The 143109-nt window shown below is 53.3% G+C and overlaps 2 protein-coding genes across 2 annotated transcripts; both read right to left on the bottom strand.

Moving 5' to 3' along the window:
• Positions 1-38345: 38345 nt before the first annotated feature.
• On the bottom strand, positions 38346-39643 carry FOXL3 (forkhead box L3). The gene is made up of 3 exons (XM_003943761.4): positions 39537-39643; positions 39019-39187; positions 38346-38771 (listed from the first exon to the last, which is right to left on the bottom strand). The coding sequence occupies exons 1-3, from the start codon at positions 39641-39643 to the stop codon at positions 38346-38348; spliced, it is 702 nt and encodes a 233-aa protein (XP_003943810.2).
• A 33390-nt stretch (positions 39644-73033) lies between these two features.
• On the bottom strand, positions 73034-137750 carry FAM20C (FAM20C golgi associated secretory pathway kinase). Its single transcript, XM_010331651.3, has 10 exons — positions 136901-137750; positions 134689-134867; positions 120356-120434; positions 85510-85602; positions 83789-83904; positions 76705-76885; positions 75996-76105; positions 75672-75753; positions 74781-74840; positions 73034-74048 (listed from the first exon to the last, which is right to left on the bottom strand). Exons 1-10 carry the CDS (start codon positions 137497-137499, stop codon positions 73799-73801), a joined length of 1749 nt encoding a protein of 582 aa, XP_010329953.2. The 5' UTR covers positions 137500-137750; the 3' UTR covers positions 73034-73798.
• Positions 137751-143109: the final 5359 nt, after the last annotated feature.

Here is a 143109-nt window from a genome sequence, read left to right as displayed (position 1 = left end):
CCAGGCCAATCGGAATACATTCAGGCAGAATAACACCCAGATGTAATTCAAGCAAAGACAAACATCTCCTGTAAAGCTCACGGCATTCAGATAAACACGGGAGAATTCCTGCGGCCGTGCGTGGGCCAATCAGATAGGGCCGCTCCTGAGTTGCTGTGTATTGGGAAATGACCTAATAGCCTTACAGCTTGTTACTGATTAATTTTGTTTGATGTGGGAGGCTGCACGGAGTTTTAATAAAGGCTACTTGGAATTGCGGGCCGACTAAAGCTTCCAGAATCATGAAGTGCATTCAGGGAATTTTTCGAACGCAGGAGGCAAGGCCTCCATACCCAGCACTCCCGGCTGGTAATTACATTTGAGCCGCTGTGGAGAGAGAATCTAGAGGCTCCTGTTGACTAATGACAGGAATTAGGGAGCTATCAGGGCCTGCCGGAGGCCCAGCTCTTTCCTCATAAATCTCCAGCCTGTCCATGTCCCGGCCTCCCACCGAGGTGGGGTTTTAGTCTGTATATTGGAAAGTGCTGGAGAGGGGAAAACTAACACAGAGAAAACTTCTGCTTTTTTTTTTTTTTTTTGCACCCTGACACGGAGTTTTGCTCTTGTTGCCCAGGCTGGAGTGCAATGGCGAGATCTCACCTCACCGCAACCTCCACCTCCCGGGTTCAAGCGATTCTCCTGCCTCAGCCTCCCAGCTATTGTAATCCCGAGTACCTGAGATTACAGACATATGCCCAGCTATTTTTTGTATTTTTAGTAGAGATGGGGTTTCACCATGTTGGCCAGGCTGCTCTCAGACTCCTGACCTCATGATCCACCTGCTTCTGCTTCTCAAAATACTGGGATTACAGGCATGAGCCATCGTGCCCAGTCACAGAGAAAACTTCTAAGTCCCCCAGGTCAAGGGAGACCCCTGGGCTCCTGACATCTGTGTCAATCTGCTCTGCCCCTTAAAGAGAAGCCGTGACGCCAGCAAGGCAGCCACCGCAGGTGCTGGGTCCTGGGTCTGCACGTGGCACTGGTGCATCCACAGCTTCACATGGAGACGAGCGCCCGTCTCTGTCTCAGCTGACCCTGGAACAACCCTTGTTTCTGTGCAGTCGCCACCCTGTGGGCCTCTGGAAACCTGGCCACAGTACCAGCTAGCTGGTGGGCAGGACAGGGAGTGAGCGGGCTGGACACAGACAGCACCCAATGCCTGGGGCATCCAGGAAAACAGCCCAAAGACAGAAACCAGCTAGAGCTGCAGTCGAGGGGAAGGAATAAGTTAGGAAGCACTGGGCTGCATGGAACAGAAAAGACAAATCAACTACCTTCACTGAGAGAGAAGGGACTGACGCCTGGAACTGGGAGGTCCCAAGGCAGGTGGAGTTCAGGCTTGGCTTGACCCAGTGGCTCAACAATTTGAGCCTCAATTTCTTTCCATCTCTGCCCTCATAGTTGGCCTTATTCCAAACTTAGCTTTTTCTCATGAGCACAAAATAACTGCTGCAGTGCCAGGTTTCACATCTGCATCCCACCCTGTCCAGAAGAGAGAATGTGTCTGTCCTTGCAGTCCGCATGAGAGCACCCTGATCAGATGCCCGAGTTATGTGTGCACATGGGCAGGGGACACGACTGAATGACGAACATAAGGGACTCACTGCTCCCTTGGAATGGGGGGTGTGGGTGGGGAATGGATGCTTGAACAGCGGAGCCGGAGCTGGAACTCAGGGCCAGATGGAGGGGAGCTTACCCACTACACAAGGCATTTAGGTTTTATTTCAAGAGGATCAGGAGCTAGGAATGCTGGAGGGAGGGAGGTCTATGTAGCTGTGGAGTGGGGGATGGGGGTGGGCTGTAAATGGAGCTGGCATGTGGGGCTGAGGCTGGGCGGCCTGTGTGGCAGAGATGGTGGGTGAAGGGAGAGGGGCTGGGTGGGCCTGGGGAAGCCCAATCTGATCTGCCCCACCCTGTGGACTCACTTCGTCTTCACAACCATTCGGCAGGCAGCGTCTCCTTCTACCATGGAAGAAGAACCGTGGGCAGATGGGTACCAGTGCCACTCCCATTTTCAAATGTGGAGACTGAGACACAGAACCACAGGTTTCAAGATCACACAGCTGGTAAAGGACTCGATCCCAAGCCTGTGGAGCCCTCTGCCACATGACACCCTTGAGGGACAGGGAGGCAGAGGGTGGCAGCTTCTAGGCAGATCAGAGCCTCGCACTCAGAGAGATGGGTGAAGACCCAGACACCTGAGGTGACCATCACGGGGCTGCCTGGTGGGACAGGGAAGGTGAGGACCGATTGGCTTGATTCGGCTTTCGACAGTTTGAGTTTGGGACGATGGTGGGGTAAGCAGGCAGTTTCGCCTGTGTTGGGAAAATGTTAAGACTTTGAAATGGGCAAAAAGCGCTGCCTGTCCCGTCTCCCACACCCTTCCGGGGCTTGCCGCCTTTCACTCAAGCTCTTTTGCAGAAAATTGACAATAATACAAATGACGCGGGTCCGTAAACATGCAGGTTAACCTTGCCTCCGTGCCTGGCGGAATGCCACGGTTCGTTACATCATCTGCAAATCCACTTCAGTGCTCCTTATTTTCTTTTCTTCCTTCCTTTTTTTTTTTTTTTTTTTTTTTTTGAGACAGAGTCTATCTCTGTCACCAGGCTGGAGTGCTGTGGCACGATCTTGGCTTCCTGCTACCTCCGCCTCCCAGGTTCAAACGATTCTCCTTCCTCAGCCTCTGAGTAGTGGGGAGTACAGGTGCCCATCATCATGCCCAAATAATTTTTGTATTTTTAGTAGAGATGGGGTTTCTCCATGTTGGCCTGGCTGGTCTAGATGACCTCAGTGGGACCCTAGATGGTCTACCCATCTCAGGCTCCCAAAGTGTTACAGGTGTGAGCCACCCTGCCTCCCCATTCCTTATTTTCTGTATAATGTGCTTTGGATTCTCCCGTGAGCCAGTTCTAACATCTCTTGGTTTCCTTGCTAATTAAGGCATTCAATAAAATCCTTGATACATTTCACATTTATAGGATAGTTATGTTTTTACCTTAAAACTCAACACTGCATTAATACGACTCTTGATCATCAGAGCTGGGGTTGGGGCTCAGGAGCAGGCAGAGCTGGGGGAGCCTGGGGTGGGAGGGCCGGGGAAAGATGGAAGGAGATGCCTCCTGGCGATGTGGCAGGGACAGGTTTGCAAGTCTGGCCTCTCGGCCTGTGTTCAAGTCCTTCTTCACAGCACCGTCCCCACACTGGCCTCCCCAGATGCACATGAGGCTGGAATGGTCACTGCTGGAGTGGCCTTGGTGTCCTGCCCAGGCCATCACTGCCGTCCCTCCAGACTGACAGTAAATCCTCTCCTACAACGTTAGTGGGAACTGTGGCTTTTGCATGGTTTCTCAAACATCTCGTGGGCATACCTTTAAAGTCAGGGGACGCCAAATGTGTGGCCCTCCTGTGATCTGGGGGTACAACGTCAAAAAGCCTTCCCAGAGTCAAAATTTCTTCCACATTCCTGTTTTTTAAATAGGATTTTCTGGAAACTTTGCATTCCTCCAGAGGACATCTGTGTTTGCTTTAGTACAAAACAATGTGTTAAATGGTTTCCCACTGTCAAAGGACAGCATGACAACACGTTTAGTTTAAAGATCTTAATGGACTCTATTTCCATTCTGGAACTGCGTCCCTCTGTAAATTAGAATTAGTGCTTCGGTGAGCTGAGCAGAGGGGGCGGTTTTATAGGTAGAAATGGCTTCCTAGGAGAAAGCAGAGGCAAAGGACACAGGCATATTGTTTGTTTCAAAGTTACTGTCCCTGCAGGGCGGGGACAGGGAGCAGAAAAGTAGAAAAACGACCAATTGATTGTCTCACATTGGGTGACTTCAGGCTAAGGATTAAAATAGAGGGAACTTCATTCCACACTGATTGAAGACGAACCGGCCTGTTTGGGAAGTTGGCCATGATCTCTCTCTCTCTCCTTTTCTTTTTAAAAAAGAATTTATTATTTTTTATAGAGGCAGGGTTCCACTGTATTGCCCAGGCTGGTTTCAGACTCCTGCACTCAAGCGATCCTCCCGCCTCGGACTCCCAAAGTTCTGGGTGACGGGTGTGAGCCGCCTCCAGCCAATTGCTCTCTCTCGATTTTTTGGACGGTCAGATGACAACTTCGTTTGCGTTTGGTGACAAAGGCATGGCTGAGCGTGGGTGACGGCATTTGATTTTTCATCTGGCCCATGCAGGGCCCAGAGCAGGCGCTTTGTCCAAATCCATGGTCTTCCATAATTTTTATTTAACTGAGACCAAGGAGGGAGAAGACACTGGGGAGGCGGGTTCGGGTTCCCATGCGCCTCAATTTCCCAGCTCCGAGGCTCGAGGGGAGCGGACGGCAGCTCGGTGTGAGAGGCTGACTCCCTGGATCCACCCCGGCAGCTGCGCGCATCCCGGGGCCCCCCTGCCCTAACCTCTGGCCTCACCAAAGCCTCTGGGATCTGAGCCATACCCCTCCTAGGTCAGGACAGGAGTGAATCCAGAGACCGCTCAGCTTCAATCTGGTGCAGAGGCCCTAAAGGGCATTTGGGGAAAGAGGGGTGCGGAGGGGCCTGAGGGTGGGCGCCCGGCGCTGAGGGGTCACTGTCGCGCTGGGTGAGAAGATGGGTGTCGGGGGCTTACAGAGCCGGCCTTCTTGCGGGAGCCCGCCCACTGCCGCCCTGGCTCCCCTCCGCCCGGAGCGCTGCGCTCTTGGGGGCGTCGGGCTGCAGACCTGGACCCCGAGCGTGGGTCTGCGGGGCGGCGGGGGCGGGGCCTGGGCCTGGGCGTGGCCGGGCGGGGTGGGCGGGGCCCGGATCACCCCGTCTGCTCCCGGCCCCGCCCGCCTCCCGGCCCATCCCTGGCGCTCTGCTGCCACCTGGTGGCGCAGCGCGGCCGTGCAGACTCGGCCTCACCTGCGGGAAGCAGGTGCACGGAGCTCCTCGGCCGCGGCTGCTGGGCGGGCAAGAGCGTGGGGCTTGAGGGAGTGGATCTGGAGACGGTGGGATGATGGGGACGCTGCCCGCTCCTCAGCGTCCGGCCTGGCCTCGGCTTCCGTGTCCAGACAGGGCTGGACTTCCTGGACTTCCTGGGTTTCATCGCCACCTGGGCTGGGAGCCTCCCGCTGCACCTCCGGAGCTAGGAGGGACTGCTCCTCAGGGGCCCACCCCTTCGTTTTCCAGCTGGGAAACACACTGGAAAGGCCGCAGCGGCGCTCCCCGGGGCAGTCCCCCCTTGCATCTGGTCTACGGATGGAGCCTGTGGGGCAAATAAGGAAACAGGCACACAAAACTCATGCAATGAATGCACCCTAACACCAGAAAACATGGCATAGTTACTTCCCACAGCGGGAAGTGCACTGGAAAACACGGCAGAGCCGAAGACCTGGGCTTGTCCCGTGGGCTCTGCTCTGGCCGGGCCGATTGGCTGTGGAGGGATGCGTGAAGCTGGTTGCCGCCCAGGGTTGGGGCAGGGGGAAGAGGGCGATCCCCGAGCCTTGTGGGTCATAAAGAGGTGGACTGCATTTTAGGGACCTGGCAGGCTTTCCTAAAGGGGGCTGGGGGAAAAGGAGTGTGGCACGATGCAATTTCAGAATTCCCACTCTACCTGAAGACCTGGCTGGAGAGGTTGGGGACATGCTGGTTTCAGGTGAGTGTCCTGGGCAAAGGGGCTTAGGGCAGGCTGTTAGGAGTTCAGAGCAGAGGCTGAAGGATTTGCTGTGGGGAGAGAACAGGGAGGCTCACCGCCCCATGCAGGTGTCAAGCCAAGTCACCCACAGGTGTGATGGGAACAGGGCCAAGTGACGTTTTTAAATGGCCCTGTTTTCCATCCCGGGGTTACTTTGTTTGCATGATCTCATTAATTCAGCACAATAGCCCTGGGTGTTTCTCTCCTTATCTCACTTAATTGCTGTAACAGCCTGTGAGTCAGGCACTATTGCCCCTATTTCAGGCACAAGGAAACTGAAGGCTCAGAGAGAGCTGCAGTGAACTGGCTTCCCCAGCAGGAAGGGGCTTCAGGATTCTTCCTGGGCCAGACTGTGTGCATGCCATTTAAAAACGAAGACACAATTCATGTAACAGAAAATTAACTATTTTAAGATGTACGAGCCAGCTGTTTTCAGCATATTTACAACATTGTGCAGCCATCACCACTACAAATCCCAGAACATTTGTGTCACCCTAAAAAGAAACCGTGTACCTGTTAGCAGTTTTTCTCAAGCGTCCTTTCCCCAGCTCCTGGCAGCCTGTGATCTGCTCTTTCTTGCTGTGGATCTCCCTGTTCTTTACATTTCATACAAATGGAATCATGCAATTGGTGGCCTGCTGTGCCTGGCTTCTTCCCTCAAGCAGGGTGTCTTTGAGGCTCATCCAGGTTGTAACCTGGGTCAGTGGTTCATTCCTTTTCATGGCTGAATAATATTCCACTGCATGGACACACCACACCTTGTTTCTTCGTTTTTCTGTTGAGGGATAGGTGGGTTGCTCCCACGTTTTGGCTATTGTGAGTGATGCTGCTGTGAACATGCGTACATTAGTATCTGTCTGAGTCCCTGTTTCAGTTCCTTTGGGTGTATACCTAGGATTGGAATTGCTAGGTCATATGGTAATTATATTTGCCTTTCTGAGAAAATGCCCATTTTCCAAAGTGGCGGCACCATTTTATGCTCCACAAGCAATGTGTCCTCATCAACTCTTACCATTTTCCATTAAAAATAATATAGCCATCCCAGTGGGTGTGGAGTGCGTCATTGTGGATTTGATTTGCATTTCCCTAATAACTAAAGACACTGATGATCTTTTCAGGTACTTAGTGGCCATTTGTATATTTTCTATGGAGAAATGCCGATCAAATCCTTTTCCCATTTCAAGTTGAATTATTTGTCTTTTTATTGTTGAGTGGAGGCTAGATTTTAAATCTCATCCCCTCTCTGGCTGAAATGACCTGGGCTCTGCATAAAGTTATAGAGTGCTCAGCCAACAGTGCTCTCAAGCAAGGGGCGAGTTGTCTGGCAGTGTCTGAGCTCCTTCTCCACCACTGCAGCCTCCGGGTGTCAGCCAGTGACAACTTATAGATGGGTAGTGGGGAGAAGCGGGAGGCTGTGGGTGACCCATCTCACACTGCTGCTCCTCTCAGCCCCTGCATTCCTTGGCAAAGGCCCCTGCCCCAATCCTGCCCCACGCTTGCCCTCCTCCAGAACCTGTGATGTGGAGCCAAGTTCCCCCAACCCTTGTAAGGCCTGTGACCTTAGCCTTCTCCCTGCTGATCCCTGAGTGTTCACGGCTGAGCCTCTCGCTCCACAAACCGCCTGGAATCAGGAAGATCATCCACTTCCAGCAGCATCTGACACTGGACGTGGATACGGGTGAGGAACACGGCTCTGCAGCTGCCCCGGCTGGGGCTGGACTAAGCTGAGCCTCTCACCTGCTCTGCGACCTTGGTCACATCTCTAGCATCCCTGTACCCTCACCCAAAATAGGGATAATCTGTAGGTTTGACCTCCCAGGCTGACTGACAGCTCATCAGGATCAGGCAGTAAAAGGGAGGGTGCTGTTATCACAAACTTCCTCAGATTCTCTCTCCGGGAAGCTGAATCAGACAGGTAGACAGATACACACTGGGTGCACCTTTCCGGCAACTGCAGAAGCACAGAGCTAAGGAAATACAGCTCGGTAAATACTGACTCGAATGCCTGGGAGGGATTGCCGGGGAGGAAAAGGCAGATGGCACACAGAGTGGGATCCGTTCTGTGGATCTAGAATCTAGAATGCTAAGTCTGTGTCTCAGAGAATGAGTAGGCAATGAGCACGTGCTGCTGCTCAGGGCCACCGTCTTTGGGGTTTGGGGTTGAAGGGAGGCAGGTGAGGTGAATAAAATAGTTATTAAAGAGCATCCATCCCCACCCTGTTGTGGAAGGAGGGTGCATCCCTGCTCCCTGACGTGGGGCTTGGTGCGGAACCTGTTTGGACTCGGGGTGTTGACACGGAACCGCGGTGCGCATCACAGGAGCTGCACTCCTGAACCTCTCCTGACCCGCCTGGACCTGGCATCCCCCTGGGTAGCTGCCACCTGAGCCTGAGTCCCAGAAAAAAGCACAGATGGCTGAGCCCAACCCACAAGGCGAAGCACAGCTCAGCTCCCTGTGATCAGCCACCAGCTGCGCCCACCCTGACCACCAGTTACTGCTGCCAGAGCCTCTGGGTGCCAGGGTAGCTTTTCCTCTGTGTCGTGGCAAGAGCTGATACACACAATGGGAGCCTAAATGGAGTTTTCACCTTTTACTCTATTATCTAAGAAACTTAAACCGAATCTGTTATCCTTTAGAGAGAAAAGGAGGCTTAGCATAAATAGAGGTGCTGATTCTGTCTCATATTGTCTGGCTGGCCCCTGTGCCCTGTGGCTATCAACACTGCCTGGCAGATGTCCGGTCTGGTTGCCACTTCTCAGTCCCTCCCAGCTGACGCCAGGCTGCTGGCAGGCACAGTGGCACCCTCTTCTCAGGACCTGACTGGTTGGGCCTGGCTGGGGGCAGATTTGTCAACAGGCTGACAACTGAGACATGAACGCCTGAGTCCCAGAATGCCAGAAATGCAAGTTAGAAGTCATGGGATCTGTGCAGAGGGAATTTGGGACATATTAGTGTGGACTGGGTGTAGCAATAATCCTTGGTTTCTGGTTAGCTATCATTGTGGAAGTTATTGGAGTTTCTCTGGGTTTCATCTGGTGCAGACAGGGGAAGGACGGGCCCTCAGAATGCGCACGTCCTGCCTCACTGCTGTTGACAGGCATCTCTGCTGTCTCCACGAGAGCAAGTCTTCCCGTAATCCAGGGCTCCGTATGTGTTAGCTCGTGTCACTGGCGGAGGCTTGTGGCCTCAGTCTGCTTATCTGTAAAGGGGGTTATCTTGTGTAAGCAATGTTGTGGATTAACTGTCCCAAAAGCACCTCTGATAAATCACTGAGTCTGACAGAAATCACTTAGCAAGATCCCAGAACGTGGCAGATTCCTTTCAAATGCAGAGCCGCGCTTTGAGAAACTGGGAAAAACCCAGGACAGAGCTGAAAACCGCTTCAGGAGGTGTGGGAGTGCATGGCGCAGCTATTCTGGGGGTGGGCTACTAGTCTCCGCAAGGAAGGGCTTCTGTGCCAATGCCCATCAGCGGAAAAGAGATGAGGCCCAGACCCTAGAGAAGCTTGTTCATTTTAGTCTGGACTCTGGTGGGAAGAAAGTTTCTGCTGAGAATTACAGCAATAAAACTGGCCTGCAGTGTGGCCGGGCTGAGAAAATACACCACCAGGAGGCCCAGGAATGCCCAAGTGGGGAATTGGGGGAAAGTGGGATGAATGTGGAAACCCCTGGGGGCCTCTGGGAGGAGCAAATTGCAAACCGCCCTGGGGACACGCCCTCAACACAGGCTGTGCAGGATTTCCAGATAAAACTATGGACTGTGAACTCACAGTAGAAACTTATAAGCCCTGCAGAGAAGAAATGCAAAATATGCAAAGCAATGCGGTGGCAGGACAATTTCGTCAAGAAATTCAGACAAAACAGTCATCAAATACCCAACATTAAAATTTTAAACAATTAAAAAAGTGGAGAAAAGATATCTTAAAAAATGAATAAAGAGCAGCATATTACATAAGGAAACCAGGCAAATTTGGAAAATTACAACAACGAATATATCCTAAAAGTGAAAAATCACTGAAATTAAAACAATTTTGATACAACTACTGAGCATTAATAAGATAGATGTGAATAAATTACCAAGAATGAGACAGACAGATAATACACGGGTAGATAGATTACAATGCTGTAACATGTGTCCACTTGGAGTTCCACAGGGAAAATCTGAGAAAGGAGACATTTGAGGAGACAGAGGCTCAGCAATTTCCAGGACCAATGGAAGTCATGCATCTCCAGATTCAAAATCCTGAGTGCTGAGCAGGTTAAATAAAAATGAGTTCTCACACAGCATGTGGTAATGAAAGAGAAGAAAGGTAAAGGCAAAGATGATTTAGAAAGGTAGCTACCGGCCTTTGCCTCTGCCGAACATGGAGTAACAGGAACAAGATTCAACCTTCAACCTAAATAACCGAAACCAGACAGACTACATGAAACAAGAGCTTTCAAGAAAGGAGACATCAACTAACAAAGTAGAATGGTCCGTGAGCTATGGGAAATGACAAGCTGAGCCCTAAAACTGCCCGGGCTGCTGACTTGAAAACATTCTCAGGACATGGCTCAAGGAGGTGGGACCCTGGGGAGCCTGGAAGACTCCTTTAGTGAGGACACAGAACTGAGAGTTTGGGAAGACGGCAAGAGTTCACAGGACAGAGTCAAAGAGAGGGGAGAGCTGCACACGCAGGTTCTGGTATCTGCTGAGGAATCCCCCTCCCCCACTGCTTGAATATTCAGCTAAATGCTGATCAGCGTTATTTTTATTTGAGAAAACTACCCAGGGCTGTGGATAGAAGCACTTGGAAGGATTAGTGGTGACAGCTCCTGGTGCCCACGCAGGAGAAGCAAATAGTGCCTGTTTCCAGCCGCCAGATTGGAAATGTTCACGGGACACTGGGCAGAGAACACAGAGGAGTCTTACTTCTACAGCGGGAACTGCTTGGCCCTAAACCAAACGCTGATCATTCCTGCTCAGGATCAAACTGTTTCCAAGTAACCTAAATTAAAATGCTGTAATATGTCTAATTTCTGCAGGGAAAATTAGGGAAAGGAAATATTTGAAGGGATGATAGCTGAGAAGTTTCCCAAATGAAGCACGAGGATATTTATAGAAATATAAATAATCCAGAATCTAACCAAGAAAAATGCATAATGTCTAGCATCTAATTAAAGATTACCACATGTAAGGAGCAGGAAAACATGACCCAGAGTGAGAAGATGAATTAATCAATCTGAACTAGCCCAGAACTGAATAAATGTTCAAATGAGCAGGCAAATACATGAAATACTTATTATAATTGTGCTTTATGTGGCCCCCAAAAGCCAAGTCGTTATGTGGAAGATATTCAAAAAAACAAATTGGGCTGGGTGTGAGGGCTCATGCCTGTAATCCCAGCACTTTGAGAGGCCAAGGTGGGCAGATCATGAGGTCAGGAGATACGGTGAGACCATCCTGGTCAACAAGGTGAAATCCTTTCTCTACTCAAATATGAAAAATTAGCTGGGTGTGATGGCACACGCCTGTAGTCCCAGCTACTCAGGAGGCTGAGGCAGGAGAATAGCTTGAACCTGGGAGGTGGAGGTTGCGGTGAGCTGAGATCACGCCACTGCACTGTAGCCTGATGACAGAGCAAGACTGTGACACACACACACACACACACACACACACACACACGCCCACAAACTGAACTTTCAGAGAAGAAAATTATCATGTCAGAGATGAAAATCAGACAAATGAGGTTAACAACAGATGAGACATTGCAGAAGAAAAGGTTAATGGACTCACAGTCATAACAGCGGAAACAACTGAAAGTAGAACCGTGGAGAAAACAGAGTGAAGAAATGACCAGAGCCTCAGTGAGTGCAGCAGCAACTTCGAGGAGACCAATGTATGTATAACTGAGGTGCCTGCAAGTAGCTAAGGGGTGGGCAAAAGTTTATAAAGAAATAACGGCTTAAAAATTTCCTAATTTGATGTAACAGTAATAATGAACTCACAGACTGGAGAAGCTAAGCTTGATGAACCCCCAAGCATGATAAACATGAAGAAAACCACACCAAGGCACATAATAATCAAAATGTTTTAAAACAATGTTTTTTTTTTTTTTTTTTTTTTTTTTTTAAAGCATTTTATAAGCAGCCAGAGGGGGAAAAAAGGCATGTTCCATACAGAGGAGAAAAGACAGGGATGACTGCAGACTTGTCGTCATGAACTATGTGAGTGAGAGGACACTGGAGCAACATCTTTCAAGCACAGAAAGAAAAGCAGGAAAAGAATAACGTCAATGTACAGTTCTGTCCCCAGCAAACATATGTTTCAAAAATGAAGGCAAAATTTAAAAGCTGAAAGAATTGGCTGCCACTGGACCTGGACCACAAGAGGATTTGGAAAGTCAGGCAGATGTTTCCTTCACGCAGGAGAAAAATGCTACCAGTTGGAAATATAAGTCTACTCAGGGGAAATGAAGAGCACCAGCGGTGGAAAACACATGAGTAAATATGATATTTTTCTTATTTAAATCTTTTCAAAAGATAATTACTCTTTAAATAAAAACAATGGGCCAGGCGCCGTGGCTCATGCCTGTAATCCCAGCACTTTGGGAGGCAGAGGGGGGCAGATCATGAGGTCAGGAGTTCAAGACCAGCCTGGCCAACGTGGTGAAACTCTGTCTCTACTAAAAATACACAAATTAGCTGGGCATGATGAGTATGTGCCTGTAATCCCAGCTGCTTGGGAGGCTGAGGCAGGAGAATCACTTGAATCCAGGAGGCAGAGTTTGCAGTGAGCCAAGATCGCACCACTGTACTCCAGCCTGGGTGACAGAGTGAGACTCTGTCTCAAACAAACAAACAAAAAACAAAAAGGAAGAAAAGAAAGAAAATAATAATTGTCTATCATGGGGATTGTAATGTAGGTAATAGCAACTATATGACAACATAACAAAAAGCCAAGAAGTACCCCATTGTAAGGTTCTTATACTGAAAGAAAGGTGACAGAATACTACTTAAAAGCAGATTGTGATAAGATAAAGTGGTATATTATAAATGTGAAAGTACCCACTAAAATAATAAAGCAAAGAATTACAGCTAGTGAGCCAATAAAGATCATAAAATGAAATAATAAAAGGTATTCAATCAGGGCTGGGCACGGTGGCTCATGCCTGTAATCCCAACACTTTGCAAGGCTGAGGTGGGTGGATCACAAGGTCAAGAGACCGAGACCATCCTGGTCAACATGGTGGAACCCCATCTCTACTAAAAATACAAAAAATTAACCGGACGTGGTGGCACATGCCTGTAATCCCAGCTACTCAGGAGGCTGAGGCAGGAGAATTGCCTGAACCCAGGAGGCGGAGGTTGTGGTGAGCTGAGATCATGCCATTGCACTCCAGCCTGGGTAACAAGAGCGAAACTCCGTCTCAAAAAAAAAAAAAAAAAAAAAAAAAGTCTTCAATCAAAACACGAGGCAAAGAGGGGAACAAAGAACTGGGGAAACAGAAAACAAGAAGCAAAAAGATAGACCAGAATGATATCAATAAACATATTACAGGTCAAGAGGCTAAATGCCCCTATAAGACAGAAACTGTCAGATGAGGATTAGTAGTCACAGTTACTGGTGCCCCCACAGGAGAAGGAAATACTGCAAGAAAAAAACAAGACCCACTGTGTGCTGCCTAGAAGAGACACACAGTTTGATAGAAAAGCAAATAGCTTAAAAGTAAAAGGATGGGAAAGATATACTGTACTAACACTAATCAGAAGAAAGCTAGAGTTGCTATACTAACATCAGAAAAAGTGAATTTCAGAGTGGACATGATTACCGGGGATACAGAAGGTTATGGCATAGGGATAAATGAATCCACTCATCAAGAAAATGTAGCAATTCTAAATAATTACACAGCCAATAATATGCTTTCACGAAACAGGAAATAATAACTGAATGGACTGCCACACAAATAGATAAATCTTCCACTTGATCTGGAGACTTCAATACCCATCTCCCAACAATTGAAAAATAAGTAGACAGAAAGTTATTAAGGATATGGAATATCTGAACACTGCTTACTAGCTCAGACTATTTAGTATTTGTTGGACTCTCCTCTCATCACAGCAGCATATACACTCTTTTCCAGAGCATAAAGGATACTGATCAGTTTGTCCATATTCTGGGCCTTGAGGCAAGTCTCCGTAGATTTTTTTTTTTTTTTTTTTTGAGACAAAGTCTTTCTCCATCACCAGGCACTTGGCTGGAGTGCATTGGCATGATCTCAGCTCACTGCAACCTCCACCTTCTGGGTTCAAGCAATTTTCCTGCCTCAGCCTCCCAAGTAGCTGGGACTACAGGTGCGTGCCACCATGCCCAGCTAATTTTTGTATTTTTAGTAGAGACGGGTTTTCACCATGTTGACCAGGATGGTGTCGATCTCTTGACCTCATGATCTGCCCACCTCGGCTTCCCAAAGTGCTGGGATTACAGGTGTGAGCCGCTGCACCCAGCTGTCTCAGTAGATTTAAAAGGATTCAAATAATACAAAATATGTTCTCTGACCACAGTGGAACTAAATTAGAAATGGACAACAGAAAGAGCTTTGAAAAATCTCAAAATGGTTGGAAACTAAATAACACACTTTCAACAATCTGTGAGTAAAAGGAGAAATCAAAAGGGAAATGAGAAAGTATTTTGAAGGGAATAAAAATTTTAAAAACATCAAAATGTGTAGGGTGATGCTAAAGCAGTATTTAAGGAGAATTTTATAGCTCTGAAAACATGTTTGGTAAAAGAAGAAAGTTTTCAAATCAATGACCTCAGATTCTGCCTTAAGAAGATAGAAAAATAAGAGCAAATTAAACTCAATGTATGTAGAAAAAGGAACTAATAAATATCAAAGCAGAACTAAATGAAATATAAAAAATAAATTTAAAAGTGTGTTCTTTGAAAAGATCAATAATGTTGATAAACCTCTAGCTAGACTGATCAGAAAAAAAAGAAAAATGCCGATTAAAATGAGGAATGATAGAGGTGTCATCCTAACACATTCTAAGATTATTAAGAGAATAATAAGAAGACATTATGAACATTTTTTGTGCCAATAAATTTCACAATTTATAGGAAATGGACCCATTCCTTAAAAATCACAAATCCTCAGACTTACTGAAGAAGAAACTGATAACCTGAATAGCTCTATATTTATTAAAGAAATCAAACTGGCAATTAAAACCCTTCCTACAAAGAAAATTCACGTGAGTTCAACTGGTGAATTCCTCCAGAATTTTAATTCTACACCAAATTCTTCCAGAAAATTGAAAAGCTGGGAATACTTCTTAGCTCATTCTGTAAAGTCATCGTTACCTTAATACTCAAAAAGGTCAAAGTCATTAGAAGAAAAGAAAACTAAAGACTAATACCCCTCATATAAAAAGTCTACTAGAGCCGGACCAGGTTTACACCTGTAATCCCAGCTACCAGTGGAAGCTGATGCAGGAGGATCACTTTGAGGCCAGGTGTTCGAAACCAGTCTGGGCAACACAGAGAGACCTGGTCTTGAAAAGAATTCTTTAAAAACGTTGGCATAAGCCTGTAGCCCTAGCTTCTGGGGAGGCTGAGGTGGGAGGACCACTTGAGCCCAGGAGTTCAAGGCTACACTGAGCTATGATTGTGCCCCTGTACTCTGCACTCCAGCCTGGATGACAGAGTAAAACATTGTTTCTAAACAAATATACGTGTATGTATATATATAATTGCCAAATGGAGTTAATTCCAGGAATTCAGGGATGATTTAACATTTGCAAAACAATCAATGTAATGAAGCATATTAGTAAAGCAGAAAAGAATAACCATATAATTATCTCAGTAAGTGCATAAAATAATTTTGCAAAATCTTACATACATTCCCAATCAAAACTCTCAGCAAAATAGGAATAGAAGGAAGACTTGCTCAACCTGATAAAGTGTATCTGTGTTTAAAAATCTGTAGCCTATAAACTTTATAACGAGTATAAAGATTGAATGCTTTCCTCCCAAGACCAGGAGTCAGGCAAGGATGTCTACTCTTGCTTCTTGTACTCAACATGGTACTGAAGGCTCCAGCCAGTGCAGTAAAGGAAGAAAACAAATGAAAAGCCTCCAGACTGGAAATGACAAGGCAAACCTGTATTTACAGAAGACACACTGTACGTAGAGAATCTTAGGGAATCTACAAAATGCAACGACAACTAATAAGTGAGTTTAGTGAGATGGAAGAATATAAAATCAAAGACAAAAATTAATTTTATATCTACATACTAGGAAATAATCAGAAGCTGAAAATCTAAAATGTGATTTATAGTACAAAATTTGATCTACTTGCTAAGATGTCAATTTTCCTGCAACTGATTTATGACCTCAACACAATTCTAATCATAATCCCAGTGGGTTTTCTCATATAAATTGATGAACTGATTATACAATTTATTTGGAATTGCAAAGAACCTGGAATAGCCCAAACAACTTTGAAAAAGAAACTGTAAGACTTTTACTACCTGATTTCAATATACATTATAAAATGACGGTTATAAATACTGTGATATTTATGTTAAGATAGGCAAATAGATCAATGGAACAGAGTTTAGAAATAGACCCTCACACATATAGATAATTGATTTCTGGCAAAGATATCAAAACAGTCTCACTGGGGAAAGCAAAATCTTTTCAGTAAACAGTGCAGGGTGGTTGTATGGGGAAAAATGTAGGTGCTTATCTGACACCATTACCTAAAACTTGATTCTAGGTGGAGCATATTACTAAATGTAAAATATAAAACAGTAGAGCCTCTGGACGAAAGCGTAGGATAATGTCTTTATAACCTGGGTATAGGGAAGGTTTCTTAAGGCAGAGAAAAATGTTTTTGACAAATCAGACTTTATCAAATTAAAAATTATTTTTGTCACTATTCCATGAAGAAAATAAACAGGCAAAACACAGATGGGGAAAAAAGTTTTGCAAAACACATAGGACTTTATCAGGAGTGTATAAAGAATTCCTACAACTCAACTAGAAAAAGAGAAAAAGCCAATATAAATGAACAAAATACTACTCAGCCATGGAAAAAACCGATTTTGGATGCACGCATACACACAGACAAGTCTCAAAGCCTTGTCCCAGAAAGTGAAGTTCTAGAACATGTAAAACCCATCTGTTGAGAAAAACATCAGAACAGGCTTTCCTCTGAGACTGACTGAGAAGAGAACTTTCTGGAGTCAGGGAAACGGCCTTTGTCTTCCTTCAGGTGCTGTCAGCGACTGCGTGCATTTATCCAAATGCACAATGGCACATTTAAAATGGGTGCATTAATCAGAACCACACTGAGATACCATCTCACACCAGTTCGAATGGGGATCATTAAAAAATCGGGAGACAACGGATGCTGGAGAGGATGTGGAGAAATAGGAACACTTTCACACTGTTGGTGGGATTGTAAATTAGTTCAGCCATTGTGGAAGACAGTGTGGCGATTCTTCAAGGACCTAGAAATAGAAATCCCATTTGACCCAGCAATCCCATTACTGGGTATATATCCAAAGGATTATAAATCATTCTACTATAAGAACACATGCACACGAATGTTCATTGCAGCACTGTTTACAATAGCAAAGACCTGGAACCAACCCAAATGCCCAACGATGATAGACTGGACAGGGAAAACGTGGCACATAATCACCATGGAATATTACGCAGCCATAAAAAACGGTGAGTTCGTGTCCTTTGTAGGGATGTGGATGAACCTGGAAACCATCATTCTCAGCAAACTGACACAGGAGCAGACAATCAAACACCGTATGTTCTCACTCGTAGGTGGATGTTGAACAATGAGAACACATGGACACAGGGAGGGGAGCACCACACACTGGGATCTGTTGAGGGGAAATAAGGGAGGAACAGTGGGGGCTGGGGAGTTGGGGAGAGATAGCATGGGGAGAAATGCCAGATACAGGTGAAGGGGAGGAAGGCAGCAAATCACACTGCCGTGTGTGTACCTATGCAACAATCTTGCATGTTCTTCACATGTACCCCAACAACTAAAATGCAATAAAAAATAATACAATTAAAAAATAATAAAATAGGTGCATTTCACTCCAACTAAAATTTACCTAAAAATAAAACCGTAAACTATGTTGAGCTCCAGTTAGTTATATGCATGCTGAACTATTCAGGGGCAAAGTGAACCGATGTGAACAACTCACTCTGAAGTTTATAAAAGATGAGATGGATTCATGCTGTGTGATAAAGCAAATATAACGAGATGCCAACAGTTGGAGAATCTAAGTGGTGTGTCTATGGCTGCTCAGTGCTTGAAATTTTCATAATGAAATGTCAGTAGGAAATACCAAGAGATGGTAATGGTCAGGACTGATCAATTGACAGACGGCAAATTTTAAAACAACCGCAATCTATGCCAGGAGATAATGGAATACTCCTTTTAGAATCGAAGCAAAGAGAGAGACAAGGAAGGAGGGAAGGAGGGAGGGAGGGGTGGAGGAAGACATTACTCTTCAGACCAAGACAGATATTACCTCTGACAGAAAGAACTACTTAAGGATCTAATTCAGGAAGAAGGAAATCCATCCCAGAAGGGAGGAGTGGGACCCAAGAACAAATTATAAGTGAAGAAAATGGCAAACATCTGGAAACATCTATCCAGGTATTTGCTACATAAAACAATCAAAAGAACAGTGAGTAATCTGGGGATTATAGGAACGAGCTGGAACTTGTATCAGTCACGATACGTGGTTGCAAACAACGCATCTACTCTGGCTAAGTTTAAGCAGAAAGCACACTTACTAACAAATGTTAGGGCGATACAACTCTGACTTTGCCTAGCCAGAAATAAAGCCAGGCTTCTCCCTGGGAGCCTCACTGTCGCCCCCGCCTGGCACCTGCCACGTTGGACAGTGTCTCTCAGTAGGGCAGGCTGGCATCTTGAGAAGGACAATTCTTCATTGTGTGAGGTGGTCTTGTTTACTGCTGAGCGTTTAACACCTCAGTCCACACCCAGCACTTGTCAATATGCCGCCAAGTCATCACAACCACCAAAAATACAAGCACATTCCCAAGACCTTCCAGGGTGAGGTGAGGCCGTCTTTGGTTGAGAACCACGGCACGGGTTCCCAGAGGTTCTGCCACGGTTGTCCCTGAAGCACTGATTCCCAGCAAGCTTGCCACCGTCCCTTTGCACCTGGCTATGGACTCACAGTGATCAATTACAAATCCATTCTGTGCCCCTGGTCTGTGAGAAGCCCCATTACACGCCCACACTCAGCCACGTGGTTGATAAGAGAACTTGCTCCATGTCTTCTGGCACAAAGTTGGAGATCACAGCGCAGAGTGTGAGGAGATCCTTCGGAGATGCCGTGTGTGGTGTGATGTCAAATGCTCACCACAGCCTCTCTCAGATGCCTGACCAACGAAGGAACCTGAAATTCCAGGCAATGCGATAACACTCCCAGTCCACATAATTCAATGATTCTTAGTACAGAGTAAAATGCCCACACCACCTTCTCCCTGATTGGGGCAACCCGGCATCTCAGGGGCACTGGAAGCCCATGTGGCCTCTCTAATTCTGTGAATTAGAAAATTAGAAAAAATAGAAAATTAGAAAACTCAAATCCCTCAAGGACACATATCAGAAAATCGTAGTATATGCTGATGTTGTTAGAATCAGATTATTTGCTGCCATCTGCTAGAAAATTGGCATTAAGAATACACATGTGTATAGGATCTACAGTGTGAGTGGTACTTTCTGATTGTGCAGTGCCCAACCTGTACAACTATACTCAGCAGCCCTGCAAAGTCTTGTCAGTTACTACATTCACCTCCCCATCCAGCACCCCTGGGTAATGTTCATTCTTCTTCTGTTTCAGTCATAACCCACGTTGGCAACCAATGTCCCAAAATTTAAAGGTTAAAGCCCACCACATCGCCCATATCAGTTTCTCTCAACCTTGGCACTGTTGACTATTGACATTTAGGGCTAGATTATTTGTTGTGGTGGGGACTGCTGGGTATTGGCCAGGATCCTTGCCCTTTCTCACTGGGAAGCAGGGGCAGTCCCCTCAGTCATGACAACTGAAAATAGATCCAGACTTTGCCAAATATGCCCTGAAAATACCGCCCCCCCGTCCCCCGCTGCCCCCTGCCAAGAGTGCTGCCTTTGTGGGAGAGGAAGGGGAGGAGACTCGCAGAGACAGTGGCTATGGCCCCTTCAGGGGGGTTGTGAGGATAGCCGTCATGGCCCTTTTCTGATCTGAGCTCTCAATTGGTGTTGAGCCACGGGGATCCACATTCCCTTTGTCCTGGGGAATTGGGGTTATTTTCGGTGAATGGGAGGGCTTGGGATCCGATCTGTGTAGAGACAGCCCCAGGACCTGGGTCCTGCATTTCCGTATTTCTGTTCCACACTCCTCCCTGCCCAGTTTTCCCTTCATCAAGATCCCACATCTTCACCTTCATCCAGGGCCACGCAAAAGCCGAAACCTCCACGCAAAGCCCAGCCTTCAGCTCCGTCTCACTAGCCCTTGGTTAATTGTACTGATGTTTTAAAATCTTGGTTGAGCTTCCCCAGTGCCCTTCTGTTTCACATGCTGTTGTTAGTGTTTTTATTCATAGATTTGGTTCATTGCTCTTTTTCTTATGAAGAAGGACCCTTAAAACATTGATTTTCCGGCCTTTCTTCTTTTCTACTGCATTCGGTGAAGACTGGAAGTTCCTCCTCAGGCTGCCTGTGCCACGTCCCGCAGGCTGTGCTGAGCTGCGTCTTTACGATCTTTTAGAGAAAAATATTTTATTATTTCCATTTTGATTTCCTCCCTGAATCATGGACTATTTAAGAATGTATTGTTTAATTTTCAGGCACTTGGAGTTTTTCTAGTTATATTTTTGTGATTAATTTTATTGCATTTAGAAAACATACTTTACAATCTTTTAAAATTTGTTGAGGCATCTTAGTAGTCCAGCATATGATCCATTCAGCAAATGTTTTGTGTGAATTTGAAAAATGGTGATGCCGTGTTCTAGGGCACTGGGCTGTGTATATGACATGTGGTGAAGCTCATTGTTAGATCTTACCATTACCACTATGAAATGTCCCGCTTTATCTATAGAAACGTTTTTTACTTTAGTATCTTTTTTTTTTTTTTTTTTTTTTTTTTTTTTTTTTTTTTTTTTTTTTTTTTTTGAGACGGAGTTTCGCTCTTGTTACCCAGGCTGGAGTGCAATGGCTCGATCTCAGCTCACCGCAACCTCCGCCTCCTGAGTTCATGCAATTCTCCTGCCTCAGCCTCCTGAGTAGCTGAGATTACAGGCACGTGCCACCATGCCCAGCTAATTTTTTGTATTTTTAGTAGAGATGGGGTTTCACCATGTTGACCAGGATGGTCTCGATCTCTTGACCTTGTGATCCACCTGCCTCAGCCTCCCAAAGTGCTGGGATTACAGGCTTGAGCCACCGCGCCCAGCCCTAGTATCTATTTTTTAAAAAAATTTATTATTAGTATTTGAGATGGAGTTTCTCTCTTATTGTCCAGGCTGGAGCACAATGGCTCCATCTCGGCTCACTGCAACCTCCACCTCCTGGGTTCAAGCGATTCTCCTGCCTCAGCCTCCCAAGTAGCTGGAATTACAGGTGCCTGCCACCATACCCAGCTAATTTTTTTATATTTAGTAGAAACGGGGTTTTATCATGTTGACGATCCTGGCCTTGAACTCCTGACCTCAGGTGATCCATTCACCTTGGCCTCCCAAAGTGTTGAAATTACAGGCATGAGCCACGCACCTGGCCTATTTTTTTTTTTTTTTAATCTTTTTGAGATAGAGTCTCACTCTGTCATCCAGGCTGGAGTGCACTGGCACGATCTTGGCTCACTGCAACCTCTGCCTCCCAGGTTCAAGCAATTCTCCTGCCTCAGCCTCCCAAGTAGCTGGGACTACAGGTACCCACCACTATGCCCAGCTAGTGTTTGTATTTTTAGTAGAGATGGCGTTTCACTATGTTGGCCAGACTGGTGTTGAACTCCTGGCCTCTGGCAATCCATCTGCCTCAGCCTCCCAAAGTGCTGGGATTACAGGCGTGAGCCTCTGCACAGCTATCTGTGTTGTATGTTAATATAGCCACACCAATTTTCTGTTGGTTAGTGTCTTCATACTGTATATATGTGTATATATATATATATATATATATATATATATATATATATATATATAAATTTTATTCTTTCTGTGTCCTGATAGTTAAAATGCATCTCCTGTAGACAACACACAGCTGATTTTTTTTCTTAGTCCATCTGATGATTGATTGGTTTCTTGTAATCCATTTACGTTTAATGGGATTCACAGCTACTCTCTTCTGGTTTTCTCTTTCGATCCTTAGCTTTTGTTCCTTTTTTTCTTTCTTTCTTAACTTTCTTTGAATGGATCAAATGCTTATTAACATTTTTCTTCAATTATTTGTGAGTTGCATATTATTTTACTACCTCTCTTACGATGTTTATTCTAGCAATTATAAAATGTGTTCTTGACTTATTATGGTCTAATCCAATTATTACCATTACTGATAATTGCTGAATTGATATTGCTATAATCTTAGAAACTTCAAATTCTACACCCCCCTGCCTTTTGCATTGTGATTTTCTTGCATTTTATTTCATATGTAATTTAAACTCCACAAGACATAATAACTGTTGTTTTGTACACTTAATATTCACCTACGTTTATCCCAAAGTTGACCATCCTGGCTTCCTGGCCACATTTCCATATTTCTCTCTAGCATTCTTGGCCTTGGTATGAGCTTTTCCGGTAACCTCTGTCGGCAGGAACTTCACTGAGCTCTTCTGCCTCAAGCCAAGGTTTACCATATGGTGCTGGTATCTTTTTTTAAAAATTAAATCTGCCGTCCCTTGGGAGGACAAGCCTAAAGGCGTGAACCCTGGACCCAAACACAGGCTGCCTGTGTTTGAATGCTGGCCTTGCCAATTTGCTGGTTGTGATCTCAAGCAAGTGACTTAACTTTTCTGTGCCTTGGTTTTCTGGTCTGTAAATTGAGATCATGTGATACCTACCATAGAGGGATGCTGTGATATTTAAATGAGTAAATATAGGTAAAGTACTGGAGCGTCCAGCACGTGGTTAGCTCCATACAGTGCAAGCCACTGTTACCGTCACTGTTGCTTTTGGGTGAAGCACAATTTGAGTCTCTGATGCTTAAAGCTATTGGAGACAGAGCAGGGTCCACATGGCAGGTGAGGTGGAGGCCAGGCAGGCGGGGCCCCAGTGCCTTGTGGGCTCTGCAGCAAGAGGAATAAAGGGGAGGTTGGAATCCTTCCTCGTGAACATCAGGGCCCTTCTAGGAGGCGCTGTGATCAAAACAGGGGGCATTGGGTGCCTCAAAGTCAGAAATACTGGGGCAGCTGTCTCCAACCCCTCCTGGACAGGAGGGCAGTCAGGAAAGACTTCCAGGAGGAGGCAGCCCGTGACCTATGTCTCAGGGCACAAATAGGAGTGAGCTGAGCTGAGAGGGGAAAGATGCTCCTGCTAGGTAGAGGAGCTAATGTTTTGGTTTTTAGCAGACAAAGAGCAGGGCAGAGAGCAGCTCCGGAGGCTAATGGAGAACCATTCAGTAAGGCAGCCTTGGCCGGGGAAGCTGAGGGTGCCCGGTTCTGGGTGGGGGAACAGGGTGTGGTCAGGGTCTCTCCAGGAAGACAGGGAACAAAGCCACTTGTATTTACTGCAGTCGCAGGAATGCTAAAAAAATAATAATAAAAATAAATAATTGGCCAGGTGTGGTGGCTTGTAATCCTGGCACTTTGGGAGGCGGAGGTGGGTGGATTACTTGAGCCCAGGGGTTTGAGAACAGCGTGGGCAACATAGGGAAACCTCGTCTCTACAAAAAACAAACAAACAAACAAACAAACAAACAAATTAGCTGTGCATGGTGGCGGCTACTTAGGAGACTGAGGTGGGAGGATCACCTGACTCCAGGAAGTCGAGGTTGCCATGAACTGTGATTTCACCACTGTATTCCACCCAAAGCAACGAAGTGAGACAGTCTTTAAAAGAAAAAAAAAAAAGGAATTATTTTCAAAAATGGGAGAATTGGCCAAACAGAGCTATGCCTTTTAAAATTTTTATTTAAAAATTTTAATGTTGTCAGCGGGAGTGGAGCCGGGGAAGGGATAGCATTAGGAGACGTTCCTAATGTAGATGACAGGTTGCTGGGTGCAGCAAACCACCATGGCACATGTGTACCTGTGTAACAAACCGGCACGTTCTGCACATGAACCCCAGAACTTAAAGTATAATAAAAAGATTAATTTTTTACTTTTAGCAATTTGACACATTTCTCTCTCACACACGTGCTGGTGTGCACTCGCATCTCATATAAAAACGTCCTTGTCCGCAGCTCTCACACGTGAGGCTTGGAGCCACTTTAAGTCCCCACGTGTGAGACCCTGGACTGGAATTCTGGCCGTGGGAAGTATGAAGGCTGCCCTGGGTGGGGACTCAGCTCTGTTGGAGTCCCTCCCTGGAGCTGGGAGCCACCTGGCCAGAGGATGCCCAGGGCTTGAACAGAGAGGGCAGAGGCCCGGGCTGGAGGGGGCGCAGGGCACAGGCTGTGTTGGAGGGCGCAGGGCACCTGCAGGGGGTTGGGCCATTCCGTCCTGAGTCTGCTATGTGACCCCAGAGATGACTGCAGACGAGGTGGTCTCTTTGGGGATATTTGGAAAGTTCTCACGGCCCAGACTCAATGTGCATGGCGCATCCTCGGTGCCCAGCCACGCCAGCCAGCCCTGGACCCAGTGCCAGGCCATGAATATTCACATTCTCAGAAGGCTTGGGGCGTGTCTGTCCAGAGCCGAGGGACAATCGGCCTTGACGTGATTGCAGACACACAAACAAGCCACATAATTTCTTCTGCAGCCCGCTGTGGTTCCGTGAGCACTGGTGCCTGGCGCGTGGCACCCGCCCAATTACATCTCAATCAGTGTTAAAAGGCATCTGACATTTCCCTTTGATTTATGTATTAACCTTTACATCCAGCGCAGGCGGCGTTGATTGCTTTCATCAGCTGCATGCAGGCAGCTCCAAGGGGGTCCTCCGGTAGTGCTTCCCACCGCGTCCCCAGGCTGAGCGTCTCGTTGAACAGGGAGCTCAGTTCTGCTGCCTGAAGGCTGAGGCCATATCCCCACCATCCCCAACACCTCCACTGGAGGACAGGCTCTGGGAAGCTCTGGGATCGGCAGGTCCGTGGCTCTGTCCACTCCTTTTTTTGACACAATGTTAAAAAAGATGGTGGCTGCCAAGTTTGTGCTGCTGTGAGGCTGTGAGACTGTGCAGCTGACAAGGGTATGGGTTCCCACACACTCACGTGCACACTCATGCACACTCACACACACTACACATACACACACTACATACACACATAGCACACTCATGCACATACACATGCACACTACACACTGCACACTCATGCACACTACACACATGTACACTGCACACTCACACACATGCACACTGCACACACACGCACACTCACGCATACTTATCCAGGGACATAGACTGAGTCAGAGACACATTGGCACCCCCAGCAGATGTGCACACATGGGCACACTTGTGATGCTCACTCACACACAGAACATGCAGATAGCAGAACAGGTGAAAGAGACACCCCAGCACCCTCTTCACCCCTGAGCGCCTGGCAGGACGGGACGTCAACTCACACCTGGCCCAGAGGTGGCCAGGCCACGCAATTCAGGCAATTCTCTGCAGACGGATGTGAGGCAGTCGTGTGTTTGGGGTTCCAGGAGATGGCGGGGAATGGAGACAGGGATGGGTGGGTGGCTAGTGAAGGTTCAAGGGCAGGTTGTGGCCTGGGCACCTGGGGTTCGGTGCGCTAGGGACCCTGAGAGTCTGCTGACTCCCCCCAGCGTGTCGTGTAGGGGCCTTAGGCTGAGCCCAGCCCTGGGCAGGGACTGACAGAGGACAGCAGGGAACAGCAGTGTGGTCAGTGCCCCTGCTGTCCCCTCTTCTTCCCAAAGGCCTTTGTAGAGCTGTCCCCTTGCTGACCAAGCCCCCAGTACTCAGTCCTGACTACGCAAAGGGCACGACCCTCACAACTGTCCAGAGCAGCAGAGGTCGGGACCACAGCTCCCAGACTCTCCTGGGCCTCAGCCGCTTCTGGGGATGCAGATTCCAGCCCTGCCTCCGCTGCAGTGGCCCGGAACCTGTGGAAGAACCTGCATGTGTGTCAGATCTCCCAGGCAGTTCTCACAGAACGGCTGGTAGGTCACACTTCCCCCGGAGGCCCTGAGGCTGCTATGCCTGTCTTGTCAGTTACAATTCCACCATTACGGGTATGTTTCTTGGACCAAAGCCTTTATCCCCCATTACTAAGCAAATATTAAGCTGCTATTGTATAAATCAGGATTCCTTCCATTGCAGGTGTCTGACTCTCTAGCCAGACCACCCTAAGCCCAGTGGAGGATTGGCTTGGATGACTGGAAGGTAGCACGAGGCTTCAGGTGTGGCTGGATCTGGGTGCTGGAAACAAGCCATCAGGAACCTGCCTCTCCTGCCTTTCTGCTGTGTGGTCCATCCTCCGACAGGCTTTACCTGGGCGGCCACAGGTGGCACTTACAGTCCCAGACAACAGTGCATTGCATGAATGCTCCCTTCCATCCATTCCAGCAGAAAACCCAGGGCAGGGGTCCATTCCTTGCTTCTGGGTCACGTGATGCCTCATCCCAATCTCTGCAGCTGAGGGGAAAGGATCAGCTGGTGAAGCCTGGATCAGGGCCCCACTTAAGGGTGACGGTAAGCCAGGTGTGGTAGCTCACTAGCTCACACTTGTAATCCCAGCACTCTGGGAGGCTGAGGCGGGCAGATCACTTTAGCTCAGGAGTTCAAGACCAGTCTGAGCAACAAAGTGAAACTGCATCTCTATAAAAAACATAAAAATTAGCCAGGTGCGGTGGTGCATACCTGTAGTCCCAGCGACCGGGGAGGCTGAGGTGGGAGGATTGCTTGAGCCTGGGAGGTGGAGGTGGCAGTAAGCCAAGATTGCACCACTGCACTCCAGCCCAGGCGAGGGAGCCAGATCTTGTCTCAAGGGGAAAAAAAAAGAACAAGGATGAAGGAGGTCGGCCACACCCTAACCAGCGGACAGGGGATGAGGGCTGCTCCCCAGAGGACACCCTATGAAAGTGACTCTAAATGGCCGGTTACAGGCAGGACCCTCTCTGTTCTGACGGTCCTGGGAAAGGGCATCCTGCAACGGCCCAGGCATGACAGGACCAAAGTGAAAACCTCCCTTAGCTCTGTTGAAGCAAACCAGTGTAGAAAGAAAGGCTCCGGCGGCTCCTAGCTGGCACAAGGCCACACCTGACCCCGGAGCAGGTGGCTGTGGGGTGGGGGGTGGTCACAGAGCCTGTCTGCTGCAGGAGCGCCTCCTCTCTACGCCCCAGTCTCCTCATCTACAAAACGGGATCAAATCAACCGACCCAACTTTTCACGGAGCTGTTGTGAAGACTGAAAACGTTGCAGCTGTGCTCGGGTGCTGAGGACTGAGCCCGGGAGGGCTGCTGCTTCTGGAGGCCCATGGGGTTCCCCAGCTCGGACCAGGGATAGCAGACTCCCCAGTGCACTGGTCCTGACACAGGGAAGCTGGGGCCCAGGCAGGCCCTGGGGAGTCACAGGCAGGGAGAGCTGGGCAGATACTCTTGGGGACCCCAGGGTCCTCAGGTCAGGCCCAGCACAGCCTGGGGTCCACCCATCCACCCGGGCTGAGACCATTCACCACAGAAAAGAAGCCTGAGATTTCTGGGACTGAGCTGCCAGCCTCCTCTGCGTGGAGGGAGACACCCTGAGCCAGGGTTTTCCTGGCCCACATCTGGCCAAATCAGTTCATCTAAACAGAAAACAGTGGGAAAAATTATTCCCAGCTTTTCAGAAACTCCAGACGCATGTGTTCCTCGTCTCCGTGTTTGGGATGGCCGAGCCACATCTGCGAGCTGAGGCTTTACGAGAGACAGGGAAATGTCCAAGTAACAGGTCACAGCACCTACTGTGTGCAGGGTCAGCTGCAGGCCGGGAAGCCAGGGCACAGGAGCCTCAGGACTCCGGACTGGGGGCATGTGTGCTAGGGGCTCCCGCCTCCCTCAGGTGGGCAGCAGCAGGGACTCTGGAACCAGCATGACTTATGCAAATCCTTACCCCACCTCAAGCCACATAGCCCTAGGGAGACCTGTGTGCCTCAGTTTCCTCATCTGTAACATGCAGAGGAGATGAGATGCCCTGTTAAATAGGAGATGCCTCCTCACTTCCTGCCTGGGAGTGGGCACCACAGCTCTGCTCTACCTCGGGGCTGGGCAGAGGGGAACACTTGGCACCAGGACTTGAAAGCCAAGTGGCTTTTTATGAGGCTATGCAGATGAAAAAGGCATTGCAGAGAGAGGAAACCACATGCGCGAGGGCGCGGAAGCGTGACAGTGGCAGGTCAGATGGAGCCACCAGCCTGAGCTCAGCAGGACCCATTTTCTCTCCAAGCTCGTAGATAGAGGGAGGAACATTCCCACTCTGCCCGAGCATGGCCGTGGGCATTCCAAACTGTGCACATGTGTGTGCCTGTATTGTGTGTGTGCATGCATGTGCATATGGGTGTGTGTGCACATGTGCATGTCTGTGTATGTGTGTGTATGTTCATGTGTGTGCATGTGCCTAGGTTGGTGTGCATACGTGTGTGCATATGTTTGTGTGTGTACATGTATGTTCATATGTGCATGTGCCTATGTTGGTGTGCATGCATGTGCATGTGTGTGTTTATGTGCATGCATGTTCACATTTGTGCATGTGCCCGTTGGTGTACATGTGTATGTATATGCATGTGTCTGTATGCATGTATGTGTTCATGTGTGTGCATGTGTCTATGTTGGTGTGCATGCACATGCATATGTGTATGTGTGTATATTTGTGCATGTGTGTGTGTGCCTATGTTGGTGTGCGTGTGTGTGTATGCGTTTGTGTGCATGCATGTGTTTGTGTGTGTGCATGTATCTATATTGCTGTGCATGCATGTGCATATGTGTATGTACGTATGTCTATGTATGTGTATGTTCATGTGTGTGCATGTGCGTGCCCATGTGATTTCTGTCTCTGCATCTCAGGCTGATGGAGGCAGGCCCAGTAGACAGCCAGGCTCATCTGCACTTGGACAGCCACAGGTGGAGGCTTCAGGACACCAGAGGGAACCTGCTGGCCCTGGGGACAAGTGGGAGAACTAGGTGAAATAAACCATTTCTTCCTCCTCTGTCTGGAAACAGCCTCGGGTGGGAATCTGAAGGGCGGATCCCTCTCCAAGCCTCAGTTTCCTCATTTGTCAGAGGAGATACCCTCTGCCCTGCAGCCTCCCAGGGTGATATGGTGGTGGCTGTTGGGAGTCACCAAAGAAAAGTCCTACCCCTTCTGCAGAATGTGGCAGGAGGAGTGCTGTATTTGCATGACTGCAACACCCTCGCCCTGGATGACACACAAGACACACTTTCAACACCAGAACTTCCCATTAACAGGATCACCAGCCTGGGGCTGCTGGCTTCTGATGTCTGGGTGCACTTTCCCTTGGCACTAGAGACAAAGATGGCTGTGGACGAAATGGTTCACAGAACATTCTCAAGAGCCTGACTGTGGGAGTCCTCGGCCTGGACGCAGGGTCTTTGAGGGGCAACCCGTTGCCCCTCCTCCTCTCCCCAGATGCACCAGCCTTTCCTCCTGTGCCGTCTTTCTCTGGCTAAAGCAGTTGGCTTTCCATGTGTGGACGAGGCCCAGGATCTCCCTCCTGCTGGGTGCAGAGATTAAACTGCCCCAGGGAGGTGCCTGTGCCCAACCCCCGACTTCTTCCTGTGGGAGCTAAGCCATTCCTGTATTTGTTGATGCCATTGTCACCCAGAATTCCTGTTACTGGTGGCCAAAAGCACCTATCGAGGGAGCGCGAGGGGACTTGGAACTACACGGTTGCCTCACTGGGCAGGGCCCCTGTGGGCATCACTCTGATCATGCCCATTACTGTTTGTCGAGCACTGTGAGTGGCCCCAGGAGGGGGTGGTATTGTACAGACAGGGTCTGTGATTCCCCCACGCTTACCCGTGAAGAAGCGTCACATCTGTTAACAGACGTTAAACAATGAATTACACAATTGGGTAGATTTTTCTCCCTCTCTGGAACCAGTGATTTAGGTAACTGCCTTGAGAGAAGGTTGGTCCAAACCCTCTCTTCTTCCTACCCCAAACTCAGAGACAAATAACACAGCATCTCTGACCTCGCTTTGCAGGAGCCGAGTCCATTTGGAGGATCCAGAGGTGGCGTCCCTGTGTGAGAATTAGCAATTGTGGATGAGCTTCTGGACATATGCTTGCTGGGGGGCATGGAAGGACCTGTTAGCTGGTCCCAAAGGATGGAACGGGTTTATGTGGCAAGCAGTGTGGATGCTGGAAGCAGTCGCTGCAAACTCCTAAAGGTGCCCCCTGCCCTGGCTTGGGGCAGGCACCAGTGAGGGCCAGTGCAGCTGCCAGCTGTGGGGGCTCCGTTGACTGATGAAGGCTCCGTGACCCGTTCTTTGCCTCACTCGACACAGAGTGCTGAGGAAACTGAACCAGGTTCAGGTGCTCCCGTTCAATTTCCTTTTCTTTTAAAAAAAATGGCATCGCTGTGTGACCTCTCTTTGTTTATTATAATTCGAACACTGCCAGTTTCAGTTGAGTGAACTCATATCTTATTTGGAATCTGGGTCTAAAGTTGCCTAAAGCTGGCGGAAATGTAATTGTACACAAACATGAGAGGCCTGTTAATTTGCAATCCACGATGAACAGCGTGGCCTGACAAGCTCTGTGTTTGGTTCTGAGGAGCTGTTCTCTAGAACGGCAGAGCGCGAGCACCGGGCACATTTGCATAAGAGGCACTCGGTATTTTTCACAGGATGAAAACATGTAATTTTGCAAATGTTTATAGCTCGTTAATTTGGCTGAATAGCAAAATCAAATTACAGGTAATAGGCTGTGTGCACGTTCCCTTTCCTGAGTTTCTCTTGTAATTACGGCGAGCGCTGCATGCCAGGCCCATCTTGGTGGGGATGGGAGGGGTGGGCACGGTTGGTGTCCACCCCAGAAGCTGGGCTACCTCACAGCCGTGAGTACCGGCCAGCCACGTCCCAGAGCCAGGGGGAGGTTAGGCTGTGCCTGGGGTGACGACCACCCCCAGATCCGGGAGCCCTGGGATCCAGAATGTTTCCGCCGTCTCCGACACTTGCTCAGGAGTCGAATAGAACCACAGCTTGGGGACAGAGGAGGCCTTGAGCCTGTGCCCGTGAACTTCCAGGTTAGAGGATGTCACTCTGCCCTCTGCCAGGCATCCTGGGCTCCCGGGATCAGGGGAGTACGGCCTCTGTCCCAGCGGGCTCTGAAAGCCCCTCTGAGCCTCAGTTTCCTCCTCTGCACCATTGAGCCGTGGAGTCCCCCTCGTGCTCTGCTTACAGGGCTGTTGGGGTTGAGGGGAGGGTGGGACCCCTGTGGGAAAGCAGAACCCTGAGGACTCTGCACCTGCTGGAGCCGGCGACCGTACGTCTGAGGATATGAGAGCAGCCCCGACCATCCTGCCAGGGGGTCCATGGCCCACAGCCCTGAGCATCCTACCACAGTCTCAAGGCCCACAGTCCCGAGCATCCTGCCAGGGATCCCACAGCCCCAGCCCGGAGCATCCCACCAGGGGCCCACTGCCTGCAGCCCTGAGCTTTGCGCTGCAGGGGACGACACCTGCTTTCTCTTGGACTATCATTCCATCGTCCCCTTTCAGAGGGGAGAGCTGGGGGCCCTGGGAGGTGGCGGCACATCCCCGGAGGCTCGGGTGCATAGAGACCTGCCTCCTGTCCTCCAAGTGGCCTGGCTGTTGGTCACTCTCAGGACCAGGTCAGTGACCTTGTGAGTCCCTCCATACAATTTGCTGACCCCTGAGCTCAGCCTGTTCTGCACACTGGCCAGGCACGGGACCCTCTCCAAGTCTCACGGGTGCACTGGAAGGCATCATGTTACTGACTCCATGGGGTCTTGGGGGCTTGAGTGTTCTCAGAACCGTGCCCAGCACATGGAGAGCCCTGGTAAACGCCAGCTCCTGTTTCTACCAGGCTACCAGACTTAGGGTGCCCTCCGGGGCTGACCCCAGGACACTGGGCCTGGGTTTGCTGGGATGTGGCACGGTCCTTGTGAATGACATGACTTTCCTGTCCATCCCCTTCCCCAGAGAAGCTTCTTTCTCAGGACGCTGTGAATTTATGCATTGTCTGGTCTGTGTGCAGGGCACCCACCGTGTGCAGAAGAGGAAGTGACTCACGTGTGGGATTTCTCAAGATCGAATGTGCTCTGTCCACTGCCTCCCAGCACCTCTTCCCGCTGCCCCGCAGCCCCGAGTCTCATCACCAATGCCAGGGCAGGCGTTCTCAGTAGACGCTTACTGGGGGACCTCAGCCTGACCAAAGGCCCTCGAAACCTTGCTCCCCCAAGTCCCATCTTCAGCCAGGTCTTGTCAATGACACCCTCAGTATCACCCCGGTCGGGGGGACAGGGCGAGGTGCTGGACATGAGCAGTTATCTCGGGTGCAGTGTCCTGAGTTCAAAGCACAGTCTCCCATCTGAGGAAGCTGCCAGTGGCCCCCAGACTCCTGGCTGCTGGAGGCTGGCTGTGCCCTCACTCTGCCTGCTTCCTCGTCCCTCACTGACGGGTTGGGGAGGCCTGGTTCCTGGAGGTCTTGGAACCAGGACGCAGCATCCCCTCCTCTGGCTGGTTGAAGTGGCCCTCACCCCTCCCCAGGCTCCCCGGGCTCCTGTGACATCACAGCCCCGCCTCCACCCTTTGGGGGGCCTTGGAGCCCGGAAGCCTGGGAGTGCTGCACCCCATCCCCACAGGACCATTCATTCCTCACACCCCGTGACCTCCCAAGGGGGGGCCAGCCCTGTACCTCCGCAACTACAAACTGAGAGACCCTAGGTAGGCACCCTGAGTCTGCTCAGACCAAAGCTGGAATTCCAAGCTGGCCTGGGTTGGACTTCCTAGACCCGAAAGTGACCAAAAGCTCCGATGTGTGCCTTGGTGTCAAGAGGTGGCTCCTACAGAGCCTGGAAGGTGAACAAGACACCACCAAGACCAAGCACCTGTGTGGAGCTGTGGGGCTTGGGGGACAGGAGTCCAGGGGGTCTGGGGGCCAGGAGGATCAGTGGGTATGGGGCTGGTGGGGGCAAGAGAGGCCGGGGGCCTGGGGGCCAGGAGGGTAGGGGACAAAGGGCTGGGGGTCAGGAGGGACATGGGGGCTGAGGGTAAAGGGGGACCAATAAGAATGAGGGCAGAGAGGGACTGGGGGAGGATAGGAGGGGCAAGGGGGACAGGAGGGACCCCAGGGGAGTCAGAGGACCCAGGTGGAGCCAGGAGGGGCCTGGGGAGCCAGGACAGTTGGGGGAGTACAAGGGACAAGGATGAAGGCTGGAAGGGCTGGGTGTCCAGAAGGGGCCTGGGGGTGTCACAGGGCCAGTAACAGCTGGGGAGAGAGAGAGGGTGGGGAGGGAGAATGGGAGGAGCGGGGGAGGCAGAAAGGACCCAGGGGACCAGGGAGTGCCAGGAGGGACCAAGGAGAGGCAGAGAGGCCGGGAGGACCAGGCAGGACTGAAGGCACCAGGAGGGCCTGGGCAGGACCTGGGGGAGGGATGTGGGGGTGCAAGATGAGGCCTGACAGGGCCAAGGGGAGCCTGGGGGGCATAGGGGTGGTCGGGCAGTGCCAGGAAGGGGCAAAGTTGGACCCTGAGTCCCACCTCCTGGGACGCTGTGTCCCCAGGCCGCAGGTAGCTTCAGGCAGGTCCTGTGATGGTTTTCAGTTTCATATTTTGGTGAGAAACAGCCTATTTGGGTTCCTCCTCTGCAGTGTTTACACAGAGAGACTCCAAGGCCCTCAGCATGGATTTGAACTTGGTCTGGCCCTGGGGTGGGGCTGGGGGCCAGAGGGTTAGCACTGAGGAATTACAGGAGCCCAGCCCTGTCACAACCTGGGGTGGTGGCAGTGGGTGCCCCTGCTCCCCAAACCCGGTCAGAGCCACAGAAGAAACCCAGGCCGAGAGGGGAGGGCCTCCCGACCCCCACGCAGAAGCCAGTGTAGGCTGCTCAGAATAATCCAGGTAGGAAACACCGGCTGTGTCCTCATGCCAGTCCCAGCCCACCTGAGGCCATGACCTCTGGCCCCTCACTGCCCTGGTGCCATCCTGAGGAAGTCCTCATCCCCTGGCCTGCCAGTCTGGTGGGAGGTGCCCAGGGGCAGACCACGGGGTCCCAGGGAAAGAGGCAGGGAGCCCCTGGTTGCTTCCGGGAAGGGAGATGCCCAGAGAGCTGCCCCGGCCTGGGGTCTGTGGGGAGCCAGTTTCCAGCTCAGGCCTTTATACCCCAGGGAGCCAGACCCTTCCCTTGCTGGGTCCCAGGGCCAGGCAGATGCATGGGGGCGTGAGATGGGAGCAGAGCTCAGTCAGGGCCTGTGGGTCCAGTTGATGGCCTAAGCCCTGGATGGTGCTGTGCCTAGCCCATGCCACAGGCGAGAAGCCTCAGACTCCAGTGGGCAGAGGACTCTGCCAAGGACACACAGCGGCATGACTCCCCGCCTGGTGCCCCTCTGTCCAGGGAAACCAGTGCCACCACAGACCTCCAGGGTCCCTCAGGGCAGCTGTCCCAGCTAAGCAGATGCGAAGCATGGTGACGCTGAGGAGGGAGCTCCTGGAGACCCCCACCCTCTGCACCCAATCCGCACCTTCTGTGAGCACAGGGTGGACTTGGCCAGGAAGAGAGGCCTGGGGACAGGAGCAGGAGTAGTGTGTGGTGTATGCTGAGGCCACATTAACCAAGGCCAAGCACCCAGACCACGGGAGGTGATTGTTCTCTGGGCTGTGGTGGAGTTCAACATATCAGAAAGAACAGGGACAGGAGCTGCATTTCAAAGGCTAAAGCAGGTGTCCCCAAACTGTGGCCCGCGGGCCGCATGCAACCCCCTGAGGCCATTTATCCGGTCCCCTGCCACACTTCAGGAAGGGGCACCTCTTTCATTGGTGGTCAGAGGAGCACAGTATGTGGCGGCCCTCCAATGGTCTGAGGGACAGTGAACTGGCCCCCTGTGTAAAAAGTTTGGGGACGCCTGGGCTAAAGAAACGATAAGTCTGGCCTGGATTTGGGGGCTTGGGGTGTGTGGCTGGGGTCTTCCTGTACATGGCTTCCTGTCTACACCTCCCTCAGTCACACTGGCCTGTGGTCTGTTCTGCAAGCTCCTGACTCCTCCCCACCACAGGGCTTGGCACAAGCTGCCCCCCTACCTGGCATGCACTGTCCTCCTGGGTTGCTGTTCCAGCTCACCTTCGGCTCCTGAGAGCCTTGCCTGGCCGTATGCTGTGAACTAACCTTTGCACCACTCCATTACCCTCTGTCTCACTGCCCTGTGGCTCCCTTCCTGACACGTCCTGGTGCAGGACTCTGCACGCGCGCAGAGGCTACCTGTCTACTTCACGTGCGTGCTGTCGGGCTGCAGTCTGGGCTTTGGTTCACGGTTGCACCTCAACTCCTAGCTCAGAGCTCACAAATAATGAATATACAAAAGCCCCCACCCTGGTCAATCAAGGATGAAAGGAATGGAGAAAAGAGGCTTTTCTCTCTTCTTCCCCAGGAGGCAGATCAGGGACCAATGGACAGCAGATTCCAAGAGTCCCATTTCAGCTGGGTGCAAAGGGCGGGTGTCCGCTAAGGAGGCCTCTCTGGAGGGGTGCTGCTGTGCGATATCCAACCAGTCAGCTGTCGGGAGGCAGGTCTCGTCTGTGGTCAGTTTGCACTCATGGACCTGGTCGTTGCTCTCAAGTCTGCCACTCTCCTGCTTCCATCCATGGGAGGGAGGGCGAACGTTTGCTGGGATTCTCCATACTTCAGGAACTAGCAGGCGCTGTCCCCTCACTCCCGCGACATTTGGGGGAGGTGCCTCTGCCCAGCTTCTGTGAGAAGGAATGCCCCAGAGTCTTGGGAAAAGGAGCTCAGGGCCCAGGTACCACCCAGCCTGGGAATTTTGTCCGAAACACAGTAATTCATACACACTGCCCTGGAATGTCTGCCCGGCAGCACCTCCCAACTTTGTTAATGGAAACCTGCTGATCCATAACCCGCGTGTGGCAGACATCTGCTCGGGGGTGATGTGGTGGTAATGTACATATCGATGATCAATCAGCGGATTTGCAAGAAAGGCATAAAGTATTTAATTATAATTGTGTTGGGCAAGTCTGCGTGGTGGCAGCGACATTTGAATAGGTCACAGCCAGCCCTCACCCTGTTATGTTGCTGGTATTAAATGCCACTCACTCTAAGGGCTGGGAACCTTTCTGAAGTTGCAGGATATCACACACTGGCAAATTGAAAATGTCCCTTTGCTTTTAAAAATATGATTGATATCCTTTGCAAAATGAATGCTACACCTCATAATACACAGATTTCACCTGGCACTGCCCCTGCCTCTCGCAGGCGTTGAGTCCTCATTTGGCCACAAATACATTCTCAGAGAGGGTGAGCTATAAAGACCTCGACTTGTTTTGAGGCCGCCAACGAGCGTCCTGTTTAGGGAAAGGATTTCTGTTGTTCCAAATTAGGCTTTGCTTACCAGAACGAAGTGCAGCAACTCAAAAGATAAAATGTAAATTTTATTTCCTCTGTTGGTAGCAGAAAAATATATCTTCGGATACTTCTTTGCCATATACTTATGTACGGGAGCATCTAAATTACCCCTCATAGGATTTAAATCTATGCTTTTAGCAGAACCGGCAGACGGATAAATATAACAGGCGTGCAGACAGACACACATCACACATCACAATAACACGTACACACACACGTGTACACGCCATGCCGATAGCCTGTACAAGGCAGCATGGAGGGGGTGAGGAGCCAACCCGGGGCCGCATGCCTGCCATACAGGTTCCCATCCGTGAATGGGCATGGATGAGAGCCGCAGCCCTCATCTCCTAGTATCCTATCAGAAGAGAGCTCTGGAAACTGCAAGCTGACATTTGCAAAGGAGAGGTGTCCACATTACAAGTCTCATTTCCACTTCCAGGAACAGGCATTTGAGGCTGGGCTCTGGCTCCTTCTCCCTGTGTGAAGGGTGCCCTGGTAGGCAGAGGCTGCAGTTGTCACGGCCCAGAGGCTGGGGAGTGGGTGCATCTCCATGGGGCCAGGTGCTCACGGCATCCATCAGCAGTGGCCTTCCTCCCTCTCCTCAAAACAACTGACAATACATCGAGTCTATTTACAGGGTAGGTGAGTGGGGAGATACTGGGATTTTTCTGAATGGAGACGAAGCCAAGCGTCTTTTGCATGTTCTGGTCTGTCTCTGCAGCCCGCCTACCTTCACTGCCTCCCAGCCCCTGCTTTTAAGGGTCTGATAAAGCAAGGCTATGCAATTCCCAAACGAGACAGCCAGCCTCGTTGGGTGTGTTTTTTGCTGTTCACAAAATTAGCCAATGATTGTCACTGAGTGAATCAGATTAGGTGTAATCCATACTAATGTTCATACTAACGTTCAAATTAAGTCACTGAAAGCAATTAACTCTACAAAAGTGGGCTGCTGAAAAATGATAAGGCTGGCCAAATAGTTTCACTGTGCATAACTGTTGTTTTTTAGAATGCCCGCCTCTACACAGTAATTACATCATTTACATTTTAAGTCGAGTGCACCCACCTTGGATGCTTGTAATTGTGCACTGAGAGGTGTAGCAGGAATTTTATCAGCAGCCTGCTCTCTTGGGGGCCTGTATTTTGGGAAACAGCTGATGGAAGGTCCCTGAATCAGGATTTACTCCCCGCTCAGAAGAATCAAGAAATTTGGACTTTGCTCCAGTATCATCCCAAATTTGGGCCCCTTCTTCCCACCTTTTCTTTCTCCCTTCTGGTATAAAAAGCGTAATGGATTTCTTAAACTGTCACCAAAATACTCAGCTGATAAATAAGATACATTTATCACGTCCAATCACATCATCCCTAACACGGACACCATCATAAGCCTTGGGGTGACTAACTCATGGGGTCAATTGAGGTCTACCTTCATGGTTTGTGCCTTATCACTATTATTTTAACCATGGGGACGATGTGAGCCAGCCCCCTAACCACACACTGGGCACTTGTGGCTTTTGGGCTGTGTAGAGAGCTCACCCTCAAGTGACCCAGGAATGAAATGTTACCCGACTCTGGGAACATGACCCTGTGCCTTTATTCCTCAGAGCAAGAGCAGGTCAGTCCGGAGCAAACCGTTCAGTAAAACTGAAACCCAGTTGGGTTTTCCCTGCAAGAGAACTGTTTTCTGAACGGGTAAAGTCACAACCCCGCAGTCTATACCTTTAACGAGCTCCATCTCCGCCTGTCCCCCCAGTCCAGGACTAGTGTGGCACCTGATCTTCAGTCTGCAGGAGAAATTGCAGGATTCACCCAACTCTGATTTCTTGGCTTAAGGTGGGGCTGGAATCATCTTTCCAGGGAGGGTCTGGGGAAGACCCCTGACTGAGCCTGCAGGGGCCTCCAGAGTGGCCCCACATCACATTGTCCAAAAGTGGAGGCCCACGTTCTCCAGCCGTGGGTATCTGCCCTCCTGTGCAAAACCGGGCGGCTTGAACCCTGGAAAGGGGTCTGGGGAGGAGAGGATGTAGTCGATGCTGAACTTGAGGTCCCGGGGCTGCTCCTTCCCCGGGGTAGTGGGGCTGGCGGGGGGCTCGCGACCCTGGGTGCCCTCACCAGCGCTGTCCGCAGCCAGGGGCCCCTGCGCGGTGGACGGCTCGGTCGGACCCGGGGTCCCCTGTGCGGCCCCCGCGCACGGGCCCCTCGTTCCCTCGCGCTTGGGGCCGCGCCGCCGGCGCCGCCGCCGGTAGTTGCCGTTCTCGAAGAGGTCCAGCAGCGACTCGCAGCCACCCGCGAACGTCCAGTAATTGCCTTTGCCCTTCTCGTGGCCCTCGGTCCGCGGCACCTGCGCGCGCGGAGGGAGGGGTTGGGAGCGGCTCCGCTGTGCTGTGCGCCCGCCCGCCGCGTCACCCCCGGGGTGCCCTGGAAGGGAGCTCGGGTGGCGCATTGCGCAGGTAGCTGCGGCCCCGGGGGCTGAGGACGGACCTCTCTGCGGCCGCCGCCCTGCAGTCCCCTCCCGTCCCTGCCCCCGGAGGCCCTGGCGCAGGTGTCGCCACGCGGGGAATCCCGAGGCCCGTCGGGGCGGCGCTCACCTTGACGAAGCAGCTGTTGAGGGACAGGTTGTGACGGATGGAGTTCTGCCAGGCGCGCTGGTTGGCGCGGTAATAGGGGAACTTGCGCATGATGAAGTCGTAGATACCGGACAGGGTCACCCTGCCCGCGGGGCTCTGCTGAATGGCCATGGCGATCAAGGCGATGTAGCTGCGGAGCCCGCGGGTCAGGAGGGTCTCCGCCCGGCAGCCCCCTCCTTCCCCAACCCTCAGGGCGCCGTGGGGTGCAGAGGCGGAGAAGCCAGGGGGTGTTGGGGAAAGTGACCTGCAGCTCGCGGCCCCCGCCTCCACCCAAACTCCAGAAGCTCTGCCTGGGCTGGGGAGGCCGAGAACCTTCCCTGGCTCTCCCGAAAGGAAGGACATATGTGTCCTTTCTCTGAGTTCCGCCCGAAAGAAGGAAGCCATCTCCCCTTCCTTCTTCCCAGGCAGGTCCTGGCTATCTGGACCCCTGCAGAGGGGTGTCACTGTCCCCCAAACCCAGGCCTCCGCCCCGCAGTCACCTGTACGCGGGCCGCGTGAGCCGCTGGTCCTCGTCGGAGCTGCCGGCGGGGTAGCCGTCGGCGTCGTCATTGAAGCAGTTGTAGGGATACTGCGAGCTGTCAAACATCCTGGGGGCCCCAGCTACAGCTGCCGCCTCCTCCGCGCCGCCCGCCGGCTTCTCGCAGAGCCCTCTCGGCGCGCACCAGAAGCTTCTGCACTGCCTGCTGCTCTCGCCCGAGCGGGAACCTGGGCTCCTGGGGTCCCCCGCCTGCCCCCACCCCCGTTCTGTCGCGTCCAATCCCGGCGCGGGGGAGGCCCCAGCACCGGCGAAGCAGCCGAGGGGAGCTGAGCTGGCCGTCTCGATGACCCTCTGACCGCCGCGGGAGGAGGGAGGAGGAAGCGGCGCGCTGGGTGGTCCCACGGGCGGGGTGGTCTTTCCCCACTACCCCGTGGCCTCCCGCTCCCTTCCCGGGGGGCCTCTCTGCACTTCCTGCGCTCAGGGCAGGGCTCGCCCCGTCCCGGTTCCTGGAGGCAGGTTCAGGTGTCCTGGGGTGCTCCCTGCACTGGCAGAAATCTCCTGGGAGCGCTCCGGTCCTGTGCGCCCGGGTCCTCTGAGTCCTGTGCGCCTGAGACTCCCGGTGCTTTCTGGGCGCCAGAATTCTCGGGTGGACACTTGGGTCTCCACAGAGCGCACAGTCAGGAGTGGGCGTAGGATACCCGGACTGTCCCCGCTCTGCCACCCGCACTGTCAGCCGCTCCCGCTCCCCACTCCAGAGCGGCTAGGGATTCAGGCCGAACCCGTGGGACCCGGGGGACATCTCCCGACCTGGGTCACGAGTCCGCTAAGCCCTCTCTGCAGCCCCTTTGCCCCACCCCGCAGTCTCTGGCAGCCTGGAGCTGAGCCCCAACCAGGGCCTGGAGAAGGACCTTGCGCCCGCAGAGTCACTGCTTCACGGGGGCCCCTCTAGGCCCAAGTTCCCGTTTAGGCTCACGCGGAGGGGAGAGAAGAGAAGCCATCCAGGTTAGGAAATTCTGGAGAAAGTAGAGAGGCAGCTCTTACGAGAGTAGGGGTCTTTGCTTCACAATAGACAAGCGATGGATAGCATTTTTATGAATAATCTGCAGGATTCTGACCCAGAGCCACGTCTGCGAGTCGACCTGAGGCCAGAAAGCCCGGAAAAGATACAGTCTTCTTCCAGAAATTTCCCCTGAACCTTCAGCTCTGAAACGACCCATAGGGCGGTGCGGGGCGTCCTACTTGAAACTCCAGCACTTTGGGAGCCCGATGTGGGAGGATGACTTGAAGCCAGGAGATAGAGAGCAGCCTCAGCAACATAGTAAGACCCCTGGCTCTATAAAAAATAAACAAATGAATGAACTTGTTAAAATATGAGCTGACTTATACCTCTGGCCCCCAGATGGCCCCAGGGGTGCCTGGAGCTGTACGCTGCCCTTGGTCAAAAGGTGTCTGCAGTCTGGCTCAGCGCCCCTGGGGGTCCCCCTTGGAGGAGAAACGTGGCACATGGGGGTGGAGACACGCAACTGCCCCTTCTGGGGTGGGCACTGGGCTGGGGTGGGCACTGTGGCTGCCTGGACTTATTCGGGATCTGAGTCACACTCAGGCTTAAACACGCTCAATAACTCCATATTGTCCCCTTAATCAGATGTCGAAGCTAAAGACGGGGAACGAGGAAAGGTAAAATGGTATATCTCCTCTCCAAGACAGTTTGAGTTTCTTTAAAATCTGACCGTGTAGCGACCATGACCCAGAACTTACATTGGTGAGCATCTATTCCCAGAGTGAAACCCCGGTTATAGTCACGCGAAAACCTGTTGATTAAGGTTTATAGCAGCTTTCCGTGTGATAGCCTCAAACTGGAAGCAAGCCAGAGGTCCATCAACAGGTAAATGGTTAAATAATCCCTGGCGCATCCATGCTGTGGGCTACCACTTTGAAAAAAAAAAAAAAGAACAAACCACAGATGTATGCCATGACCTCAGTGAACATCAACTGTGTGAAAAGCCAGTTTCTAAAGGCTACGGACATGATTCCACTTACATAATGGTGCATGAGGTCCACTCTGTGAAGATCAGGTGGCATCACCAGGCCACGCAGCCACTGCTGGAAAATACAGCCAGCCACAGAGAGGCCCAGAACCAGAGAGGGAGACAGAGAACAAGGAGTACCGAGACACTTCCACTAAGTGAACGTGGGCACCCAAATTGCAAGACACCCATGGAAATCTAATGCTGAGAAAGACAGCCGCACAGGTCCACGCTTGGAAAAGGAATTCACTCCTGATGAAATAATCTTTGTGGAGCAGTTTGACCAAAACCTGATGGCTTAATATAAAGATGTAGATTCCCTGTCAGATAAACGACGTGCAAATACTCGCTTCCATTCCGTGAGTTTTCTTCATGGGCTTGATAGCGTCCTTTGCTGCATAAAACGTTTTAATTTTAATGAAGTCCAATTCACCTATTTCTCTTTCATCGCCTGTACTTTTGATGTCATATATACTCATGCATTTGTTAAATCCAATGTCATGAAGATTTTCGCCATATTTTCCCTAAAAGTGAAACTATTCACCCCTAAAAAGGAAGGAAATTTTGATATGTGCTATACATATCGTGTCCCCACCCCATGTGCCATTGAAAACTTCATGATCAGTAAAATGAGCCTGACACAAAAGGACAAATGCTGTGTGATTCCACTAGTATGAGTGGAGTAATCAAATTCATACAGACAGAAAACCAGTTATGAGTGCTTGAAGGAGGAGGGAAGGAGGCTTAGTTCTTTAATGTGTGAAGAGCTGATGTTGGGGATCATGAAAAAGTTTGGGGCAGGCTGCTGCAGCAGCTCACGCTATAATCCCAGTACTTTAGGAGGCCAAGGTGGGTGAATCACTTGAGGTCAGGAGTCAAGATCAGCCTGGCCAACATGGTGAAATCCCACCTCTAATAAAAATACAAAAATGAGCTGGGCATGGTGGTGTGTACCGTGATTACAGTAGCCTGTAATCCCAGCTACTTGGGAGGCTGAGGCAGGAGAATCGTTTGAACCTGGGAGGTGGAGGTTGCAGTGAGTCAAGATTTAGCCACTGCACTCCAGCCTGGGAGATAGATTGATACTGTCTCAAAAATAAATAAATAAATAAAAATAAAAATAACTCAAAATGGTCATCGACCTAAATGTAAAACTTCAAACTATAAAACTTCTAGAAGAAAACACAGATGAATATCTTTATGATCTTTTATTAGGCAAATATTTCTTTAATATGACACCAAAAACATGATCTCAACAGGAAAAAATGGATGACTTGCAAATTAAATTAAGAACTTCTATTTTTAAAAGACAGCAGAATTACAAGACAAGCTGCTAACTAGCAGAAAATATTTGCAAAGCGAAGAATCCAATTTTTAAGATGACACTTCACCAAAGAAAATATAGCACATGAAAATTTGCCCAGCGTTGTCATTCACCAGGGAAATGTACATTAAAACCACAACAAAATGCCTCCACAGATCTGTTAGTACAGCTAAGAAGAAAACGGAAACAAAACTGTGATGGTTAATTGTATGTGTCAACTTGACTGGGCCACAGTGCTCAAGTATTTGGTCAAACATTATTCTGGATGTTTCTGTGAAGGAGTCTTTAGATAAGATTGACATCGAAATCAGTGGACTTTGAATAATGCAGACAGCACTCCAGGATTAAGTGGACCAATCAGTCAAAGACCTGGATAGAACAAAGACTAAGCTCCCCAAGCCACAGGAATTCTGCAGAGGATGCCTTCAGATTCCTTATTGAGTCTTCAGTCTGTGAATCTACACCATCCGATTTTGCCAGGCCTCCACAGTCACAGGAATCAACTCCTTAAATTCTCTCTCCCCTCCCCGTACCTGCTACACAGACATGCACACACGCACACACACACACACACACACACACACACACACGCACGCACACACCCCCCGCCCCTCATAGATTCTGTTTCTCTGGAGAACTCTGATTAATACAACAACCAAATGAAAACCACCTCCAAATACTAAGTTCTGGAGAGAAGACACAGCAGCTGGAACTCTCGCTTGTTCCTGGTGGGAATGCAAATTGTTTCAGCCATTTGGGCATCTAGTCTGGCAGTTTCTCACGGTTATACATATATTTATCCCATGTCCCAGCCATCCCAGTCCTAGGTGTTTGACAAGTCAAATGCATGCTAGTGTAGAAAAAAAACTGTTTATAAATTTAAGAAGTTTATAGCGGCTTTATTTTTTGTCACTAAAACCTGGAAACAGCTTAAATGTTCTGGTGAGCAAATGAGCTGTGGTATCACCATATGCTGGAATACTATGCAGCTGTGAAAAAGGAAAACCACTGATGGTTGCAAGGCTGAACCTCAATGCATTATGCAGAGTGAAAACAATGCAGTCAAAAGGTTCTTACTGAATAATTCCACTTACATAACGTTGTGCAAGACAAAACCATGGGGACTAAAAAGGTATCAGCAGTTGCCAGGGGCTGGGGGTGGGAGGAGTCAGGTTCTGGGCAATGGAGCTGTTCTTACTTTAGCTGTGGTGTTGAGTGAGTGGCTACATGTGCTTGTCAAAACTTGCCCAGCTGTACACTAAGAAGCATGGATTTTACAGTATCCAGGTTCTATCTTATTTTTAAAACCACTTTGATGATCTTAGAGATGAAAAATAGTCAACGCATTAAGCAAGGTAGACCAGATGCCATTGAAGATAAAATTAGGAAACTGGAATATAAAAATATAAAACTGAAGAACACAGCAGCTCCAAGACCCAGAGACACCAAAACAGCTGATGGAGCAGTTAAGTGACAAAAGGGCAAGCAGGGAGGCTGTGGAGAGGGTGTGGCAGGGGAGCACTGCATTGACTAGCAGGGATTTTCCAAAATATGAAGGAAAGCAGAGGTTCTTTGATCTGAAGGGAACTTGCACACTGAGCAGGACTAATCGGATCCATCCACCCACACATACATGCCTCAGAATGAAACAGAGGCAGGCCAAGTGAACCCCAAACTGGGGCTTAGCCCAAGGGGGTTCTGGCTTCTCCTTGGAAAGAATTCAAGGGAAGAGAACAGCTTTCTCAAAGCGGGCAGTGTCACAACTCCGTGACTGCTCCTGAAGAGCAGGGTGACTGGCAGGCAGGGAGCCACGGCTCAGGGCCCTTCTGCAATTATGTTTATATCCACTTAGATTAAGGGGTGGTGCATGTAGAAATTTCCAGAGAAGAGACAGTAACTCTTGGGTGGTGGAGTCATGGCCTTGGAAGGGGCAGTAACTCCCAGGTGTTGCCATGGAAATGGTAAACTGACAGGGCTCTGGTGGGTGTGGCTTGTGGAAAGCTGCTCTGCCCTGGCCCTGTTTTAGCCAGTCCTCAATTTGGTCTAGTGTATGAGCCTCGCCTCTGAAACTGAGTCTTGCCTCCTACCTCAAAACTGCAGAAGAGAAATCCTGAAGCCATTGGATAAACCACAGGCAGACGTCCAAAGGCGTCAAACTTTAAAAGGAGTGCATTTAGTTGATCAAACAGCATCATGTGTTCTTATAACCCAGAAAGGAGCTGGACCTTGGTGGTTTAAGCAGGTCTTCTTACATGAGAGCAATGCTGGAGAGCATTCCTATGTAAGATGACCTTTTTCTCTTCTAAAGTGTGTTTCTCTGTTTTTGTGAAGATGGAGAGCTTGCAGTGAAGGCAGGGCGTTGAGTTCATGCTTTATGCCACATGTCTGTGCAAACCTTTAGAATGCAGGGAAAACATAGCCACCGTGAACGTTGCCAATGCTCTCTAGGACCAGAGTCATGAACACCTGGCAAGGATGGGGACCGTGGCTGCCGCAGGCCTCTGGGTTTCAGCTGTGAGAGGTGCTGTGGCCTGGGGACAGTACTGGTCACAGGAAGAAGAAGGCTTTCTGTGTCATTACGTGAAATGGAAGCCCCCACCTCTGAAAGGGAACCAAGAAACCCAAGATGTTGATCGCCGCCCAGAGAGGGGGTGCCAGGACCACTGGGCCACCCTGCAGGAGCCGCTGAAACCCTTTAGCCTCGTCTGATGTGTTCTGCTGTGATCTCTGTTGTCACCAGCCGGCTCAGCAGATCCAGGTAGCTGAACAAAGAACCAACATCTCTGGTATTGTACTTGATGTGCTGAGAACATTTGCCTGATTTTACCTTGTGTGGCCACTGTCAGCCATTGGGAGAAGCCTGTTCACTGTGCACAGCTGAACTAGAAATGCGTGAGCTGAAGACCAGCGTTGTTCACCCTGAGATCTCTCCCTTCATCTGTCTCTCCTCAGATAGGGCCGCAGTGGAGGGGGCCCTGGAGGGGGAGAGGATTTGAAGCAAGAAATGCGTAGACCTTAAAAACAGATGCTGGAGAATGCAACATAAGTTGTCTACTTATTTTGGTGAATAGAAAATAAAGTTTGGTTGGTTAGAAAAACTTTCAATGTCACTATGAATTTGAGTTTCACAGTGTTCTGAAACATTCGCTTTATTTAATTCTAAAATAATCTCTTGGTTTATTTGGGGCCTGGCAGTGACAAGAAGGGCTTCTCTGATGTTTAGCCAAAAATTGCCTAAAGCACCAATGTAGGAAGTAGAAAAGTTTCTCTTCAAAGCTTCCCTTCCTGTTAAAGAATAAATCACAGCCAGGCGTGGTGGCTCATGCATGCAATCCCAGCACTTTGGGAGGCCGAGAAGGGTGAATTGCCTGAGCTCGGGAGTTCGAGACCAGCCTGGGAAACACAGTGAAACCTCATCTCTACTAAAAATACACACACAAAAAAAAAAAATAGCCAGGCGTGGCAGCGTTTGCCTGTAGTCCCAGCTACTTGGGAGGCGGAGGGAAAAGTATTGCTTGAACCTAGGAGGCTGAGATCAGCCACTGCACTCTAGCCTGAGAGACAGAGTGAGACTTTGTATCCAAAAAAAAAAAAAAAAAAAAAGAATAAATCATAAGTTAGAAATAATCATTGGTTTTAAACACTTTCTTCGAGTTCTTCTTGCTTTTTGCTAATAATTCTTTGTTAAGCCCTATTCCATGTAGCTGTTAGACATGCTTGCAGGCACATAGTACATTCTATGTCCTGGTGCTCTAACCAAGACATTTATGCTATTACTTTTCTAAGTCCTTTCCCAAGCAACTTCTTTTCCCTTCCTTATTTGGACTTCCTCTGTTCCTTTTTTCTCCATCGCCTTTACCTATTCAAGAAAGTATTAAGTTATTAGCCAATCAGGTTCAGTTTTAGATTGTGAGGTCTGGCTCCAACCAATGGAAATCAGACACAGCAGTAAGGATGACCCAAACATGCAAAGGATAAACATGTCTGCTTCGCCTTTGTCTGTTGTATTCTCGTGGCAGAACTGCTGGCAAATGTACCCTTTCAGCAGGAAGTAAAATTGCCTTGCTAAGAGAGCCTTTGTCTCAGTGCTGATTTTTCTTTGCAGCACCAAGCATCTGCCTCCAACAACCAATCATGATAAGAACAAGAGCAATGACAATGACGACATGCCGGCTGAATGCCAGGACCTCCATGTCACCTGGCCCATGACCATCTGTGAGCCATCCAATGTCTCTGGGGTAGAGGCTGATCCTGCCCCCTACCATCGCACTGCCTGTGGCCTGTGAGGTAAGGTCCAGCCTGGGCACTCCTGCTCCAAACTCCATCAAGGGGCACACCCAGCCACCAAATTCCAGCCCTGGGAACATGGCAGGAGGGGCTTCCCCCACCCACATGTGCAAGGGAAGTAGAGACCACCAGACATCAGCCAGTCGGGAGCTGCAGCCTGTTTTGGGGACGTTCGTGAGGACCAGCAGTTAATCTCATGAATCCAGCAGCTCTCAGACACATCCAGGGAAAGGCATGTGTTCTGGACAACAGGTGCAATAAGATGCCATTAATTAACCCTGAAAACAGAACAATGACTTACATTGTTTCTGACACATACCTGTGTGGCAAAAATATGAAATTGTAATCTTGATAAACACCAACTCTAAGCTTGTATTTGGCCCAGAGAGGGATAGAGGAGGATGGAATTGGTGAACAGGGAGGACTTTGGACTTCAGGGTTATCGCTGTGATATCCAGTAACTTTTTTTTTTTTTTTTTTTTTTTTTTTTTTTTTGAGATGGAGCCTCCCTCTGTGGCCAGGCTGGAGTGCATTGGTATAATCTCGGCTCACTGCAACCTCTGCCTCCTGAGTTCAAGTGATTTCCTGACTCAGCCTCCAGAGTAGCTGGGACTACAGGTACCCGCCAAAATACCCGGCTAATTTTTGTATTTTTAGTGGAGATGGGGTTTCATCGTGTTGGCCAGGCTGGTCTCGAACTCCTGAGTTCAAGTGATCCACCTGCCCTGGCCTCCCAAAGTGCTGGGATCACAGGTGTGAGCCAGGTTATATATGAGTTTTACATTTTTAATTAAAAGCAGGTTTTTGTTAAAGAAAGCTTATAAAATAGAGGAAGGTAGAAAACATCTATAACTCCATCATTCTGAGCTGGCTCCTGCTCACACTGTGGTATATATGTTTCTAATTCTGGAGTCTCAGTACTGTTTGTAGACTGCTGTCATAGGCTGTTCTTTAAAAACTTGATATCTAATGTCTGCAGGCTATTGAATGTGTCAGAATTCATTTACAAAACATAGTTTATATGTATCTGGGGAGCACGTAATTTCAGGAACCTCATAATATGAATAATCGCCTGCTGATTTGTAACTACAGATTTATTAATGCTGAATTTTCTTAGACATCAGACACAGTTTTTAAGAAGAATATTCAGAAAATACTTAGAAAAAAATGTCTGCTTTGCTGGGGTACTCTTTCTTCACATTTTAAAAGTCATTCTCTGAACTAGACAGCTACTAGGGCTGCATAAATTTTCAAAAACAAAGTCAGCTGATATTCTGAAACCACATAATTCAAAGTGAGAAACTATATTCTAGGAATTGATTTTTTATGTTACTTTTTAGGATTAGAAGCCTGGGACATGTATGGTGGCAAACGCCTGTAGTCACAACTTTTGGGAGGCTGAGGCAGGAGGATGGGGTGAGCCTAGGAGGTTGAGGCTGCAGTGAGCCATGATCGCACTCCTGCACTCGAACCTGGTGGCAGAGCAGGACCCTATGTCTTAAAAAAATTGGTTTTATTAAAAAAATAGGAGCCTTCAAGGTTTGCCTGTCTAAGTACCTACCAGCCTCTGACCCTGTGAGCTGCCCTTTCAACCTGACAGTCACAGCCACCTGGACCTCGGGACCGTCAGGTCTTTTCCCATGGGTTATGCCAGAACTCCTCGGAGTGAGGAGGGAGACTGGCTTTTCTGCTTCTGTCTCATTCACGCCTGACTTGTGGAGAGGCTCAGGAAGAAACAGAGAAATGAGACACACGTGGCTTTTGCAGCCCAGCCCAGCTGGCCTCGGAACACATTCTGCTATGCCTGCATTGATCGCGCTCCCGGCAGCCAGCATAGGCGAGGACATTAGCATCCTATGATTCTTCCTGGCAAGCAGTCGCTGCCGCTTTAATATCAGAGACAAAATACAGCATTTACACAGTCTCAGAATGCAAAAATTCTCTGCAGACCCTTGTGTTTTGGTGTCAAGAGCCGCTAAAGACAGAGTGCAGCCCATGACATCAACTCTTCCCTTGAAATGGGGCTGTTGATCCCCCTTCCCTCCCCGCAGCATCTCACCTGAGGTCCTTCTGCTGAGAACGTCTTTCCTGATGGCCCAGTAAGTAAGTGTCCTTACCTCTCGCTGGCCTGGGAGAGTCACCCTCACCTCCCCAGTCAGTCACTGCGGCCAGGAGGTTATGAATCTCTCTCCCTGGGAATGCCAGGCCTGGTGCCCGAAGGCGAGGTCAGCCCTACTCAGACCTCAAGGACTAAGGCTGGAAGGTGGTTGCCCCATCTAAGAGTCAAGGGTCCGTTAAAAGAAAGAGGGAACAGGGTCTGGGTGCTTCAAAACAACCATTTCCACCACATTGGAATAAGTTGGGGAAGGAAGTTTCTCTGCTGCTAAAAGAAAGGGCCGCAAGTACCCACTTATAAGAATTGCCAGTGTTAGACTTGCTTATTTTTCGAAGTTTTAGGGGAGGTGCCTCATCCTTTCCCAGGAAAAGAGACTCTTGTAGACAGTGAGTGGCATCATTACTTTTCACTCCTGTGACTCAGGGCGCTCCTCCTGGGCACACCTGTGAGCACAGCGGAGTGAGTGGTACAGAGTGGTCTGACCTAGCTCAGGGTCATGACTGAGGCCCCCTCAGCGTGTCCCGGATCCTACTAGTCACACATTGAAAAAGAAACACAATAAATCCTGGCCACAGCCCCAGGGTCAGGGAAGAAACAGAAATAAGACCAAAGTCCGGAAGGAATTTCCCCTAACTGCTCCATCGCAGGGACGTATTTGGAGATCTGCCTCGTGACCCCACTAAACATGCTTTGGCTCAAAGAAACATGAGGAGAAGCAGGGACGTATTTGGAGATCTGCCTCGTGACCCCACTAAACATGCTTTGGCTCAAAGAAACATGAGGAGAAACCCCGCCCCTTTCTGTACCCACGTTGCGTTCGGGCTGCAAAACCAGGGTATGTGCCTGCTGTGCCCTGGTTCCAAAGGAGCCAGCACCCTACAGAGAGCCTGGGGTCTCGCCCGCCTTCCCTTCCATAGAGCCTCTCCAGGATACTGGGACCCCAGCTCGGTGTAGACTGAAGGGGCCTCCCAGAGACCACACACACCGATCGCTCGAGAGATGGTCCGCGATGACCCCCACGCAGCTGTGCTCCCAAGCCTCAACATCCTCATCTCTGCGATGGGTCTAATTCCATGGGTTCACTAGACCCATGCCATTATTAATTAGCTATCTCAGCTGGTTGTCTGACTCCAAAATAAAGTGTTTAACACTGTGTAGCTACAGTAGGCATTTGGAAATAGCACAATGAATGTCATTCCCTCAACTCGTCCCAGAAGGGAGGGAAGGCAAACTCCAGCTCACACAGTCAGAATAAACTCAAGGTTTGGGTGAGCCGGGCTGGGTGGTGGTGGTGGCACTGAACTCCCAGGGGCTGAACATCGAAATAGATTGTCAAGGTTTCCCTCTCACTGATGAGAAGATAGCCATGACCACACATTTATTAAGATCTCTGGCATTAGATTTGTTTCTTCAGAGAATTTTTGAGATGTACGAGTATGGCCATAATCAGCTGAAATTCTGAAACCACCTAATTCAAAGTGAGTAACTGTTTTCTGGGAACTGATTTTTTACTTTATTTTAGAAAGTTCGGCTGGGCGTGGTGGCTTACGCCTGTAATCCCAGCACTTTGGGAGGCTGAGGTGGGCGTATCACCTGAGGTCAGTAGTTCAAGACCAGCCTGGCTACTAAAAATACAAAATTAGTTGGGCGTGGTGGTGCCTACCTGTAATCCCAGCTACTCGGGAGGCTGAGGCAGGAGAATCACTTGAACCTGGGAGGCAGAGGTTGCGGTGAGCTGAGATCGGGCCATTGCACGCTAGCCTGAGTGACAAGAGCGAAACTCCATCTCAAAAAAAAAAAAAAAAAAAAAAAAAATAGAAGGAAAATTCACGCTTCCCTAGGAGCCATCTAGTTCAGAGAAGACAACAAGAAGAAAACAAAAAACACAGAAGCAGGAACAAACTTCCCAGCAAAGTGGACCCTTTTTCTAATGATTCTCCTAATATTATTCCTGATCTGCCAGAGAACATACATTAAGGCGCGTCTGGTGTATTCATCCACAATTCCTCCTTGTTTCTAGCACACAGATATTAGGACACACATTTAAAGATGATTTCTAAAGGGCTGCTGAGTCTGGAGACTGTGTAATTTGACCAGGGGATGTGAACCTCACCTTGGCTTATATGTTAATGACATAATCACTAGATCACATATCAATATATTGATGATGCTGGTAACCATGACTGCCCCTTTGAGCACGCAACACGGCTGTTGGCTCGGGGAGCGCAATCCGTCTATCCAGGCTTCCAGGGAGAGGAACTATTTACAGAGGCGGGCCTCAGTCTAATGCAAATGGTTTTCAAACCTGAATAGCTGAGCACTTGTCGCCGGCAGCCCTCTGGGAGAAGAACACGTGTGGAGCTGTTCCAGTGAAGGGTCCAGCTGTCAGGGTTAGCACCTGCTGCCAACTTCCTTTCCTTACTGAGTCTTTACAAAGGATGGAAAAAGCTTGAAAAGCCTTTACTCTTCAAGGAGCTTTGCCTATACAGTAAGCATATTTAAGTGCACACTGAACAGGCACACAGCAGGCGTCCTTAACTGCTTATGCTCTGTAGCACGGTAGAACACACTGTGTGGATCCTCAATGCAGGTATGATGGAGGCTAGGGTCACGACATGCAGGTGTGCCTGAGAAGGCGGGGCAGCCGGGACGGGGGCACCAGGAGGAGCCATCCATGTCCAGAGGAGGGGCCCATGGTTAACAGGGCCCCTGGTGGAAAGGGTGGGGGTCTGTGTCCCCTCAGGAGACTGAGTGTAGAACTCTGGGAGGAGGGACCAGCAGCCCGGATACCCACCTGGTGGCAGCCCCTCCCCCACCGCTCTGCAGGACAGGCCTCAGGGAGTCTCCCAAGCTGGCCACACTCAGGGACAACATAACAGGACTTCCATCAGATGTCTTCGCTTTGAAGATGGAGCGTAACCGAGAATAATAAACATTTAAAAAATAATTTTAACTTTTATTTTAGGTTTGGGGGTACATGCGCAGGTTTGCCACGTGGGTATATGGAGTGACGCTGAGGTTTGGGATGCAAGTGATCTCATCACCCAGCTACTGACTACTCAACAGTTACTGTTTCAACCCCTGCTCCTTCCTCCCTGCTCTGGGAGTCTGTAGTGTTTACCGTTTCCATCTTTATGTCCACTAGTACCTGATGCTTAGCTCCCCCTTATTAGTGAGAACATACGGTATTTTTTTGTTCCTGTGTCAATCTGCTTAAGATGACAGCCTCCAGCTCCATCCAAGTTGCTGCAAAGGACATGAGTTCATCCTGTTGTATGGCTGCATAGTATTCCATGGTGCACGCGCACATTTTCTTCATCCAGTTCACCATCAGTGGATGCCTGGGTGGATTCCATGCCTCTGCTCTTGTGAATAGTGCTGAGATGAACATATGAGTGCATGTGTCTTTGTGGTGGAAGGATTTATTTTCTTTTAGGTGTACACCCAGAAGTAGGATTGTGGGTTGAATGGTAGCCTATGGTACGTTCTTTGAAAAATCTTCAAACTACTTTCTACAGTGGCTAAACTAATTTACATTCCCGCCGACGTTTAAATGTCCGCTTTTCTCCTCAGCCTCGCCAGTATCTGCTGGTTTTTTTTTTTTTGACTTTTTAGTAATAACCATTCTGGCTGGTGTGAGGTGGCATCTCATTGTGATTTTGCATTTCTAATGAGTAGGGATATTGAGTATTTTTTCATATGTTAGTTGGTTTCTTGTATGTCTTCTTTTGAGAAGTCTTTGAGTCTTTTGCTAACTTTTTAATGAGTTTTTTTTTGTTTTTTTGTTTTGTTTTGTTTTGTTTTGTTTTGTTTTTGCTTGTTGAATTGTTTATGTTCCTTATAGATTCTGGGTATTAGACCCTTATTGGATGCATAGTTTGTGAATATTTTCTCCCATTCCATAGGTTGTCTGTTTGCTGTGTTGATAGTTTCTTTTGCTGTGCAGAAGCTCCTTAGTTTAATTGGGCCCTACTTCTTAATTTTTGTTTTCACTGTAATTGCTTTTGAGAACTCAGCCGTAAGTTCTTCCCCAAGGTTGATGTTTAGAATGGTATTTCCCAAGTTTTCTTTTGGAATTCTCATAGTTTGGGGGTCCCACACTTAAATTCTTAATCAATCTTGAGTTTTGTATATGGTGAAAGGTAGGGGTCCAGTTTCAATTTTTTGCATGCAGCTAGCCAGCTATTCCAGCACCAGAAAATCCCTTTTCCATTGCTTGTTTTTGTTGACCTTATCAAGATCAGATAGCTGTATGGGTGTGGCTTTATTTCTGGGTTCTCTATTCTGTTCCATTAAGAACATCAAACATTTAAAGGATGTGGTGTTCCAGGAAGAGAGACAGCAAATTCAACATGAGAGAGACTGACTCTGGAGGTCACAGGATGAACAGAGCGCACAGAAGAGAATTTACCAATGAGCAGATTTAATATTACCAGAGAGTTAGAGAGGACACGACACCCTTGAGGAACGGGGCCCTCCTGACATCCTGCTGAGCTCGCAACCGTAGATACTGACCAGCTGGGTACACAACCAGCTCCACCATCCCCGCCGATGCCCGTTTGGGGAGAAATGCACCACCCCTCCTGAGCCCCATGCAAGCTGTAGTTTCAGAGTGAAATAAATGATGGTTCTCGTCTTGAGTCACTAAGTTTGTGTGGTGGTGTTAACGCAGCAGTGGATCACTAGAACACCAGCACCATGTCAAGTGAAAGTCACGTGAGCAGGCATCCCACCTCCTCAGAGGAAAATCTTCCAATATTTAATGAATGGTTCAGGATCCCACAGGAATTAGACAGTTTGGGTGGTGGGGAAGGCGGAAGGCGGAGCAAATAAAGTTGCCAGATGTGTTCCGTAGTGTCTGGGAGTTGGGGTAGGATGTCTTTGGGGCCACTTTGAAAACTCTGCCTGGTGCATCCCCAGCAATGTACCTCTGCCCATTTTCTAGTTTCTCACCAAGACACCCCCAGCTCTTTGCAGACAATAATAACAAGAAATCATAACAATTCCTGGCATTTTTGACACAATCTCATCTAATTTTGGCAACAACTCCATGAGTAGGAGCTGTTATTACACCATCTTACATTGGGGAAACTGAGGCATGAGCAGTGAAATTATTTCCCAAGTTTGTGGAGCACATAGAAGGGCTCAGGACTTGAGCCCTCATGGGTTAGTCTTTGTGATCCTGGAACCCGAGCTTTCCGAAGCTAGGCTACCCCCGCCAACCTGGCTCATCCTGGGGGAGTGAGCAGATGTCCCTCCAGGCCCCACTTCTGGGCAGCTCGGAACTGACAAGGGCCCTGGATGTTCTCCCTCCTTAGGAGGGAAAGGGAGCATTCACGTCCTGTGTCTCACAAGAAGGAAATCTCCATAATTATTTTGTTTTGATGATTTATTTTGTTCCATTGCTCCAATCATGAACTTGGAGAAGTGTGTGGTGATAGGTGGGGTCTGCTCTTGACTCTGACAATGGCTAGACTGTGTCGGGACATGATGAATAAACCCAACAGTGACAGCTATAGATAGAATAAGAACAGAGTTGCTGCCTGTCAAATTGGTATAGGAAATAAGTACAAATAGAAATTTTTATGTGAAACCAAGAGCCAAAAAGAAATAAAAACAAAGAAAACTACAAAGAAACACAAAATTTGAAACCATAAAACTCTCTCTCTCAATCTCAGACCTCTCAGTTTTGATAATAAATACAAATGTTTTAGATTCCTCATTAAAATAGGGAGAACCGAGTCAGACACATGCACAAAAGAATGACCGAAGAGTTATCAGGCAAACGTAAATTGAAAAAAGTAAAAGTGTCGATCTTAACATCAACATAAAATCAAAGTAAAAATACTAAATAAAGAAGTCATTTTATAGTCATAAGATATATACTCCAGTGAAAATATCACATTCTTTTTCTGAATTACTTAGTTCTCAGAAATATAAAGCAAACATGATAAGAAATAAAGGGAGAATCAACAGAAGGCACTAATGGCGAAGAAACCTTTACTGTCTTTCTCAGCCTTTCAAGGATCCACTAAATAAAGCCAAGTGGGCTCTGTTGTTGTATTATGTGAATAATTACTAAATTTGAATAAATAACTATATACAAAACGTTGTCACCTACAAATAGCACATTTCTTATGTAATATACTAGGCTAAAATAACCGAAAACACCAAAACCAAGCAAACCTCAGCCATCTCAAATGCAAGCATAATGCATCCCACCTTTTAAAAGTAGAGTGCGATCAGAATAGACTTGGGATGAAAATGTTTTATCCACCAGAAATGAAGACGCACTTGGCTAAACAAACAGTTGGATTAAGGAACTAATTAAGATATAATTTCAGGCTCTTTAAGAAATATTATAAGTATAGCAAAGGTCAATGCAGATTCTTAAATGTTTTTATTATTAAATAAAAAATATGACATTGAATTAATCAAACATTGAAATAATATAAGTGTACAGGCATATACATGTGTGTTTATTTATAATTAAAATAGCAACCTTTAGGAAAAAAGGAAAGGAAGAAAAAAAGGCCAAAGCAATAACTAACACTTTTTAAAATCAGAGAATCAAAAAACGAATCAAATATCTAATTTGGAGGTGAAAAGAAAATCATAACACATGAAGTGAAATAAGATAATTTGGTCAGTGGGGAAAGAGAAGGAATGCCATCCATAAAACAATTCATAAATTGAATTTCTTTTTTTTTTGAGACAGAGTCTTACTCCGTCGCCAGGCTCCAGGCTGGAGTGCATTGGCACAATCTCGGCTCACTGCAACATCCACCTCCCAGGTTCAAGCAGTTCTCCTGCCTCAGCCTCCTGAGTAGCTGGGACTACAGGCACACGCCACCATGCCCAGCTAATTTTTGTATTTTTAGTAGAGACAGGGTTTCACCATGTTGGCCAGGATGGTCTCGATATCTTGACCTCGTGATCCACCTGCCTCGGCTTCCCAAAGTGCTGGGATTACAGGCTTGAGCCACCGCACCCGACCCAATAAATTGGATTTTATTAAAATGTAAGACTTCTGCTTTCAAAAGACACTGTGAAAAGAATGAAAAGACAAGCCATAAACCGGAAGAAAATCTTTGTGATGATCTGATGAGGGACTTGGATCCAGAATACATAAAGAAGTTTCAAAACCCAACAATGGAGACATCAGCGAAAATGCTGGAATAGGGAACCCCGAATGTATCTGCCTATAAAAGCAGTGAATGAACCAGCAGAAATGATCAGAACCGACTTTCGTAGAACTCTGCACATGTATCAAAGCTTGCAGCAACCAGGGGAGTGCATGATGAGGAACACACAGCTGCATCTCAGTAAGAAAGCCCTGTGGCCTTCTGGCTTTCCCTGGACCCATCCACCACTCACCAGCTTGGTAAGGTCTTGAAGACAACAGCACGCATCCCCAGCACTGGCAGAGGAGGGTTCAGACCTTAGGATGCGGCTGTGTTGCAGGAAAGGGGTCTCGATCCAGACCCCCACAGAAGGTTCTTGGATCTCACGCAAGAAAGAATTCAGGATGAGTCCATAGAGTAAACTGAAATCAAGTTTATTAGGAAAGTAATGAAAGAGGAGAATGGCTACTCCGTAGACGGAGCAGCCCAGAGGGCCACCGGTGGCCCATTTTCATGGTTATTTCTTGATGATATGCTAAACAAGGGGTGGATTATTCATGCCTCCCCTTTTTACACCATAAAAGGGGAGTGTAGCAGTGAGGACGACCAGAAGTCACTCTCTCTCGTGGCCATCTTGGCTTTGCTGGGTTTTCGCTTCTTTACTGCAACCTGTTTTATCAGCAAGGTCTGTGTGACCTGTATCTTGTGCCGACCTCCTGTCTCATCCTGTGACTTAGAATGCCTTACTGTCTGGGAACGCAGCCCAGTAGGTCTCAGTCTCATTTTAGCCAGCTCCTATTCAAGATGGAGTTGCTTTGGCTCAACGTCTCTGACAATTGTTGTGGCTCCTGGATGGGCAGCCTCAAAGGGCTTGCCTTTCTTTCACAAAACTTGGAGCTCTTAGGAGTCTCCCTACAGGCATTTGTTGAAACACTTCAAGTCAAATGGATTAGTCACTGCTGCCTGGGACAAGGGATAACAGTTGGGGCAAATAACAGATAAAGTATAAAACTTGGGAGGAAAGACCGGGGATTGAGATGCTTTGGAGAATACAGATTTTGAGGGTTTTTGCATATTCTTTGGAATCTAGAAGTCCAGGAAGGTGCACAAGTTTGGAAAAGACCTGAGAAGACTCCACACTCACACCTCTGGCCGACCTTCAGCTTCTGTGCAAACAGGAAATGGAGGCTAAGCCAGAGTTTAAAATTGCCTCAGTGTTGAAGGATGCCCCGAAACACATACAAAGCCCCTCTTTCAAAGATTGGGAGGTATTTTGAGCATGTACGTGCTGTGTTTCGAGTGTTTAAGGAACCCTCTTGTCAATGAAATTTTACAGAAACCTCTGTAAAATATTTGAAGAAACTTATTCTGAGTCAACTAGGAGTGACAGTGGCCCATGACACAACCCTCCGGCGGTCCTGAGAACGTGTGTCTCAGGTGCTCAGGTGCCCAAGGTCAGTGGCTGCTGCCATCACGCTGGCTGCAGCAAGAAAGCATAGCTGGGGCTGCACACCCCACGTAGCTGCTGGGAGCCTTGCCCTCCTGGGCAAGGCACCCAAACTGCGGCTGTGACTCCAAGCCTCCCTGTTCTCTTGGAGGGGCCAGGAGCAGGCAGGATCTGCCTCCTGGGTGCGGTGGGAGGGAGGGAGCCTTCCTGGGACCCTGAGGGTGTAGGCTGCAGAGATACCTGGGTCCAGTACCTTGGAGGGTGGCCGCAGCTGCACCGGGGGAGTTCCCGCCCCACCAACTTGAAGGGTCAGGGACCCTGCTTGTCCCTGGCTCCTGGCTGCTCTATGAAGTGGGAGGCCCATGGTCCCTGCAGGCTCCGATATCTGCTTCCATTGTCTGGCCTCTCTCTGCTCCCGGCACCTGTTCAGATCTCAGAGCAGGGTTGGGGCCGAGCCCCAGGGGCCATGAATGGCAGTAGAAGGCAGACTGATTCCTGGGTAGAGGGGGGTAAGTCCTCAGTAAGGCCCCACCTTCACTGAGGGAGGTCCTGTAGGCTGGACGCTGGACTACCAGTTCCCCGGACTAGAGTGGGGACTCACAGCGCTTCTTCCAGGCCCACCCATGGTCACCCATGGATCAATCAGCATGTGTTTGCTCCCCTCCGAGGTCCATAAAAACCCTGGGTTCAGCCAGAGCAGGTCAGAGAATGACCAGAGGATAAAGAGGGCAAAGAGATTATGGGAGGACCAGCTGCAGAGAGGACCTCCCTTCTGTGCTAATAGCTGGAGATGATGGAATAACCAGAGGGCAGAGAGGAGCTACCGGCTCTGCTGAGGGCTGCAGAGATGACCTGCTGGCACACAGGAGCTGTCCTCTCCAGGGCCTCTTCTCCGCTGAGAGCTGCAGACACTGGCTTGAGCAGTCTGCGGAGAGAAACTATCCCGGGGCCTCCTCTCTCTTGAGAACTGAACACTCCACAGATGATGTGCCTACAGATGGGAGCTGCCCTCTCCAGAGCCTCATCTCTGATGACAGCCGAGCACTCGAGGGCATGACGATGTGCCCACAGAGAGGAGTTACTCACTGCGGGTCTCCTCTGAGCTGTTGTAACGCTTAGCAAACTCTTCGTTTTGTTCACCCTCCACTTGTCTGCATACGTCATCCTTCCTGGATGCAGGACAAGACCTCGGGCAAAGGCACCACCAGCCACAGATGTTTCCAGGAAGAAAGCTGACACCCCAAAGGTCCTGGAACACTTGGTTTTATACGCTTTAGGGAGGCACGGGACCTCAATCAAATACATTTGAGAAAAACATTGGTTTGGTCCAGAGAGGCAGGACGATTCAAAGGGGGGTCACGAAGGTTTCCAGGCTATAGGTAAATTTAAACATTTTCTGGCTGACAATTGGCTGAGTTTGTCTAAAGACCTGGGATCAATAGAAAGGAAGCATCCAGTTTAAGATAAATGATCGTGGCGACAAAGGTTCTTTTGAAGTCTCATAGTGGCTGCCCTGAGAGTCAATAAATGACAAATGTTTCCTATTCAGACCTTTACAAGGTGCTGGACTCTCAGTTAATCACTTCAGGATTGGGAGGGCCTGGAAGAAAAAGATCTAGCTATGTTACCAGAGATTCTTTACAGACGCTAGCTTTTCTCCACAAAGGACGGCTTTGCGGGGCCATTTCAAAATGTGGCAAAGAAACATGTTTTTGGATAAAATATTTTTATTTTTTTCTTTGTCATGTAATGTTATACCAAAGTCAGATTGGAAAGTAAGTCACGATACATAGGCTGAAATAAAACCCATCAGATGAGAATTTATGGTTTGTAGGGCATGACTCCCCAGACCCCTCTTATGGGCAAGAGAAGAAAAAGCCAGAGCTTAGTCCTCACTCTGTGGAATCATTAGCTGAGAGTGAACTAACAGAAGAGAGATGTCACTGATCACATACAGCACAGAATACAGACTTCACAAAATTAGCTCAGAAAAGTCACTAAATAAACAGATAAATACTAAAAATGAGCAGCAACAAAATAAACTAAAACAGAAAAAAAAACTACATATGCAACAATCAGTTGTTTCTGATTGTTTTCGCCAGCTTATTTATCACTTTTTCAGACAAATGGCTTTTGGAGTTCCCTACTCCAAATCTGGGGAGGGAGGAGATTTTCCTGACTGCTACATTATAATATTCCAAATGTCTACTTTTCAGCAAAACAGTACAAGCCATGCAAAGAAATAAGAAACTATGGCCCATAGATGGCAAAGGAAAAAAGATCAGCTGATCCTCTCTCTGAAAAAGCAGAGGCATTGATGGGGCTTACTAGACAAAGACTTTAATCAACTATTTAAAGTATGTTCAAAGAGCTAAAGGAAACAGTGGGAGATAAAAGAAAAACTTCAACTGAATTAAATTTGAAGGAGTTAAATGGAGCAATGAGTGATTGGCAAATTGGGTAGTCCCCAGAATCACAGCAGATTCAAAGAGACTCCAGTGCAGCCATGTGGTGGAAGAAGATTTATAGACAAAAAGGGAAGTGACGTACAGAAATCAAAAGTGAGGTACAGAACAGCTCTGTTGGCTACAACTTGGCATTTGCGTTATTTGAACACAGTTTGAACACTCAGCAGTGTATGAGTGGTTGAAGTATGGCTGCTGGGATTGGCCAAGACTCAGCTATTGTTACAGATGTCAATTCCTAAGTTAGGTGTTCAATTTCATCTACCTATTAAGCTAGGTTGCAGGTTGTTCACAAGGACTCAAATATAGAAGTATGGAGTCCTTCTCGGGCCATATTTAGTTTGCTTTGACACGGGCAAAGAAAGAAAATCAGAAGAATAATGTTCGAACAAATAAAGAATTTCAATAAAGAGAAATTATGAAAATTAACCAAACAGAACTTTTAGAGATAAAAACTAAAATAACTGAGATGAAAACTTCACTAGAGAGGTTTAATGGCAGATTTGAGTAGGCAGAAAAAGAGAATCAGTGACTCGAAGACAGGTCCATTGAGATTATTCAGTTTGAGGATGGGAAAGAAAAAGGGATAAAGAAAAATGAGCAAAGCTGGAGAGACCCATGGGCCCTGGCAAGCCACTAATTGTGCATAATAGGAGACCCAGAAGGAGAGGAGAGTGAGGAAGGGGCAGAGGATATCTGAAAAAAATAATATCCAAAAAGTCACAAATGTGACAAAATACATGACTCTACACATCCAAGAAGCAAGTGAGGTAAACTCAGAGATCTTCATGAAGTTGTCAAAGGCTACAGAGTCCTGAACCCAGAGAGAGAAATGTCCCTTGGCCTGAGTGGTTCTGTGGTTTGGTCCCTTCTGACAAATGCTGGCTTTTTCTGTCATGTTGAGTCATTTTTATTTTTTATCAAGAGCTTATGATGTGGTCGATGTGGTCAGGCTATGCCAGTGAACAATGCTGATAGTAAAAACCCCACCCTGTTCATGGGCTTATGTTTTATTGGAGAAAACAAATTATTGATCAAAAGGCGACAAAAATGATAATCTAGGTGAGAAAAGTACTATGGGGAAATAAATATGGCAGGGTCAGGGGTCCAGGTTGTGTGCATCTGGGTGTGTGTGCACGCATGGGTGTATGGGTGATCATGGGCTGGTCACAGTAGGTGCCCATGAGATAACATCTATGCACAGACCTGAAAGAGGTGATGCACCAGCCAATAGGTGGGGGGAGGCATCTTGGCAGAGGAGCTGTGCAGGTGAATGCCCACTGACCAAGAAGCAGCTGGGCCAGGGGCTGAAGGAGAGCTAGTGAGAGGAAGAGAAGCAGGAAGGCCTTAGCAAGTGGACAGAGGCCACCTGCAAAGGACCCTGAAGGCCTCTGCAAGGACTCCACCTCGCCCTCGCGTGGGACAGGGATGATGCCTGGAGCAGAGGGTGGTGTGATCTGCTCACACATTCTGGATCCCTTGGACTGCATGCTAAGAAGGAGCTCTGGTAAGGGTAACTGAACACCACTGGAATTTGGAACCAGGAGGTGACATCAATATCCAGGAACATGTAGGGTGGGGGCATGGAGGGAGGGGCTGTGTGGTTCTTCCAGCTCCGTAAGTGGAGCTGAGCGCATGAGGGGCATCGGGGAGGAGAGGAGTCAGGAAGAACCACCAGGCCTTGGCCCGAGTTCCCAGAAGAGGGAGTTGTTATTGATGATGAGGGAAGGCTGGGTGGGGAGAACCTTTCATGAGGGAAGAGTGCAGGATCACCTTAGATGTCCACCAGCCATCCCCGGGAGGGGAAGTCTGGGATGCGGGAATGTGGACTTGGGAAGTGTTTCTGGAGTGCTCCCTCCCCTCTCCTCCCTGCTTGGGCCTCAGATGCCACCCCTCCTCCACATCCTCAGCCTCTGCCTGGGAGGAGAGGGAATGGCCGGGCAGGAGCCGACCCCGTCCCTATATGGGGCCCTGAGTTGTGCTTACAAACCTTTTCCTCCAGACAATTCATGAAGGCGGTGCAAACTCACCAGAAAGTTTAGAGCAGTGCAATGAACACGCACAGACGCTTCAGTTCCTAAATCCACCAGTTGTTAATATCTTGACTCATTTACTTGACGGAAGAGCACAGTTTGCATAAAAGATATTTTTTTCTAATTATACTCTGGGTGAAATTTCATCCCTGAGCTGAATTTAGTCATCTTCTTGAACTCCCGGTGAGTATTTTTTACTGAAACATTTCAAAGTGAGTTGCAGACGCCATTACAGTTCACCCTGAAGACCTCAGCCTGCCTCCCCCAAGGACAGGCACGTTCCCCTCCATGGACACAGTGACAAGCCCAGGAAAGGTGACACTAGCACAATAATGTCACTAACATACAGCCCACAGGCAAATTCGTCCAGTTATTTCCAAAACGTCATTTGAAATATCCTTCTATTTTTATTTTTATTTATTTTTTGAGACAGGGTCGCCCCAGGCTGGAGGGCAGTGGTGCAATCACAGCTCACAGCAGCCTCCAACTCCCAGGCTCAAGGGCTCCTCCCACCTCAGCTTCCTGAAGAGCTGGAGTCACAGGCGTGCACCACCATGCATGGCTAATTTACTAATTTTTTGTAGAGATGGGGGTCTCGCTATGTTGCCCAGGCTGGTCTCCAACTCCCGGCCTCAAGCAATCCTCCTGCCTCTGCCTCTGAAAGTTATTAGTATATTTTTAAGTCCAAGTATTCGTAGATCACATATTACACTGATTGTTATACTGGTTTATTCTCCTCTAACCTAAAACCCGCCCCAACTTTGTGTGTGTCTGTGTTATTTTGTTGTTCTTTTTAGTTTAAGCAGGAAACTCAATTTGCAGACTTTCAAACTTTCATTGAAAGGAATTAAAGAATGAACGAATTTCACCAGCACTGAGCTGACCCTTGAGGGATTGTGGCACAGGTATCTGGGAATGAGAGTGGCAGCTGGCCAGGCTGGGCAGCCGTGAGAAGTTCTACCTCTGGACCAGAGGGCAGGAGAGGCTGCTGGGGTTGGGGAGGCTGGAGGTAGGGGAGGATGTTCCTGTCTAGTCTGCCAGCTCCTCAGGGAAGGCAGAGATGGGCTTGCCACCATATAGAAACTTCTGATAGGCCCCAAATTATGCAGTGGGAACTTTCCGAGTGCCTGGAAGACAGACACCCTGGCCCCACCCCGTGCAGGACTCACAGAGGGTGTTTAGAAGACCAGACCCGGCCTCCGGGCCCCGTTAAGCAGCAGGTCTGAGAGATGTCTTGGAGGATCCGAGTGGGCCGCGTGCCACTGTGAGTATCCTCGTCCTCATTTCTGGTCCCTGTGGGGACCAGGCCCAGAGGACCTGACTTGCAGTTAAGACAGGTAGGGGGGAGAGGGTGACTTTGCCATGGCTGCCCCCAGCAGGCTCCCTGGGCAGCTGCTGGACGAAGTACTTCCTGTGGAAGCTGTGTAGGGGAGAAAGGATGGGAGAGACCTGGGAGAGAGGCCATGGGTGAGCTCTGGTCCCCCTGGGCTAAGACAGGGCTGCCTTGGCCACTAGGATGGAGGGTGTCTCTCTGAGCCCCTGGGAAGAGGAGAGGTGCAAAGAGCTAGAACATGACCCCAGGAGAGCGGAGGGTCTCCAGAAACCTCCAGGACTAGACGGAGGAGGAGACGATCTCAGGACAGAGGAGGGTCGCCAGACACTGCTGGACTGGACCGTCGGGGCAGCTGCAAGGTTCTGCTGAGCGCTCTCGGCCTCCTCCCTGCCCTTCCCATCAGCCAAGCAAGCCGGGGTCAGGGAAGGAAGGCGGAGAAGGGAGAAGCCCCCTGCAGCCTCACTGAATCCACGGTCAAGGGCAGAGCTTGGAGTTGTGTCTTGGACTCAGCAGTCTCATGAATTGAGGCTAAGACACAGAAGTCAGTGGCCTGCCCTGACTGCGGGGATTCAGGGCCCGCTGAGCCATCCTCCAGTGGCCAGTCAAGTATAGAGGGGACAGGAAGGGAACCTCTGTTTTGTGCACTCCAGAGACTGGCCGAATGTCCTCCGGCAGTGTTGGGTGTCACGGATAAAGTCTGATGCCCCTGGTCTTCATGGACTTGCCCTGACTTGCTGGCGTACCCCAGGATGACATCCTCCTAGGACAGTGCCTGCCTTGTTCCCATTCCATCCCCAGCACCAACGGCAGTTCCTTTAACATAGTAGGTGCTCAGTAAACATGGCTTGAGTTTATAGACACATAAACGTGTCTCTCATTCATGGAAGCATTTCAGCACATGGCCAATAAATGAACATAGGACCAGGCAGAATGTGCAGGGCCTCAGGGCTATGCAGGTTTGAGCTGTGGCCTTCGGCCCTGGTTGTAGGGCGTGCGGCTCTGTTTATGTTCATATTTCTTGAGGCGCGGCTCATGGGGAAGTTGGATTTATTCTTCAGGATGGGATTCTCAGCTGTCCTGGCTGGTGTGCAGCTTCTCCTCAGAAATAAGGATTTCTATGCCTCGGGGGACACCACCCATGGCCTTTTACTTTCTAAAACTCTGGAAGTCACCATAGCCATGAGTTATAGTAAATGCTTCTTAAGTTTAGACAGGGAGCATCTCTTCAGGAAATCTGCTCCGGATGACAGCTGCAATTCATAGTTAATTTGCGTCTCTACCACATTCACATCTAAACATCTTTGAATTTTTGTGTGTAATACATGGTGTCTCTCCTAAATGAGATGATGGCTCACCCTAAATGGAGAGTGAAACTTGGTATCCCTGCTAAGACCAACAGCATGCTTAGAAACAAAACAGACTGAGCTTTGAAAAAGAGATAAAATGCATCTGGATTGAGTTAATCGTGTACCTCCAAAATTCATGTCCTCCCAGAACCTCAGAATGTGATCTCATTTAGAAAATGGGGTTGGACACGGTGGCTCATGCCTGGAATCCCAGCATTTTGGGGAGGCTGAGGCAGGAGGATCACTTGAAGTCAGGAGTTTGAGACCAACTTGGAAAATATAAAAAGACCTCACCTCTACAAAAAATTTAAAAAGTGGCTGGGCGTGGTGGTGTGCACCTGAAACCATGCTCTATGGATGAAATGTCAGAGCTGTATCAGAATAGGGATTAACGAAGTGAAGGGGTTGGGCAGGAACAGAGCTCCAGTGGGCAGCCATACTTGTGGAGGGGCCAGGGCTTTGGAGGCACCAGAAGGCTAGAGGGCTTCTACAGCTCCCCTTACCCTCCTGGGCAATTCCAGACCTCTGGTTCCACATTGAAGGAGGGATGTTATAAACGGGTTGGTGTGCCATGTACAAACTTTGTGCCCTGCTCATTCGGAATGAACGCACTGGAGAAGAACCCAGTTACCTGGCTGTAGGGCACGTTGGGAGCCAGATGTAGGGCTGAAGGCCCCACAGGGTCATGGGGTGAGCCTTACGCTGTGCTGAGGTGCAGGATCCGAGAAACAAAGAGACAGGACACAGAAGTACAAAGAAAACACAGCTGGGCTCTGGGGGGCCACGCCACCTATAAGCAGAGTCAGGCGAGGCCCAAATGTCCAGAAGCATGAGTATTTATTGTGTATAGGTTAGGGGGCAGGGCAGTGAGTGAAATCATATCTAAGGATAGTGATAATGTCGTGAGCAATAAAACAAGGAGTCCACCCCCATTAGGTCACCTAGGCCAGGAGGTGGACAGCGCGCAGCAAGGGGCCCGTTCCCATGAAGGCAAGGGCCGTGTGCAGTAAGGGGTCCACCCCCATTAGGTCACCGAGGCATGGAGGTGGGCCGTGCACAGTGAAGAGGGTGCCGTGTGCAGTGAAGAGGGTGCCATGTGCAAAGTGCCATGTGCCAAGTAGTTTCTTAGAAAACTACTTCTAAGAAGATTTATGGGAGGATGCTTTAAGTCACATAGCAGCGACAGAGCTGTCAAGGTTACCGCCACCTTCTGGCAGCTTCCAGTGCGTTCCATGGGAAGATGCTTTTCAAGCAGCACAGTAGCAAGAGCTGATGAAGTTCACGGTCACCAAGGTGGATTGCCGTTCTGAGGGCAGCCTTCCACAAGAACTGGAGCAAGGTCCTACAACTCCTTTATCAGGAGGAGTGGCTCTTGCCCCAAGCCTGCCACACAGCAGGTATCTTTACGACACTTTACGCTGCCACCTGGGCCATGGATTCTTGTCCTGGTTTCCCCTAAGGGAAAACTTAACTGTTTTCCCTTAAACCATGCTCTGCACTGTGTCTGCTCTAGGCATTCCTCCAATTATAAGCTGCTTATCCCTTAATTCATGCTCTGTACTGTGTCCACCCTAGACATTCCTCTGATTATGAACTAAGATATAATTATAGGTATATCTGTAGGGAAATATTCTTTAGGCACTCTTACTATCAACTATTATATGATTATATAGAGAGGATAATATAAAGGGATGCTTCAAGCCCTATTTCTATAAACTAATATATGATTACGTAAAGGATTATATAAAAGGAAATAGCTGAGTAGTAACACTATCAAGTGAGATATTCCTCAAGCCCTAACTGTGCCAGGGTTCTGCTTAGCTCTCATTCCTCAGTGCCTATATGGGGGGGTTACCCACACCTGGCAGGAAGTTGTGAAGTGCCAGGACTGTTCTGGGTCCTGGGAGGCAGGAGAGGGAGATGTACAGGGTCCCCATGGCCTGGGCCCTGGGCTGGGCTGAACACCCAGGACAAGGCGCCTTGCTTCTTGTCCTGGGGCCGCCCCACACCCGGACGCTGCTCCTTGCTTTTCCCTGGCTGTCCTCTAGATGGAGAAAGTGAACCAGGCATGAGCAGGTGTCCTGGGAGCCTGCGCTCACCTGGGAACCTCCAGGTCCCTCCAGTTCACAGGACGGCCAGAACCCAGGACCCACAAATACAGGTAGGACAGGTGCTCTGGGAAGGGGCTGGCTGGCCAGAGCCCCACACGGTAGCCAAGCTACATCCCTGGCCTGGGCAACCTAGACCAGGGCTATGGCTGGTACGGGCCGGCAGGCACCATCACGCCCAGACCTCATACAGCAGCCTACCTGGTGGGGGGGTCTCCTAATTCCTCTCCTGCTTCTCCCAGGGGCTACTTCAGGACAAGCTTTGAGGGCGGAGCAAAGGCCTCCCCTTCTGGAGGATGCCCTCCCAGCAGGCGGCCGGCCACAAGCCCCTTCTTCCAAGTGCAGGTGATCTTCCCAGGCCTTGGAGAGGGTCAGGCAGAGGCCTCTGTGCACAGGAAGATGTCTACATCCCCCACACACTGGGGCTTGAGCTCTGCTCCTCAGACAACTGTGTGGTCTGGGTCAATCCATCTTCCTCAGCCCCCTCAGGCCCACCTGGACAGGCAGAGGCTTCCGGAGACTTCTCTTGCCGCCTGTCCTGGTGAAGGTTCTCCTGGGGGACAGTGGCTTGGGGGTTCTGTGGATTGGATGGGCTGCAGGCGAGGTGTGCCGAGGGTGTCGGGAGGCCCCCCCAGGAGATGGGAAAGGGCTGAGCAGTGAGTCCCAAAAGGGCAGCCTGGGATCCCCTGCGTCCAGACCCCCTGGGTAGCTGGCTAAAGGCCTCTGTCCCCCACCTCTGCCCTTGGGCCTGGGGACCTGGCCTGAGAATCTGCATATGGAACTCACTCCTAGGTGAGGACGGTGCAGGTGCCTCTGGGGAGCTCCCTGGGAGATCTAGGAACTCTGCCCTTTGGAGATGTGGCCTCAGGGTGGGCGGTGTCCTCTGTGTCCACAGCAGGCTTCTAACAGCCGGGCTGGGCTGTGTCCACCATCCGCAGTCCCAGGAAGCCTATTCTTCACCTCTTGTCCTGTGGCCCTAAAGGGCCTAGCCACACAGGCGTCCCATTCATATATTTATTTTTTCATTCATTTACTCTAATTCAGAGAAAAGTGCTGCCCACCTTCAGCCCCATGGTTTCTGGCAGGTGCACGGCCCTGACGGCTCCGGGGTGGAGGTTCCAGCGCCAGGCAGGAGCCCCCCTTGTGAGCCAGCCCCCTCCTGACTCTCAGTTCTACAAAGTGAAATCACAGGGTTTCCCCTGGTTTTTAAAAAATCACGTTTGAATTTCAACCCCCACGTTTCTCACCGGCCGCTCTGGCGAGACGCTGTCCCACCTGCGGACAGAGCGGCAGCTTAGCGCTCCGTGGGAACAGCCCACACCAAGGGAAACTCAATCGAAAGCCGTTTTCCTTCATTTTGTTCACGATGCCTCAGCCCTAGGCCTCGTCCCCCGCCCCTTCTCTGCACCATCTGATTCTGCGGACGTTCTGGGAGGGTTTGTGCCTCGATGGCTGTGCGTGCGGTGTGGGTGTTACTGGTAGGTGGGAAGAGGAGGGCTGTCGGGGTGGGATTCACAAGTAGGCACTGTCCTTACTGAGCTCCAGAAAGCCGCCCCACCATCTGAGCCCCGGTTTACACAGCTGTGAAGTGGCACACAGGGCCACAATGCCAACCCCTGATAACTGGAGGAGCAAAGTGAGTCTGGTGAACCCGGGCCTCACTGTGGGCATCCTCGGGGGCTGCCGTGGGGCCAGGTCGACCCTCCCCGGGAGGCCATCATTTCTAACCAGCTGGTGGTGTCAAACTGCATCTGCATTTGTATCAAACCAGTGAATAGTGCTTAAAAAAGTGTGAAATGGAACCGTACCAGTGGATAGTATTTTAAAAGCCTGAAATGGCACCGCACTCATGAAACCCGGCAGGCCCGGCCCCTCCTGCCCAAAGCAAAGACCAGGAGAAAATCACCTTCTTTGTGTTGCTGGGTGTGTCTTGTTTTTGTTTTTACCTCTGTTTCCAAATAGCAGGCTTACGTCACAGCTCAGCACCCTCCCCACCCCAAACACTCCCTTCCCCAATACGGCGACATTGCCTTTTTCTTCTTTATGGAAAAACAACGTTGGCTGTTCCTATTATGAAGCGTCTGTGGCAGCACTGAGGGCTGAGCCATGGCCTCCCAGTTGTTTCAGGAGCCTTGCTTCTTCCTCTGGCTTGTTCTTCTGGGCGGGTGGGTGCCTGCCGCTCCCTGCAGGGTCCTCCCACCGCTCCTGTCTCCATGTCCCCCTCAGGGGTCCTCTTGTCAGCAGCCCGGGGTCCCTGCTGCCTCACCGTGCCCGGTGGTGCTTCCATCTCCCCGACGCATGTCCTGGTTTCGGGTCCTAGCCACGAGCCGTGTCTAGATCCCGTGTGTGAAACGTGACTTCATCGCCTTACCCTGGTGCTTCTGCAGGGAGGGACGCCGCTGCCGCTCAGCCCCAGCCCTGCCGTAGGGGAGGCAGAGATGCTCCACTTCTGGAGCCGAAACCATGCTCTCCTCGCCTGCTGGCAGCCCGGGAACCTTCCAGCCCTGAGCACTGAGGTTCCTTCAGGCCGTCCTGGCCTTTCTGCTGACCTTTCTTTCATTCTGTTAGAAACTGGGACGATTTATTTATTTGGAATTATTAGTTTTTTCTTTTCTTTTTTTTTTTTTTTTTTTGGAGACACAGCCATTCGGTCACCCAGGCTGGAATGCAGTGGTGCAATCATAGCTCATGGCAGCCTTGACCTCCTGGGCTCAAGCGGTCCTCCTGCTTTACCCTCTGGAGCAGCTTGGACTACAGCTATGTCAGTGTGTCTGGCTAATTTATATATTTTTTGTAGCGATAGGGTCTTACTGTGCTGCCCAGGCTGGTCTCGAACTCCTGGGCTCAAGTAATCCTCCTGCCTCGGCCTCCCATAGTGCTGGGATGACAGGTGTGAGCCACTGCACCCGGCCCTGGGATGATTTCGTCTGGAAGTTCACGTCCTTTAACTCAGGTCAACCCTCTTTTTCCATTTTCTCACTTCCACTTCTCCGCCGTGTGTCACTGCTGGTCAGCACTGGGTTTGCTGCATGGGGCCTCTGGTTTTGTTTTCTGATCTCCCTTGCTGTTTTCTGGCAGCTTCCTCAATCTCGTCTCCTCCTCTTTCTGTCGATGCTTCACCCGCCTGCACTCTGCCCGTGCTCTGCCCCCCTGGCATGAGATCCCGCCCTGTTCCCTGGACCCCATGCCATCCCCAGCTGCCCCATGCCCTCCTGGTTAGTCCACTGTCTGCTGTCTCTGCATCTTTGCTCTCAGCACAGTGTCCATGCTGTGTGTTTCTCTGTGCTTTTGTGTCTCTCATGTCAAAGGCTCTCACGCATGTGATGGTTCTTGTGTGTCCTTCCATAGTGGACAGCAAGGGCCATATGTGCTGTCTGGAACATCAGCCTCACCCTTGCTGCCCCTCTACCCACCCAGACTCCAGCTGTGATGAGCTGGCGTGGGCTTCATGGGAGCCCTCCTCCCCTAGACGTGGCTCCACGCTCCAGCTCCATGCTGGTGGCACCATGTTTTATACCCAGCCCCGCTGTCATCTGGTGCCTGCTGGACTCAACCCCCGGGACATCACACGCCTTTCTCCTGCCATTTCTTCGTCTTCCCCCAAGGCCCCCACAGTGAAGGGCGCCCCATGCCTTGGGCTGAGGTCAGATCCTGGCGGTCACACTTTCTCCTTCTCTTCTCCCCACCTCCAGTCCAGCAACAGGTCCTGCTGGTCTCTCCTGGGCCCTAGAATCTGCTCACTTTCCCTTCCTCACCATCACTAGCCAGACGGTGGTGGCCAGATGACAGCGACAGCTGCTCCTGTGCTGAGCACTCCCCTCAGTCCAGCCTCCAGGGCATGTCTGTTTAAACACTAACTTAATTCAGTCATGGCCATGTGTCCCGACATTGGCACTGCTGGGCCAGCCCCACACAGCAGGATCGGCACGGCCACTGTGTTTCTCCACCTGCACACCCAGTCCTACTCCTGGCATCACTGCCTCCCCTGCAGGCTCCTTGAAGCCCCTCCTGGAGGCCGTCTGCAAGAGTTAGCTCAGGACGCCGTGACAGCACCATGGACGAGGCGACTTCAACCACAGACAGTCCTGGAAGCTGGAGTCTGAGGTCACAGCATGGCAGGGCCGGATCCTTCGGGCCTCTTTGTGGCTCCTGGACGCCATCCTATCCTGTGTGTGTGTCCGTGTCTCCTCTTCTCATGAGGGCCCTCGCCAGATTGGAAGGGGCCACCGTAACCCTCATGCGACTTAATCACCTCTTCTGGTTCAGTCTCCAAACACTGACCAGATGGGGCCGGCTCCAGGCAGTGGATGACGGGGCTGCAGCACCCCCATTGCTGCCCCTGCCACACAGTCTGCCCACCCGAGTTCATCCTCTGCCCTCCCGCCTTCTGTGGTGTGCAGGACCCTGTCTGTGACCTGTCAGTGCGTTTACTCTGCGTCTCGACCTGCTCTGCAAGGTGGCAGTGATGAGGACAGAGCTGAGTCTGTCGGCCCCCACGGCACTCAGCCTGGCACAGCACGAATGGGTGCTTGGGGGCTCTGCAGAATGAGAGAGTGAGTGGATGCAGGGTCTTAGAAGATGGGGCCACCATGACTGGCCCCACACTGATTTCTTGGGGTTCCTGGGCCATGTGACCCTGGGCAGGTGACGACTAGAATGCCAGCTCCTGCCTCTGCCCCTTTCGTGGTGCCAGCAGGGGAGATGCTGACTTGGGAGCCTGGCCCCATCTCTGCAGCCTCTGAATCACTCCTCTCAGCTTCTGGGGGTCCTCAAGGCAGGGAGAAGAAGCAGTGAGGGCCAGCTGAGTCCCTCGGCTGGGAGGAAACAGTGAGAGGCCAGAGCCGAGTGTGCAGCGAGCGGAGCTAGGAAGCCAGGGCCAGGCGAGGTGTGGGCCGACTGTGGAAGGGAGGTCAAGTCCCCGGGGAAGGCCAGGCCCCGTGCTGAGGCAGGGAGGCGGGGAGCCCGCGGTGGGGGTCTCCCACATCGCCTCTTTGTTTCCTTTGAGGAGTCCTCGTGGTCTGCAGTCCTCCACCAGCCTGGCCAAACGGGGAGCCTGCTCTACCCTCCCCAGGGGATGCCCCCAGTGGGTCCTCTGCACCCCTTCCCAGCTCATGAGGTTTCCAGCACTGGATTGACTGTTCCAGGAACCTAAACTGACTTAGAGGGTGAGAGACTTTCCCTCTCTAAGACTCAGTTTCCCCCGGTTTTGTAAAACCAGAAAAATAAAACCAAGCTTGCAGTTTTGCTTTAGAGACGAGTAATGATTGACCTTGATGGCTTGGTGGGCGTGGAGCACAGAAAACAGTGGCAGCAGGGTGACGAGTGACCTTGGGGCAACGGCTCAGGAGCAGGGGGCCCGCCCCTGGGAGCTGTGACTCCCACACTCTCAGCTCCGTGACACTCAGTGTTGGGTCTGGCGAGCCCTTGGCCCACAAGCTCTCCTTCCTCCCTCCAGGGCTGGGTCCTCCTGAGGCTTGGAAGGAGCTCAGAGTCTCCCCAGGGGGTCTCAGGGGCTGGTTTCGGGGACCAAGGCCAGCAGTGGGAGGGGCTGGCACCTCTCATGTCAACCCTCGATCATAGCAGCCTCACCGTGCCCAGCTGTGGTTGCATTGTCCTGCTGGAACACGGGGGTCGCACCATGCCAAGGATGTCCATGGGGGCTGCCTGCAGGGCTGCTGTGGCTTTGGGTTGCTGCCCCGTCCTCGGAGAGCAGCCCCGGACTGACCGCCCTGCCTCGGAGGCAGGGCCTCACCTGGCCTGTCTGCACCAGGGCTTGGCAGGCAGCCCCCTCTGGCCCCAGCAGGCCTTGGCTCCAGGCCACCCCAGGCACCTTGAATGCGGGGTCTCGGCCATGCCTGGCTTTTTGGAGAGGAGGTGTGAGGCCAACACACATCTGCTGTACCTTTATTGTACTTGTACCACATCGCAAAATTATTCCACAAAACTCTGCCAAGGTGAACCCATAGCTGCGCACAGGCAGCCCTGGAGGACACACTGGCACCAACTGCCAGCAGCGAAGTCCAAGATGGGTGCCACAGGCCAGCGGGCAACTTGCAGGATGCCTTGTCGCCGGGTCCTCCAAAACCATGTGGGCATCCTTCCACCAGCACGCGGGCCAGACATCCAACAAGAGCCTCCTCCCATCCTCAGACGAGACCCTCCGGCCTTCCAGGAGCCAGGCCCCAGGAAGGAGAAAGAGTTTTAACTTGAAATAGGTCCCGAATGTGAGAGCACCAGTGGTGAATGTGGCCTTGGGGGCCCTCGGAACCGGGGAGGACAGTCCTCGCGTTTGGTTTGGTAGGCGATCTGCGTCTGTGCACACGCCTCTGTAAATATACTTATTCATCATGTATAAATACAAAATAGTAAATAAAGGCTCCTTTCCTTACAGAAAGGATGGAATGCCTCTGGCACCGGCTGCCTCTGTCGGTGGGCACAGACAGCGCTTCCTTCCCAACCTTCTCCCGTCAAAAACTAACAAAACGTGTCCTGTGACACCGGCGGAGCCTGGCCTCCCGAGGCTGCAGTTCCTGGCTCTGGATGACGCTGTCCTGCCTCTGAATTCACTGAATTCATGATGGGCGCGTGCGCTTGCTGGGAGGCCTGGCCCCTCTGGCTCTGTCCCGGGCGGCGCCGCGGCGGGCAGGCGGGCACTACCTCGTGGAGGCGGCTCTGTGCTCAGTGTCCAGGTCGTCCTCCACCACGCTGCGCAGCCCGTCCCGCTCGACGCAGTCCCGGACGGCCTGCAGCACGACGCGGAGCCTCCGGTCCAGGGCCTCCAGGTGTGGCTGGTACAGAACGGGCGCCACCTGGTCCCCCTGCAGAGACTCGGCCATCAGCAGGCTCAGCTTGTACTCCTCCTTGGCCAGGAGCTGCAGACGAAGGTAGGTGGACTTCCGGATCCTGGGGAGGAGAGGGGCGTCAGGCCTGGCACGGGAGAGGGGAGATGCCTGGCCACCAGAAAGCGAGAGAGACTGAGAGAGTGGGGGAAGAGACAGAGAAAGAGGGGGATGGAGAGGGAGAAAGACAGAGACAGACACAGAGACAGAGACAGAGAGAGAAAGAGGGGGAGAGAGAGAGACAGAGACAGAGAGAAACAGAGAGATGGACAGACAGAGACACAGATAAAGAGAGGCAGAGACCGGCAGAGAGAGACAGAGACAGACACAGAGACAGAGAGATGAGAGAGACAGCGAGAGAGGCCCTGTGACCTGACGTCCTGAATTCCTCAGAATGGATGTGGGCCGAGTCCGGCATGAAAGGAGGGAAAGGGGGACTCAACCCTGCACCAGGCGGCCAGGGCCAAGTCCAGCGGCCACGCGGGGGTACAGGGTCTTTGTGTCCCAGCCCGTGTCTTGCCTGGCCTCACATTCTCTTTGTAACTGGGCTGGCAGGATGGATGCAGAGCAGAGGCCCAAGAGGGCAGGAGCTGGGCCGGCCTGGGGCTGTGGGCAGGTGAGCCTGCGTTCCGGGCAGCAGAGCGAGGGTGCAGGGCTTTTCCTTTCCCGGTGTGCCGGCTGGGGCAGGGTGGGGCAGGGTGGGGAAGGCTGTGGCCTCCTCTGTCTCCTGCACGGTGGGGGCAGGTGCTTAGTGGGGAGGAGGCTGGAGCTGAAGCCGGGCCCGCCGGGGCTGTACCTGCAGCATTGCTGTAGCGGCACCAAGATGGACAGCTCGTCGTGAGAGTACTTCCCAAACCTTCCGGAACAAAAGCAGAATTGTCAAGGGCGCCTGTACCAGGTTCCTAACAACAGGCGGTTGGGCTGGGAGCCAGGCAATGGGTCCACCCTGCCTGCCTCCAGCACCCCAGGCAGTGGGTCCACCCCTGCTTGTCCCCAGCCCTGTATGTGGGGTCCTGGCCTTTGGCCTGGGGAAGAGTCCTGGGCAGCTGAGTTGAGACGGCTCGTGGGACTGTCAGCCCCTAGCTTAGACGTGGAGACATCCTTAGAGCCAAGCACCTGTGACGCCCACACACAGGCTATTCAGGTGCCCGAAGCCCATCTCTCTGAGGGCTCTGACCCTGGGAACAAATGTCCTCCTGCCCAAATTACTTGCCTCCATGCTTTGTTTATCAGGGGTCACCCTCCCTGGTCACCAGGGTCTCACAGCACCACCTGAGACCACCCTGTCATAGGCCAGTAGTGGCCACAGGCGGGGCGCAGAGCCTATCCCCGGCAACTGGTTCCAGGTCCTGCGTGAGGACAGAGGCCCATCTATTCTGCTTGGTCCTGCTCTTCCTAACAGCAGCCTCTCCAGGCCTCAGTTTCCCACATAATGCCAGGTCTGCTAGGACTTGTTTTGCAGTGATCCTGTGCCTCAGAGGTCCCATTCCTGGGGCGGCCCTCCCTCTTGATTGGGGCCTGGGGCTGTCCCCTGCATCTGGCCCTGAGATGGGCCTTTGTGACATTCCCATTCCTCCACTGGAGGGTTCTCCTCCCCTTGACCCGGGGCCTCGACTGGCCTCCAGATAGCTTGGCCCAGGAGGTGGCCGGCCCTTCCCCAAGTCTACGGGTACAAGGACAGTCTCACCCTCTTCCGTTGTCTAAATGGATGATGAATGTTTCGTTCCCAAACTTCTCAAAAGTCTCGTAGTGGTGACGGTCCATGTTTCCTGCAGAGAGAAGCAGAAACTGTCAGCTCGTGGGAAGCCGGGCCGCATAGCTCAGAGTCCTCGGTGCCCTGCAGAGCATTGTCTCCTCCTTCCAGCAAGACCTCTAAGCAAAGGCAGAAACTCTGGCCCCTCCCCAGGCCATGGGACCACAGCTGGGCCACGGCACGGATTGTACCCTGAAGAGTACAATCCGCTCCACACACGGCAGGCGATGCTGAGACCCCATGCCCTGCAGGACGTACCCATGAGGAAGTCGAAAATAGTCATATCCATGACGTCCAGGACACGGTGGCTGTTGTCGTAGGGCGGTGTCTGCTTCACCTCCTCGCAGTAGTCGGGGTCCACCTCCCACCTGTGGGGAGCCAGTGTGAGACAGCTAGGCTCTGCCGTATAGACAGGGGTGCCCAGGCCGGATTCTGGGGAGCCCAGCATGCACCATGAGGAGCAGAGGAGAAACACTGCAGCAGGGACTGTGGCATCTGCAGAGAGACCTGCCTTGGCTGCAGCTCTGAGGCTGCATCAGTGGGAGCATGGGTGTGGGAGGGGACGGGGTCCCTCTACCCTGTCCCGGGTTGACCACACCTGGAGCTGCCTTCAGCCCTGGGCCTCGTGTTTTTGGAGGGTCTCTGTGAGGACACAGGACCTGGCCCCACACTCATGAGGACAATGTGGCCATTTCTCCAGCAGGAGTGAAGAAAGGGGCAGGCGTGGAAGCAGAGCTCAAACACTGAGCGGTCATGATTTGAAGGACCTGCTGGGCAGGCTGGCGCGGGCCAGGGATGTGCGTGGAATTCCTGGAGTAAGGAAGCCCTTACCCACCAGCTTATCAGGAAGCAGACGCTTCATACATGCCAGCATCGCACAGCGGGCTCTACACCCATCCCTGCCGCCCTGCGGCTGCGGACCGCCCCACACAGGCTGACAGGAGCCAGTCCCCCGGCCTGCACTCACTCGGCCTTCTTGCGTTTGTGGTAGGAACGCCGCCAGGGGTTCCGCCAGGTCTTCCTCTTGGCCAGTGACAGGTCGGGCAGGAAGGCCGCCAGCGAACCCTCGATCTGGTCCGGCTTCCCGCACAGCGCGTGCTCCGTGGAGCAGTAATAGGAGCACTCGCCATAGAAGCAGATGTTGTTGGCTGAGGAGGAAGAGGCTGCCGGTTACCCAGGCTGCTGGCGCGGCGTCCTCACCTGTGGTCTCAGGGCCCCTGTGGCTGGGCCAGGCTCTGCCTGGTGCTTCCCACGGGCAGGACTCACCGGACTTCCCTCATCAATCCCAGCAAACACCTCCGCCCCACGGTACAGAAAAGTGAACCCAAAGACCTGACTCCCCAAGGCCACACAGCCCCCTTGAGGCAGAGCCAGGCCCGAACCCTCACAAATCAGGGACTTGTGTCTATGGAAACTCTACGGCTGATACTTAGTAGCTGAAAAAAAGGCATGCGTAGTGTAAAGAAAGTGGATTTATAATCCATAGAATGGGAGAAAATGTTTGTCAACCACACATCTACTAAGGATCTAGCATTTAGAGTGTAGGACGGACTCTCCTAACTCAATCACGAAAAGACGAAAACCCAACTGGTAAGTGGACAGAGGGCCCGAACAGGTGATTCTCCGAAGGCGACACCACCGGCTGACAAGCATGAGGAAGACGGGCGTCACTGTCAGTCACCGGGGAGAGGCATCAAAGCCACACACGCTTCAAAACCACCTCATGCCTGCTGGGAGGGCTTCCTTCAAAAGCACAGAGAACAGTAGCTGCTGGGGGCGGGGTGGGGGCACAACGGCACAGCGAGGTGGAAACAGCCTGGAGCCCCCTGACGGGTTCAACACAGTGTCCTCATGTGACCCAGCAACTCCCCTCCTGGGTGAACCCCTAAGAGAAGGAAAAGCATTTCCACGCAAAAACTCAGACACGAATGCTCATAGCAGTGCTGCTCACCTCAGCCACAAAAGAGAACATTGACCCGAACATCCATCAACAGAGGAGGGACAGTCCCGGTGAATGAAACGAAAAGAAAGGAAATGAAACAGACCATGCAAAGCAGTGAAGTCCTGACTCAGGCTGCAGCTTGAATGAACCTGAGGACTCCGTACCCGCGCAGGAGGCCAGACAGAGGCGGCCACACATGATATGAACCCCTGGATACGAAACGCCAGGAACAGGCAAATCCAGAGAGATGGGATAGGATGCGGGTCGCCGGAGGCTGTGGGGTGAGGACCCGTAGCTGGCTGCCCACAGCTACAAGGGTTCCTTTCTGGGATGAGGAAAACCTTCTGGATTTAGATAGTGGTAAGGGTTGCACATCATTGTGAATATACTAAAAACCACTGAACTGTATGCTTTTAAATGGTAAATTTTGTGGTACATAAATTATACCTTAATAAAAGTAATAATAATTTTAAAAATGCAAGGCCGTCGAGGCTGCTAGCAGTGGGGGTCACTGCTCTGAGGCTGGAGGGCCGACCGACGGTGCTCTTCCTGTGTTTATTTGCTGATTAAGTCCAGGTTTTCACACTTCATTTGGTTTGTGGGGAAACTCTGGAAAGTCGGGGGCTGTAGAACTGGTGAGGATGTGGTTTTGTTGGGGCAGAGCCCCGAACCTCACTCACAGCATCCCCAGTCCCAGCATTTCTGCTATTCACACACACGGTTGACATCTCAGCCAAAAGGGCCCCTCCTCGAGTCATGCAGCCAGGCTGAGTGATTCCAAAGTCTCTCTGGCATTCTCGAAGCCTCCAGGCTGCAGGGCTCCCTGTGGGAGCACAAGGCAGGTTTGGGAGGGCACTTTCCAGTGGAGCGAACAGGAGTGTGGCCGGTCTGGGCTGCCCTTTCTTAGGTGAACAAGCTGAGGTCTAGAGAGGCAGTGGGGCGGATGCCAGGCCCACTGGCCCCCACCACACCCCATGCACCAGCAGGTCCTGGCTGGCCTGGCCCCAGCACCCCGATCACCTGTCTCTCCCCTCCTTCTCGCACCTCCTCACCCCAGTGCCAGCGCTGGGTAATTACTGTAAGAATGATCAAAGAAAGAGCAGCTGCGAGTCGGCCGCGTGTTGATGCAGATTCATCAGCAGCCCACAGTGGGACACAGCAGCCCTCATGGGGGCAAGAGCTCCATTTCAGGAGGAAAATCTTCATCAGAGTGCTCATTGGCCGGAGGCTGAAAATTTGTCTGCCGTAACAGCCTCCCGTCCTTGCCTAAGCCGGTTTCAGATGGTACCGTGTCAAAGGAGAAAGGCATTTCTCGGGCCAGATCGGGTTTTAAAGGGGCCTCCCGGGAGGGGTTAGGAGGGTTCTGAGCTGAGTGACCTCAGGCGACTGCCTCCTCTCTGTGCTCAGCCCCGCCCTCGCCCAGGAAGTAGGGGTCCCAGCAGTGCCTGCATCACAGGCTGGGTACTACACAAGGAAGCCACGTGAAGGCAGCTGTGAAGGTAACAGAGGCTGCCTGCGCTCGGAGGGGCGGGTTTTCTGGGAGGAAACAGCGTGAGTCCTTCTCCATTTTAGTAATAGCAACAGACACGGACAGCAAGGAGAGAGCCAGGGTCCCAGACAAACCCAGGAGAGAACCTGCCTCCTCCAGTCACCAGAAAATGGCATCACATCCCGGAGAGCGCGGCCTGGCAAGGACCAAGATGGCCCCTTCACCCTGCGGCTGGAGTGTCTCTGACAATTCCTTTCTCTGACTGTCGGGGCTGATCCGACAAGAGGAGAGTTTGCAAGGTGGATGTGTGCCATCTGCCACGCTGGACAGCTTCCGGTCTGGCAGATAGTTTTATTTCGGGCAGCGGCTCTGGCCGCCTGAAGCAGGTCCACAGCTGGAAACCCGTCTCTTTCAATGTGCAAACGTGCATTTAAGCTGGACACAGCGTTGGAGAGAGTCCTGATGACCGTCCTGCCAAGCCCAGGCAACTGTGGCAGGAAAAAAGGCCATGTGAATGATGGCAAAACCCATCTGTTCATGCTGTGTCGGGCTGAGGGGCTTCCGGAGCTGCGGGGCACCTGGGCCTGGTCCTGGGGGCGCTCACCTGCAGAAACACGGAGCCGCGCCTGGACGGCCTGTGCACCTCTGGGATGTTTGCAAGGTGCTGACAGTAATTTACATGAGAAGTAGACAAGTGAGCACTTGGTGCTTAGAAGCTGTGGGCTCTGGCTGGGGGTGGTGACTCATGTCTGTAATCCCAGCACTTTGGGAGGCCGAGGTGGGAGGATCACCTGAGGTCATGAGTTCCAGATCAGCCTAGACAACACGATAAAACCCCGTCTCTACTAAAAATACAAAAAATTAGCTGGGCGTGGTGGTGCGTGCCTCTAATCCCAGCTACTCGGGAGGTTGGGGCAGGAGAATCGATTGAACCCAGGAGGCGGAGGTTGCAGTGAGCTGAGATTGCGCCATTGCACTCCAGCCTGGGCAACAAGAGCAAGACTTCATCTCAAAAAGAAAAGAAAACAAAACAAAACAGAAGATGTGGGCATGACTGCGGCCTGGCCCCTACACAGCTGTGCAGTGCTGGGGTCCTGACTGCCCTCTCTGAACCTGTGCTCCACGCTATGTGGGGAAAGGGAATGCCTGGGGCTCACCCTCCTGCTTCCCCCTCCCAGAGCCCACCTCCCCTGAGCACTGGCCCTGGCCCCTCTCATCTTCTTACCTTGCTCCTGGCTCTCTCACTGGCTGATGGGTTTTTCCCTTTTCTGATTGATCCCAGGGGAGGATCGTTCAGACCATGGGAGGCCAGTGTGTGTGTAGCGGGGGTTGGGGGGGGTGTCTGCAGTGGGCTCAGCCCTCTGATGTGCCCTGGGCTCTGGCAGGGCCTCTGAGGCCACCTGGCATCTGTGGTCAGCAGACACAAGCAAAGCAAAGTGGGACAAATGAATCTGAACAGATTTTGTTCTCAGGAGAGGAAGGTTGGCTTCTGTGCACCTGCTGCTTTAGAGAAAGCCAAGCCCTCCCAGAATCTTCTGGAAGAAATCGGGCCGAAGGGCAGAGCAGCTGGAGTGGCAGCATTGGGGGTCTCGGGGGTTGCGTTCAGGGGCGACCGGCAATGCTGGGCCCGACTGCTCTGGGAGATTCCAGAACTCATCTGTCCATGCAGGGAGATGGAACTGCTGGGGCCTCTGGCAGCTGAGAAAGTCTCAGGATTTCAGGGGAGAAACTTGCACTGCCCTGGAAAAGGCAACCCAGATCTAGAAACCAGGAGTGGCCGGGGAAGGCTCCAGGGCATTTGGTCAAAGGGCTGGCTCCAGGGAGGTGCGAGAAGGGATTTCAGCCATGACAGCAGAAGTAGTCTATAGCAGCCTTTCGGCACACAGCTCAGGGGCGCTCTGGTTACCACAGTCCCTGGCCTGCTCAGGACCTGGGGATTCCAAACGTCAGCATGGGGCGTAGAAGTAACTTAATTCACCTGCTTGGACTGATAATCTTTTCTTTTTGAGACGGGGTCTCAGTCTGTCACCCGGGCTGGAGTGCAGTGGTGCGACCGTAGCTCACTGTAGCTTCGACCTCCTGGGCTCAAGCCATCCTCCTGCCTCAGCCTCCTGAGTCGCTGGGGTCACAGGTGCACGCCACCACACCTGGCTGTTTTTCAGTTTTCGTAGAGATGGAGTCTTGCTGTGTTGCCCAGGCTGAGGTTGAACTCCTGGGTTCACGTGATCCTCCCACCTTGGCCTCCCAAAGTGCTGGGATTACAGGCAGGAGCCACCATGCCCGGCCACTCAGTAAGACCTTAAAAATGGAGAGGAAACAGTCTGCCCCCACAGGCTCCTTCTACGACTCAGCGAGGAATCCCGGAGATGCTGTTGGAAGCAGGGCAAGGCAGGGAATGCTCTCGGCATTAACGGGCGTCTACGACCCCTCCCTGTGCGACCCTGTGACCGTCTCTTTCAGCTGGTCCTGAACTGAGAGGCTGGCTTGCAATGCAGAGAATTGAATCTAAGCTGGAGGAATTCCTGTAGTCACGGCACAGGCGGGTAGCAAATACATTACTGTAAAAGTTGCAACTAAAATTGTAAAAAGACATGGATAAGGAGCAGCCAGGCATCCCCGGGGTGGAGCCCAGCCTCAGTGGGCACCAGGGTGTGCATGGCAGGCTGTAGGGTGGTCAGTCCTGTGGATGGTGGGGCGGGAGGCCGTGGCCTGATGGTGCAGAATAGACCTCCAAATCCCCACGGGCTGACAGCGGCTGGGGCTCAGGCGTGCTTGGAAAGCCCTGGACTCCGAAGGTGGGAGGCAAATTTTGGCCCCTTAAGAAAGACGGACAGCTCAAACCATCCAAACGGGGACTGAAGTGTCTGTGAGCCAATGTGTTCCCATCACTGGGGGTGTGCCTGGCTCAGGCACAGCTGACTGGGGAACCCTCAAAGATCCCACACCCAGTCTCTGCCTCTGTCCCGATTCCTTGTGTTTGGGGCCAGGCACCAGTGGGCCAGGGAAGGGAGCCCTTCTCCCTGCCTCTGTGGGGCTTTCTGTCCTATTTTTTCTCTTATTAATGGGCTTTGAGAGGAAGAAAGCAAATGAGGATCTCGGTGAGCCCTGGCTGATGGAACAGAGCTTAATTAAATCATGGATTCGGGGGCCTGGTTCTGACAGATTCACGACTGCAGTTAAGAAAAAGTGCAGAGTCCCTACATCGATCTGAAACATCTGCAGGAAATGAGCTTTTAGGTCGAGGTTTTACGTGCCAGCAAATCTGAAGACGCAGCTAATCACGGGCCCTAATTGGATTTTATCTGCTTGAATTAAAGTGAGCTCTCCGCCAGAGAGCGGCTGAGGCTCCCTACAGCGAGAGCCTCCAATCCGGAGGGCCCCTCCCCAGTGGGGTCCTGGCTCTGTGGGGTTTCCCGGGGTGACTGTTTGGGTCACTTCATTCTGCGGTGCCCACCATCGCTGGGACCAGTCTTGACCTTCAAGATGGAAACACAGGGGACTGAGTCCAGGACAGGAAGGAGGGCGTCCCCAGAGCTCAGCCAGGTGAGCGGCAGGACTGTGATCAGGTTGTGCAGCAGGGGCCTGGTGCAAGGGAGGCACTCGGAGGGGAGGGCTGGCCCCTCAGGAGAGCTGCAAATGCCAGTTCTTTCTTTCTCTCTTTTTTTTTTTTTTTTTTTTGAGGCAGGGTCTCACTCTGTTGCCCAGGCTACAGTGCAGGGGCATAATCACCACTCACTGCAGCCTCTACCTCCTGGTCTCAAGCCATCCTCCTGCCTCAGCCTCCTCAGTAGCTGGGACCACAGGCAAGCACCACCATGCCCGGCTAATTTTCTTATTTTCTGTAGACAGAGGTCTCGCCATGTTGCCCAGTCTGGTCTCAAACTCCTGAGCTCAGGCGATCCTCCCACCTCGGTTTCCAAAAATGCTGAGATGGCAGACGTTAGCCACCGCACCCAGCCCAAATGTCAGGTTTAAAGCAACCCGTGTAGATAATTAAGTAGAAAATCGTGTGTTTATGCGTGCACTGTACTTATCATGTAGAGTCTTGAAGGTTTTATAAACCTCAGCACCAATAGAGACATCTATTCCCACCTGACGTCCAGGGAATCCTGTGTCCCCTCAAGGGCACCAGGGACCCAGGACAACCAGCCCTGCTCACAGTCTTGCTGCCTCGCTGAGGTGGGGTAGGCTACCCAGCCTGTTTCTATGTGACAGCGGGTCCTAATGTGTGTGTTTAAATCTGGGTGGGGAAGTCCTAGGGGGTCCTGCTGGGTGTGTTTAAATCTGGGTGGGGGCTATACCAGGGAGGTCTGCTGGCAGGGCCACCTGGAGAAGGCTCCCTGGAGAGGCTAGGATCTTCTGAGAGTGAATCATTTCACCAATTAAAATAAACATAAGCAAATGGTAGAAACAGCCTCTCTGTGCAGTCGGACATTGGTTAAATGGCGATGGTAGCACGTGGAAGCTGTGTGTGGGTCGGCACACCGTGTGTGGGAGGGGGCACGGGGCGCCCCGGAGTGGGAGGTGGGCTGGGCACGGCACTGCACGTGGCTTCTCTTTGTTGGAGGTACCCAAGCCCCGGTCGCTGTGGTTTGGTGCGGGCTCCCTGTGCGAGGCTACCTGGGGAGATGAAGAAGGTCCTCCACAGCTTCTTGTCTCGAGTGACGTCCCGGATCTCCTTGGTCATGTTGACCATCCTGCCGGCAACGGGAGGAACCCGGCGGAAGTCCAGGATCCTGCCAAGAAAGGGGCAGGGGAGGGTCTGTGCTCTGTGCGGCTGAGCAGGCCACCGTCTCCCTGCCTCCGGATAAACCCCACTCTAGGGTGGGTGGCTCTGCCAGGCCCCGAAGTGATGGGGGTGGGAGGGGGCCCCGAGGGACTGGGGCTGGTGATGCTCGCTGATTGGCACACACTGCCAACTGCCCGCATAGCTAAAGCCTGCCCTCATTACAGGGCTAAATTTAAAACAAAATTAAAGTAACCACTTTTAATGGTACTCTTTCTGAACCACACTGCATGCTCCCACTTGCTTAATTAAATGGAGAATGCAGGGCGTGAGCTTTTCTTGCTGACTGAGGACGTGGTGATTATCCCCTAAGGCGGAGTGACCAAGTGTGGAGGGATGAGGGCCATCTGCGAGGCGATCCGGGGTCCAGGGCCCAACCATGCCTCTGAGTGGAGCACCTGCCCCCTCCACTGGTCAGACAGCTTGCTCAGGCACCAGGCTCTGTGTCCTGTTTATAAACAGGTTGATCTGAAGAGGGAGGCCTGTTTCCTCACGAGTGACCCTCCCTGGCTTAGTGGCGCTGCCTTTCTTTTCATAGAAAAGCCCTTTTCTGGGTTCAGGCTGTTCTAGATAGCTGAAATAGTTGAAATTCTGACTTCTGGGGATTTCTGTAGTCACCACAGAAGACTCTGATCTTTAAAAAAGCCATTTAAATGCCAATGTGCACCTGCGTCACCAAGGATCTTGCTAAAATGCAGATTCTGGTCCCCAGTCTGGGTGGAGCCTGGGACTCTGCATTCCTACCAGTCCAGGGCAAGGCCAATGTTGCCGGCCCTGGGGCCACACCCTGGGCTGGACGCCTCAGGGCCCTTCGAGGAGGCGGGGGGGGGGGTGCTCTAGGGGACCCTCCACTGCACCAGTGTAAGATCCTTCTATCCCCTGGGCCCCTATGGACCCAGGGCCAGCCTGTGAACTGCCCCTGGAGGGTACTGAACACGGAGCCCTCATCATCCCATCAGCAGGGGAGAGCAGAGCCTCATGTGTTTCCTTTCTGCTGGGCTGGAGCCCCTCTGAAGACAGGGGACCACAGGATCTTCTAGGCCCCCTCACCATGAACATCGCTTCCTCCACCGTAGGAAGCTTGCTTTGGTCTTCCAGAGAATTCTGTGCCCTGTGATTCTCTGTGTTAAGATTCATGGCATTTATACTCCCCCTTCCCTCTTTCCTTTTCCTCTATTCCCAACTGCCCAGCAGCTTCTGTGCCTCCCGTCTGCCCGAACTGTGAGGGTATAGGAGGGGCCCATTGGGATTAAGGTGCCCCAAGGGCAGGGATGAAGTGTTAGGAGCATGGGGAGTCTGGGCAAATTGCCTCTCACAGGGCCTCAGTTTCTCATCTGTGAGAGGGGATATGGGAGGGTCTCCCTGCAGCATGTCGTGTGGGCTGTAACACCAGGGTCTGGGACGGGGCAGCACTCAGGATGCAGGGACAGCAGGCACTGGCACTGCCCGATGGTGTCGATGGTGACGATGATGTCCTGCTGTGTCCAGCGTGGGAAGGCCAGGCTCACCAGTGGGTCTGAGCACATGGCGGGGCACGGAGGAAGGACAGGCTCACCTGTCCAGGTGGAAGGCAGCAATCTCCGCATTGTGCCTCTCGTAGTCGGAGAAATAAAAAAAGTCAGGGGGCGTCTCCTGCTCCCTCGTTTGTCTGAGAAGACAGGACAGAAACAGAAAGGGTTTGTCACTGAGAAGGCCTCCAGGTGCCGGGCAGGTGGGGTGTGCTCCGTCCAGCTCTCCAGAGCTGACTGTTCCCTTTCCGAGGGTTTTGCTAACTGTTGTTAAACACAATCATCATTAAAAATGAAATGATATCAACTTAGAGTGAAATAACATTCATTTCAGAAGCGACAGGTGTTAGGATCTCATCCCTTCCCGATTAGGGCATTTCTGTCTCTTGCAGCCGAGGGTTAAAGTCCTCACTAGCAGTGCCACTGCCCGCGCTCCCACCTCCACACTGGAGACCTCATAAAATCAGCCAAGGGGGCACTTTTCACACAATGGAAATGGGCACTCTGCAAATCAGGCTTCTTCCACCCGGGGAGCAGCTTATTAAATATTTACAGCCCACTCCAGGTCCACACCACCAGCCAGACGGATTCTCCAGAGAAGCCGTAGGCCCCAGATCTCACTTATCCTGGAGACCAGAGATTCAGGCAGAACATGGGCCACTAGGGCACACAGATGGGGGCTGGGGGTCAGGCCCTGGTACCAGAGGAGCCCCCTGAACTGAAAAAGATGGATGGACTTCTCCAGGTGTGGGCCTCGGGGCCAGGGGCAGGTTGGACCAGCTGCCCCTCACACCTGCCCTCAGCTGCCCACCAGCTCCCTGGAAGAGCGCTTCCCTGGAAGGGACGTGAGGATGCTGGGAGCTTTCTCGGGGCCGCCCACGGGTCCTCTTTCTGAGGCCTAGGAGGGGCGACCTGATCCATTTTCCAATGCCTCCCCGCTTCTCTCTCCACAGGGCACCCTGGCCTGCAGGACCAGCCAGCCTGCCTCAGTTCCCACTGAGCTGGGGTCATGGCTGCCTGCTACTTCCCACGCTTGTCTCCTGGTCCTCCAAGCTCCTGTTTTTGCGTGTGATGTTCTGCCCTCCTGGAATGACCTTCCCTTCACATCTCCAGGTGGCTGTCAGCATTTCCTAACGTGTCTGACAGTCCAGGCCACGATGTCTTAGCACTCAAGAAGTCATCAGTCAGAGAAGTCTGGAGTTTGGGCTACAGTTCCTCCTGAGCCCCTCCCAAGTCTCGCATCCACAGTCCCGTCATAAAGGCTCTGACAAGGTGTGCAGACAGGTTGTCGGATGCACAGTTTCCAGCCCTACACCGACTGTGGAACTCATTCTGTGTGTACACAGCATGTTACCACGCCCTGCACTTTTCAGATCTGTTGATTTAAGCTTCAAATGCAAGTCACTTTCAAGCCCTGGTTCAAAGGCGAACTCCACAAAACCTTCCGGGATGCCGCAGCAAAGATCAACCTCTGCCCCCTGCAAACCCCCCAGGCCAGTGAGAGGAGGCGAATGCTGCTGGAACATCGGGTACTCCACCCGTGACCTGACATAAAGCCACAGCTGGGCCTCCAGCAGCTGCCAGCCGCCTCGTCAGCAGTGGATGCTGGCAGGCAGCTGCCCCCGCTCTGTCCCTGTTCCTCTATGTGGAAAGTGAGGGGCTGGTAGATGCTGATTGTGGGGGTTTAATGCTGCCTGGGTGCTCTGGGCGCAGGACACGCTGCTCTGAGCCTGCCCCTAAAGTTCAGAGAGACAGGATGGGATAAAGAACACCTTGGTGGCCCAGCACCAGGTCCACCCAACTCCCAGTCTGCTTCTCCAGGACTCAGTGGGTGTGGGGGCTGTCCGGGGCTCTCTCAGCAGCAGGAGGCCTGGATCTGGAGTGTCCCTAAGTCTATGGGCAGGCAGATCCCCTGTGGGGAACAGGGACCCCAATAGCTGCTCTCAGGGGTGCTCCCCACGGGACCTGGCTGCCCCTTGGCCACCTGCTGCTTAGACTCCCTTGCTGCTGTCACCCAGGCCCGGAACCCGTGGGGCTCTCCCGTGGCAAATGAGACCTGAAAGTCACACGCTCACTCACTTAAGAGATGGACACACGAAGACCAGATAGGGAGTGACTTCCTTAGGGGCCCCAGCATTGGTGGCAGAGCCAGGGCTCAGGCCAGGGATCCTGGGTCCTGTCCTTTTGCTTGTTCATTCATTCATTCATTCATCATCCATCCATCCATTCATTCATTCATCATCCATCCATTCATTCATTCATCATCCATTTATTCATTCGTGCATGCAGCAGAGACAGCATGCTTAGTATGCACAAGCACTGTCCTGGCCTTGGGGAGAGAGAGGGCCGGGGGCAGGAGGTCCACTCTCTATGTGAACAGCCTGGGTTAAAAGGGCTCCATGAACTCCTGGCTCCAGTCCTAGTGCCGCGGACTCTGCTCTGTGCCTGGTGGGAGGATACCTGAGACCAAGCCTGGACCAGGGCCCCGGATCACTCTCCAGCCCTGCCCGGCCCCTGGGAGAATCAGGGCAGAGGCTCCAGAGCACAGCAGGATGTGGGCTGGGGGTGCTTAGACAGCCCGTGGCTGTCCGCAAGGGTGAGCCAGGTAGCGGCCGGCCCAACACCCAGGGAGAGCGACATCGGCTTTTAGTCAGGAAACAAGACCAGCAGATGCAGTCTTGGGGTGTGTTTCTTCCCCATATGCCTCCAAACACTCACATGGCCATACACAGATTTGGGTCCCATCAGCCCTGGGTGGACTCTTATTTGGGTCTCACTCAGATTCACAGGCTGCTCTTCCACCTGCTGCAGTGACCTGAGACTGCGTGCACCTCCCCAACAGTTACGCAAATGCTGCTGTTGCAGTTTCTTCATCTGAAAAATTCGGAACCATGGGGACCCAGCTGCAGATGGGCCCGCAGAGCAGCCAGGCCTGTGCAGCGGAGACCGGGATTCCCTCCCGGTGGGTCCTTCTCAGGTAAGCAGCTCAAAGGCCTCTCCTGCACTGGCTGGGGGACCCCGACACGCCCACCCTGGGACCCATAGTCATACTGCACAGGAGAGGCTGGGTTCGGTGTCCCAGGCCTGGCTCAGCCCTGGCTTGCTGTGTGCAACCTGGCACCACCCACCCCCAAGTTTTTGAGTCTCCCCCACGGCCTCCAGGACCCCTCTGCTCTGCTGTCAACACCTCCCACAGTAACAGCCCAAGAAGGGCAATGCTGGCACTTCCTTGTCCCTCCACCCTGGCCAAAGGATATGAGGCCACAGGGGGCTGCTTTTGAAAGGTCAGTGCCATTCTGTAAATGCCACAGGTCTCCGGCATCCAGGCCAACACTCCAGGGAAGCAGGGCAGAGCCGCAGGGCTCTGGTAGGTCCGTCCACACAAGTATTTGACCGATGTGGTCATGGCGGAAATGTTGACCACCCTTCATCCAAGATCACATCTAAGCACCAGCATGCTTCCTCCACGAAGGCTGGCCCCACCCCCACCTGGAGGGAGACCCCACTCCATCCACGAAGGCTGGCCCCGCCCCCACCTGGAGGGAGACCCCACTCCATCCACGAAGGTCGGCCCCGCCCCCACCAGGAGGGAGACCCCACTCCATCCACGAAGGTCGGTCCTGCCCCCACCTGGAGTGAGACCCCACTCCAGGGCTTCCTTCCAGACCAGGCCCAGGGAGGCAATTCAGCCGCAACCCAGGGTCAGATTTACCAGAATCAAATGCTGGTGACCTTTCCAGGTGCTGGAAACAGAGTTGGCGAAAGCCCCCAGCTTGCATGCCCCGAAGCCCACACCTCCTACTCAGGGCACACAGTATTGTGTCTCGGCTCCGATACTCCAGCGACTCTAGACGCTGCCCCGGGAAGCTGCCCAGCCCCTGGCTTCCCCAGCCGGATCCTTCCTTCTGCATATGAAGCGGAGGTCTGCCTGACTCCTGGGAGGGTCCTGGCCCTGCCACCCGCAACGTCATGGCCACAGGAACAGGAACAGCGGGACGGGGCACACGTACTGAGCGGGATGTCCACATCCTTTTGGGGGGACCATGTCCGGGTCACAGGCTGTGGATCGAACACCAGCCCGTGGCTCCCTTCCTCCCACGATATTCTCAGAAAGCTGCGACCACAATTCTGTGTTCCCTGAACGTTTCTTGCTGGGGGGTGAAGGATGTGTACCATGCATGCATGGCCTTTCTAAGAACCAGTCTGGGCTGCTAGAAATGCAGGGAACAGATCACTTTCCACAATTCCACATAACATTTGCCTTGACAGGGGCCTGGGTAGGTGTGAGGCCAGATGGGGATTCCAGGAGCTACTTAAAAATAAAATGCAGATGGTGGGCTGGCACCTAAGGACACATTTGCCTCATGAGCCACTGCGTCTGTGGGCGTCACTGTCTCTGTGCACTTTTGACATCAGCAGCAAAAAAGAGCATGCAGGGCAGGGCGGTGGCAGGTGTGACAGCAAACTGAATGCGCTGCCCGCCAGGGTCGCCCGGCAGAGCTGAGGCCCGGGCTCGCCAGGGATCCTGGGGTTCAAGAGAAAGAGTCCAGACCTTGTCAAATCTCCTGGTTTTTAAGTGCTGGCAAATGGATTTCGTTTTTCTAAAACAGGGTTAAACCAAACAGTCTGCTGAAGTCGGCTCGCATTTCCAGGGGTGGTAGCTTCCAGAGCGTTGGATATTTCTGAGGTTAAAAAGCCGTTGTTGTATTCAACTTGGAAGGATTGCCTTTGAGCAAAACCCATTCTACAGAACACTAGTTCTAGTAGATTTTAATAACTTTTAGCTGGAAAAAGGGAAGTCCAGATCGAGGCAAGATTTCTTTTCTGTGAACTTTGAGCCTTATGTCTGCGTACTGACTCCCCAGAACGGCCCAGCATGAGTCCAGGAGTTCGAGACCAGCCTGGGCAACATAGTGAGACCCCATCTCTAAAAAAAGAAAGAAAAAAATTAGCCGGGAGTGGTGGCTTACACCTGTAGTCCCAGCTACTCAGAAGGCCAAGATGGGAGGATCACTTGAGCCCATGAGGTCAAGCCTGCAGTGACCACTGCAATCCAGCCTGGATGACACTGTGAGACCCTGTCTCTAAAAAAAAAAAAAAAAAAAAAAAAGAATTATTTTCTTTAGAAAATTATCAGCCCCTCATTAGTTGGGCTGTGATAATTCACTGTAGGCCCCCGGGCAAAGCTCTCCACCACAGGGTGCCCAATAAAAGCATTATGAAACTGTCGGCTCCCAGAACCTCCCCTGCAGAGGCAGGGCCCAGCGCTCTCCGGTGGTCCAGGTCTCTTGTAGGTACTGTCCTTGGGGGCAGCTGTTCTCGCCCTGGCCGGGTTCCCTGGACACACAGCCACTCCACGTTCCTCTGAGCCTGCCCCCTGGTGTGGGTTCCTGGGGTCACCTTCTCACCCCCAGCCCGGCCTGGCCATCGGCGCCTCCTCAGTGATGGACATGACCTTCTGTGCCATCCAACTCAACAGCCACTGGCCACACATGGCTGTGGGACACTCGAAATGTGACCAGAACCTCCAGGAACTGTGTTTTAAACCTGATTTTAAATCTAAGGCACACACCTGGCTAGCGGTGCACAGTGCGGCTCCGAGATGGGCCTTCTGAGGCCGCTGGTGTCTGCCTGCTGTCTGTCCTGCTCGCCTGGCTGGACGGAGAGGGCTGCATCCAACCCCTCCCCTGGCTCACCGGCCCTTCCCCCTGTGCACTGAATAGTGCTGCCTCCCTGGCCCACGGCCCTGCCTGCCCTCCCTCCCCACCCTCCTCCTTCTGCGCTTTCAGTCTGTCCCAGCCACTGCCTCCGGGAAGACCCTCTGGAATCATTCAGTCCTGTGGAGGCCCCTTGCCCTGTACACACAGGCCCACAGATCCGCAGCCCCAGGCCCATAGACAGCACATTTCTGGGTCTGGGTGTTGGCATTCCGCTGCTGCCATTGACCCTCGCCAGCCCAGGTTCCAAACCCCAGAGGGTAAGAGCAGCTGCCTCCCTCCTGGGGTTTTTGCGGGACGAGGCACACACAGGGCCTGGTACACTGCAGGAGCTCACCGTGTGGTGACATGGACGTCTCATTAGCAGGGGAAGTACAATGGGACGTCCTTGCAGAGCTCTCCAGTCCTGTCAGAGCTCAGGGAGCCTCTGGGGAAACTGAGGCCCAGGGAGAGAGAGGCAGGCCCAGGCGATATCCACTGAGCACTGGCATGGGGTTAGGCCTGGATTGGGTGGTTTAGTTCTGACCACCCACTACAGTATGCACACGCATATACACACACGCACACACACCTACCCACTCACAAACGCACACACAGACACAAATGGATGCACATTAACATGTGTGCACACACTCACAAATGCACACGTATGTGCAGTCACAGCTATGCACTCACAGGTGCGCACACACACAACTCCCACAGAACAGAGCTTTCGGAGGCCTCTTGGAGGGAAGGGGATTAGGACCCGGCTCCATGGATTTTTCCCTGGCACAGCCTTGCAAAGGGGCCGGGAAAGCACATTTAGTGGCCCTGAAAAGACACAGTTTGATTTCCTCACTGCAAAGAGACTCAAAGCTCAAGCAGAAGACGAATGACTTGCTGACTTGAATCAACTGCACAAATCCAGTCATTAAAGCACATCCCATCTGGCGGCTCCCACCTGACCCACGTTCTGCTCCCAGGCAGAGGGCAGCGGGCATTGAATTCTACTGTGGGCTCCGCTGCTGAGGCCCTCTAGCCACTTCCTGCCACAGCTGGGCTGAAAGTCTCAGGGAGGGGGCCAGACCCAGGTGCCCCCAGCAGGAAGAAGCAGGAAGGAAGCAGCCCCAGGACAAGGAAACAAGCGGCTTCCAACAAATCACCCCTCCGGGACAATTCACCCCTCTGTAAGCTCTGGCCCCAGTTGGGGGCTTTCCAATCAGTGGAGAAACTTCACCAGCTCCCTTTAGAACACAAGTCAGCTGGCCAGCACCTGCCCTGCCTCTACCTCACCCCCACCCCCTGCCCAGGGAGAGCCCACGCTGGAAGCCAGACCCAAGCCCCCAGCCCCCTGCCCCCTGCCTTTGCTCATGCCCCCTACTACCCTGCCATGGTGTGTCTCAGCCCCTCTGTGGGGCACTCCCCACAGAGTCTGAGGCGGAATGTGGCTCTTCCCCAAGGAACGCTTGGCCCTAGCTACACTGGGTGACATTGTTTGCTGGACTCAAGGCAAGGGCCCCAGGGCAGGACTGTTCTGTTTTCGGGATCACATACCTGGCCAAGTGCTTGCTTCAGAACAGGCGTGTCATAAACAAATGAGTGAATGAGGACTCGGTCAAAGAACAGTCCAGAGAAGTCTAGAGCCATCTGCAGCCTTGAGCTCTTGCCACCTCATGCCTTCCATTTTTATCAGTGTCACCTCTACCACCATGGTGATAGTGACATCACCATGATTACCTCCACAGCATCAACACCTCCACCATCGCCTGCATCAGCATCATCACCACCTGGTCATCACCTCCACTGTCATTATCATCCTTATCATCACCATCACCACCATCACCTCCACAGCATTATCACCTCCACCATCGCCTTCATCAGCATCATCACCACCTGGTCATCACCTCCACCATCATTATCATCCTTATCATCATCATCACCACCATCATCATCACCATCACCTCAACCTTCATCACCAATCACTATTACCTCTACCACACTCATCACCATCATCATCACCATTATAACTTCCACCATTATTAGCATCCTTATCGTCACCACCACCATCATCATCACCACCATCACCTCCACCACATCATCACTTCCACCATCTCCTCTATCAACATCATCATCTCCATGGTCATCACCTCCACCATTATCATCACTATCACTGTTACCTCTACCATGATCATCACCTCCACCATCATCATCACCACCATCACCTCCACCACATCATCACTTCCACCATCTCCTCTATCATCACCATCACCAACATCACCTCCACATCATCATCACCTCCACCATCACCTTCATCATCATGATCACCACCATGGGATCATCACCACCATCATTAACATCCTTATCACTACCATCACCACCATCACCTCCACCATCACCTTCATCATCATCATCACCACCATGGTCATCACCTCCACCATCATTATCATCCTTATCATCATCATCACCACCATCATCATCACCATCACCTCAACCTTCATCACTAATCACTATTATCTCTACCACACTCATCACCATCATCATCACCATTATAACTTCCACCATTATTAGCATCCTTATCGTCACCACCACCATCATCATCACCACTATCACCTCCACCACATCATCACTTCCACCATCTCCTCTATCAACATCATCATCTCCATGGTCATCACCCCCACCATTATCATCACTATCACTGTTACCTCTACCATGATCATCACCTCCACCATCATCATCATCACCATCACTTCCACCATCACCATCACCATCATCACCTCCACCATCTCCTCTATCATCACCATCACCACCATCACCTCCACATCATCATCACTTCCACCATCACCTCTATCATCATCACCACCATGGTCATCACCTCCCCCATTATCATCACTATCACTATTACCTCTACCATGATCATCACCTCCATCATCATCATCATCATCATCACCATCAGCACCGTCTCCTCTACCAACATTACCATCCTAATCATCATCACCACCACCATCATCACTGTCACCATTACCTCTACCATGACTATCATCATTGTCACCATCATCACCATCAGTATCACCTCCACCATCATTACCATCATTATCACCATCATCATACCATCACCTCCATCATCATCACTATCACCACCACTTAAACCATAGTCATCATCATCATAACCTTCATCATTTTTACGATCGTTATCATCACCATCACCATTATCTCCGTCATCACCATCATTACCATCACAATCCCCATGACCACCATCACCACCATCATTACCACCACTGTTGCTATGAATGCATACTAAGCTGTTATCACCTGAGGTACAGTGACAATGTGTGTGATGCTAAAATGTGAGCTTTTCTATTTGCCAATGATTCAGCCTTTGTTCCTCTCTCCTTGCCCCTGCCTACTCCTCTGAGTAGTTCATGCATGTGAGATCCAGGTGACTTCAAGCCCTGCTCCACTGAGAAGGGACCAGGCCCTTCCTTGAGGCCAATCTGGGGCTAGCATACCTCCTGATTCCTTCATACCTGGGGCTTTCTAATGACCTTGGCTGTTCACAAAACAAGCAGCTCTGTTCCCAGCCCCGAGGTAGCCTGCTCTGGGATCCTCACAGCTTTGACATCCAGGCCAAGCAGATCTGCCCCAAAGGCCACCTGTCTGTGGGCTGTCCCTGGCTTCTGGATGCCCCCTTTCTTAGAAGAGTCCAGGAAGTTCAGAGAAGTGGTGATGACAGGCTTTCTGTCCATATCCCACTCCTGGAAAAGGCTCTGAAATGTTCCTGGAGCCTCCTGCCCTCTGGCCACATGTCCAGCTGAGCCCAACAGCCACTCAGACCCCAGACTCCAGGCACCCCTGCCTCACCTCCACATGAAATCCCGACCATCAACCATCCTTATCATCATCATCACCACCATCATGTGCTCTGCTGTGCCCTGGTGAAATGTCTTCTGACTGATGAGGGAAGCAGAAAGAGTACTCGCTGGGTGATCCTAGGCCTCAGTTTCCCTTTCTGCACAGTAAGAAGTGGGAGCCAGATGATCCCAGGGGTCCCTAGGTGAAGGCAAGGGAAGTATAGGGAATCTCCCTAAGAAAGGTCAATAAAAGATATTTACAAAAAGTATGCAAGGGAGGTGTCCTGGCTGATGTCCCCCCGGCCCATCCACATGACCTCCCAACCCCCAGGCTGTCTATGGCTTGTCCTGGCTCTCACTAGAGGACGCCTGGGGGAGCACCTTTTCCAGATCCCATGGATGTGTGTGCAGGGGGCCTGGGGTCTGGGCGCAGGTCACCCCTCAACTCTTCCTTGGTGGGAGGCTGGGCTTGGCAGGGACCCACTCATGGCCTGCTGAGTGCCCAGCATCCTGGCTCCTGAGGGGCGGCCTGAGCTCTGAGTGCCCAGTGTCCTGGCTCCTGAGGGGCGGCCTGAGATCTGAGTGCCCAGTGTCCTGGCTCCTGAGGGGTGGCCTGAACTTGGGAGTGCCCAGTGTCCTGGCTCCTGAGGGGCAGCCTTACCACATACATCACTGTTTTTCCAAGCAGAGTCTAGAGTCACCTGCAGCTGAATTGTCTGGGGACGAGTCTGTTATCAATGACGATTCTTGGGCCCAACCAGACTGATTGGATCAGAATCCTGGGGACTGGGGCTGAGAAAGCTGCATCTCAGCTAGCTTCCATGGCCTATGTGCACGAAAGCTGAGCGCCACCCTGGGAGGCCTCCTGACCCCTTAGGCACCTGATCTTCCAAGGTATCCTGACCCCCATCCCCCGATGTCCTGACCTCACGCCCCAGGCATCTCCAGTCTCTCCAGAGATGTAGTTCTAGCCCAGCAGCGAGCGGTAGGAAGAGCAGCCATGGTGTCAGGGCCGTGGGGACCCCGAGGGGCACTGTGTTCACCAGGAGCCTCGAACACACAATTGGGCAGGGGCCGGCGACTGGACAAGGGACTGGGGCTCATCTGCTTCAGGCTTCAGAGACCTCTGGGGACTGGGGCCGAAGTGCCCAGATCCACCTGTTCTTGGCCTTTTTCTCAGAATGGCTCACGGTTGGCCCAGCTCAGAGGCAGATCGGTACAGTTCTCTGTTCTGTCTGATCCTGGATCTAGGGCAGACATCCTAGCACCAGGTTGGTGAAAAAGGGCCGGAGATGCTGTGGATATAAGTGTGGGGCGGGGGGGCCCAACCTCTCCCAAGTAAGGTCCCATGGTGCATGGCTTTGCCCCGCTTTTGATGGTATCCCGTCATTGAGTCCCGGGGGATGTCCTGCTGTCTGGCAGGGGTTCCAGTGGGCAGCCTATTTCTGCTTCTTATGTAAATCCACTCTGCACCTCTGCTGAAGAGAGCAGCCCCTGGTCACTGTGGGCCTCCGTGAGCAACTGCGTGCTGGTCTCCTTGGAAGAACCCCGGGAGGGGAGCTACAGTGACCGGGCTTTCCTTGGGTTCTCAGCCGTCTTCTCATGGCCTCCAGGCTGACAGGACTGTCCTCCCCACTGGGGCCGGTGGCCCCTTTCCTCTGCAGTGACAGAGACACTCGGCGTGGAACGCCCCTCCCTAACTGACGTTTGTGCTTCCTCTAAGACCTGGCTCCGGGCTGCCTCCTGCCTCCACTGAGCTTGAGGCTGTGGGTCTTGCTCTCCAGAGCTTGTTTTACGTCTCCTATAGGCCATGAGTGAGCACGTTGGGCCGGGGCCACATTTAATCTTTCCCCATGAGGCTGTCTGGGCAGAGTCGGGCACCCCGGGAGCCCCAAAGGGCAGAGACGCTCACCAACAACCACACTCAGAAGTGGAGGCTTGAGGTCGGTGGTGAGACTAGGCTTTGCTGAATGTGCAAAGATGCTGGGCAAGGTCAAGGCCGGTGTCCCTGCTGGGCAAGGTCAAGGCCGGTGTCCCTGCTGGGCAAAGACAAGGCCGGTGTCCCTGCTGGGGAAGGACAAAGCTGGCATCCGCCTGCTGCGGAATAACAAGCCTGGCATCCCCCGCTGGGCAAGGACAAGGCTGGCATCCCCCTGCTGGGAAGGACAAGGCTGGCATCCCCCGCTGGACAAAGACAAAGCTGGCATCCCTCAGTGGGTAAGGACAAGGCTGGCATCCCCCTGCTGGGAAGGACAAGGCTGGCATCCCCCGCTGGACAAAGACAAGGCTGGCAACCCCCGCTGGGGAAGAACAAGGCTGGCATCACCCTTCTTGTTTTAAGGTTTCACCACAATAACCAAGGGTGCTGGAAACAGCTCCCTGTGCACAGCCAGTGATGAGAGAGAAGGGAGAATCCTCAACACAACGTCCACCCTGGCCCATCCACTGCCCAAGCCACAGAGTGAGCCGACAGCCTCCGAGGAACCATCTGCTGAGCTACTGAAGACGTTTTTGCAGCCAATAAATGCCTGAGATCAGTTCTACTGGTGACAGCAGGAGGTATCTGTGGCTTCAACCCCCTGGCCTAAGCACACAGGCTCCTCAGGGCCGGGCGGCTCACAGGGGCTGCAAGGGACACTTCAGGCATTGCCAGAAGCCAGCAGTGCTGGGCAGCCTGGGAAGACTGCGATTTTTCTCTCCGCCCCTGCAAGGTTTAGAGGAGAGGAGCATCCTCGGAAGAGACTGCCTCTCGCCCCGGCCGGGGGATGCTCAGCCTCCCTTCTGCACAGAGATCAGAAGGGGATGCCACTGACTCAGCCACTGGGAAAAAGGCTTTGAAAAAGTACTAAACCCACTTGCGGAAGGGAACGAACTCAGCTGAACTGGTCACCTGCCCTCCTTCCTCCTGGGCGCCCTGACAGAAGGTGTGCCAGGTGAGGAGGGCAGGTGACACACTTGGGCTCCTTTTCCAGGAGTGAGGAGTTGAAATATGGAAGATGTTATCAGATCCAGCGGGGTTGGCCGAGCAGCAGAGCGTGCTGTGGCCCTGACTGGTTGGGGGGATGGGACAGTCACCTGAATGTTTCCTGGAACAGGTCAGTCCAAGCAATCTGGGAGCTCTGCGCCCAAGCCCAGAAGTCATGGTTCTCCCCAGCATGGTGAGCATCGCAGGAGACTGCCAGGGAGTGGGACGGGTGGGCAGCCCCATCTGCCACTGACCCGCCATGCAGCATAGGCCAGACAGAGCATCCCTCCCAGCAGTGAGCTAAGCTGACCGGCCGCTCCAGCAACTCTGATACCGCCGGCCCCACCGGAGCGTGAGGAGACGGGGCTGCTGCTAACGCAGGGCCAGTCACCCAGGACCCCCTCGGCAGGGCTCGGGCAGGGGGTTCTGGTTTTGCTTTCTATGGGATGATAAACAAAACATCACATTTGAAGAAGGAAATTAGTAAAAACATATAAACAAGCTAAGGGCAGGAATAGAACTCCCCACACCCAGCAGTTGGGGAGGTGCGTTTGTCCTGAGACTCACACCCACAGATGTGGGTCTGGTGGCCACAACCCACATTCTTGTCATGGGCTCCGCTGGGCTGCAGGGCACAGCTCACAGAAGGGCAGTCCACGTGCACCTGGCATTTGAGAAGGTGCCAGGTTCGCTGGACGGCGGGGGTGGGAGACACCAGTGTGCTCAAGGTAAACAGTTTGAAAATGCCACAGCCTGGGCTGACGTGACTTGACATTTCATTTTCAACACACAGGGAACTTCCGGGAGGTAAGTGGCCTGTGACCCATCCCTGGCATGACTGTGACCCATCCCTGGCATGACCGTGGCCCATCCCTGGCATGATCGTGGCCCATGCCTGGCTTGACTGTGACCCATCCCTGGCATGACTGTGACCCATCCCTGGCATGACCTTGGCCCATCCCTGGCATGACCTTGACCCATCCCTGGCATGACTGTGGCCCATCCCTGGTATGACCTTGACCCATCCCTGGCATGACTGTGGCCCATCCCTGGCATGACCATGGCCCATCCCTGGCATGACCTTGACCCATCCCTGGCATGACTGCAGCCCATCCCTGGCATAACCGTGGCCCATCCCTGGCATGACCTTGACCCATCCCTGGCATGACCGTGGCCCATCCCTGGCATGACTGTGGCCCATTCCCCACCTGGCCCCACCTGCCTGTCTAGCTGCAGCCTTGCAATGCAGCTGAGAGGGGTGCTGGTCTGGGGACTCCTGGAAGGCGGGTGCCGAGGTCCCCATGACATAGCCAGTGCTGTGGGTTTCTTGGGATTCCCCTTGGAGAAAGAGCTGGGCTCCACTCCACACCCCCATGGCATGGACGGGAGCTTGCTGGCCCACAGAGGGAGGGCCTGGGCCAGGCTGTCTGTTCCAAATCTTCCATGCGACTCTGCCAGGACAGCCTCAGAACGGGAAGGACAGGGCAGATTTTTAACACCCGCCTTTCTGTTCTTCGTAAGTCACTTATTGAACTGTGCACGAAGGAGCCACATGCTGAGGGCAGACACTGGGCCTGGGGACGTCCCGGTGATACTGGGGGCTGTAGAGTCTATGCAGCAGCCCCTCCCCCTCAAGAGCCTTCTCTGCAAAGCCCCCTGCATCTGACACGAGAGGCACCCATAGCCTGCAGCCCCAGAATATCCGGGGTCAGGAGGAGTCCCGGTCCTGCCCTCGGCTCGCCACCCCCAACACAGACAGTGGTCAGGGCCCGGGACCCACACCACTGCCTGTGAGGCCAGAGCAAGCTGCATCTGGCCACATCCAGCCTTAGTCCTGGGCAGAAAAGAAAAGTTCTAAAGGCTGACTTCAAAACCCCCGACTGGGCTTGTCACTCCCATAAAAGCCCAGCTGAGGAAAGGGGCTGAGGCCACAGCTGAGGTCACCATTCCAATGAGGGCATGAGGAGGGAGGACCCAGCAGAACCAGGTGAAATTCAGGGGCTGAGCCCCCAGAAAAGTTCTCGTGCACACCTCATCGCTAAGGAAGGCCCCACAGACATCACCTCCACCTGCCGGGACGGCCACCCTGGGCCTCAAAGGCCACCTGAAAGGCAGGCGCAGGAAGGCAACCCCCAGGGGGGGACACTGAGCACCCGTGACGCCCACACCCTTCGAGTGGCTGCTGAGGACCAGTTCCCAGGAGCTGCCTGCAGCCCCCGACACAGTGCTGCCTCTCTCCCTCCCACCAGAGCTGGCCACACCCAAACCCCTGCCTTTAGAAGGACTTTCCTCAGTTCTGAAAACACACACACACACACACGCACACACACACACACCACAGTAGCTGTACTAATTGTGGTTATTCATACTAAAGTGAGAATGACTACTGAGATGACCTCTCCCAGGCCTTTTGTGGTGGGCAGAATAATGGTCCTGCAAAGCTGTCCACATCTGAACCGCAGGACCTGTGACTTTGTTGCCTCACGTGGTGGGAGGCAGGACTGTGCAGAGGTGACTAAGGCAAAGCCCCGGGGAAGGGGAGATCACAGGGTCCACATAAGAGGGGCCAAAGGGCCCCGCCGATGGGTGTCGTTCGGCACCACCAGTGTGCTGGGACCCTCCTGGCCGCCTGCAGAAGATGCCATGCGACCACCTCTCAGGGCAGAAGAGGGACCCCAGCTGCAGAATGCAGGTGCCTCCAGGAGATGGAAGGGCCAGGACACGGATTCTCCGAGCCTCCCAGGGAGCTCAGCCTGGAGGCCCTTTCAGACTCCTACACTCCGGGCTGGGAAGAGGACGCTTGCGTTGGCTGAAGACATTTGCAGGGATTCATTCCTGCAGCCAAGGAGGGGAATACAGGATCTCCGGCCACACGAGGGCAGGGCAGACGGACACGGTGATTTAGCCCCAGCTGGGACAGGCTGTGAAAATTCCATCTATTTCCTGCAAATCCAGTCCTGCCGTCAATGCTAAGGTTCATGGCACTTAGGAAACGCTACAGATGATAGAGAGAAGGCCCCATCGTTCACAGAGGAGCCTGGGCGAGGGTGACAAACACGACACATCCGTCACCGGGCTGGGCGACGCGTCCTCACGGGAACCCCCAGGGTGCTCATGGCTACCCCCACTCTAAAGACAGGGAAACTGAGGTCTGGAGAGAGACAGAGGTGTTCATGGAATTGCACAGCTAGAACATGGCACAGCGCGCATAGGAACCAGGAGTCTCTGACTCTGAAGTCTGTGCTCTTCTCTTCAGGTCCTTCTAGAAATCACACACAGGCTCCTGCTCTTCTGAAAGTCCGTGTTTCCTCCCAGACCTGGGCCCCTCTGAACCCTGGACTCCCTGGGCCCAGGCAGGCTCTGGCTCCTCAACCCATCCCCGGAAAGGTCCTGGCTCCAAGAGGATTGGTTGTTTCTCTGAAATCCAGGGCTGCGTAACAACTGTGGCTTCGGCGGGAGGGACACCAGGCCGGACGTCCCATCCTGCAATGCGCAGGATCCCAGCACGGCTGAGGGTCTAGTCAGTCACTGTGCCTGCCTGGCCTTCCCAGAGCTGGCCCCTCCAACTGCTGTTAGGACCACGAGTCACTTCCTCACAGAACGGTTCCCACTGTTGCTGTTAACAAACATCTCCACGCTCTTCAGTTTGTGGGAAAATAGAAAATGTTTGCTTTGGTTAAAAATAGAGGAAACTGGCAGTTTATTACCAACGCTGATGAGGGACTAGAGCCAATAGTTAATGGGGCTTTCACTCTGAGCCGAGTGCTGTGCTAAGCAGTCTGAGTGAATTGATTCCCAAAACTCCGGACACCCTACTCCAGTCACGGAGAAGGTCAGAGCAGGAGGTGACCCAGGAACACCGTGGCCCCGATCCAAGGCAAGCAGGCGTGAGGGCTGCTCTGTCCAGGAGGAGAGGTGGGGGCAGGGCCACATCATCTCCACCGGACACAAGGGAGAACAGAGGCGGGAGCGAGGTCTGCTCACAAAGGGCCCCCGACTCCCACCTTCTCCAGATGGACGGGGAGCAGGTGTGCCCTGGGCTTTCTCCAAGAAGCAATGCAGGGGAGGCAGTTCAGGACGTCATCTCCCGTGAAGCAAAGAGCCACTGTCCTTCCTTGCTCCTGCTGCTACCCATCCAGCCCAGTGGCTGAGCAGGGAAAGGGGAGTCCAGTCTGACAGCGGAGCCAGATGCCTTCCCCGGCTCAGCGTGTTCCACAAGGCAGGGACAGCCAAAGGAGGCCTACGGAACAAATGCCAGGGCCGGGGCAGAAACCAACAGCAAACCATCAGGCTGTCCCCTGGGCAGGGGCAGCTGCTAGGGCCGGAGGGTGGAGTCCTTGGGTGTCCTGCTTAGTGCTGAGGGCCGCCCCAAGGACCCTGGGCACGGATAGGAAACTGAGGCCCAAAGAGGGGTGGGCCAAACACCAACCTTTCATGCATTATGGAAAACCACCACCTCCCAAACCCTGCCAGACACGCAGAAAGAGAGCCAGTGCCCGAAAGGCCCTAAGAGCCAGGAAGCCTGCATACACGGCTGGGTGCCCACTCAGCCAGGTCCGCACGTGCACCTCACAGATGCTCCTCTGTGCCTGAGGCCTCCGCTCACCGTCCCGGAAACACGCAGGCAGCCTCCTGACCACACCTGGGCTTACCAAGAACACTGTCTCCAGCCCAGGCCATGTGGCGCGGCTGCTGGATGACCTCTGCTAGGATCTTCCTCCCACGGGGCCCTGCTGATGGATACTGTTTATCACCACCTGAGTGTCAGTCCACATTGGGACCCTCCTCCCACAGGGCCCTCGATGGCCCGGCCACCCTCCATCCACGCACAGCCCCCACACGAGCCTTATGAAGGGCTCCTGGTGTTCTGAATGCCGGGACACAGAGATCTGCCCATGAGGCTCCCTCAGCTCCTGTAACAATCACAGATGGGGGCACTTGAAGCCATGAAATCTGTCCTCCCCCCTACTGGGGACCTGAGGTTTAAGCCTGAGGTGTGGGAGGGGCCGAGACTCCCAGGAGGACCCTTCCTGCCTCTCCCAGCTCTGAGGGCTCCAGGAGCTCCTGGTCTTGCGGCCGCACCCCTGCAACCCCATGCCTTTGCCTTCTCCTCTGCGCCAAATCTCCCTCCCCCTCCCGCTTGTAAGGACACGGGATTGCATTGAGGGCCCAGGGAAACTCGTCATTCTGAAGTCTTTCGTCACACCTCCAAAGACCCCTTTTCAAAAGAACGTGACGTTTGCAGGTTCCACAGTCAGGACCTGAGACACTCGGGGCACCTTCCAGCTATCGTGGAAGAGGCGAGCTGGTCCTTCTCCACCTACCCCCAACCCCAGTCCCTCTAGCCCATTTCTCCTGTATTCCTTTCTCCAGGGCCAAACTCAGGGAGGCCAAGAACTAGATAAGACAGACACTTTCTTACTCCTCCTAAGCACACAACAGAACCCTGACTCACTCAATAAAGGCACCGAGGCAAAAATTAGCCTTTCTATCTTGGGTAATCTTCTCATCACTCACACAGGAGCAAACAACCACCTGTCATTAGCAAAATATATTAAGCTGTTTAATGCCAGGCTTTCAGCCGACAGAACTCTGGAAGGTGAGGGGCTCCCCCGGCAGTGACTTCAGCACGACCTTTCAGGCCCGGAGTTCGCAGCCCGCCCTTCCTGCCCATCTCTGCATCACCTGTTCCAGCCCCGTGGGGGAGATGTTTGGCAAGACGTGGCCGTCTTATTTAAAACCCCTGACCCATTGCTCACCCCTCATTTGTCATTCTTATGACGCGCCACCACTGTGGTTTGGACCAATTTTCGTGAAGATGGTGAGCTCTCCAGCCACAGGGCTGCAAGCAGGAGGGGCCCCACCAGGTTTGGCCACCACGTGGACCAGCCACAGCTGAGGGCGTCCCACTCAACACAGGCTCCTTTTGAGAGTCAGGAGAACTGGGAATGAGAAAGGGACAGATCCCGGGAAGGAGCAGAGGACAGCAGTGTGGAACTGTTTCTACACCAGCTGGGACGTGGTGCAGCCGAGTTCCCAGGAAACATTCCTCACAGCAAGGGAGGCTGTATTGTGTGTGCCTGGAAGGAAACCCACTCCCCTCACGCTGGAGCCCGCACAATCCGCCTATTTCACATGGACCTGGAGGTTCTGAGGTTATGACGAAACCTCATCTGATGTGAAGGGCCCCTCCTCGGGGGGACTTTCCCTGCTTCTGGTCCTGGAGTGGCCTCTGTGGGGCTGACGGGGAGGCATCTTGGCGTTGGGGGTGGCGGGGTGCGTCGGGGCACGGTGTGGGTCCTGGCGTTGCTACTCACCCTGGCTGTGATCCCCACCCCTGAGCGAGATATCTCATAGGTGGTCTTGAAGTGGCTCCCCGTGCTGAGTTTTGGGAGGAGGCATCCCCAGTATAGGACCCTCGAGCCAGCAAGCAGTTGTTCTAGGTCAAGACTACCACCAATATGTTGAGAGGGCTGCCTGGGACCCCCCTTGTGCCATCAGCGGGAGCTGTGTGAGTCGTGGCGGCTGTTCTGTCAGGCCAGTCTTGGTGGAGGACGTGGGATGAACCCACAGGTGCTGCGGAGGCTGGCAGCCGCGCTGAGACCCTAAGGACCTCAGCTCCAGGCACCAGCCGTCCAAACCCGAGCTTCTTGTTGGGACACGTCATTCCCTGGCTCACACCAGCTTCCTGGAGATGCTGCCCTTGGAGGAGAGCTGGTGGTGATGGCAGCAGGCATCGCCCCTTCCACCCTCCATGGTCCCCATGGCTCACAGGAGAGGGACGGGGACACGGACCTGTCTTGTTGACCCCACACTGAGCTGTGACACCAGCCCCCTTGGTGGCCAGTCTCTGGGGTTCTCTTCAGCCAGCAGAGGGGCCTGAGGGCCTGAGTCCTCAGAGTCTGATACAGCCACGCCGATGAGGGCCCTTAAGATTTAAGGATGAGAGATTTTCGAGCTCTTCCAATGAACCCGCCTTCTTCAGAACCCATGGGGCAGGCAGCACCAAGCCGAGACCCAGCCCAGGGCAGGGGTCACCGACTGACTTTTATTTTCTGAGAATTTCTCTCATGGGTCACGGGCCTCATCACAGCCACGCCGGGCGGATGCGTTTTCCTCCTGGTGTTTTGTTACAGAGGCGCAGATCTGACTGTGCCTGGCTTCCCCACCAGCTCTGACCAGTAGGTGTCATGTGGTGAAGGCTTCAGAACCATTTGGTGAACCCTAGGACCCTCCTAACCGTTCCCCTCCCAGGTCTGCAGGAAACCTCTGACAGCTCTTCAGCATGAGACACAGAAGAAGGAGAAAATCATTTCTTTGGCCGGAAAATCATCTCTGAAGAGGCTCTTCAGCCTCTTACCTTCAATTTAATGAAAATCAATTTTAAGATGATTCAATAATTTGTAACTGTAAAGAAAGTCTAAAGTCATTTTCACTTAAAAAGAATTGCGACGGTTTAGACTTTATTTCAAAGGCAAACAGGGAAAAGAAATTGCTTGAAAGTTTAAGACCCACTGTATTTTTAAATACGTTTCTGTCGGCTCATCCAGTATTCATGGATAGGACTCAGGGGAGCACAATTAGAATGGAAATGAACGCAGGCTCCTGGCAGCCCTGAAAACACAGGTGCGTGTGTTTCTCTGCCCTGAAGCCCTGTGATTCTTCAATTCGTTTCAAAGCAACAAGAAGGTGCTACTAATTACTAAACCAGGATTAAATATTTAACGCCAAGGTTACTGTTCTCATCGTGTTTTTCCTCCATGGAGCCCTAGATGTTTTAAAAAAAATCAGTAAGACAAATAAACTAAATCCACAGTTAGGGGCTTGTGTTGAAGCCTATTCTCTGCTTGTTTAAGGAGACCTTAAATCTGCAGTTCCCTTCTGGGGCATTAAAAACAACCAGACCTGATCAAACTGCTTTTGAATGAAATCCCCTGGCTTCCATTTTCTTCCCCAGCACGAGGAAAATGAAGACCCTATTTTCTTTCCTGTCTTTTTCATCTTTCCTCCCTTTCGAGACAATTAGAATGACGGCCCACACACCAGCGGTACCCTGTGACCGTCATCCGCAGAGAAAATACAGAAAGACACTCGATATTGCCGCTCAGGGCAATGTTTTTGGAAAAAAAAAATGATTTCCTTTGATTTTCAACAAAAGGGATAATCTTTTCCAGGAGGCCTCATAGAAGCAAGCACCTCAGTTGACCAGGGCTGGCTGGCCTTGGAGGCGGAGAAGGGCTAGTCAGAACAGCTGAGGGGAGGGTGCCAGTGGGGACTCAGACAGCTAGAGGGCCAGGCCTCAGCTTCCCCATCTGTAAAGTGGGTACAGGGCCCAGAACTGCACTCTCTGCAGGTTTTTGCTGTTTTTACCATTTATTCATTTCCCTGTCAGTTTCTCTGCAATGGTTACATAATGGTTAATAATTTCCTTTCATCTTACTAAGCAAAGAAATGTGCAGCTGCCAGGTGAGGGCAGGAGAAGGCAGTTACCTTCTGTGGCCAGCTCTGGTTGACGTCACTTTGGCCACCATAAATCACCGGGGTGTCTGGACAAGTGAGAGTGACCTCAACAGCCACAGGTTCCAGTCCTGGCGGATTCAGGCCTGTCGTGGGCAGTGACCACAGGGTGGAGTGATCGCCTGTGCCCGTCCCCACAGAATTGTGAGGGGGTAGAGTCTCTAAACCCCACATGGTGTCAGGGCCATGACCAGGGCACACAGGGCCTCTTGAGAGACCCAGCCCTACAGCCGTGTGGCTGTGGGACAGCGATTCCCTCCTCCCTGAGCCTTGGGCCCTCGTCCTCGGCTGGTCAGTGCTGCGGCTCTAGTGAGGGTGACTAAGCCTTGCGACATGCCCCTCTGAGTCAGCCCACGCAGGAGAGACACTGTTATTGTTGATGCTGTTTTCAAACCCCCCACCTCCTGTGCTGTGACCCTCCAGGCTCCTCCAGCTGGGCCCCTACAAGCTGGCCTTCTCTGTGGACTGAGAGAGCTCAACCAGTCATGAGGCAGAGGAATGGAATAGAGTGTCCTCTTCGGTGGGACATGGGGCCCGTGGACACCAGGAGGGCAGCCTACAGGGGGCCCAACCGGAACCGAGTGGGTCTGGGAGGTGAAGCTCCTTCTCCAAAGGCCTCCATCGCACTCCAGGCCACAGATCCCAGCAGGTCAGGGGAGCCCCGGTGTCTGACCCCAAGATCACCAAGATCTCCTCCCGTTCAGTCTCACGCAGCTCAGGGAAACCCAGGTTGCTCTGCACAATGAGAGGACGCTCAGGCGGACAGCTACAGTGCCACCCTTGTGACGGTGCTGGTGGGGAGGGAGGGACCCCCAGACAGACACAGGACAGTCGTGGGGTGGAAGGCCGGTCTCATGGAACTCCGCGAAACCCAGGTTGCTGTCTGCAATGAAAGAATGCTCAGGCGGACAGCTGCAGCGTGACCCCTGTGATGATGCTGGCACACAGCGGGCCTGGGGCAGATGCAGGATGGTCCTGGGGTGGAAGGCTGGGCAGGCTCAGGGGCCCCAGAAGCCCCGCAGGGTCAGTGCCTGTTCAGCCTCCTCCTACTTCCAGCAGGGGCAGAACCCTCCTGCTTCTAAGATGCCTGGAGAGCACCGATGGGTCTCTCAAAAGCTCATTTTAGGACTGTCCTTCAAATGAATAAAGTTCACCTTTCCTCTGACTATAAAAATAAGCCATGAAACTGGAAGCAGCGTGAATGTCCTACACCCAGGCCCTGCAAGGCCAATGCCAGCTTCCCCTGTGGTGTCCATTAAGGGCTCCCCTTGCGACTGGGCTACAGGCTGACTGCTCGGCAGGCAGGTACCAGGCACTGTCCCCACAGACTCACGGCAGGAGCTGGGACACTCCTCCACGTAGACAGGTCTGCTGCAGCATCCCTCGGAGGGACACGTTGCCCCCACAGCATCTGCCCTGACACGTGCCCGCCTGCCCCTCTGCTCCCCCTGCACGGTTTGCAGCTGCTGCCTCTGCTGGTCCATAGCAGCCAGGACAGAACTGGAGGGCAAGGCAGACGGGCTCCATGGCCTCCAGCCCAGCAGGCTCTGTGTTCATTCACTTGCTGAGAACCACGGATTGAGCCCCTACTATGTGGCAAGTGCTGGGGACACAATGCTGGGCTCAGTTAAGACTCAGTGCCATACTCCGGGCTCGCCTGTCTGCCACAGCACCACGTCCCCTTGTGCTGCGCTGTTTCCAGCCCTCGGGTGGCACCATGGGGCCCCTCCCTTCACCTCTTGCTGGGATCCTTGCCCCAGAGTCTCAGAACGCCTGAGAGGGGCAGGGCCTCCGTGGACGCCTGTGCACGTTAGGCCATTCCTCATCAGGCAACTGTCTCCCGCACCTGTTCCAGGGCAATCTGCTCCTTTGCTGAGGGCCTGAAAGACTTGGGACCCCCGTGAAGGATAGGGGTGTCCCCAGCTGCTCTCAGAACCCATCTGTGGGCCTGGGCTGCTCTGGACACCTGAGTCCCTCCATCCTCACTGTTGGGGGCTGGACCTGGCCTGCCGTGACCCTCAGGGACAGCACTCACTCCCCCTGACCCATCACACCCACTGAGAAGCTTTCTAACAAACACAGAACACAACAGTGCAGCTGCCCTGGACTTCCTGACATCCCTGCATGGCCCCTGGCCTTGCCCGGTCTCCTGAACTGCCCTGTGCAGGGCCTGGTGCCCTCATGCAGTTCTGGCCTGGCGCAGGCCCCTCCCTCCCGAGGGCTCTGATGCTGTGAGCAAGCGGCTTCTGCAGCTCCCGCCCTACTAGAGAGGAGGCTGCACCCTGTGCCCCAGGCCCACCATCCCAACCCTCACTTCTCAGGCAGAAGAGACCTCCTGTCCTTGCTCCCCAGGCATGACGGCTGGTGCCCAGGCAAAATGGAGCCGATGGCCCCAGGCCTCCTAAAGGCGTGAGCACCAGGTGACCTGCACACCACGCAGAGCTTCCTGTGCACACAGGGCCCGCCCTCCCTCCAGCCTCTCCCCTGCACACGTGGCCAGCACGGGCCCTTGTGGGAATGTTCCGCTCCAGACCTCCCGATGCTGCCGACCTTGCAGTTCAGGTCTCAGTGCCAATCCCGCCTCTTGGGACTTCTCCAGGCAATGCCTACACAGAGGCCACGTTAACTCACATTTGTGGGAGAGACCCCTGAAGGTCAGTGGAATAACACCCCTGTCGCCAAGCGCATCTCTGCCATGCTCCTTCCTTGCAGGCCCTCCACCACCTCCCCTCTCTGAAATGTTCTTGCGTATTTGTTCACATGTGGATTGACCACACCCCCGGGAATTTACCCTCCACTCGAGGTGGGACCCTTCGTGAACAGATTCCCCAATCCACAGTAGGGGGGTCAGTCGGGGGGCCCAGCCACCCGGCAGGTCAGAGCAGCAGTGAGAGGACAATGGACTCGGCCTCTACTCGAGGGCCTAATTGCCGGAGATTTATAAGGGACAGCCTCTCAGGCAGGACCCAGGAGGCCCTGTGCACGCCAGGACCCAGAAGCTCTGGGCCCAGGGACCCCACAGCAGCGAGGACAGCACGTGGGGGTTTGGGCAGCTTCCAATAAAGTGGATCAGCATTCCTGTAAGGGACCCTGGCTTGGCTTCCCCCAGGGAGGCCGCAGGAGCTCCTGAGAGCCAAGCAGCTTTGCCCGGCCAGAACCAGGGTGGGGAGCGGGCTTGGAGGCCGGCCCACACCAAGTGCAGACACAAAGGGGTCCTTGTCCAGGTCTGGTCAGGCCCAGGCCTCTGCTGGGTCCACACCCACCCAGCCCATTGGGCAATCTGTTTGCCTTTGGAACTGGCAAGGCCACAGTGGAGAGAAACATGAATTTTTATCAGCAGACAGAAAATCCTTCGAAATTCCTAACCAATCCCTCACTGGTCCTCAAAACCATTTTATCTCCCCAAGCCTTAGTTTGTGAGGTGTGTGCCAAGAAGGTTTCCCAAGACTGCTGCCCCTGGAGAACTCCTGCTCACTCCACACCAATTTAAGGGTCTAGTATCCACCCACACCCACTCACGGGTCTCCCGTCCACCCCGCACCCACTCACATGTCTCCCGTCCACCCCGCAACCACTCACGGGTCTCCCGTCCAAACCGAACCCACTCGAGGGTCTCCCATCCACCCTGCACCCACTCACAGGTCTTCTGTCCACCCCGCACCCACTCATGGGTCTCCTGTCCACCCCGCACCCACTCACGGGTCTTCTGTCCACCCCACACCCAGTCATGGGTCTCCCGTCCACCCCGCACCCACTCACGGGTCTCCTGTCCGCCCCGCACCCACTCAAGGGTCTTCTGAAGAGTTTGCTGAGGAGCAGAGACCCCTTCTTTCCTTCCCACTGCCTTGCACAGCCCTCAGCAAAGGGTCCTGATGTCTCTGCAGGGATCGCAGACCCATCAGCCTGAGCTCTAATTCCCGGGGCTGTGTCTGCCCAATCCTGAGGGCCCAGCCCAGTCAGCGTGGAGCAGGCACCGTCCCCAGGTTCTCCTGACAATCAGAGCACTGTCTCCTGGCATGCTTGGTTTCCGGGAGTTCCAACCCTCCAACATTCTCCAGTGCTTACCTCTGGGGTCTGGGCTCCTGTTTCTCAGGGGCCCTCCTAGGCCACTAAGGGGCTCCCTGCCAGTGGGTCCTGGCCATGCTACATTGGCGCCCACCATGCTCTCTAGGTTGGCATCTGGGCCAGGACAGCAAAGCCCACAGCGGACAGCAAGGCTCTTGCCACTCTCCCACCTCCATTTCCCAAGTCCGTGGCCAGCTTTGTCCTGTCATGCAGATTTATCTTCTGCAGCTCTGGTTCGGGATCCGCCACTGCCCTGGACACACTTGGAGCAAAGGCCTTGTGGAAATAATTCTTCATCCCGCTGCCTCTCCAGACCCCACTGGAGTCCCAGGGAGGGCAGACACCAGCTGCCCAGAGGCCTCCGAGGCACCTCTGGCTATTCACAGGAGCTGCCAGAGGTCAAGCACTGGGTGCCACAGGGGAGAGGGGGCTGAGTGCTGGGTGCCACTAGCGTCAGAGGGGCCACATCTGAGGGTCAATGCAGGTGACAGAGATGCACTGTGCAGAGGCCACGCAGGACCTGCAGTGGGAGCCCTCCAGGACGAGAGTGCAGGAAAGAGACCCAGCATCCAGGAAGTGCCAAACCCAGGCCTGCACGTGTGGACAGCTGAACGCCTTGCTTCATCGAGAAAAGCAGCCAGTGTGGTTGTGACTGGGCTTGAGCTGCCCAGTGAACGTGTGCCCTGCTTGGCAGCTCATGCGACCCCATTTCACAGATGAGAACGCTGAGGCCCAGAGAAGTTCTAGAGCCAGCCCGCAGGTGGCAGGCCTGAGCATCCAACCCCTACCTCGCTGCTCCTGGCCCCACACGTCCTCCCAACAAAGCATCCCAGGGCCCATGGGGGCAGGTAGCCCTCAGCCCGCTGTACAGGACTCCAGGTGGCTTATCGATAAAGATCAATTTATCAGTTTACAAAGAACATCGATAAAAGATCAATTAGAGAGCGGCTGCATCCCCTCTCCCCGCCGACGTGCGCCGTGGGCCAGGCCCCTCTTCCTCTGAGGGTGGCCGCTGTGGCCAGCCCCACCAGCTACTCATTGAGCCTCTCAAGCCTCTCCTCATACAAATGGAAATGGAAGTGGTCGGTGCACACGCTTTACAGTGCCACGAGGACCCAGGGTCATCGTTCTGCCGTCTTTATTAACACTGCATCTGTTTTGCCCTCCCCGACACATGGGACTGCAGAGACCTCTGAGGGCGTATCTGCCTGTCCCGAGGTGCAGCTGCGTGGGAGGCCTCAGAAGCATTTTCAGGGAAAGACGGCACCTCCCTAGGGCCGCCCTGCACCCGGCAGCTGTCTGCCATCCAATGCATTCCAGGGACACACCTCACCTCAAGCCGAGCCTGAGTCGACCATCTCAGCGCCCCTCCCAGGACGACCTCCAAACTCCCCCAGGCCCAGGTGCGCATTATCCCCCTGATGCACAGCCAGCCAGATGCAGCTCCACCCTAAAGAGGGCACCCGGGAGGGGCTCCCGCTCACCCACAGCCTGTCTGTCACCTCCATGTCTCAACCTAGAAGAGGTGACAGGAGCCAGGGATGATGACCCCAGGAGGGGCCTGAGCAAGCGTCTGACCCCAGTAACACCCCCACTGGACCTGGGTCCTACACAATGCCCCACACAGGTTCGAGGTCGAGGCCAAAGCTGTGTACGCCTCCCCACAGGCCTCGGGTGGCCAGCAGCCCCAGGGCACCTGGGAAAGCCTTGTCTGAGCCACACCTGCTCACCCCTGGGGGGCAATTGGCTGCCATCCTCCCCTTGGGCCCCTTAGCTTGGCAGGGGAGGCATCCCTGTGGCCCCAGAGCTGTGCCTAGGTCATGGGAAGCTGGTCTGGCAGGACGCAGCGCCTTTTCACGCTGATATGATGCTGCGTGCAATGAGGCTGTTGAGGGTGGGTACCCCCCATCTTTAATTCCTCTTCACTGCTCACCCTCTGCTGCCCAGAGACATGCCCTGGTGGGCTCTGCGTTGTCAGAGCTCAGAAGAAGGGCTCGAGTTTCTGCGTCTAGAAATACTGTCACAGCCAGCAAGCCTTTCTGCAATGGCCTCTGCTCATATATCTCAGCTGCGAGGAATTCCTGGGCTTTGGGACAGCTGCTCACAGATAGTTTCTTTGGGAGACATGGACGCATATACACACGCGCGCGCGCGCGCGCACACACACACACATTTCTATTCTTTGCAAAAGGTAAGAAAAGCAGACTACAACAGAGAAGGCCTGCGGGCCCCGAGATCCACCACTAAGCATTGGCCCCAGACACTGGGCCCAGGCCCACACAGCAGGACCAGGAAATGAAGGGGGATGGATGCAGGGGTAGGAACCCTGCCCCAGACACCATAAACCCAGCTCAGCAAACATGAGACAAATCCGAGTGCTGAAGGCCCCTTCGCCAGGTGGCAGATGACCAGGAACTCCCAGGCTGGGAAGAGCAGGGAGGGCAGCAGTCTCCGGAGAAAAGACTCCCCGGCCAGCATCAGGGACCAGGGCTCCCAGCTGGCCTCTCCTCAGCAAGATGTTACCCCGCAGGCTGGAAACCCACAGTCAAGACCTGGACTCACACCTGGCCTGCCGCCAGTTCACTGTGTTTAAACTTCCTGAGCCTCAATTCCCTCCTCTGTGAATGGTTGAAAATAAAAACAATCCCTCCACCTGAGTGGCTCTAAAGGTCAAATGACGCCAGGTGTGCTGGTGAGCTCTGTCACCTGCCCTCAGGCACCAATGACCCACAGCCACACAGTGACACGCAGCCCCCCAGTGAGGCAGAGCCCCCCAACTGCCCACAGCCACCCAGCTACCCACAGCCCCTCAACTGACCACAGCCACCCAACTATCCAGTCCCCAAACTGCTCAGAGCCACCCATGACCCCCAAACAATCCATGGCCCCCCAACTGCCCACAGCCCCCAACTGCCCACAGCCACCCAAGTATCCAGTCCCCAAACTGCTCAGAGCCACCCATGACCCCCAAACAATCCATGGCCCCCCAACTGCCCACAGCCCCCAACTGCCCACAGCCACCCAAGTATCCAGTCCCCAAACTGCTCAGAGCCACCCATGACCCCCAAACAATCCATGCCCCCCCCAACTGCCCACAGCCCCCAACCACTTACAGTCACCCAACTTACAGCCACTCAACTGCTCACAGCCATCCAAAGGCCCACAGCCACCCAGCTGCCTGTAGCCCCCAAATGCTCACAGTCACCTAGCTACCACATCACCTGTGCCCCTCCCACTCATCTACATCCTCTCAATACCACCATGAGCCCTGCTACCTCACCCAGCTCCATCCTCTCAATACCACCGTGGGTGGAGCTCCTCCTACCCAGCTCCATTCTCTCAACATCACTGTGGGCCCTGCTCCCCCACCCAGCTCCATCCTGTCAATATCACCATTGGCCGAGCTCCTCCCGCCCAGCTCCATCCTCTCAACATCACCATGGGCCCTGCTCCCCACCCAGCTCCATCCTCTCAGTACCACCGTGGGCTCTGCTCCCCACCCAGCTCCATCCTCTCAGTACCACCATGGGCCGAGCTCCTCCCGCCCAGCTGGATCCTGTGAACTATATGGGTACGGTGCTCACTTGCTCACTCCACCCTCTTGTGCACATCTCCTCTCACTCTGTACATGGCTCCCACTGTTAACCACGCCCCACCTTCCTGGGCCACTTCGGGAGGCTGGACATAGAGAGCTGCCTGTCCGCCCTGGAGCGCAGGAGAGTGTTATGATGAGGAGCGTTTAGGTAGCACCTGTTGGGCCTCCCACGTTAGAGGTCAGACCCGCATGCAGACATCGGATCTCAGTCATGTCTGTGTTCCCTGCACTATGCGGGAGGCCAGGCCCAGGCATTCAGTGTTTGTGGAATGACTGCATGAATATTTCTACCTGGACCCGGTCACAGCCAGAGTCATGGGCAGCCGCCACGTGCTCAGAAGGCTCTTCCCAGAACGCAAGATGGAATCTGTAGCCAACAACCCGCTTGCTGTGTTCACCGGACTGAAACCCCAAGGTGCTTAGCCTTCCAAGCTAGAAAGCCGGTCTCCTAAACCAGGTCAAAAGGGTCCAGCGCTGCGGGTGTCTTGAGACCTCCTCTTGTTGATGGATGGGAACGCTGAGTCCCAGGAGAGGAGGACACTCGCTCAGGTCAAACAGCAACAGTGGCTACGCCAATCCGGTGGCTCTGTGGCTACACGGGCGTTCCCTAAAGCCCTCACCCGTTCCGCTGACTGTGCCAAGCCTAGGTATCGCCTCCTGCACCACTCCTTACCTAACACACAAGCTGTCAATATTAAAACGTCATCACTACACGGAAAGCGCAAGCAACGACAAAAGTAACTACATCGGACGTCCTAAAATTAAGCTTGTCCTTCAAAGGACACCACATAAGTGGTAAGGGCCTCGTATCCAGAACAATAAAGATGTCTTAAAACTTAATAACAAAAAGACCGATAACCCAACTGCAGACGATGGCAAAAGCCCTGCGTAGACATTTCTTTAAAGAAGACGTGTAAACGGCCCGTGTGCACAGGAAAAGACGCTTGAGTATGAGTCATTGGGACACGCAAGTCAAAAGGACACGGAACACCACTTCGCCTGCACTGGGACGGCCACCATCAAACAGACAGCCACACACGCTGAGGAGGTGCTGGAGAGACTGGAGCCTGGGGATGAGCTCACGGGATTACAAATGGTGCAGCAGCTGTGGAAAACGGATGATCACTTCCTCCAACAGTTAAACACAGTTATCATCAGAGCATCCGGCAATGCTCCTAGGAATAGATCCATGAAAGCTGAAACCATGTGCCCACACAAAAACTCACACGAAATTGTTCAAATTAGCCTTAATTGTCAAAAGGTGGAAACAACCCGAATGCCCATCAACAGAGGAACAAATAAACGGCCACACTGTGGTCTAGCCACACTGTGGAATATTACTCAGTTATGAAAAGCAGTGAGGCACCTATCCATGCTATAGCACCCATGAGTGTTGAAACCACCTGTCAACACAAAGAACTAGACAACGCATGGTTCCAGAGCTTTGGAAATTTGTCACTCACAAAGGACTACACATTGCATGACTCCAGAGCCCTCGATGTCAGTGACAAATGTCTACACACTGCACGAGTCCAGAGCCCTCCATGTCAGTCACAAAGGATTTCGCACTGCATGATTCAAGAACCTTCCATGTCAATCACAAATGATTATGGAATGTGTGACTCCAGAGCCTTGGAAACGTGTCAATCACAAAGGAATACACAGTGCCTAATTCCATTTGTATGAAAATCCGGGATAAGTACCTGATTAGTATGAAGAAACAGAAAGTAGGCCAGTGTTTGACAGGGGCTGGAGGGGCACAAGGTGGTTGAGGAGTGATGAGAAAATTGTGAAGGATTTCTTGTTGGCATCATGGAAAATTGACTAAAATTGACTGTGGTGATGAATGCCCAACCCTGTGCTAAAAGCCACTGAATTGCAGGCTTTAAGTGGGTGAATTGCATGGCATGTGAATTACATCTCAATAAAGCTGACTTTAAAAAAAGAACTTAAATATCTTAATGTAACCCTGAAGCTAAAACACCCAGGAGCTCTTGGGCTAATGTGCTGGCTATATATGCTTTTCAGTGTCTATTATAAATGGAGACCCTGAAACTCCCACTGGTTACCCCCAGCCATGTACACTGTGCAACACCCCAGGCCTGGCTCCACCTCACTGCTGGCCCCTCATCTACACTCTCTCACCTTACATCTAACATCTCAGTGGAGAAACGCTGTGCCCATCTAACTAATCCAGAACTCACCAAGCCACTGTGCGTGCAGAGAGCAAACTCCTTTATTAAAGATGACTAATTTTTTTTTTTTTTGACATGGAGTCTCACTCTGTCTCAGATCTCGGCTCCCTGCAACCTCCACCTCCTGGATTCAAGTGATTCTCCTGCCTTACCCTCCTGAGTAGCTGGGATTACAGGCATGAACCACCACATTCGGCTAATTTTTATATTTTTAGAAGAGATGGGGTTTCACCAGGTTGGCCAAGCTGGTCTTGAACTCCTGGACTCAAGTGATCCGCCAGCCTTGGCTTTCCAAAGTGCTGGGATTACAGAGGCGATTCTCCTGCCTCAGCCTCCCAAGTAGCTGGTATTACAGGCGCCTACCACTGTGCCCAGCTAATTTTTGTATTTTTTTTAGTAGAGAGGTGGTTTCACCGTCTTGGCCACGCTGGTCTTGAACTCCTGACCTTGTGATATACCCGCCTCAGCCTTCCACAGTGCTGGGATTACAGGCGTGAGCCACCGTGCCCGGCCCGAATTTTAATTTATTAATGCTGTGGTCATGAACCACAGCTGCTTTCGTATTCAAACCACAGTCTTTGGGGAAGAAGAAATATGCATCTCCAGGCCCCAGGCACAGCCCCCATAGGTCATCAGGGGCACGAGTGGCTGCAGGACTACGATCAATGACAGACCCGGGCCCTGGTCAGCAAAGGAGGGTCGAGCACCAGGAAATGCCTTGGCCTGACCTGGGGCCGGGGAGGGGGGGTGACGAGAGGACCGAGCTGGGAGGGTGACACCAGGTTTGTGAAATGTGCACACACGCCCGCCTGAGCTGGGTTCTCTGCCTCCGCCAGTGATGTACTTTGTGGGAAGACTGAGTCCCGGGCCAGCCTGTGGATGCCACGGCCTTGAGCACATCCTTTCCCTTTCTGGGCCTCAGTTTCCCGAGCTGCAGCAGGCTTTTCTCAGGCCTGTTTCCTGGTACGCTCTAACCTGACCCCCACCTCCCCACTCAGCCCTCCTTTCACACTGGCCTCCCTGGGTGTCGGCACAGCCCTGCCCAGCCTGTCCGTCAGCGACCTTGGCCTTCAGGTAGGCTGGGAAGGCAGGGCTGTGACAAATGGGCTGGGGGCTGAGAGTCCTGGGGAGAGGGCTCTGGAGCCTGGCTGGACCTCTATCCACTGCAGGACCACGGGAAGTCCCCTGACCTCTAAAGTCAGCCCCACATGTGGCCACGCTGGGGACAGTGAGGTGCTCACCATGGTGGGGGTGAGGGAGGTTTGGGGAGGCCTGGAGAGGAAGTGATCGGGGAGGTGAGGTAGAAGGTTGTGGGCAGTCTGGGAGGTTGGAAGAGGCTGGGAGAGGTCCAGGGTGAGGTTGGAGGAGGCTGGGGGAGGTCCGGGGTGAGGTTGGAGGCGGCTGGGGGAGGTCCGGGGTGAGGTTGGAGGCGGCTGGGGGAGGTCCGGGGTGAGGTTGGAGGCGGCTGGGGGAGGTCCGGGGTGAGGTTGGAGGAGGCTGGGGGAGGTCCGGGGTGAGGTTGGAGGCGGCTGGGGGAGGTCCGGGGTGAGGTTGGAGGCGGCTGGGGGAGGTCCGGGGTGAGGTTGGAGGCGGCTGGGGGAGGTCCGGGGTGAGGTTGGAGGAGGCTGGGGGAGGTCCGGGGTGAGGTTGGAGGAGGCTGGGGGAGGTCCGGGGAAGGCATGGGAAGGTCCGAGGGGAGGAGGTGGGAGGAGGCTGGAGGGAGGCCAGGAAGGGTGGGGGAAGGCAGGGAGAGGTCCAAGCGGAGGCTCTGGGGAGGCTGAAAGGTTGGAGGATGCTGGGGGAGGTCTGAAGGGAGGTTGGGGGGAGGTTGGAGGGAAGCTGGGAGGAGGCCCGGGGGGAGGCTGGCGGGGGAGGAGGAAGGGAGAAGGCTGGAGGGAGGCGGAGGGTAGGTTGGACACCCTGAGCTTAAGGGGACACAGGATCCTGGTCCAGGAGGCACTCTACCTTCCTTCTCCAAACCCCAGTTCCCTCGTCTTCACGCAGCGGTAAATGCCACCTCCCGGAACTCGCAGAGCCAGATGAGGAGGAGACAGACATAAAGCCTTCTGATATAAACCCTATGAACAGGTCTGGCCACGGCTACCGAGGGCCACAAGACGCTGGTTACTGCAGGGCCTGGCACAGAGCAGTGGCTCCGTCAACGTCACTGTTTTGCCACCAACCACAGCTGGACTTTCCAACTCCCCCGAGATGAGAAATGGGACCTCCGGGATTCACACGGACCATCAAATAGAAGCTGGACAAGCCGGCGCCCGGGAACACCCGGCTCCCTGCGGACAGGACACAGCGCTCGGGGTCGCGTAGCTCGGTGTGACGGGGCCACCCCTTTCGGGGAAGCTCCTGAATGAACCTGGAAACATTTGCTAGGCTGGAAAAATGCACCCACAGTGGGGAGGTGGGAGTCTGCTTCCCACAGTCATGGCCATGGCTCATAGCCAGCTCAAGGGAGATGAAGACCCCACCATTCGGCCACCTGTTCCCGCTCCTGTTACTGCCAGGGGAAGAGTCCACCCAGCAGCAGCACAGGCTCTTCTGTCTCCCACCCACCCCCAGCTCCACGCCACAGCATCCTGAAAGGAGGGATCTTCAAACAGCTCCTTCAAACAGCCAGGAAACCCTCAGGTCGCCATCTCTCATGTGATGCCATCTCTCCTGGCTGGGCCTCCTCAATGGCCAGAGGTCACGAGAGGCCCAAGGGGGCTGAGTTTCACATCCTCACACAGAAACGAGGAAGGAAGTGCCTGTGATCTCAGGTCCCACGCAGGACTGGCCGTGAGACCTGTGCCCGGGCCCGGGGCCGTGACTCATCCACCGGCCCCAGGCAGTCCTGGGTCTGAGGCAGGACTCACGGGTCTCCGGGGAAGCCTGGGGCAGGGTCACCTCCCTCTGTCCAGTCCATCTAGGACATTCGTCCAGAGAAATGAGAGGCCCAGAAACTAAGCCCGACTGCAAGCAGGCAGCTATATTTTGTTTGACCTGCAAAGTATATTAAGAGCTTCTGAATTAGTTACCACCAAGACTAAACAGGGAAAAAAAAAACAAAACGTATTTCTAGCTTATCTGAAAAGTTAGAAATCAGGCCAGGTGGCCAAGATCCAGTGAGCAGGCTGCTGGCCCCCTTCCTGTGGGACGTGCACCCCTCAGCCTGCCACAGGCCCTACCCAGCCCATCAGCCTCCCTGGCATGACTTGCATACCCCTGAGGGCACTTGGGTTTGCAGCCCGTGCTTTAAACACAGTGAATCTCAGACGATGGAACAGCAACCTTGGTTCGCTGGAGGTCGCAAGCCCCATAACCCACACTGCAGTCACTCACCCTGAACTTCCCGGGGTGGCTGGGTGTCCAAACACCCCTCGCCACCCCTTGCACGAGCTATCATGTGCCATGGAGTGCTTTGGTATCGGTTTTGGTGACACAGTTTCTATTTTCTCCAGAACAGGGCACACGGCTCACTGGACCACACCCAGTCCATTTTATTGCATAAATGAAGTCTTATTAGAACTCGGCCTCCCCCATCACCATGGACTGCATCCAGCGGCTTTGGGGCTGACACCACTCACTGAATTACCGGGAAGAGACCATGCTCCTACAAAGCCTGAAATAGCTCCGGCCGACCCTTGGCAGGAAAGGTGTGCAAGTCCGGAGGCATGCTGGAAAGGGGCGGAAGTCACCTCTTTTAGAGAGGCGTTCTTTTGTGTTCATATTCCAGGTTTCTTGTTTCAAATACAAACGCTTATTCTCACGGGGTAAGAATAACCAGCAGCAGGTTTTCAGTCCTATAAAAAGGGATGAGGTGGGGAGACCGTGGGAGAGGAGAGAAAATGAGGCCACCCTGTTGCTTGTTTGCCATCACGGGGAGAGTGAAGAGTGGTCACCCACAGTCTCCGCAAAACACCCTGGGAGGAGACACGGCCTCCCCGGCAGAAGCCCAGTGCCTTCCTGCTTCCAGCTCCAGCTCCTCACGCCCCACCCCTCAGGCCTCAGCACTTACTTCATGGGTTTGAACAGCGCTTGCCCGTAATTCTGGAAGGTCATGATGAGCTTCAGCTGCGTGCCTCCCGACTTCATGGCTGTGGAAGGAGGGAGAGAAACAGGGTCACTCGCTGGCCCTTCTCCTGGGTGGACGAGGGCTCCTGGCTCCAATCCACACTGTACTGGCCAGCCGGGTCCTCCAGACATGGCCCAGGGGTCCCGTTCTGCCTGGGAAGTTGGAGTTTTTGCCAACGAAGCTCCCACCTGGCTTATGAATTCTCTGCGTGATATTCAGGGTTGAGTCCTGGGGCAGATCTCTCCATGATCTGACCACAGACACAGTACACACACCCATGTACACAAACCACACACCACACACATCTACACACACACACACACACACACACACGCACACACAGTAACAGGGGCCTGACCCCTAGAAGGGACAGCCAGGTGTGCTTACACGGAGACACATGTATACACCCACACATATCAGCACGCACCCCCACACGGTCATGCTTGCACCCACATGCATGTACACACACCCATGTACACACAACACACACTACACACCACACACACACACACACACACATACACACACACTCTTCCACTCTCACAGGCACACCCAAAGACACAGGGCCTGACCTCTAGAAGGGACGGCCCAGGTGTGCTTACCTGGACACATACAAATACACTCACAAACACCTATACACACCACACCCATACACCACACACCACACACACCTACACACACCACACCCATACACCACACACTTCACACCGACACACACCACACCCATACACAACACACTTCACACCCACACCACACCCATACACTGTACACCACTCACACCTACACACACAATACCCATACATTACACGCCACACACACCTGCACACACACCCATACACTGCACACCACTCACACGTACACACACCACACCCATGCACTGCACACCACTCACACGTACACACACCACACCCATACACTGCACACCACTCACACGTACACACACCACACCCGTACACTGCACACCACTCACACGTACACACACCACACCCATACACCACACCACTCACACCTACACACACCACATCCATACACTGCACACTCACACCTGCACACACCACATCCATACAGTACACACCACATACACCTGCACACACAACTATACACTGCACACCACTCACATGTACACACACCACATCCATACACTGCACACCACTCACACCTACACACACTGCAACCATACACTGCACACCACACACACCACACCAATACACTACACTCATACACTGCACACCACTCACACCTACACACACCACATCCATACACTGCACACCACTCACACCTATACACACATCCATACACTGCACACACACACCACACCCATACACCACACCCATACACTGCACACCACTCACACCTACACAAACCATATCCATACACTGCACACCACACACACCACACCCATACACCACACTCATACACTGCACACCACTCACACCTACACACACCACACCCATACACTGCACACCACACACACCACACCCATACACCACACTCATACACTGCACACCACTCACACCTACACACACCACACCCCTACACTGCAAACCACTCACACCTACACACACCACACCTATGCACTGCACACCACTCACACCTGCACACACCACATCCATACACTGCACACTCACACCTGCACACACCACATCCATACAGTACACACCACATACACCTGCACACACAACTATACACTGCACACCACTCACATGTACACACACCACATCCATACACTGCACACCACTCACACCTACACACACTGCAACCATACACTGCACACCACACACACCACACCAATACACTACACTCATACACTGCACACCACTCACACCTACACACACCACATCCATACACTGCACACCACTCACACCTATACACACATCCATACACTGCACACACACACCACACCCATACACCACACCCATACACTGCACACCACTCACACCTACACAAACCATATCCATACACTGCACACCACACACACCACACCCATACACCACACTCATACACTGCACACCACTCACACCTACACACACCACACCCATACGCTGCACACCACACACACCACACCCATACACCACACTCATACACTGCACACCACTCACACCTACACACACCACACCCCTACACTGCAAACCACTCACACCTACACACACCACACCTATGCACTGCACACCACTCACACCTGCACACACCACACCCATACACTGCACACCACTCACATGTACACACACCACATCCATACACTGCACACCACTCACACCTACGCACACCACACCCATACACTGCACACCACACACACCTGCACACACCACACCCATACACTGCACACCACTCATACCTATACACACATCCATACACTGCACACCACACACACCACACCCATACACCACACTCATACACTGCACACCACTCACACCTACGCACACCACACCCACACTGCACACCACTCACACCTACACACACCACACCCATACACTGCACACCACACACACCTGCACACACCACACCCATACACTGCACACCACACACACCACACCCATACACCACACGCACACACCGTACACCACCCACACATACCCACAGACACAAGGGACTACTCTCTAGAAGGGATGGCCAGGTGTGCTTACCTGCCGGCAACGCCTCACACACCCACTCATGTCAGCACATACCTACAGGCACCTACATACCAACAAACACTGACACACTTTTACACACCCAGACACCCCACACACACACTTACATACACCTGCACAACCACACACAGCCACTCCCACACCCACAGCCGCCCCCATACACCCCCTGCACCCCCACATGCACACCCACACACACTCGTGCCCTCCCCCACCTGCCTGTGGGGAGTGGCGCCTCCCGCTCATAGTTTCTGGGGAGCTAGAAAAGCCTGAGCAGGACGACTATGGGGAGACCTGGGGTTGGAACCACCTGTCTCACTGGAGGCAGCTCCCACGGTCCTGCAAGGACTCGGCGGCCTGTGGAAGCCTCCAGAAGCCTCTCTCCTGCTTTGAGAAGGCTCAAGAACTCCCAATAGGACCCTCCGTCCACCACCTTGGGGTTTCCTTTTTGCCGATGGAAAAGCAAGGGAGCTGGGGGCTTCCCACAGCAGGGGCAGTCCTGGGAGCTAAGTTGGCTACAGCAAGGGCCTTCAGGCTGCCGGACACATGGGTTATCAAGTGGTGCGGACTGGCCGGGTCTGGCCACACGGGGGATTTTTCCAGTGTGAGGAGGCCTTGCAGGGCCACTCCAGGCACGAGTCACACTCTAACATCATGGGCATGAACAAGAGCCAGGGGCACCCTGCCGGGACAGACGTAAATGGAACGTGATGGGGTGGCATCCGAGTGCCTGGGTGCACAGGTGAAGTGGGAAGCAGCGCGGGGGGCCTGGGCACAGCTCAAGAGCAGCCTCCCCAGGGAGCTGCTCTCAGAGCAAGGGGCAGGTCGAGCCCCAGCCCCACAGGGGAAGGCACGGCCCTACACAGGCAGAGCAAGTACGGTCCCTGAAGGAGACAGTGGGTACGGATGCAGGGCTGAGGGGGTCACGGCCGACACATCACAGTGGACGGGAGGGCGCAAAGGTGCGATGGGGGTTGGTGAGCCATGCAGATCTCAGGGGTCCCGGGGAAACGTTAAGGGCGGCCGGTGTGGGGCAGCAGGGAGTAAGGGGGCATGCAGATGCCGTCCCTCCTGCTGCTGCTGCCCTGGAGCCAAGGGTGGTCACAGAGGTCGGGGAGGCTGCGGAGCGGCAGGAGACGGTGGCGGTTTAGATGAAGATAAAGATGGAAAAATGGAAAATCCAAGAAATATCTGAGGATCTGAGAGGTATTTTTCGGAGTGGCGTGGGATGTGGAGCAGGGGACAGCCAGAGAAGGAATGGCATGGAGTGGGGAAGACCGAGCCTGGCCAGCTTGCGATGACAGAGACACTCCAGGGATGCCATGGTTCCTCCACGTGACTGGAGGGCACCCGTGCCTGCCTCGGGCACAGAGCTCAGGAAGGACCCAGCCCTGGAGGAGATGTCGGGTTGGGGGAGCCTCCTGCAGATGGGTGGGTAGGTTTGGTGAAAGAAAGCCCAAGGCGTTCCCTTAGACAGGAAGAACTGCCCCAGAGGAACTGAGGTCTCGGGTGGCGGCCGGCTCGGAGGGAGGGTCAGCATGAGGACAGAAGTCCTCAGGGGATGGCCTGGGGGTGCCATGGATGTTTCCCAAGACACTGAATCCTCCAGGAAGGCCAGGAGCATGGGGGAGAGCAAGGACTCAAAAGCAGAGTCCCCCACCATCCACCAGGCGTCGTTTTTGGCACAAGGGAGGAGCTTGCACCTGCCCCAGGGAGGAGGGAGACAGAGCCCAAGCCTGGGACAGACACAGAAACTGTCAATGGCCTCTGATACCACCTCGAGGCCGTGTGCTCGGTTTCCTGCGGCCGGGTGTCTCTGAGGGGTCTGCACCTCCCTCACCTCAGTTTTCCCTCCTGTTAAATGGGGTCCAGTGGCCGAGTGCGGTGGCTCACGCCTGACATCCCAGCACTTTCGGAGGCCAAGGCAAGAGGCTTGCTTGAGGCCAAGCGTTTGAGACCAGCCTGGGCAACATAGCAAGACCCCATCTCTACAAAAACATTAAAAAATTAACTGGTTTAGTGGTGTGTTTCTGTGGTCCGAGCCACTTGGGAGGCTGACGTGGGAAGATGGCTTGGGACCAGGAGCTCAAGACCAGCCTGGGCAAGAGAGACCCCGTTTCTACAGTACAACGGGGCTCAGGACACAGACACCTGTCCTGCCTCCTTTCCAGGGTCCTGGTGAGTAGGGTGGTGCCCCATGGGACCTGCCAGAATCCCGGCTGTTCCTGTAGAATGGGGGTGACACACCTCTATCCAGGACCACTCTTGGGACTACATGGGGACAACACTGTGAGTGCTCAGAATAGCAGCAGTGCAGGGACTCACCACGGCGAGGGCCACACGATGCTACGTCCCCTCTCTGAGCACTGAGAACAGCAGTGGTGTGGGGACTTGCCATAGTGAGAGTCACACAAGCACCGTGTCCCCTCCCTCAGCACTGAGTACAGCAGCAGCACGGGGACTCACCATAGCGAAGGCTACAGGAGTGTCACGTACCTTCTCTCAGCACTGAGGACAGAAATGGCACAGGGACTCACCATGGCAAGGGCCACCCAAGTGCCACGTTCCCTCCCGCAACACTGAGAACAGCAGTGGCATGGGGACTTGCTACAGCCAGGGCCACACAAGGGCCACGTCACCTCCCCAAGCACTGAGAATGGCAGCAATGTGTGCAGGAAATCACCACAGAAAGGGCCACACGATGCCACGTTCCTTCCTTCAGCACTGACAATGGCAGCCGCACGGGGACTAGCCACACTGAGGGCCACACAAGTGTCATGTCCCCCCCAATCACTGAGAACAGCAGCGGAGGGGGACTTGCCATGGCAAAGGCCACAAGTGCCACACCCTCTCCCCCCAAGCACTGAAAATAACAGCAGCATGGGCACTTGCCATGGGAATGGCCACTCACATGCCATGTGCCCTCCCCATTTCTGGTGGCTCTTGCTGCTCCTGAGCTCACACCCTGGCCTGGCCAGGTCACATGCCCATTCCCTCCAGGCAGCGTCTGCTCCAGCCACTGCCCTGTCAGGCACCACGTCTGGCAGGCCCTGGTCCAAGCTGGGCCCAGTGCCCTGGACCACTGTGTAGCCAGGTCTGTCGGTGAAACTCTCTGAGGCCATGCCCTCCTCAGGTGAAGGGAGCAGCAACAAGTCTCATTTCTCTCCAAAACACTGCACAGAACCTGAATGCCAGCCTCAGGCAGGCCAGCAGCTCAAGACTCCACAGATGGGCACATCCCAGCTTCTTACCCGGCACCACAGGGTTTTTGATGACAGCCAATTGCACATGATTTTACCAATAAGCAAGACAGCTTGTTAAACACTTAGACTCCGCAACGATTTCTTCTGAATATAGTGCACGGAGTTTTAAAACCGGGATGCGTGGATGGGCACCTAAAGCCTGGTGGTTCTCTCCCAAAAGTAAAACTGTGGGTGACTTTATGTTTCCATTTTTCCTTAACTGTGCTTTCTAAGTTTCCACCATAAACAGTGACTACATTTTTCAGTAAGATAAAAAAAGAAGTGATGATTAGAAAATTGGTGACCCGATTAAGCTCCATTTGGGGTTCCCATTCCCATTTAATAACTGGGGTCACAGGATTTAACAATTCCTTCCTGGGCCAAGTACGACAGCACATCAGCTCCTCCCAGGGCTTGTGATCCTGGTTTTTAAAATAACAACATATTATCCAAATCTGGTCAGTTCAGTCCTTCTTCTTCTGGAAGAAGGTCCACGTGTCTGCACTGCCGTTTCCCTGGCCCTGTGCTCAGCTGTGAGGCCGGCTCCTCCCCACGGAGTAAATAAACAATTCGAAATTCAAGGGCATGAAGATCTCACAGCCACTGAGGACCTCAGGCTTCCTGCGGACTGTGGGCTGTGCCGCCCACCTGGGCCCACCATTCAGTCTACCAAGTGGGTCTTCTGCTGGAAGACGCTTGGAATTCTGTGGTTTCCCTGCAAAGACCCACACATAAGCTGCTGTGTCTCAGCAAAGGCCGACGGTGCTTGTCAGGGATGGGTGGGAGGTGCAGACGCCCACCGGCTCGTGCACTGAAAGGGTCGTCCCTGTCCTTCCACCCAGGAAGGAGCCAGCAGGTGGCAGAGCCAGGAAACAGACAAGACCTCGAAAAGAAGGTGCTATTTTGGGTTTTCTTAAAGACAGACCAAAGTTCACAATGCTCGGAAATCTCACATCATTGCTGGGAGAAGCCCTCCGTGTGGGCACAGGCCCTGGGGACGGGGCTGACAGAGATGCCCTCTGTGTGGACACAGGCCCTGGGGACGGGGCTGAAAGAGACACCTTCCCTGGTGCAGCCTCCCCTGCCTCCAGTGAACAGAGATCAGTCATAGCCTGCCCAACCCCATCCTGGGGAGGGACCTGCTGAGAGCTGACCCCTCTGATGCCCATGAAGCCAGATGAGGTGGGGGCCATCCTGGCACAGACCCCAAAGTGACCGCACACTGTAAACAAGCCTCAGACTCACTGCTAAGCCCTCTCCCACCTACCACCTTCCTACCATCTCCCTCTGTAGCCGCCTCCCCGCAAATCCAGGCCATCATTAACCCAACAGTGCAACTGAACCCCAGTGCGCCTCCAGGCGCCAATTCCCAGTGCAATAAAAACATATTATGCAAATCTGGTCAGTTGAGTCCCTCTTCTGAAGAAGGTCCTGTCTGCACTGCCCCATCGGCCACCTGCCCTCTCTATGCACAGGGGAACATGGTCACACAGGCCCCATTCCCCAGCGCAGTCCCACCCAGCGGCCACCTATCCTCTCTATGCACAAGAGCAGATGTTTGCACAGGCCCCATTTCCTGGTACAATCCTACCCAGCGGCCACCTGTCCTCTCTATGCACACGGGAAGATGTCCACTGCCTTTCGAATATGTTATCCCCATCTGGAATGCTCTCCCCTTCCGGCCCACCTGCCCTGAGCATCTCCCACCACTTAACCCGCCACCTTTAGATCAAAGGTGACACGCTGCGTCTTCCCTGGCCTCCCTGAAGAATCCTATCCCCCAGATATCCATTAGTATACAGGATTCATTCATATTGATTAATCATTATTCATCTACACCACTAGTTAACATGGCTGGAATGTAATTAACGTGGACTAGTTACACAAGTTAACATGCACTAACAGAGTGCCCTGTGCTGTTACGCTGTCAGCACTAAGAGCTCATGACCACACAGACCCTCGGACGCTGCTGGGTTTTAGACTCTCTCCCCCCAGATCGTGGTGTGGGGCAGAGGCGATGTAACATGCAGTGGTCTCCTCAGAAAGACTCCAAGAGATGTTGGCATTTCTTATGAATCTAAGCTTCTTACATAGAAAGACGATGCTGCTATAGAAATACTAATGGATTTTGGCACCTGGCCCCAGTCAGTGTGGCCTTGGGCAAACCACATACCCAGGACAGCTCCAGCAACCCACTGGAAGTTCTAGAAGGAAGAACCAAGAAGATCTGGAGAAAGAGAGAGCAAAGGAGACAGACGACCTTGAAGGAAAGAGGTGTGTAGCCCAGAGCCAGCAGGGTGCTCGTGGGGATGGTGATTGGGTGCTGGAACGTGGCATGCAGGCACCACTCAGCCTTGGTTTCTGGTGGGAGCACGAACCCTTTCTAACAAGAACCCCAAGCTGACTTTAAATTAACCAATTCCACCTCCTAAAGACCTGTGGACCACAAAAACACATCTAGGTGTGAGGCGCCGCACTCAGTGTGGGCCCCAACACTGCCGCCAGCAGCCCTGGCCATCTCGCCTTTGAAGTGGGCCAGCATCCATCCTGGGGGTCATGGTCAGATGGTCCCCTCCTGGTCACAGCCACTGTCTGGCCTCAAGGGTCAGAGGGAAGCACAGTTATTCCCTGAAGATGTATGGGGACAGCTGCGCGTGCTGGGAGTGGGGCCTCCCCCAAGGAGGGCTCAGATCTGGAGAATGTGACACCAGGAGGGCTCAGGTCACCCTGTTCTCCCCGCCCCACACATCCCATGAGGACAGCCCATGTGTGCTGGAAGTAGGGCCTGGATCTGGAGAATGTGACACCAGGAATGCTCAGGTCACCCTGTTCTTCCTGCCCCATACATCCCTAAGCCAGAGAGGTCTTCAGGGTGTCCCAGACTCTGGGTACCCACTCACCTTGGGCACCGAGGAGCATGGTTCTGAGGAAAAGGCATACGGTGTGTCCACCTATCAGCCAGCAGTGGGTACCCTGGGGCTGGCATCAAAGAGGCTAGAACTGTGGGCCCCTACTACTTCGAGGTAAGGGGCTGGAAGAGCCGAGTGCCCACGCCTGCTCTGGGCCTGGGTCTGCCGGTTCTTGACGCTTCTGGGGGCCTCAAGTTAGAGGCAAGCCCAAATCAGCACGTCCCAAAGTCCCGTTCGTCACACAACACCCTTGGGACACTTTCATCCGGACTGTTATTTATTTCAGGCTTTTCTTTAAGACCCCTTGTATTTTGAAAGTTTTTTTAAAAGAAAACTGCAGCCTTGCCTCAGTGGGGACCAGGTCCCCATCTGCAATTAAAAGGAAAGTCAGCAGGAGCGCATCGGGGCACACTCTGGCAGTTAGGGGGCCAGCATGGAGAGGCTGGTGCCTGGGTGACCCCAGGCCTCACCAGCAAGAGCTGTTGCTCCTCACCTTCTATCAGACGCTGGGAAGGGAGTTAAGCAGGGACTGAGCGAACTGCTGCCTCCTCCAGACTCCACCTGAAATTGGCCTTTGCAGGTGGTCACTGTCCATCTTTCAGGATGGCCCAAGGTCCCCCAGCCCTGGGGCCGTGGGCATCCGGCTAATTGGGCATCTTCTGTTTTCTCTCTTTACGTTGGCCAAGCCAGGTCCTGGCACCATGACCTGCAGGGGCAGCTGCCACCTGGGATGGGCAGGAGGGGGAATGGTGGCCTTTCTGGAGCTGGTGTTGCCTTCCACGGAGTTCTGTCCCCAGTGAATAGACAGGGCGGCCGTTCCCTCCTGGGTACCTGCAGGCAGCTCCCTCTCGTGGGCCGACCCAGTGGCAGGCCCTTAGTTCCTCCAAGCTCACCGGCCGATTAGTCCCGGATTCTTCCTAGATTCACGAGATTCATGATTCCCCTTTTGCCAGATCAATTAGTGTCGAGGACTTTTGTCCTGTGGAGTCATTTTTCTGGGTTCAGGCACATTCTCCCAGCCACAGGCTTTGTCCCAATCTGGATGGAGCAATTGTGAAGTCTGTATTTCAGTCCAGAAGCTGCCCAAATCCTCACATGCCAGTATGATGACTTCTTTTTTTTTTTTAACAGTAATTCCAAGTACAGAGTAGTTAATTGTGTCATTTATTCTTTGCATCCATAATTGTGCATGATAGCAATTTAATTATCACCAGCCCCAGCCGAAGGCACTGCATGCCTGATTTCAAGCTGAATAGAGGTAGATAATATCCCAAGACTCTTTAAAGGTGGCAACGGCTGGTTACCAGGCAGCCAGGAGCCCAGCTATAAATAAACGTCTGCCGGCCATAACCAGCTGTACTTAGACCACGTGGAGCTCCATGAATTGGACTGAGTGGTTCTGAGCAGGGGAGATTTAATGGAACCGTTCTGAGGGAAGGCTTTGGAGACTCACAGGCATCGTTCTCCATTACAATGACATTTCCGGACTCACATTTAATAGTAAGATGAATAACTTGAGATTAAAGTGAGTGTCCAGGGGCTGGAGAGCTGAGGAGACAGAACTCAGAGCCTGGCGCCAGCAGGTGCTAATCTTGGACAAGCCTCCTGCTCTTGAAGCCTGGGTTTTCCTTGCTGCGGAGCGGTGGCTAGAAGGCAGGGCTGGCCTTTGAAGGCTACCCCTGTTCTGGGCTGCAGGTCCTGTCTGGGGACACCAGGCTCTAAACCTGCCTGATTGGCAAGGGCCTATCCAGAGGTTGCTATCTCAAGCAGCTGGGTCTTCACCCAGAACCTCCAACTGGAAGTTCATACACAGAAGGGCCCTCAGAACAGCCGTGGCTGAGTCAGGTGAGCCAGGCAGCCGCAAGTGAGGTCAGCAAGGAGGGCAGCCCCCATCTAGGACAGAGTATACAGCCCCCAGTGACACTGTGGCCTGGCCTAGGCCAGCCCACCTTGCACTGTTCCCTGCAGACCAGGAGACCTGGGCTCTGGGCATGGAGCAGCTCCCGTGGTCACAGGTGAAGGTTTCCTGCTTCATCAGAAGACAGACCTCTTAGCAAATGAGAACTCACCTGTGAGCATCTCCAAGCCCAAGGCAGCAGGGAAAATTGGACCCAACATCCGGACTGAGACCCTAATGAGGCTCGGGCACCCGCCCAGCTCTGGCTTCCCCAGCTGAGGAGGGCCAGCATGCCTTGAAATGCTGCTGCCGTACAAAGACCCCCATCCAGCAGTGAACTGTACCCAATATGCTGCAGTGATGGAGACCCCACCCAGCAGGTGAGCCGCCCCTAAAACACTGCTACAGCCGAGACCCCACCCAGCAGGTGAGCCACAAAATGTTGCAATGACAGAACCCCCACCCAGCAGGTGAGCCGCCCCAAAATACTACTTCAGTGAAGACCCCACCCAGCAGGTGAGTTACCCCAAAATACTACTGCGGTGGAGACCTCGGCTAATACGTGAGCTGCCCTGAAATGCTGCAGTGACGGAGACCTCACCCTGCAGGTGAGCTGCCTGAAATGCTGCTGCCACAGAAAGGCCCCACCCAGCAGACGCATTTTCAGGCTCCGCTGTCAGCTCTTTGCTTGTATTTGCACATTTAAACCTTAACAACCCTGTGAAGCCGGCATCACAGATCCGTGTTCTTCCTCAACATCTTTGGGGGCAGAAGTATTTGGGCAAGTATTTCAGATGACCAGAAGCACACGTGGTTTGTACACGCTGCACATCATGCAATGCCCACATGGGTCTGGGGCAGAACCCCATAACTAAATCACCCTGTTCTTCAGAGGAACATGTGAATATTCACTGTAAAAGAGGAAAATAAGGATTTTTTAACTAGCCTTGACAATTTAGGTTTGGCCCCCAAATAAGTTCAGGTTGAGTCAGGTTTTGCCAGTGAACGAGTTTTGTGTGGCATTCAGATTTGCAAGTCAGAGGTCACAGGGTCCAGATTATGACCATCTCTACGCTCTAGGTGAGAAACCACACGCTGGAGGGGTTAATCCGTTTGCCCAGTGCCGCTCTGGCTAGTGGCTGGCAGAGCCAGGATTTGCATCCAGATCCCCTGGGCCAGATCCTGCTGTCCTGCCTGGGTGCTGGGGCTTTGTCTGCCCATCTTCCCTGCAGGCCCTGCTGGACATTTGCAGAATGACTGTGAGCAACCCATCTGTCCTTGGATGGGCCCCCACCCAAGAAGACTGAACTAGCATAAACGTGGCCAGCAAGGTCTAGTAGGCATGCAAGCGAGATCAGCTCAGGCAGCCCCCTGGTAGGAGTAGGCCGTGCCAGAGCCCTGGGGTAGGGATTCTCTGGCAAGGGTTCCATCCAAGGCACTGCAATGTCAGGCAGCCGAGGCACCACTGCCCTGGGACAGTCGGACCCAAGTGGGTGGCACTGACCTGAGGCCAGCCTGCCCAGATGGACAGAGGACTCCTGAGGTGGGCAAAGCTGCCCAAGGTCCCAGGAGGCCCTGTGCTTTCCCTGAGGCTGCTCTAGGAGCTCCTGGGCACAGAACCATTGCAGTGCTGCAGCGTTGGTGTTGGAAAGCCAATCGGTCCCTGAGGGATGTGTGGTGATCTGCAGTGCCTGCCACGGGCCTGGTGGATTTTGGAATCCACAGAGCCCTCCCTCTCTCTGCTCAGATCCTGCCTGTGCACACGAGGGGGCTGTTGTGGAAACCCACGCAGAAAGCACTGTTAACATTTCACACGCTTGCTCACATGCGCCACCTCATCCTATCCTTGCATCGATCCCAAGCAGCGAGACCCCACTGGACGGATGGGGAAAATGAGCCGGAGAGAAACTCACACAGACAGTGCCATGCGAGGCTCCAAAGGCGAGTGCTACACCTTCCGAAAGCCCTGGCTACCTGTGCAATGCTTTTGCATTTCTCTCCCTGCTGAGACGAACCCCACTTGGAAGGCGAGCTGCCCAAAGGGGAAGGTCTTCTCAGCCTGCCTTTCCACATGCCCTGGCTGTGTGCATGGCCCTCTCCTTTCCACATGCCCTGGCTGTGTGCATGGCCCCCAAGTGCTCATTCCTCCTCAGGATCGGGCACTGCGTGTGTGTCCTGTCCTCGTGGGGCTGTCAGCAGATCTCATTGAGGCTGAGCTCATCCCCTACCACTCAGAAAGGGGGCCTGAAATGCAGGAGGTTCTCAGTAAAATCTGCAGAATGCACAAACAAGTTGCTCGAATGTTTCCTTAACAGCCATGCTTACTCTAAGGGGCAGAAGGGACATTCTGGCTGTGGCTGTCTGCAGGACTGCTCCTCAGCACAGTTCGAAGCCCCCAGACCTCTGCAGGGACAGGAGAAAGGCAGAGCTTTCACGGAGAGGGGGTCAAGGCAGGGGAAGGTGTTCGGGTTCCTCCCAGGCAGTATGGAGGGAAGAGGACGCCCAGTGTGTCCAGCTGATCTCTTTTAGGAGGTGAGCTGATCACGTGGTAGGGAGAAAGCTGCAAGTTCTGTATTCCCATGAGTGGGTGAGTGTCCAGCAAACAACTCAGGGCCCAGCAGAGTCAGCCAGAAACAGCCTCTGAAGAGCTCTGGAGAACCTACCTGGCTGGCCTGATAGGAAACACCTAAGTCCTATGGCAGCAACTGGACCGACTTCCAGGATTCTGGGACCCTTTTGGCACCAGGATTACTTCTGAGACACACGTGAAGCTAATAGCTGGGACTGCCAGCCTCATGACACAGTGCAAAGGCCTGCCTTCAGGCTCACGGCCTCCGCATCCGCCCTCGGCCGGGCGCACCCAGGCCCACTCCCTGAAGCCCCCAGGAGCAGCTGCTCCCAGCAAAGGGCCTCAGCCCCACCCTCACTGCCTCTCAAGCACTGGTGACAAATGGGACCTTCACAAATAATTGCCTACAAGCTGAGAACATGGCACCAAACCTCCATGCTCAGAAACTGCAGTGACACATTCTCCTGAAATTAGCAACTCGATGAACTTTTTCTGTCCAATTCAGCAGATCCCAAAGTACCTGGAGATGTTGCCTTCAAATTCCCCCACCCAGGAGTCCCAGGCCTCCATCCTGAGGCCTGCACACTCCTCCTCAGTATGAAACTGCACAGTGCCTTCCTGAGCTCTGATGGAAGTCGCTTCAAAACCACAAGAAACAGGCTCTGGGCTGTCTCTCCACCCAGCCAGGGTCGTGTGCAGAAAAGCAGGGGAGCCCCGCGTACAGGCTCTTGGTGGAGGAGTCACTGCCACCAAGGAAGCCCCTCTGTTCCTCTATCCAGGAGGGAAGGATGCTGTCATCCGTTTGGCACCCCCTGAGTCTCCCTGCTCATCGTGCAACAGATCAGGAGCACATCCAGTGTGACAGCACAGGAGACTCGAGGCCTCTGACCCTCCTGGCTGCCCGTGCAGATCACCGCAGAAAGTAATGCTGCAGTAATGAGCAACCTCTCTAATGCAGAGCCCGCCCCGGCACCCCGACGCCAGCCCCGGCCAGCAAACACACAGCCCTCGAGTGCACTCAAGGACACCTACCCACACTGGTGATCCTCTGGGAGCTGAGGTCGTGCAGCAGGGCCTCGATGGCTGGGTTGTGTCTGGAGTACAGTTCGTACCGGTTGATGCCAATGTGGAATTTGAGCCAGTTGGGATAGGAGTCCACGGCCGCCTCCCCGGTGGACAGGAATTCTGCACCTTCAGCACCTGTGTGCGGCCTGCAGGGCACAGTGAGGATGAACGAACGTCAGCACAAAAAGAAGAGGCCTGTGAGCCGGATGACGGGGGAGTGGCCCCCGATGCCGAGGTTTTTAACTCTGGGTTCAAGTAAGTGCAGATTTATCGAAGGTGCCTCTGCTTAAAGAAAGCCCTGGCCAGGCGCGGTGGCTCACACCTGTAATCCCAGCACTTTGGGAGGCCGAGGCGGGTGGATCACGAGGTCAAGAGATCGAGACCATCCTGGTCAACGTGGTGAAACCCCATCTCTACTAAAAATACAAAAAATTAGCTGGGCATGGTGGCGTGTGCCTGTAATCCCAGCTAGTCAGGAGGCTGAGGCAGGAGAATTGTCTGAACCCCAGGAGGCGGAGGTTGCGGTGAGCCGAGATTGCACCATTGCACTCCAGCCTGGGTAACAAGAGCGAAACTCCGTCTCAAAAAAGAAAGAAAGAAAGAAAGCCCTGCAATGCCTGCACTTTTTTCTGTGGCTGCTCTTCTGCCAACTAATAACACAGCAAAAGGCCTGTAATTCTTATTCACCCTCTAGAGACGCCACAGACAGCTATAACTACAGCAAGACTAATCCCAGGGCATCAGTGCTGCCCTGCCATCTCTGCCACGTCTGTCCCGGGGTCACCGAAATGGCCCAACAATGATGTCAGCTGGGGGTGCGAGGGGTTGACGGCCCTTCCCAGAGTAGTTGACCATGGACTGCATGAAAATCACGGACACGCCCAGTCTGTCCCGATCCTTCCCGGCTCTCTGCTTTTGTTCCAACAACCAGGGGCAGAATGATGCAAGAGGCTAAATTTGATTTTAATGAGAGCAGCCTTGGTGGGGAGAGAGAAAAGAGGCAGCGTTCTCTCTAGCCCAGGCTCCCATGGAGGACCCGCTGCCCACATGGCCTGTCCTCTCATCTCGTCTCTGGGGTCAAGGGAGCATTCTGGAGGAAGGACCGACTCTGTCTGCCTGCAGGGAAACTGAGAACTTGTCTTAGCTCGAATTCAACTAAAGTGGAGGTGGTTTCTGCCCTAGCTCTGTCCTGCATTGGACACGGGGCGGGCTAGGGTCCATCTCCCCGGCCACTCGCTGCTCTGGGTGGCCATCTCTCACAGCCCAGAGCCACAGCCTAGGCTGCTCCTCTGGTTCTCAAGTTTCCAAGCATTTCAGGCAAAACTCAGAGGCTTCCAAACAGCCGGTGTGTTTAGACAGAGGACACCAGGCTTGGTCACATTTCAGGGGAGAAGGGACCTTCAGCGAGATCCTTTGGATGCCTGGTCTCCCCTCTGCGGCTTAGGTAACCTTCTGCAGGTAGTTACTGATTCTGGCCTTGCTGTGGTTAATCTTCCACTGCCTTGGGTTGCAGCATCTGCTTGTTTTGATCTGTGTGGTGGAGGGAAGGGCCCGGGGGTGGGGAAAGGGCTTAGCCAGGAGTGTTTAAAGAGACGTTCCTGGCCCGGCTTCTCACACTTTACAGAGCTATCAACCCTTTGCAGCGGCCTTTACCGGGTGGACCCCTTTGTTGCACCTTATGGCTGCCAGCAAGCCCCTCTGATAATTCTGCTCCAGCCACTGGTTTTAAAAGACTCAATAGGCACATCCAGGCCTTTTCCCGGGTGTCCACCCAGGACACCCTTGCCAAGTGTCTGCAAGATTAACAACAGCCTGGCCCCCTCCCAGGGAAAGGCGGCTCTCCTTCCCTTGACAACTCATTCATTCATTGTCTGACCCCATTTCCCAAGCTCGTGGCCAGGGCTGGCCAGGACTCGGCTCTATAGGGAGCAGGATCTGTCTTCCTCACCAGCAGCCACAGGGCACAGCTCCCAGCCACCAGGCAGCCCCTCCTGGGGAGGAGGTCATCCTGGAGACAAAGGAAGTGCCCTGAGCTAGAGGCTGCTGCGTCCTGCACCACGTTCCCTGCCTGGCCTCTTCCATGGGGTGGGGGACGGCCCTCTGGCGGCCCCTGAACCTCTCCACACCGTGCCTGGGCTCACCGCTCCCTTGGGGTGGGCACCTGCCCGCCCCCACTCACCAGTCCGGGTTCTCCACCGCCTTGGGGCTGAGCCTGGTGTCGCTGTTCACGTTAAACAGGACGTCGTCCTCCGTGAGCTGCGGGACTGACACCTGGTACAGAGGGTGCTCGAACAGCCTGGCCAAGAGGGGGCCGTCCCCACCGTGGCCAGGGGGCGGCTCGGAGCGACGCGGACCGGGGTCGCGGAGCAGCGGCCGGTGCGCGGGGTCGCGGGGTCTCAGCGCGCCCGGGTCCCGCCCACGCAAGGCGCGCTCTGCCGGCTCGGCCGCAGGCGGCAGCTTCTCCAGCGAGTGAGAGGAGAGGTTGGAGGAGGGGTCGGAGCTGAAGTCCTGCAGGATGCGCAGCGTGTGCTTGTTGGGCCAGCCCGCGGCGGAGGCGGCAGAGGCGGAGGCGGGGGGCTCCCCGGGGCGGCTCCGAGTCTGGGCCCAGCCGGGCGCGGCCACCTCCCCGGCGGGCTGCGCGCACGAGCAGCCGGGCTCCCCCGAGGGCCGCGCGCCCCGCCGCTCCAGCCTGGGCAGCAGGTCCAGCGCGATGTGCAGCGCGCAGGCCACCAGGAACACCATTAGGATGAGCACGCGGAACCGGCGCACCAGGATCATCTTCGCGGCCGCGCACACGGACTGGCGGTCCCGGGCCTAGAGCGCGTTCCGCCCGCGCCCCTCTAGCTGCAGCTGGGCACGAGCGCGGCGCCGCCTCGCGGGTCAAGGTCCATCCGCGCCGGGTGGCTACCAGCTCCGGGACTGTCACCGGGCCTGGACGACGTGCGGGGCGCCCGCCGCTGAGGCGCCGGCTCCCCGAGCCATCCCAGGGCCGTCCCCGCTCGGCCTCTCCGGAGCGGCCGCGCCCTCAGCCGGGGAGCCCGGGGCCCCTGTTCCGCGGATCCGGGCGCGCGGGGGGCGGCGGGGGCCGCGGCGGCGGGAGGCTCGGTGCTCGCAGCGGCCGGCGCGGGGCTCATCGGGCGCGCGGGTCCATCCGGGTCCACAGCGCGGTCCTCTGCGGGCTCCGTGGGCCGGCCGGCCGGCCGGGCGGGGAAGGGGCGGCTCCTCCGGGCAGGGCTTTGCTCTCGCGCGGGGCCCGGAACACCGGGGCTGGAGGGCGGAGGGCGGAGGAGGTGGGCGCGGGGGGTGGCCGGTGGTCCCGGGCAGGTGCAGCGGCTGCCCCGAGCGCAACTCCCGCACGGCCGAAGCTCTAGCGCCCCACGCCCCGGGCGGACAGATATCCGAGCGCCGCGGAGCCGCCCCCCGCGTCAGCGCCCACAGATTGGCGGAGCCGCGGCCCCACGAGTCACGGCTGGGCCCGGGCCGGCGGCGCTCCCCTCCTTCCTCCTCCCTCGGCCGCGCCCCGCGACGTCTCTGCAGCTCCTGGCCCGCTATGGAGAGGGCGCCTTCTTCCCGCGCTTCGCAGAGAACAGCGGCGGAGACCTGGGGGCGGGCGGCGGGGCGCGCCCGGGTCTGGGTATGCAAGCAGCTGCGGCCGAGAGGGGCGCTCCGGCCTGGGACCCCTTTCCCCGCCCCGGGACCCCCTTCCCCGCCCCGGGACCCCCTTCCCCGCCCCGGGACTGCTTTCCCCGCCAGGGGCCGCCGCCACCGCCAGCTGCAGCCTCTCGGCCCCTCCCTAGAGGAGCCCAGGCCAAGTCCCTCCCAGGAGCCGCTGGGCGTCTGCGCCGCCGGATGAGCTCCCCGCCGGGCAGCAACCCCGCGCCCCACCCCCGTCTCGGCCAGGAGGAGGCGGAGGCGGCCGCACTGGGCCTAGATCCAGGGGCGCCCCGGGCGGCGGAGCCCCCACGCACCCACCCGCGGACGCGCACGACTTAACCCTCCCGGCGCGCTGGGGGCGATGAGAGGGTTTGGTGTTCTGAGGGCGCCTCCCTACTCCTAGGGACGGGGTGCTTGAGTGTAGTCGCGCGCACGCGCGAGTGTGTGTGTGTGGGGGGGGTTGTGTGTGCATGTGTGTGTGCACGCGAGTGCGTCCCATCCGTCACCCACACCCAGGGGAGCGGTGCCTGTACAACGCGGCTTCTGTGGCCAGAAGCTTCTGGGCTTCCCTTCCCCAGTAGGGAATCTGAGTTAATGGGATGTCAGCCTAAGATCCTAGTCAGGGAGGTAAGTGTGTGCGAGGAGGCCACACCCCCTGTCCCCCAAACTGACCGCTGCCCCAGTGCCCAGATTCCCGGGCAGGCCAGCAGCCTCTCCAGAAGCCCAGGTGGGCGGGCTGGGAGCAGGGCCTGGGCCCTTCCTCTTTCTTTCACTCACTGTCTGTTACCTGGGCCCTCATGGGCCTCTCTGAGCTCAGTTTCCTCTTATGTGAATTATGGACGTTGAACCCAGTGTTCCTGAGGACTCGCTCATCTCCGTGCCTGGCCCAATGCCTGGCACCCACTAGATACTTATAAGTGGAGGAGTTGTTCCCGCCAACTAGTCAGTGGAATCCGTGGCTCTTGGGCCATCTGCCGCGAGTGAAGGGCTCAGTGCGGCCCACCAGGAGCTGGACTGGAGGCTGTGTTGGGTGGGGCAGAGACCAGAGTGAAGGTTGGTGTGACCTGGAAGTGGGCCACTGCCGGGGAGACAGAGTCACCCCTGTGAGTGGACCTCATCCTTCCTTCCGCTCACATGGACAGCACATCTGTGTGTAGACAGGGTCACAAAGAGAGGCCAAGGAGGGTGAGGAGGAAGGTCCGGGGTGCGGGGAGAGCCCCAGGGGAGGGGACAGCAGGGACAGATGCCTGCGGCAGGAAGGAGCTGTGTCTTGGCCTGTGTTCTCCCAGCCCAGCAAGTGTGTCCCTTGGATTTGGGGTTCTGTAGGCTCCTGGCCTCCCCTCCCCCCTGCGTCTCTCCCGTGGTCTGCAGGACCTCCACGCAGAGCTGTGGCCAGTGTCTCAGGGCAGACATGGAGGTGACCAGATGCCATGGAACACAATCACCCGGTGTGGGGGCGTCATGGAGGCTCCCTGGGAACTTACTTTCACTCAGCTCCTGCCCCCCAAGTCCCCCAGAGTGGGTTCTTTGAGAGCCCGGCTGCTCTTTGAACCCCACTCCTCTCCCCTCCCACCTCACCCCTGGAGTGGTTCTCTGGGAGTGTGGCTGCTCTCTGGACCCCTGTGCCCCCCTGGACAGTTCCCTCGCACTGGCTCCTGCTTCATCTCCTCTGTCGCCCCCTTAGAACAGTGGCCTCTACCTCTCCAGATCATCAGGAAGCACCCCTCTCTGCTGTGCCTATGTCTTCCTAACAGCACCCGCTGTGGTCTGAAGACACTTGCTTCTGCTTCTGTTTATTGTTTATCTCCCCAAAATACAAACACTCCAGTAAGACAGGAGCCTTGTTCACAGTTCCACCTGGGGTGGGCACAGAGCAGGCTCTCAGTGGAGGGATCACAAGCCCTAGTCCAAGTGGGGACCAGGCGTCCACAGGCTGCGGCGGTGTGTGACAAAAGTCAGAAGACAGGGCCCCACTCAGGAGTGAGGAGAGAGTGGCCAGCCTCGGCCAGCCCCTTCTGCCTGGTGCCTTTACTGCGCTCTGAGGAGGAATTTGGTGGTTCCATCAGCCCACTCATGGACACCACAAAAACAATGAGGAAACAGACACACACAGATACACACACATGATGTGCACATGGACACAGATACATAGATACAGATAACAGATACATGCAGAAACACGTGGACACATGATAGACACATATATAGACACACACATAGATACAGAAACAGACACGTGGACACACCACGCACGATATGCACATAGACACACACAGATACACACATTGATACATACAGAAACATACACATACACGTGGACACACATGGACACAGATGATACATAGATATATAGACACGGATACATAGACACAGATGACATGCTTAGACATAGATACACATGCATGAACATGGACACACATGACACATGGACAGACATGGACAGACATATAGACAGACATATACATACACAGATATATAGACAGATACATGTAGACACATGGACATACAATACACACATGGACACACAAATATACACATAGACATCTATAGACACACAAAGACACACAGATATAAATAGATGCATACATAGACACAGATAGATCAATACACATGGACACACACAGACACACACCAATACACATATAGATAGACACAGGCATGCAGACACAGATATATACATATGTACACACAGACACATATACACACAGAATCACATATATACACACAGATACACAGACACATACATAGACACAGATACACACATAGATATACACAGACACACAGAATCACGTATATACACACAGATACACAAAGACACATACATAGACACAGATATACACACAGACACATGTATACACACAAAGATACACACATAGATATATACAGACACATGTATACACACAGACATAGATATACACACAGATACACAGACACCGATAGACACACAGATTTACACACAGACACACATAGACACATATACACACACACAAATATACACACAGACACATAAATACACATTGACACAGATACACGGATATACGCACAGACATGGACAGATATGCACAGATATGTATGTAACATGGACAGTTACATACACATTCAGATACACACATAGTCACACATAGACACACACGCAGCCACACACAGGTCCTGAGTCTCCCTGAGCCCTCCCTTGTGCAGAGGCTGAGGTCCCGCTGGGCCAGGATGGCTGTCGTGCCGGCAGGGAGACAAATGGAGAGGAAACACGGCCCCATCAGAGACCAGGGTGTGGCTCTGAGGGCTTCCTTCTTTCAAAGGGGCTGGAGCGCCAGTTAGCCAAGGTGAACATCAGGTGGTGACAGGAATGACGAGACTAGACACGGCAGGGGCTGGCATCTGTTCTGGGTGTGAGGGGATTGCTGTCTTAGACTGTGTGGTCGGGGAAGGCCCCTGGGCATGACTTTGCACAGAAACTTGTACCTGTGGGCTGAGCTCCTGGAAATGCCAAGGCCTGGGGCGGAGGCATGTTGACCCCCTGTGGGGAGAGAAGGCCTGTGAGTGGGCATTGAGTGAGGAGCCAAGTGGCCTCTGTGAGGTCCACAGGTGGGGCCAGGCTGTGGGCTGTGTCCCGAGTGAGAGGGGCCGTGGGCGGGCTGGAGACAGAGAAATGGCAGTGGGTCTTAGGTCGGGGGAGGCTCCCCTAGGGAGCAGCTGGGTGGGTCTAAGGGGGGCTGAAGGCCAGGCAGGGAGGGAGCTGTGCAGTGAGGATGTAGAGAGGTCCAGCCGGAGCCCTGGGAAAGAAACCGCTATCTTGGATGTGCTGGGAATGAGGAAACTGCTTGTGGATTGCGAGGCCTCAGTATGCAAAGCCATGGGACAGATGGGCTCCCCAGGAATGAGGGGGGCCAGAAGACCAGAGGGCTGAGGACCAGGCCACACCCCTCCACCACCCTCTGAGATGCCAGGAGGGCACTAGTGCTCTTAATTGAAAGTTTTGGTGCAGCTGGAGGCCTGGAGGATTCCTGGGGGAAGCTCTGTGCCAGAGAGTGGAAAAGTAATTCTCTCTGCACCCTTCCTAGGCTTTAGTTGGGACAGACTCCTATATCGAAAGACAGATAACAAGAGAAAAACAAACAGAAGCTTAATAGCATGTATACCTGGTCGCGCGAGAGATACTCAGGGGACAGGGTACATCTCAAAGACATGGCTTGGAGCTCAGGCTTAAATACCATGTTCCGCAGAAACAAAGAAAATGGGTGTGGGGAGGGGCCCAGTAAATGACCCCAAACAACAGCGGTCAGGCCCTCTCCATGCATGAGCATCTCCAGCGAGAGGGAGGCATCCTGGTGAGTACAGATTCCTGCACGGCTGTGACTTTCTCTTAGGGAGGAGCAGCTTCCACTCTTGTTTTCAGAGTTTTTCCTGTAGCTGCAGTTTCTCAAAATAAGCAGCTCAAAATAATGCTTATGCCAGAGAGGCATATTTTGGGTGGCATATTCCGGTCTGCTCTACGTAGAATCGAATGGAAAATGGGGCAGAGGCCGGGAGGGGAGCAGGACGACTTTCCGTTCCCATCCCCGAGTGAGGAAACCTGCTCCTGAGCTCTGGACCTTGGGGTCTGGAAGGGGCTCTCTGAGGACACGTGCAGAGTGGGGGTAGCAGCTGCCTCCTCAGGTTTCCCCAGGGAGACCTGCCTGGGGAGGCCTGGGCTGGGCGAGGCTGGGCAGCTGCCCTGCCACGAGGAGGGAGACAGGG

The sequence above is a fragment of the Saimiri boliviensis genome, chromosome 1, assembly GCF_048565385.1.
Source record: "Saimiri boliviensis isolate mSaiBol1 chromosome 1, mSaiBol1.pri, whole genome shotgun sequence".
Lineage (NCBI taxonomy): Eukaryota > Metazoa > Chordata > Mammalia > Primates > Cebidae > Saimiri > Saimiri boliviensis.
Note: the sequence above shows the minus strand (reverse complement) of the source record. Positions and strands in the feature narration are given on the sequence as shown.

What these genes read in the sequence shown, in the direction of transcription:
- FAM20C (XM_010331651.3), bottom strand. Translation starts at nt 137,499, where the DNA reads ATGATCCTGGTGCGCCGGTTCCGCGTGCTCATCCTAATGGTGTTCCTG. An exon ending in CACAAACGCAAGAAGGCCGA is followed by an intron (nt 76,106 to 76,704) that starts GTGAGTGCAGGC and finishes GGCTCCCCACAG; the next exon opens with GTGGGAGGTGGACCCCGACT. An exon ending in TATTTTCGACTTCCTCATGG is followed by an intron (nt 75,754 to 75,995) that starts GTACGTCCTGCA and finishes TTCTCTCTGCAG; the next exon opens with GAAACATGGACCGTCACCAC.
- FOXL3 (XM_003943761.4), bottom strand. Translation starts at nt 39,643, where the DNA reads ATGTTTGACAGCTCGCAGTATCCCTACAACTGCTTCAATGACGACGCC. An exon ending in CTCACGCGGCCCGCGTACAG is followed by an intron (nt 39,188 to 39,536) that starts GTGACTGCGGGG and finishes CGGGCTCCGCAG; the next exon opens with CTACATCGCCTTGATCGCCA. An exon ending in TCAACAGCTGCTTCGTCAAG is followed by an intron (nt 38,772 to 39,018) that starts GTGAGCGCCGCC and finishes CCGCGCGCGCAG; the next exon opens with GTGCCGCGGACCGAGGGCCA.